Raw genomic sequence first — 134,184 nt, forward strand, 5'->3', positions numbered from 1 at the left:
GGTCTGAGAAGCCGCTGGAAGCTTGGAATGTCACACCTTACCAGCCTAGGCCAGCCCCCACCAGCCTGGATGTCTTGTTTTCTTAAAGGGTTTAGAGTCCGATATTGCTTTGTGTCTTAATCCATCTCGTAAAAAAAAAAAACTTAGGCTTTGAATGTGGGAAAATCTAGGGGCATTCAATCTAGTCTTTATTTATTTTTCCATATTTATATTTTTAAATAAATGCATCTATTGAATCTTAAGCTCTTCCTGGCCAAAGACTGAGTCCTAGAAAGCAGCAGTCTGTTGCAGCGCTTTTGTAAGAGGCTGTCACATTCCAAAGCAAGAAGCTCGGTCTCTCCTGGCCCCTGTGCTGTGCTCCTGTGCCCCCGCCCACTGCCCCCAGGTAAGTGTCCTCTGAGAAAGGGCTTTTAGGGAATAGTGAGCACTTCAGACTTGAGTGAATCGTGATCAATGATGTAAAGCCAACTCCCACGAATACCGTCATCAAACTTTTATTCGCCTCCGCTTCCAAGATATGGAGTGTAAATTCTAAAGCAATACACACGCAATCTTTTGATACAAACGGGAGAAATTCCATTAATGAGAAGGCACAGCTAATCCCATCTGATTTCAAGAAACTCTTCAGGTTGTATGTATAAAATTTTGCTCGAAGAATATGCCATTGAGCTGTGAATCAATTAACAGAAAGTCTCTTTTGTTACAAAGGCTTTTGTGGTAACGGGGCTCAAAATGAGTAGGGCTTATGGGCTCCTTCTAGGCATTTTCTCTGACCCAAATCATGGAGAAGAGAGTTAACGCGACACTGGCGTGGATTAGTTTGGCTTGACATTGGGCTTCGTGTCCTTGAGGGGGGGTCACTGCGTCCACCTCATGGGTCCGAAGTGAAGCAGTTTACTTACCGTGAGCCGTTACAGACTTCAGACGAATGGGCTTTCACTTGGACGTTTAGGTTGAAATTCAAATGAACACAAATGAAATCGACCAGGGTCTGGAAAATAAGCCTCATAAGGAATTGCGAAATCCGGCCGAGCGTGAGGGTGGCTTTTAAAATCTGTCTCTCGTTCTCTCCAACGCGCCGAGTCCTGCCACAGGCCACAGGCCAGCCAGGCCCCAAGGGCCAGACTCGGCGTGGGCGCCAACGAAGGCACGCACAGGGCTCTGGGAACAGCAGGGACAGCGCACAGGGTGGGCGGGGGTTGAAAGGGTGGAGGGAAGGCCGCCAAGTGAACGGGGCGATGGGGGGTAAAGGGGGAGGAGAGAGGGAGGGGTGGTGTCCAGGAGATAGAAAGCCCGGGTGAGCGCCAGCTCCCGCAAGAGGTACCTGGGCCCGGCTGGGAGCAGCTCCCGGGACGCCTCGCGCTCCCGCGCTCCCTCCCAGCCAGCCCGGTCACCACAGGACGTTCCTAACAACTGGAATTCACGCCTTTGGCCCGCTTGCCATGAGCCTGGGGCTCCCACCCAGCGGACTGGAGCAGAGCAGGCGAAGGACAGCAGGGGCCCAGACACCTCCCACCTGGGCCAGGGTAGGTGTGCAGTAAAGGGATGGAAATAAAGGGACAAGAGGCCCCAGCAACATGAACGGATGGGACAGAAGTGGCGCCGAAACGTTTATTTGATGGCCTCAGATCGCCCCTCCCTCTCCCAGCTGCACAGCAGGGGCTGCACTTAGCGTTTCAGAAAATACGGCCTGGAGACGACTCTTCTCCACAGAGCTTTGTGGCCCGGTTCTGTGCAGCCCGCTGGCGGCCAGGAAGCCGCCCTCTGAACCACGGCAACGTCAGAAGGACCCACGGCAGCCACTGCAGGTGCCCAGCCCTGCAGGGCCCCGCGTGCGGCCTCAGCCCTCCCGCCTTTCAAGCCCGCCTCCCCCGCCCCAAGCTCCCCACCTCTGAAATCAGAGCCTTACTCCTGAGGGCAAGAGGCCACCCCTCACTGGTCAAGCTGGACGGCGCATCGCCCCGGGACCCTCAAGGTGCTGGCATGGGTGGCCCTGGCCTCCCAGATGCAGGCGGGCTGATGGGCCCGGGGGCCTCAGAGGAGAGGTCAGGCCTCGCCCGCCCAACGACCACCGGCCTCGGAGAACCGCGCAGTCCCCCACCTGCCGAAACCCCTGGGGAAGCAGGAAGACTAGCCCGGCTCGACGCCAGCCGGCTGCCCCAGCCTCCCTGCGCTTCCCGTTTCCAGCTGCAGTGGTGGAGAGCAATCTTTATTCCACTGATTGGCACGTCCAATTCTGAAGGAATTCACATTTAGGAAAAGTCCCACAGTCTGCACCGTCTGTGAACGTCTGCCCTAAAGTCACCCCGAAGAAACGCGTGTGGACGGTGCTGCTGCGGCGCCTCTACCGGAAGAGCCGGTACGTCCTGGGCAGGCGCCCGTCCTTATTCGCCAGTGCCGCCTGGACGTGCTCGTACGCCGGCAGATCGCTCAGGTCCCCCAGGGCGGCCACTGCGGGCTTCCTGCGGAGCATTGCAGAAGCAACTCTCTTGATGTCCTCTGGCTTCACATCGCCTGGCACGGGGAAGAGAGGTGTCAGGTGAACACCCGACCCCGCGTGGACCCCACTCCTCTCCATGCCGTGGCTGCGGTCCTGAACAGACAGAGGGGCCCCCAACCTGCCACCGCCTCCCCACCTGCGGAGGAGGGATGCTGAGGACCCCAGAGGGTCCAAGCGCAGCCACGTGTGGACCGCACGGTGAGCTTCTTCGTACGCGAGCAAGTGTCAGCTCCACCTGCATCCGGACACGCCCTCCCCCAGGAGTTAACGTGACTGATGAGAAAAGAACCACCCTCAGCTAGGAGTGACCCACATGGCGAGTCTGCAAGGCGGGGAACCAAAGCCTCAGCGCCGCGTGGACGAAGGGTAAGGTCAGAACGAGGGGGGCTGAGGGGCTGCACACGTGGCCCAGCCTTGGAGGAGGGAACCACACCCCTGGGAACTTATTTTCTACAGAAGACGAGGCCTCAGGGCGACCAGGTGCTGTCATACTCTAGGGGCTGAGGGGCTGCACGTGGGCGGGGCAAGCACTGTCCGCAGCAGGACTCCAAACCCAGCAGACGCCCGGCGACCATGTCAGCTTCACCCGGGGCGACTCGGCCCCGCAGACAGTAGGCAGAGCCCTTCTGGGGTGCGGGCCCTTTGGGAATCTGACAAAGCTAAGACTAGCCTGTCCCCCAAACAGTCACAAGCAAGTGCAGCTGGGCCTCCTGGAGGCCACTCACAGGAGGCCACGGACACCTGCCGCAAGCCCCCGGGGCAGCGCTGCTGCAGCTGGTGTCTCTCCACGCACAGCACGGCACCGGGCCACGCACTTCCCACCCACTTTCCCATTGAATATGCGTTGAAACCTGTAGGGGTCGTGAGAGGCCCTTTCATTAGGGGGCCAAAAGCTGGAGTCACATGGGCAAGGCGCTCAGCCGGCGCTGGCAGGGCCGGGAAGCAGACCTGGGAGAGGACAAGGCTTGGGGTGCGGTCCTGCGGGGCCACCCCGCCCTGGGCCCGGGACTCACGGATGAGCGCGCACAGCTCGTGGGGCAGCTTCCTGGAGCGGGTGGCCAGCACCTGCCTCCCCACGTCCTCGAAGATGACGGGCCTGGCCTCCAGGTTCATCATGAGCATGGACATGAGCTGCGTCTTGGCCCGCTCCAGCTCCACCTGCGGGGTCACATGGCTCAGTCCCTGGGCTCACGCCCGTCTCCCAGCCAATCGCGAACGGCCCGGCCAGCAGAGGGGCTGACGGATGTGTCCTGGCGAAGGGTCTTCCGCTTACCCGGGGCTAAATAAGGGAACACGGCCCCCTGTGCCTGGGCTCGCGGCCCAAGTCACCAGCAGATCCCACCATGTTTCTGCCTCTGTGCTTTCTGGGTCACGGCTGGAACTACACTAATAGGGCCTTTACCACATTCGAAATAAGGGAGAAGTATGTGCTTCCCTGGAGTTCTTGGGTTTACACTTTGCCATGCAGCAGGGAAGAACACCAAACACCCAAACTGCAGGACCCCAAAGCTGGCCACACATTGAAATCACAAGGAAAACAAACTCAACACCGGCTCTGGGGCTCCCCGCAAATCCCGGAGCAGGGTCTTGTCAGCTACGTTCACCGCGCTCCCTGGGAAATCCGCAGGAGCCAGCTCACACTACCAGCTCTGTATCTGGGGCCAAGTTTAAGACTGCAGCTCCAGTAAGTTCCGTTCCTGAAGCCCAGCCTGGAGCACAAGGGCAGAGACGGGGGCGCTGGTGAGAGGTGCAGGCCGCCCACCGGGGAGCTCTCAGGCCTGGAGAACAGGTGCTGGAAAACATCTCAGCTGCCTAGAGTCTGTGTGTCTTTTAAGTAAAATAACTCCTGATTTAACACACGTCTTGATCACTTTTGCAAGTTCAGGCAAATAATTTTTATCTCAAGTTGCCTTCACGTTAGAGAAAAACACTTTTTCTAGCCGGACGCTAATGGAACCACCACGTGTAAATTTTTAAACACGTTTTTACTTTTAAAATAATGCTTCTTTTTCTGATTAAAAACAGAGTATGTGGTTACTGCAGAACACATGAAACGTGCAGAAGAGAAGCCCTGAGGTGAACCACACCCGCTGACCCCGAGCAGGCTCACACGCTGCGCTTCTCTGCTGCTGTGTGCGTGTATGTGCCTGTGCGCGTGCGTGTGCACACACGTGTCTGGGCATACCGCCACGTGTAGTGTGTATATAGAATCTGCTTATTGGTGCCAGTTCTGATCCAGGAAAAAAGGCAAGACTTCTAAACACGCGTGGTATAATAAAAAGTAAATGAAAAAAATGAGGGAACAAAATCTCAGGTCAAAACATAAACCAGAGCCAGGAAAGAGCTAGAAAAATGCCCTGCGTGGCCCGCTTGTTCTGCTCAACGCTGCTCCAAGGTACCCTTTTACAGAAGGACACAGGGCAGGCACAGGAGGCACAGGCTCAGTCAGAGAAAGCAGACCTGGCGCTGGGGGGGTTCTCAGCATCAAGACCAGGGAGGACGGGCTCCCACGGGGGCAGGTCTGGGTCACCCCGGGGCTGTGCTGTCCTGGCTGGGATGCTGGTGGTGTGGGCACAGAGCGGGGCCCTCTGCCGGCCAACCCTACACCATGTTCTCTACCCATCGAACACCACAAGGATGTTGGAAATGGCTCCGAGCCCTACTTACCACATCCACAGTTCCAGCCATTAAAACAAACTCTCTCGTGATGATTTCCACCATTTCTCTAACCTGTAAGAGAACATAGAGCGGGAGAGCATGATCTCAGCCCAGCAGCCTTCGTCCCCCGGTTCCCACAGTGAAGGAGGCCCGGCCCTCACCTGTCTGGGGTCGGCGCTGGCGTGAATGCACAGGAGGCCCGTGTCCTCGTAGCTGTGGTGGTAGGAGGTCGCGTTGTACATCCAGTGGTGCCTGTGAGGGACGTGGGGAGAGGGACGCCAAGAAGGTGTCAAGGCCCCAGAGCATGCTCGGCTGGACCGGCGGCCCCGACGCAGCGGGCGAGGGCACCCAACCCACCTGTTGAGCACGTTGAGGTAGAGCCTGGTGAACATGCCCTTGCCGGGCCCGCCGGCCGAGAAGGAGCCGCCGCCGCCCATCATCATGTTCAGCACCGCGAAAGGGAGGAAGTCCCCCTCCTGCGGCAGACGGATGGCAGAGCTCAGCCTGGGCTGAGCCCGCGCAGCTGTGAGGCCTGCTCCGGGACGCCCTGCCTGACCGCCCAGGACTCACCAAGAAGGAACAGCTCTCCAGGCCAATCATGATGTGCGTGAGCTCAGGGAACGGGGTGGGGCCCAGGCTGACACTGGACATGTCCCTTTCCAGCTGGAACCAAGAAGAATGCGCTCAGTGAAAGACGCGTGAACTCAGTGAAAGACCACCAGGCCTCGCACGCTTCTCAGGTCAGGTGGTATAAACGGGTCTACAGAAACCGTACACCAATATCAGGAAACCCCTCGAGAGGCGCGAGCCAGCCGAGCCTCCAGTCCAGGTGGAACTCGGCTCTAACAGGAACACGGGTTAAGGTGAAGCCTGGTTAAGGTGACCCTAACACCTTCAGGATAAACACAAGGTCGATCACACTGAAAAAAGAAGTCAAAGAAAGCATACACAACCCCAGATCATGGCTCACCTTGACGATGCCCCCCGTGTACTGTGCCACCGATCCGTCCACGTGCACGGCCGCCCCACTGCCCCAGGCAGGGCGGGTGCCCAGCAGGTACTTCCGGGCGCATTCCACCAGCTGCTCGTGCCCCACCCCCACCCCGGCCAGCACCATGCGGTCCGGGGTGTAGTAGTTTCTCAGGTAGGAGTGAAGCACCGATCGATCGATCTTTGCTATGTTCTCCGTAGGGCAGAAACGGTGGAGGCCAACTGTGTTCTCCCTGTAGGCGGCCTTGATAAAGGAAGCAAGAGACGCACGAGTGACAAGGAGAACACAGCCAGGCCTCCCCAGGCAGGCCGGGGCTGCAGCAACTCCCGGTCAGATGGGAAAAGCCCAGGCCTCCCCAGGCAGGCCGGGACGGCAGCGCCCTGCGGCCAGGTGGGAAAAGCCCGGGCCTCCCCAGACAGGCCGGGACGGCGGCGCCCCGCGGCCTGCTGGGAAAAGCCCGGGCCTCCCCAGGCAGGCCGGGACGGCAGCGCCCCGCGGCCTGATGGGAAAAGCCCGGGCCTCCCCAGGCAGGCCGGGATGGCAGCGCCCCGCGGCCAGGTGGGAAAAGCCCACCAGCTGCTCGTTTCAGCTCCCGTTTGGCAGGAACAGCTCTGTGTGTTTACAGAAAGAGTAAACCTGCCTCTCCGGAACAAAAACTCGTAAGAAACGTCAAATAAAAGGCTCACTCTACAAACCTCGTTACCGTAAGGATTAAAAAGTTTAAAACTTGCATAGCTAACAAATTCAGAAATTAAAAATGTCCTGCAAGGTGGCATCAGGCAGGTGAACGACCCCCACCGAGCCCGGGGTCAGGGAGCGAGGCCGTGGAGGTGGCCCGCGTGTCCATCACACCTCGTGAATCATCTCGGTGAGAAGGGGCTCCGGGTCGGGCCGCATGCCGAGGTCCTCCAGCTCAAACCGGACAGCCATACGCGTCAGCTCGATTTCTTCATCTGCAGAGAACCAGAGACGAGGCTCAGCCGGAGGCCGCCCCGAGCCTGGGTCGCCGAGCGGGGCCCAGTGTCGTTCATCGGCAGGCACGGGCAGAGCCTCCTCTGCCTTCCTCCGCGGCAGAGCTGGGGGGCACTTGTACGAGCGACGGGGAGAGTGCCCTGCAGGCCGGGACGAACTGTATGAACTGGGCCTCCTCCCCTCTGCCCGGAAGCAGCCACCTGGCCCCGCTCCGAGCCATGGCTTCCTCCCCGTACGAGGCACTGAGGTCCAGACACAGAGGCACAGACCAATGGCGGGGGTGTGTTTCATCAGGTAACTGGAACCTGGGAACCCCAAGGCCAGGCTGCTGTGAAACAGCGCAGCTAGCCTGGCCGGTGTCAGCTCCTAGAGGGAGCCTGAAGCCCTGCCGTTCGCAAGGCTGAGGACGGGAATGGGGCAGAGACACAGGAACTTCTGGTAGCACGTCGGTCAGGGTGTTTAAACACCGTCTGAGATGCTTTTCTGAAATGCAAGAATCATTTCGCTACAAACGTCAAAGAGCACAGAGAGGAAGTGTCGAAGTATTCAGTATCAAGGACGTTTCTAATCGTGAGCGCTGTTTCCAGTGACCCCCTGCTGACTGTCACTGGTGGGCGGGCCCAAGGCTCCATGACACAGCGCCCCTCCCCGGGGCAGTGAGTCAACACACCTCCCAGCACTGCCCCCACCCCAGGACCCCTCAAGCAGGCCGAACGCACACCTGTTAGCCTGGGGTGCAGGACCACGTCTGCCAGCAAGCCAACTACCGTGTCCAGGCCTTTGGAATCAGCAGACACAGCATACATGGTGGTGTCTCTGGAAAAACCAACAAGACCAACATTGGGGGCACTAAGGTCACGACAGGTGTATGCTGGGGTGGCAGGGGAGGCGGCTGGCGCCAATGGGAGGGGCTCAGGGGGACTCTGACCAAGGATGAGGACAGTCCACATAATAAAAGATGAATCTGTACGTGAAAGCTGGCGTACCTTGATGTCTGGCAGTCACAAATACCCCCGTGCTTCTCCAAGGTAAGCAAAATTTCATCTTTGCTGTCAAATCGATCAGTAGACTAGGAAAAATGAGTAAGAGAACCTACGTAAGACACGCAGAACAACCTCCAAGATACAGTTTTTAAGAAAAAAATTTACTTTTGCTTTCAGAACACTTAACTTAGAAACCTTAATTAGTATTGACTTGGCAACTTAAGCATTTATTAAAATATCCACTTTAGAAAAGCAAACCTTGACAGATTCTTCCCAAGTATAGCCTCAAAAATCACAAGTTGGACACTGACCGAAAATGCCAATTTTTCCAAAAAGTGAGCAATTCCACTGAGATATTTTGCTTCATATCTTGATCCAGAGTTAATAAGAACTGGCAATAAAAATAAAGTTGACACGTTAAGTCAGATATTCAAAAGAGAAAATTTAATCAAGACAAACCTTTTAACATAGTAAATATGACTGAAACAGCCAGATTTAAACACATGAGGACGACAAGTACGTACGTTACCTCGATTCCGAAGGTTTTCACAGCTACATACGTACGTCAGTATTTATAAAATTACGTACTTTATATCTGTGGTAGAAAACTTTTAGGACGACAGAAAGGCAGAAAGAATGAAACAAAACCCACCACCAGGAGAGCCACCGTTCATACTCTGCTTGCTAAATCTTCAGATTCTACACCATGCTTTTTCACTCACGACACAATTCATGACGATGCCCTAAGTACAACTAACAGTCAACTGAAGTGTGTGCATGTTACAACAAACGGGGCCGCCCGCGACGCTACCGACAGCACTTACTTCCTACTGTACAAAACTGTCCAAACTTATTTTGGGACGCCACACGAAGCCCATTCTCCAGTGTGGTGACTCTGGTTTCAAACTTTTCTTGTCCATCAACTGTGGCAAAAACAGGCTTGGGTACTCCGGGCAAGGGGGAAGAGAGGGGGACGCTGGGATAGGCACCGCCACTACTGAACTGCCTGTACGCAGGGGCTCCAAACCTGAAACACAGAAATCGGCCCAGGTATAATACAACTGAGATGGTGGGACCTGTGGTGCCCACCTAGGTGCAGTTACTTGTGTTCTGTGTGCATTTAAAAAATCAGCATCTCCTTATCTAGAGGACTCTCCAGAGACAACACAGAGGAGTGACCGAGAACACCACTGAGGTGTTCCCAGGGACATGCGGCAAGTTGGTTCAGGCCTTTAGGCCTCAAATGCCGCCTCCATGAAAAGACGGTTAAGTGGGTTAAGTCTGTTTCTACACGCTGAGCACTTGGCCAAGCCCTGCCCTTCAACAGCCCCCTGGCGCCCAAGCAGAAGCCACATCTCTTCACGGGGTCCCGAAGGCCTCTAACTCCCCCTCCAAACTCATCTGCTAGCCCCCCCCGCCCCAGGCCCGGGTCCCACTGGCCGGTTGGTCCGTCCCCTGGACACACTGGCCCATCATCCCCTCGCTGCTGTTCTCACGGTTCCCGGCCTGACCCGCCTTCCCCGGCACTGTTCACAGGGCTGACCCTTCTCTCAGTCCCCGTCCCTTGTCGCAGATGTCACCTCCTCGTAAGCTGCTCCTCCTCGTTCCACCTGAAGTTAGTCTCTCCTGTTTCTTACTCCCTTTAAAGCTGACACTTTGGGCATGAGACTGCCTGGACCCAGTGCCTGGTTTCTGCCCCCATCGCACCCAGGATCTCACAGCGAGGGATCAACACCCATCTGTCGCCTGAATGAAAGCGCCAGGGCGGGAAAAGGCCAGACATCCAGACGAGAGGGGACAGAGCACAGCAGTCAAGGACATGGCTCTGGCGACCACAGAACCCAGGCTTGCCGGCTCGGCCTCACAAGGGGGCACGCGGCCGGAAGGGGCCGGGGCGGAGATGACACGTGACTTCGGACGAGCACCCCCCGACCGCCCGGGAGGAGAGGGCGGGAGAGAGGCGGATGGGGCTCGGGACCGGAGCCCGGGGCGCCATGGGGGTAAGTGCCCCCGTCGCCTCGGGGACCGGACGGGGGTCCCGCACTCCCAGCCCGCTTGCCGGGCGCCGCCCCTCGGCGTGGGGGAGCCAAAGGCGGAGCGTCCAGAAGGGCGCGGGCCGCCCCAGCCCCCGGCCGATCCCCGGCCGGCCCTCGGCTCACCTCAGCCGCGAGCGGCCCCACGAGCCCGAGCCTCGCAACAGCCGCGTCGCCGCCAGCACCATACCCGCCATCTTGAGTCACCGCCCACCGACTCTGTCGTCACTTCCTGTTCCGCCTCCGGCCCCCCGCCCCCGCCCCCCCGGCGCCGGCCCGAGGCGTTCGGGCTTGCGTTTCCGGTGCGCGGAGCAGAAGCAGCGGCCGGAAGCTCGGAGCAGCGGCCGAGGGGCGGGCGGCTGGGGCGGTCGACTTGGGCCGCGGCCTGGGCGGAGTCGGAGCCATGGAGCCGCCGCTGCCGGGCTAGGGAGGGCTGGCGCCGCGGTGCCCGCGGCGATGGCGGGCTACGCGCGTCGCCCCGGCGTCGCCCCGCTGTCCCGGGCCCGGAGCCTCGTCATTCCGGACGGTGAGCGGGCGTGGGGCGGGCGGGGGTCCGCGGCCCGGCGTCCGCGCTGAGGCCCAGGTGAGGCGGGCGCGCGGTGAAGTCGCTCTTGTTGTTATTACAGCTCCCGCGTTCTATGAGCGCCGGTCTTGTCTCCCCCAGCTAGACTGTGAGCGCCCCCAAGCCAGGGGCCTGGAGTCCCACTTCTTCGGCATTCGGCCGACGTTTATGTGCTATGTGCCCAGTCCGGTGCTAGCTTCCGTGGGAGACACAGGTGAGAGACGAGCCTCAGGGACTCCCGGTGCCGGCACTACCTGTAGGTCCCGCGCGATAGCGCAACTCACCCCCGGCCCAACGGTGACCGCTAGCCCCACCGTGCGCCGGGCGCGGGGAGTAGGAGACGTAAGTGGATAGGAGTCCCGTCCCCTGGAGCTCACAGTCTCCTCTTGGAGAGCCCCCTGCCCCCCCAGCCAGACAGTTCCAGCACACCGTGGCAAATGCCGGCATAGAGGTAGGCCCAGTGGCAACACAGGAAATCACCTTGCTCTCTCAGGTGGGAGGATGAGGGAACCTTCATCCAGTAGGCCAGGCTGGGAAACCAGGTGTAGCCATCCTCTGGTCGCTGCAGCTGGGCAGAGGCCATCTTTAGTTCATCCTAATTCTCCCCGAGCGGCTACACTGCCTGCCTGGGGTCCAGGGTGTTCAGGGAGCGTTTAGGTGGTTCTGTCAGGGTCTGAGAGCCAATGACAAGCCACGAGGGCATTCAGGAGGCACCATAAGACGGAGGACGTGCGCCTGCCCCGCGGGGCATCAGACCTACGGGAGCTTTTTCAGAGTCACAGGTGCCAGGGCCCATGGATGTCAGACCATCTCCAGGGGCAGGAGCCCGGGGACTTGTGCTTTGAAAGTTGCCCAGGCCGTAAGAGCCACTGCAGTAGAGACCGCATGTCAAAACAAGCTGTGGTCATAAAGGCCTCCCGTGATCACGGTGGGGTGATGATGTCTTTGCAGATTTGGGCTATGGAAAGGGGAAAGGCACTATGCACGGTCCATCAGGAGCCCAGAACACACACTTTGGAGGTACAGTAGTTCAGTAACCCTTTCTTTTTCTCTCCGTCCATGCCTCTATGTGGCAGGCACGTGCCCAGCAGCAGGGCTGGCAGTCTGACAGCATATAACCCGAAAGAGCAGGTGGGGGTGGAGCCCCACAGTCGATCTTGACCCGCGGGTGGAGGGAAAGTGGGCACAGGGGCAGGAGAACCTGGGCATGAGGGATGGCAGGGGGTGGGAAGTCACACCTGAGGGGGCTGAGGAGACAGTGGGGCCAGGGTTACAGGAGCCAACTTCATACAGGGTTGACACCTGGGCTTGGATCACTGGTGGGCCAAAAGGGCCGCAGGGTGGCTGGTTGGGTACCGGCAGAGTGGGAAAGAGAAGGGAGAGCTGGAGAGTGAGTGGGGAAAAGGCTGGAGGTGGAGCAGTGGTTCCTGACGTGGCTGCACGTCCGCTCTGCCAGCCTCCAGCGTAGGCTGCAGCCCAAGCCCTTTGCATGGGAGTGGAGGCGCGTGGCAGCTTTAGATGTCCCCAGGTGGACCCCGTGGGCAGCAAGGTGCGGGGACCGAGGAGCTGGGACGAGAAGGAGAATTTAGAATGCCCGAGTTGGTCTGTTTTATCAGCCAGCTTTCTCGTTTCCCAGTGTCGCTGAGGTCTGGTGGAAGGACGAGGGCAGTGTTCCCCATCTTAGATGGGGTCGTGTTCAGGAAAGAGCAACGAATAGGGACGTTCCCTTTAAGGACCTTCAGAAGACGTTTCACGTTTGTGACGTCTGTTATCATCTCAGGTGAGAAACTTGGAGATCTTGAAGAGGCAAATCCATTCTCCTTTAAAGAGTTTCTGAAAAGCAAGAACCTTGGCCTGTCGAAAGAGGATACTGACAGCAGAATTTATTCAAAGGTAAACCTAAGGCGTTGTTTGCAGCGACCTTAGACAGAAAACCCTTCCGGAGGCCGTCTCTCTTCTGACGTGCAGTGTTGCTTCCCAGGAGGCCGGCCGAGGGCTGTGGGGCAAAGCGGGGCAGCTGCTGCTCCCGGTGGAGAAGTCGTGTGGCACTCAGAGCCGTTTGGGTCCTTCCTGCCCCCCACATTCTCGGCAGCCAAGATGGGCCCTTCTTCTTGTTCCAACCTCAGACGTCTAGGAAGAAGGGCCTGCGACGGCTCCGGAGCCTGAGCGTCGCCTCCCTGTCTTCTTCAGGAAGCCACGAGGCACTCGCTGGGACTCGGCCGCAGCTCCCCCACCTCCCAGGCCATGGGGTATGGCCTGGAGCATCAGCAGCCGTTTTTCGAAGACCCGACGGGGGCTGGCGACCTCCTGGACGAGGACGAGGACGAGGACGAAGGGTGGGACGGGGCCTACCTGCCGTCTGCCGTGGAGCAGACCCACTCCTCCAGGGTTGCCGCCAGCACGTCGCCCTGCAGCACCTATGTCTCCTTTTTCTCCAACCCGTCGGAGCTGGTGGGGCCTGAGTCTCTGCCTCCGTGCATGCTGAGCGACTCCGACTCCCGCGTCTCCCCAGCCGGGAGCCCCAGCACCGACTTCACAGTCCACGGAGAGTCTCTGGGGGACAGGCACCTTCGGACGCTGCAGATAAGTTACGAAGCAGTAAGTGAGGGGGCCGTGCGTCGGCACCCTGATCACGGCTCGTGTCTAAGCAGCATTCTTGGAGGAAACCTGGAGCCCCCGGTGTCCCTGATGGCTGGGGGTGGGCTCTAAGGACAAGACAGCCTGTGGTCTGTCTGACCGGCGTGAGCGTAACTGCCAAAGTCCTGCGGAGGGCTGTGAGGGGGCGTGAACTGGAGCAGAGGGGAGATCCTCAACGCGCTGCCCTCAGAAAAGGGTCCACCCCAGCTGGTGGCTCGGGGACAGCTTGCCCAGTGTCCTGAGGGCATTTGAAAAATTATAGTCACCTAAGAGTTATAAGATCTCAGTAAGATTGGAGTCTGTGACTGTAGTAGGCCTTTAAAAAGCAGAAAACCTTGTTCTTGGTTTTTCTCTGTATGTGGACCGTAGAGTGGCTCTTGCAGTGTTTTTGTTTATCAAGAAGTTGCAGAGCCAAGTAGCAGAAGTACACATCCCTTTGCAGTGAGACACCGAGCTTCTAATGAGGATTTTCTTTTTCTGCAGCTGAAAGATGAAAATTCTAAGCTAAGAAGAAAGCTGACCGAGGTTCAGAGCTTCTCTGAAACTCAAACAGAAATGTACGTAAGTTTTGAGTTAGGCTTGCAATTCAAATTATCTTCTGACCCTCAAAGAAACCAATGCGAAAACGATAATGAAGTATCAGAATTGGACTGTGCCTGGGTTTTTATTGTTTGTTTTTTTGTTTTGTTTTTTAAAATTAGTTTGTTTATTTAACTTATTTATTTTTGGCCGCGTTGGGTCCTCGTTGCTGCGCGCGGGCTTTCTCTATTGCGGCGAGCGGGGGCTGCTTGCGGTGCGCGGGCTTCTCGTTGCGGTGGCGGCTCTTGTTGCCGAGCACGGGCTCTAGGTGTGCGGGCTTCAGTAGTTGTGTGAGGGTGGGTTTTATTGCATTAAATCCTCAGCATCAGATACGTTTCTTATGTTTTGCGTAAAAGTGTGTTTGAAACAGAGCAAAATCAACCCCACTTGACAATGGAGCAGCAGAGCTGTCAGACGGCCCCAGGGCGCCCCTGACCGCCAGCCGACTGGCATCCAGCTCTGAGGTGGTCGCCTCACAGCTGTTCCTCCCAAGGTGCATTCTGAAACCTTGTGGTTTTTATTTGATCAAATCCAATTAAAACTGCTTATAGTCTGACATTCTTAGAATTAGTCAAGGGAGTTACTAGTCACCTGGGCTTTTTCCTTAACAAGGGTGAGGACACTCGAGCGGAAGTTAGAAGCGAAAATGATCAAGGAGGAGAGTGACTACCATGACCTGGAGTCGGTGGTGCAGCAGGTGGAGCAGAATCTGGAGCGCATGACCGTGAGCAGACAGGCGCCTGGCTCGCAGTGGGGGGTGGGCGGGGCCAGCCTGGCTGGACACGGTCAGGTGTCTGCTGTGTCACTGCCTACAGGGCACTGAGTCCTGCCCCGGGGGCACATGGGTCTGGGTGGGCCCAGGCAGGCCGGCAGTGAGCAGGGCCCCTCACAGTGGGCTGCCCAGCTGGGGCCGCCAGGTGAGGGAGGGGGACGGGGAGGGAGGGGATGCGCCCTGTGTCCATTTTACCGTATCAGTGATGCTTCTTATTTTTTTTCTCTTTTTGTGGGGGGAATAACAGAAACGGGCAGTAAAGGCCGAAAATCACGTCCTAAAACTGAAACAGGAAATCAGCTTGCTCCAGGTAACTAGAGAGAGGGGCTTAAACGGTTCACATATTCGTGAATTCCAAAAAGGGCACCAAAGAGTCTCTGCTGGGGTTTCCTCCCCTCGCCCTCCCGCTCCCCCGCAGATGAAGCACCCAGATCAGGACAGAGTGAGCTTTCGTGCCGGGCCTCCTGGTTGTGCCCAACAGGAGTGTCGAGGGCATCACTATAGAGCAGGGGGTGGCACGTGCACACCAGGCGACAGGCGAGGTACCAGGGACGGCATTAGGCCCGTGTCCTTTAGGAGGCCTGCTACCCCCCAGTTAGGAAAGGGCATCATCCCCTTGTCGCCTCTACCTAGGGTGCCTTGTCTGGTTTCAGTCAGATGGCCTTTTAGCTGCTCTCCTGTTTAGCCAGGAAAAAGCTCTAACGCTGCCACGCCCGTCCCCTCCCCCCCACCCCGGGCCCAGGCGCAGGTCTCTAACTTCAAGCACGAGAACGAAGCCCTGCGGTCAGGCCAGGGTGCCAGCCTGGCAGTGGTGAAGCAGAACACCGACGTGGCCCTGCAGAACCTCCACGTCGTCATGAACAACGCGCGCGCCTCCGTCAAGTGAGTGCAGGGCCTGGAGGGGTGCTTAGCCGATGTTTCCAGCTGCAGCCTTGGGGGGTGGGGCTCAGTGATCCTGTTCACTCCGCAGTCATACGACACATCCTTGGCGAGCAGGCCCTCCACGGTCCCCGGGGGGATAACCGTTCTCACCTGGGAGGCTTGAGGGTTAACGTCAGCCAGACCTGAATCACCTACAAGACACCAAGGTTTTGAGTGAAAAAGAATAATACTTTCCCTCTTATAAAAACACATACACTTGAAGAAGGCCCAAGATGTGCAGGGCACAGTGAGGCTCCTGGGAGGGGTCGGTTGCCGTCGTCGTGATCTCTCTCCCGCGGGGCTGAGCTCAGCAGCAGCGGTGTCCGGTCAGAGCCGCTGGTAGGGAAGCCCATCGGGTGTCCAGACACAGCTGTGGGTAGAGAAGCCCGTCTCGTTTAAGTCCAGTACAAAGAGTCTCTTGAGACTGAATCTAAGATTTAAAAACTCTGCACTTTTCACTCTGGAACTTCTCTGCTTTAACGCTTCTGGGTTTTTTGGGGGGTGGGGGCGGGGGGCTGCGTTGTGTGGCTTGCGGGATCTTAGTTCCCCAACCAGGGAACCAACCTGTGCCCCCTGCAGTAGAGGCGGGGAGCCCAAACCACTGGACTGCCAGGGAGGTCCCAAAGCTTCTGTTATTGCCCTGGAGCAGTTGTAGAAATCATCTGTAACATCTGTGCTTTTATTTCAGGCAGCTGGTTTCTGGAGCTGAAACGTTGAATCTTGTTGCTGAAATCCTTAAATCTATAGACAGAATTTCTGAAATTAAAGATCAGGGGGAGGAGTCTTGAGACCCACGGAGGTGCTTCCAGCTCACAGCTCTGTTTACATCCTGAAACCATTACCTGATGGATTCCAACATGCCACCATGTCTCTGAATGTGCAGTCTTCACACACAGTAAAGATACCTATCACAAGATACTAATTTCACGGCCTGGAACAGTATCATGAGCCACACACAGGGAGGAGCAGCCCCTGGATGCGAGAGCCGCACCTGTGCTCCGTGTAGCCCTCCTTGGTGAGCTACGGGCGCTGATCATCTGCTGGAAGACATTTCTATAAAAGCCGGTGCTTTTTTTTAGAGTTACTAAACAAAAACAGCAATTCTGTGATGAGTGTTTTCCATTGTCATTCTAGAATATGAACTGTAAGATAAGTTCAGTTGATCGTCTTTGCTTTCGTAAGTAGAGAAAAACACTAAATGAGTCACAACGTAAGCGCTCGCCTCAAACAGGGACCTGTGCCTTACTGGCGGTGCTCTGCACCCCCTCTGGCTCACAGCCCACTCCTTCAGCTTCGGGGTGGGGGTGGGGGCTCCTGTGGTTGGTGACCTGAGCGTGGATGCCCCACGAGGTGGTTGCCATTATCTTCCCGCAGGGATCAAGGTCAGCACGGGCATTCCACGGTGGGGCACCACCTAAGTGCACTGGAAAACTGGTTTTGGCTGGAGGGTTTTGCTACGCATTCCAAGCGGCATCTTGTAGGATGACATATAGGATTCAGGGACTTGGAGCCGAGGCAGAGCCTTCCCAGGTCAGGGCGATGTCTCCCCGGGTGCCTTTCCAATCCCTTCCTGTTGGAGGGGAGGCGTAACATGCACTAGATGCCTTTTTGGCTGTTTTCCTACGGATGTTATTTTTTTAACTAAACGTCCTTTTTGCATCCTGTTCAAATTGACAGTTTTCTTATTTAATAAATTCTAAAATTCATATGCAGTGTCCTTTTTTTCCCTAATTCAGCCCGTTCTTTATGCTTGAGAATCACGCTGCTGACCGTGGCCTAATGGGTGGTTTGTGCTGATAAATGAAAAAGCCCAGGGGGTTAGGGTGGACCCACACCGGCTGCTAGGCTCGGCTGCAGGGACAGCGCGCTGCGGACACGCGCGGCACAGCTGCGTGTCTTGGGTGGGACAGGTTGGAGTCTAGCATGGGAGCATTTGAGGTCCCCTGGTTGGACTTACAAGACGTTTGAACTGCTAGGCCCTGTGATCTCAGCTACAGGTAAGAGCCTCCCAGCAGTCCCCACTGACCCCGCCCTTCATCTCACTCCCACCCACTACCTTGTGCTCCTGCCCGTTGGTGAAAAGTGGGTTCCGGAATCAGTTTTCAGAGCAGACTTCAGACAGGGTGGTCTAGTAGGAGAGCGTTAGAGTGAGCCTCTCTTCTGGGTGCGCTCGCAACAGCGCTGGGGCTGCTGGGGGGGCGGTGCCTGGGCCACAGGCCTGGGCAGAGGGCACAGCATTTATTTTACAGGGACCAGATCACCGGGCTGGAGGGCTGGGGTGGGCACAGGGGGTCTGGGTGCAGCAAGGAGGGGGGTGGACACGCAGGCTTCTGTTACACTGTTCTCTGTGCCTTTGAAGTGTTCAACAGTAAAAAAAAAAACTTCAGAGAACAATTCACGATGACTTCGTTGAACATGCATCTCTGCCTGTGCATCTGGACCCCGTGGGCTCGGGTCCCGGACTATTACGGGGGCGCTGAGTGAGCACGGGAAGGACCGGCAACTCTGTGGGCCCCTCGCTGCAGGTCCCGCTTTGAGCACCAACCCGCGCCCCCCTCCCCACCGCCGCCACCCCACCTGGCTCACGGGAGGGGCGCCTGCTCCTACCTCTCCCGGCATCCTCACTCGCCTTCCAGGACTCGGCCACCGCCCCCGGGAAGGCGCACTCACTCTGGAGGTCAGGGGCCCTCCCCGCGGGGGCGCGTCGCCGGGGTGAGGCCGGTCGTCTCCGACGGGCTCGGCGCACCGGCCCCGTACGGCCCGGCCGCGACAGTCGCGAGCGCTCGGCGGGTTTTCTCCTCGGTTCCTCAACCAAAACCCCGGACACAGCTAACGGAGAAACAGCACAGACAGGCTCGGTGGCTGCGGGAGGTCCCACAGCGAGGGAGAAGACTCCGGACCCGGTGACCGGGCCCCTTGGGGCCGCAGCGAGGCGCCGGCGGGCGCGGGTAGTCCCGCGGGCGGCCGCACGGAGGCAGCACTGGCCCGCCCGAGAGCCCCGTCCCGGCGTGCCCCGCGCCTCCGCCAAGGCCTTGGAGGCGGGACTTCCGGTGTGCGGCTCAGTCTAAGCGCTGCTGCTAGAAGCGAGGTTTGCGGAGGCCGGGCGCCAGCTTTGCGATCAGGTGAGGAGCGACGGGGGAGGGCCGGGGGGCGAGGGCCGGGGGGTGGCTGGTGAGGAGCGGCGGGGGGCGGCGGGGTCCGCCGCGGGGCTTATCATCACCGGGGCCCAGCGGGCGCCGTCGGGGTCAGAGCGTGCGGGGCGCCCCGACGCGCGGGGACCCCTGGGCCGGAACCGCGCCGCCGTCCTGGAGGCCTCCTTCCCGCTGCCCGAGGAGGTAGTGGCCCCGCGCCCACCCGGAGCTGCTGTCGGTTCTGCAGACCGGCTGGCTTCAAGCCGATCTGGGTTATAAACACTTTGCATTTCAGCTTTGTGCTGCTGCGCGAGCTGGGGACGATCTGGTTGGCGGCGGCCCTGTTTGTCGCAGTGGAGGCCCCCGTCGCCTGCAGCGGGGAGAGGCCTTGCACGGGCGGGAGGAGGCTGCTTCTGAGTGGTTTGGGCTCCTGGGTCTGTGCTTCTGTTCCCCTGGCGTTTCCCCTGCCGCCCACTTATTCTCCCACCTTAGACCCCTTTTTAGACTTTCCACATCCTTGTTCCTAAGAAAAGAGGTCCCTGTTTCTTTAGCAAGGGTTTGTTCAGTGTCAGACAGCCCCGAAGGCCAGGTGCTGTGCTAGATGCTGGGGCTACAGCAGGCCCGGGGGGCTTCCTCCCAGGGCTTTGAGCCCTGCCACCTGGTCAGCGTGTATTTCAGTGCTCGCTTGCCCAATACCCTGTGTGTTCAGGTCTGTGCCGCGGGCAAGCGGCTGCACCTAGGGTCCATGGGCCTCATTCTTGTCCTCTAGTGACTTTGCCGCCACGCCCTCCTTTTAACGCACTGGGTGGCCAGCTCACTCATGGCTTCGTGGCAGTTGGACTGTTTTGGTGTCCATCACTCTCCCCCACTGTGCTGGTCGCAGCCTCAGGGCGGCGGACAGGGCAAAAGCGGGAGTTCACGGGGCACAGGTGGGTGTCAGGTCGGTCCCAGGGCTCCCCGGGCCCAGCCTCTCGCCCGGTGCCTGCTTTGGTCAATCCCCTGCAGGGCTGTGCGTCTGAGAGCCGGTGGGATTTCTGCACCCCCTTGGTGTATAACATAACGTATTTTGCAGGCGGGCAGACGTCATGGATATAGATGCTGAAAGAGTCAGAATATCGCAGGAGATCAGGGAGTTGGAAAGGATTCTGGATCCCGGCTCCTCGAGTATCAACGTGGACATCTCGGAGTCAAGTCTCGACTCGGATTCTGATGCAGGTCAGTGTCTACGCTCCTAGGTCAGAGCGGCTGTGTCTGCCCTCGGGCTCCGGTCGGCCGCAGTGTGCTGTGCTGCTGGACGGTGTGTTACCACCCCTCCCTCGTCAGCCCCTGGCCCCGCTGGCTGTGTGCGAGCACCCTGCCCCGTGGTGCAGCCGGCTGTCCTGGGAAGAGGGGCCGTGTTGCCCTCCTCAGCAGTCGGAAGGTTCCAGGGCTGAGCTCGCCCCCGTGCTTGAACAGTCACCACCACTGAGACCCCATGGATCTCTTCCCTGGGCTCAGGCAGCTGCCCTCGGTCCGAGGACCCTGCTGCCAGGGCTCTTGTTCTGTCCACTCCGCGTGCTTTCCTGGGCCCTGAGTGTCCCTCCCCGCAGCTCTGGCTGGAGGCCTGCCTGCAGTGGCTGAGCCGTCTAGGGCCCCGGCCTGCTCAGCCCACTCAGGCCCAGCTGCAGCTCTGAAACCGAGCCTCTCACGGTTCCCAGCTACACCAGGGCCTTCCCTCACTTGGCATCGGGGCCTCTGTGCCTGTCCTGTCCCCTCCTCTGAGTGGCTTCACTTCCCCCAGGGCAGAGCTGTCTCCTGTGAAGCCTGCCCTGGTTGTCCCCGCCGTCATGGTCCCTGCGCGCCCGGCGGCGCTCCGCGTTGGGCTGGCGTCGTCTCTCTCTGGCTGACCCTGCCCTAGGCCTAGTGCCCGCTTCACACAGTCGATGGGCAGTGCTCGGCCACTGGGCACGGGCGGGGAGGGGCAGGTCCACGCAGCACAGGTCCCACCCTCCGGACCTCCCCGGCCTCCGCTCCTCTCTTGTCTGCCTGGGAGATGCGCCGCGTGCTGTGCTGGCCGTCGGTCTCCTCGGCGCCTGTGGCGTCCCATCACCAGCCGCCGTCTCCGTCGTAGTTAACTGACACGTGTGCTTGCGCTCCTGCAGATTCGCTGCCCGACGAGGACTCGGATGCTACTGGCCCACTGCCCTTGGTAACTTCTGGCCTGAGGTGACTGTGCCGCTGAGGCAGGCACACCACCCTGCCAGGGGGTCCGGGGAGGGGGGTGTCCTGAACTCGTCTTGGTTTTTCTGCATCTTTAAGGTAACACGTGTTTGTTAGTAAAGAGGAAACACCCCGAAGTATCATCGGAAGTAAGGTTGCCCCCGGTTAGACCGCTCTTAACAGCCGGGCGTTCACACCTCTTGCTTCCTCTGAGCTCCTGTTGGCTCCACTGACGTCAGGGGATGTGACCTGACACGCGGGAGGCTGCCTGGGTCCTGCCCCGTATTCACCTCTCTGCCTCAGTTTCCCAGTCTGTGCCATGGGGGCACTCACAGTACCAGTCAGTGCACACGTACCAGGCCTAGAACAGCGCCTGGCAAGTAAAGCACAAAGGTGGTGCCGGTCTTTAACTGTTTTTTGCTTATGTTGTAATTTTACATTAGTTTGGAAAGTTTTTACAGTTGGCTTTTTGTTATTTCCATCAAGTCAATAGAAACAGAATTGCTTCCTGTTTTTGGTAGCTGGGTGGTCCTTCTGACGTGGATTTACGGTAGTTCCATGGTTTTGAGACTCGTCGCCTCGAGATAGACATTGGGGCTGGCTCTGTTTTTAGTCTTACCACGCTGCAGCGGCCCCTGTTCCTGCTCACCGCGGCTGCCAGCGAGCCTCTTACAAAGTCCAAGTTTTGCAGAGTTTTTATTGTAGGAAGTGAAAACTGCTTATTGCGTTACACTTCGCCACTTGAAACTTATTCTTAGATAGTACTTTTTTTTTCTTTAATTTTAATTTTTTTAATTTATTTTTGGCCGCATTGGGTCTTTGTTGCCGTGCACGAGCTTTCTCTAGTTGTGGCGAGCGGGGGCTACTCTTCGTTGCGGTGTGCGGGCTTCTCGTTGCAGTGGCTGCTCTTGTTGCAGGCTCTAGGTGTGCGGGCTTCAGTAGTTGTGGCACACAGGCTCAGTAGTTGTGGCTTGCAAGCTCTAGAGCACAGGCTCACTAGTTGTGGCGTACGGGCTTCGTTGCTCTGTGGCACGTGGGATCTTCCCGGACCAGGGATCGAACACTCGTCCCTTGAGTTGGCAGGCAGGTTCTTATCCACTGTGCTGCCAGGGAAGCCCAGAAATTACACATAAATTGAACTGTCTTAAAACTAGGAAATGTGTATGTGTGCTGTGTGGTCCTCTGTCAGGGTGGTCTCACACCAGCCCAGCGGCCAGAATGTAGCTCCACTGGGGCCCGGAGGGTGCGGGAGTGTTCCCTTACCTGCAGTTTTCCGCTTGTCACCAGGAAGGAGGAAGGTGGGGGGAGGCCAGCAATGATGAGGATGACCCCAGGGAGAAGGCACTCCCTGAAGACCCAGAGACCTGCCTGCAGCTGAACATGGTCTACCAGGAGGTCATCCGGGAGAAGCTGGCGGAGGTCAGCCTGCTGCTGGCCCAGAACCGGGAGCAGCAGGTAGGACAGGGTCTGGCCCCAAGAAGCCCTGCAGCCGGGCCTCCCGGGACCAGGGCTCTGGGTCCCCTCCTCTCCAAGGGGAGGCACTGCTGCCTGGCCCACAGGTGGCCCCTTGTGTCTGCCACAGGAGGAAGTCATGTGGGAACTGGTGGGGTGCAAGGGCTCCAGGGTGAAGGACAGCAAGACCCTGCCCTCGAGTCTGTATATGGGGCACTTCATGAAGCCCTACTTCAAGGACAAGGTCACCGGAGTGGTGAGTGGTGCAGGCTCTGCCCTCGTCAGGGAGGGTGGGCAGGCTCTGTGGGAAGGGGCTCTCGTCCCCACGGCCTCTGTGGGCGTCGTGACTTCCCTTGGATTCTTCGGGAGAGTGTTCCCCAGCCTCCCTAAATTAAAACTGCCGGGTTCAGGGGTGAAAGTCCAGGTCTCCCCCCCTGGAAGGTGGCAGCTGACCTCGCTGCACAGAGAAGCCCCTGGGGCGTTTCCTGGAGATGTGGCGCGTGGGCAGGAGTGTGGAGTCCTAGCAGCAGAGGTGTCCCCATGGTTGATGGCAGTCCCGCCCCCCTCGTCAGCACTCGTGGAGTCACTGAGCTCGCCATGTGCCGCCAGGTGGCGTCCACAGCCGTTCTTAAGGCAGCGCTCTAGGGCCAGGCGTCCGGGGCCTGGCCTCACACGCGGCCGGGCTGCTCGAGAAGCTGGGGGACGGGGTCCCGAGTCCCGAGTTCCATCCACATCATAACAGGACACTCTCCGACAGGGGCCTCCTGCCAACGAAGACACGCGGGAGAGGGCCGCCCAGGGCATCAAGGCTTTCGAGGAGCTCCTGGTGACCAAGTGTGAGAGCCCAGGCCCAAACCTCAGCACCTGCCCGGCTTGGGCTCGAGGGGCCTTCACCCCGCCCTGCCTGTTCCCAGGCCTCCACACAGGCGTGGGCTGCCAGGCTCCTCGGGGCCTTGACCCCTGGGCCTGGTCACTCGAAGCCCTGCTCTTCCCGTGCCGGGTGGGGTCCTTGCAGTGACACTGTCGTGAGGGGCAGGCCCAGCCCCCCTCCCTGGGCTCAGTCTCTGGTCACTCCCGCCACGTTCCTGAGCTCACAGCCCCGGGGGGCCCTGCCCAGGGGTGGGGTTGGGGGGTGCACGCTGGGGAGAGTCCCGGGGCGCCCGCCAGCACCTTCGCTTACTCTCCGCGGGCCTGCACGGGGCACAAGGGTCGCTGAGGGGGTCTGACCGAGGCACACGCGTCCTGGGGACGGCACAACCGCATCCTTCTCCTTTTTTCTCAGGGAAGACCTGGGAAAAGGCCCTGCTCAGAAAGTCAGTGGTGAGCGACCGCCTGCAGCGTCTGCTCCAGCCCAAGTTACTCAAGTAAGTCTGAACGCGGGGGATGGGAAGCCGCCTGCCCCCGGGCGGGGCCGGTCCAGGCTGGCGGCTCACGATGGCCAGAGGCCCCGATAGCCGTGCCCCTTGCTCTGCTGGGGTCACTCCACTGCAGCGGGAGTGGCACTGCTCCTGAACTTTCTCCCATGTAGGGCAGCCGGACGTCTAGGGTGGCACGTGAGGGTGGGGCAGGCCTGGTGGCCATGTAAGTCATGTGACCTGGGTGCTCTCTCTGGCCTGGGCCTCAGTTTCCATCCCTGGAAGTGAGGACCATTTGCAAGACACGCATCCATGTGTGCTGATAGCGTGGTGTCTCGTGACCACGTCACAGCACCTAGGGTCGGGCCAGGGTTCCCAGGGGCTGCCCACTGCCTCGCGGCTTGACGCGTGGGTCAGGATCTGTTGTGGTGACAGTTGGGTCGCTCCTCGGGCTGTAGGAGAGCTGGGTTTTCTGCTCGGCCTGTTCTGGAAACGGTTATTTCCTGTAGTGGTAACTGCAGCTCCGGCCTCGGTGCTGGGCGTGAGGGTCAGGATGTCTGGAGGGCCTCGCTGTGTGCGGGGCGCAGGGCTGGGAGCTGGGACACAAGCTCTGGGACTTGGGGCACCGGTAGTGTTGTGTCACCCACATCAGCATCGCCACATTGGCCGCCAGCGTGACCGTCGTGACACCCAGAGGGAGGGCCGCTGCTGTCTTTGCGGGCGCGAGGGCCAGGGCAGCTTACAGAGTGCACGGCTCATCTGCTTCAGCGGGGTTCGCCTTTGGACCCCGCGCCGAGTCTGTGCTGCCCGTCGCCGTGCTGCATGGTGTGGTATGGGGTGACCAGCTCTTCGGGGTGTGTCCCGGATGTGTGGAAAGGCCGAGCTAGCCCCAGAGACCCCCACGTGCCCCCGTGGGGCACAGCAGCACCGTCGGTAACCTTGTTGCCTCTTCCTGCTCCTCAGGCTTGAGTATTTGCAGCAGAAACAGAGCAGCAGCACGAGCGAGGCGGAGAGGCAGATCCTGGAGAAGCAGGCCAGGGAGGCCGAGAAGGAGGTGCGGGACATCAAGTGAGTGGGGTCCTGCCGGGGAGGGTGTCATGCGAGGCGAGCCGAGGGCAGCCCGGCGTGACCCCGTGCCCTGGCCCCTTCCTCCAGTCAGCTGCCCGAGGAGTCCCTGCTGGGGAACAGGCTGGACGACCACGACTGGGAGAAGATCTCCAACGTCAACGTGAGTTGGGGCGGCTCCGTCCCAGGAGCTGGGGTGGGGGTCGGCACCGGGCAGCGAGGCCGAGACCCGCGTGGCCGCCAGACCTGCCGTGACCCTCTCCGGTCAGGTGCGCGTCCACAGCGCGGGGTGGTTTCCGGGGCTCTCCCTGCTGGCGCGTCTCAGCCCCCCGAGCCCTGCACACAGGCCCCTCCGCCTACAGTTCGAGGGCAGCCGCGGCGCACAGGAGATTCGCAGCTTCTGGCAGAACCTCGAGCACCCGGCCATCAACAAGCAGGAGTGGAGCGCGCGCGAGCTGGGCCAGCTGCAGGCCATCGCGGCCGCACATGGCCACCTGCACTGGCAGAAGATCGCCGACGAGCTGGGGGTGAGGGCTGGAGGGCCCGGGCGGGGGCGGGGCCCCTCGGGCTGCACGTCGCGCCGCGGCCAGGGTTGTCCCCTGGAGCTGTCGGAGGTTTCCCTCCTGACGCTTTCGAGGGTGTGGCCCTGGGGGAGGGTGCCCCCTCCACGCGTCCCCAGGCGGAGTTCGGAGGCTCCTCAGACCCCGCTGCTTCTCTGAGAGCTCACGTGCCTTCCACCCACATCCCAGACCAGCCTTTGAGCTCCGTCCAAATGCCTTCCCTCCCCGAGTTCCCGCCTGTCTCTCTCTAGTTGTTTTGGTGTTTGAGAAGAACCTTTTCCTGGTTTCTTGTGGGTTCTGTTATCTTCCTCCTCTCCGAAGGCGAGAACCGAGCTCTCTGCCCTCTGTCTTTAGCGATGGAGGCATTTCAGGCCTGCTTTTCTGAGAACAGCTTGGTGTGGAGTGTCTCCTTGTATCGGATTTGGAGTGGCTGTGATTTCAGTTTTCATGCCCTCTTTGGATCTTAGCTTACGTAGGAATGTGTTTTTTCATTTTTAAATACTGAGGTGTGTTGGAATCCCTTTTGTTATTCTTTAGTTTGAATTTTATGACCTGAGAATGCAGTCGGTAAACATCTCCATTTTTTAAATTTCTCACTTTTGTGGCCAAGCAGGTGGTTGCAGCAGACCAAAGCCACTCAGAAACAAAAGCGTGCCCTCTGCCCTGAGAGTCTGGGTTCCCGTATAAGCCTACTAAAGGGAGCTTATTATATGATTGAATTTTGCTCTCTGGAAGAATTGTGTTGACGGAACTCGGATGAAGCCGGACGTAACTGTTAAAAAGTCGGTTTGTCCTCGTGTCGCTCACAGCTTTGCTGTATACGTTTAGCTGCTGTGCGACTTGGTACGCTAGCTTTTATTTGCTTGGTAAATGAGTCTCTAGAAGAATCCTTCTACGTGCCGAGTCCTAGCCACTGGACTGCCAGAGGGTTCCCTTTATGTCTTTAGTTCCTTAGTGTTTTTCTTTTTTAAGACTTTTTTTGTGTATCTTGGCCGCACCGTGCGGCTTGCGGGATCTTAGTTCCCCGACCAGGGATTGAACCCGTGCCCCTTGCAGTGAAAGCGCGGAGCCCTAACTGCTGGACCGCCAGGGAATCCCCAGACCATTTTTTAGAGCTGCTTAAGGTTCACAGCAAAATGGGGAGGACGGTACAGAGGTCTTTCGTGCACTTTGCCTCCGCACGTGCACAGCCTCCCCTGTCATGAACGTCACTCACCAGGTGGCACGTTTTTTTACCAAGGACAGATCTACGTTGACGTGTCGTGATCCCCCATGGTTTACGTTGGGGTTTGCACATTCTGTGGGTTTCAACGGAAGTACAATGACACGTACCCACCATTATCGTCTAGTACAGGAGGGTTTCACTGCCCTACGAGTCCTCCGTGCTCCACCTATGCACCCTTCCTCCCCCACCCCCCGGCAACCACCGTTCAGTTTACCGTTTCAATAGTTTTGCCTTTTCCAGAATGTCATGTGTTTGTAATCATGCAACACGTGGCCTCTTCAGATTGGCTCCTCTTACTTATGGACGTGCATTTAAGATTCCTCTGTGTCTCTTCATGGCTCGGTGGCGCATTTCTTGTTCACGCTGAATAATATCCCATTGTCTGGATGGACCAGTTTATTTTTCATTCGCCTGCTGAAGGGCATCTTGGGTGCTTCCAGGACTTGTCAGTTATGAATACAACTGCTGTAGACATCCACGTGCAGGTTTCTGGGTGGACAGAGGTTTTCACCTCCTTTGGGTAAATACCAAGGAGCACGACTGCTGGATCGTTACGTTTAGCTTGGAAGCAGCCGCCATGCTGTCTTCCAACGTGGCTGCACCACCTGCATCCCCACCAGCCACGGACAGGGGTTCCTGCAGCTCCACACCCCCACCAGCATCGGGTGTTGTCGGGCCCACATCTTGCCCATTCTGATAGGGACGCAGTGGGGCCTCACCTTAATTTTCATTTCCCTGGTGACTTACGACATGGTGCTCGCCATCCGTGTATCGTCTTTGGTGACGTGTCTGTTGGTCCATTTATCATTCAGGTAGTTCATTTTCTGATTGTTGAGTTTTAAGAGTGCCTTGTGTGTTTTGGGTATCAGTCCTTGTCAGATGTGTCTTTTGCAAACATTTTCTCCCAGTCTGTGGCTTGTCTTCTAATTCTCTCGACATCGTCTTTCATCGAGCAGAAGTTTACAACTCTAATGACGTCCGGCTCACGAGTTCTTTCTCCAGTGGGTCGTGCCTTTCGTGTCGCGTCTCCAAAGGCCTCACCACCTGCACACCTCAACTAAACAGACTGCAGGAGGCTGCCCACCCTGTGCTCTGTAACCAGAGAGCTTGCTCTGGGAAAGAAGACAGTTCACACCGCCTTCATTAGCTCTTGGAAAACCCCTTCCCCGTAGGAGACGAGTGAGGGGGCAGATTTGCGCAAAAGTGTTCGCGGCGGGGACTGGGGGCTGTGTGCTCAGCTGGAACTCTGGTGGAAGCCGGGGCCCGTCGCCTTGGCGCTCTCCTTGCGAGGGTGTCCCGGACGCAGATGCCACACCAGGGACTGTCCAGAACCCCAAGCCCCAGCCCCCTGCACGGGCGACGCTCGGCCACCCCGATGGAGGCTTCGCAGAGACCGCCTCCGGGCTCCAGGGTCCGCGCCACGGTGCCGGCACATGCCTTGCAGGATACCTTCGCGCGTAGACTTGGCTGACCTGAGGCCTCTGTTGGGAATTAGAGTTCACAGTGTGGTTTTGGTGTCACATAAATGGGGAGCTCTGACAGCTTGTGGACGTACTTGCTTTCATACGCCAGTGTTGGGGACCCTCTTTAGTGGGCCCGAGCCTTCTGTCGGGGGCACTCTCCACTGTCCCCCAGGGGCCTGGCAGGAGTGCAGCCTTGGCTCGCAGTTGGGCATCCCCCGTGCGTGGCGAGTGCCAGTAACCCCCCCTCCCCGCCCCACTCTGTGCTTTGGCCCCGGCAGACCTGCCGCAGTGCCTTCCAGTGCCTGCAGAAGTACCAGCAGCACAGCCCGGCCCTGAAGCGCAGGGAGTGGACGGAGGAGGAGGACCGCGTGCTCACCCAGCTTGTGCAGGAGATGCGCGTCGGCAGCCACATCCCCTACCGGAGGAGTGAGTCCCGCGCCCGGGAGGGCGGAGCCCCCGCCGTGCCCTAGTCACAGCTGCGCGAGCTGGCGGGGCGGAGGGGGGGTCATGTCGTCCCGGGCGGCCGGGAGGCGTGGCACCCACAGAGCCCCTCTGTCCCCAGTCGTCTACTACATGGAGGGGAGGGACTCCATGCAGCTCATCTACCGCTGGACCAAGAGCCTGGACCCCAGCCTGAAGAAGGGTCTCTGGGCCCCAGAGGAAGACGCGGTACGCTGGCAGGACCCAGGGGAGCTGGAGCCTGGAGTTTAAAACTGAACCGGGCCTGGGGAGGTCGTGACTGTGGCAGCAGAGGGACCGTTTGTGCGCTCCTCTCTCTGCAGAAGTTGCTTCGGGCAGTTGCCAAGTACGGGGAGCAGGGTTGGTTTAAAATCCGGGAAGAGGTGCCGGGTAGGAGCGATGCCCAGTGCCGAGATCGGTGAGTCGGACAGCGCTGGGCAAGGGAAGGCCTTGCTGGGTTGCTTCTGTGTGGGCCGCGGGCCGGGCTGGGAGACTGGCCCGGGGTCATCTGCTGGCGGAGGGGGAGGCCGTGGCCTTGGGGCCTAGGCGTACCAGGGCTCACCTGCTCAGGAAGCAGGGCGGCTTCTTTTTGAGACCAGGCTTGTGTACAGGCTCAGCTGGACATCCTTTGAGACCCCCTGGTTGGCAGGTTCCCTGAGCCCCGTGGTCTGAATTCCTCTCCCAGCTCTCTGGTGGCAGGTTCCTGGCAGGCAGCTGCAGCTTCGTCCTTTTCTTGGCTCGCTTTTTTTTTTTTTTTCTTTTTAATCACTTTATTCTGTAGTTCACATATAATCTATTCATTTAAAGCGTACAGTTCTGTGGGTTTCGTTGTGTTTATTGAGCTGTGCAGCCATCATCACAGTCAATTCTAGAACGTTTTGATCACCCCACAAAGAAACGCTGTTCCCTGCCGAAATACAGCAGTTCAAGAGTGGGCAAAGGGGGCTTCCCTGGTGGCGCAGTGGTTAAGAATCTGCCTGCCAATGCAGGGGACACGGGTTTGAGCCCTGGTCTGGGAAGATCCCACATGCCACGGAGCGACTAAGCCCGTGCGCCACAACTACTGAGCCTGCGCTCTAGAGCCCGCGAGCCGCAACTGCTGAAGCCCACGCGCCTAGAGTCCGTGCTCTGCAACAAAGAGAAGCCACCGCAGTGAGAAGCCCACACACCACAACAAAGAGTAGCCCCCGCTCGCTGCAACTAGAGAAAGCCTGCACGCAGCAACGAAGACCCAACGCAGCCAATAAATAAATAAATGAATTTATTTATTTTTTAAAAAGCGGGCAAAGGACTTGAATAGACGTTTCTCGAAAGAAGACTTGCAAATGGCCATTAAGCACATGAAAAAATGCCAACACGGTTAGTCATTATAGAAATACAAGCCAAAACCACAGCAGGATAGCACCTCACACACCTAAGGATGCCTAATGTTTATAGATAATAGGAAATAACAGTGTTGGAGAGGATGTGGAAAAGTTAGAACCCTTGTGCACTGGTGGTGGGATCATAAAACGTATAAAATGGTGCAGCCACTTGGGAAAACAGTATGGAGATTCCTCAGAAAGATAGACCGAGAAGTACCACATTATCTAGCAATTCCACCCAGGACCCAAAAGAATTGAAATCAGGGGCTCAAACAGAAATTTGTACGCCCGTGTTCGTGACAGCACTCTTCACAGCAACCAAAAGGTGGAAACAACCCAAGTGTCCGTCAGCAGATGAGCGGATAAACGAAATGCGCTTCTAATGTATGGACACTAGAATGCTATTCAGCCTTAGAAATGAGGGGTATTCTGATAGGTGTTACAGCATGGGTGAACCGTGGAAACATGAACGCTTGTGTACAAGTGTTTGTGTGGACATACATACTCGTTTCTCTCAGCTACACCTACGAGTGGAATTGCTAGGTCACATGGTGATTCTGCTTAACTTTCGAGGAGTGACTGTTCTCCAAAGTGGCTGTGCCCTTTTCCATTCCCACCGGCAGTGTAGGAGGCTCCCAGGCTTCTACATCCTCACTAACACTTACTGCCTGTGGTTCGAGCCATCCTGGTGGGAGTGAAGCGGCATCTCCCTGTGATTTTGGTTTGCGTTTCCTGAAGACTGATGGTGTTGAGCGGCTCTCCTGTGTTTGGCCATTTGTGTATCTTCTTTGAAGAAACAGCTATTTCTGTCCTTTGCCCATGTTAAAAATGGAGTTATAAGGGTTCTTTATGTATTCCAGATACAAGTCTCTTAGCAGATCCGTGATTTGCAAATACCCTGTCCCAGTCTGTGGGTTGTCTTTTCGCTTTCTTGATGGTGACCTTTGAAGCACACAAGTTTCTTATCTTGCTGAAGTCCAGTTTGCCTGTATTTTTCTTCTGTTGCCTGTGCCCTGGGTGTCATAGCTTAGAAACCACTGCAGATGGCAGGGCGGCAGCAGGAGGCCATCTTGGCTTCTAAAGCGTCCCTTTGTTTTTATGTTGCTTTCAGGTATCTCAGAAGGTTACATTTTGGCTTGAAAAAGGGACGATGGAATTCCAAAGAAGAGGAAAAGTTAATTGAATTAATAGAAAAATATGGTGTCGGTAAGTTCTCATTTTTTGTTTTGGTTTTTTTAGTTTCACACATACTACATAGTGATTTTAACATTTGCGTGAGTCAGGGAGTGATGATAGTAAGTCTAGTAATCACCTGTCTCCGTACAAAGTTGTTATAACGTTATTGACGATGTCTCTTCTCCCGTGTAGAGCGCCCCCTGGCTTATTTATTTGGTAGCTGGAGATCTCTCCTTCCTAATCCCCTTCACCTGTTTGGCCTCACCCCTCACCCCTCCCCTCTGGCAACCACCCATTTGTTCTCTGCATCTGCGGGCCTGGCGTCTGTCTGTTTTGTGTGTTAGACCCCGTGCACAAGTACAGTCACACTTCCTCTGACTCATTCCACTTGACCTAACACCCTCTAGGTCCATCTGTGTTGTTGCCAATAGCAAGATTTCTGTTTTTTCCTTTCATGGCCGAGCAGTGTTCCATTGTATGTATAGACACTACATTTCCATTATTGTTGTCTGTCCATCCATCTGTCGATAGACACTTAGGTTGCTTCCGGATATTGGCTGTTGTAAATAGTGCTGCTGTGAACATGTGGGTGTTAGCTCCTCTTTAAATGTTTTGGAGAATTCACCTGTGGAGCCATCTGGTCCTGGACTTTTGTTTGTTGAGAGTTTTGTTTTGTTTTTTGTTTTTTTACTGATTCAATTTTATTACTGGTAATCAGTCTATTCATACTGTCTGTTTTTCCTGACTCATTCTTAGGTGAGTGTGCGTTTCTAGGCGTTTATCCATTTCTTCTAGATTGTCTAGTTTTTTGGTGTATGATTTTTTGTAATAATCTTACATGATCCTTTATGTTTCTGTGGTGTCGGTTGTAACTTCTCCTTTCCATTTCTGACTTTATGGATTTGGGCCCCCTCTTTTTCTTGATGAGTCTGGCTAAAGGTTTCTCAATTTTGTTTATCTTTTCAAAGAACCAGCACTTAACTTTCATTGACTGTTTTCTGTTATTTTTTTAATCTCTGTTTCATTTATTTCCACTCTAATCTTTATTATTTTCTTCCTTCTACTAACTTTGAGCTTTGTTCTTCATTTTCTGGTTCCTCTAGGTGTAAAGTTAGATTTTTTACGTGAGGTTTTTCTTGTTTCCTGACATAGGCTTGTATTGGTATAAACTTCCCTCGTAGGGCTGCTTTTGCTGCATCCCATAGATTATGGGTCTTTGTGTTTCTGTCTTCATTTGTCTCCAGGTATTTATTTCCTCTTTGATTTCTTTAGTGACCCATTGGTTGTTTAGTGGCAGATCGTTTAGCTTCCACATGTGTGTGTTTTTGAAGTTTTTTTCTTGTAGTTGATTTCTTTTTTTTTTTTTTTTGTAGTATTTATTTATTTACTTTGGCTGTTCCGGGTCTTAGTTGCGGCACGCAGGATCTTTTTAGTTGTGACATGCAGGATCTTTTTTAGTTGCGGCACGCGGAATCTTTAGTTGCAGCACGCGAGCTCTAAGTCGCGACGTGTATGTGGGGATCTAGTTCCCTGACAGGGATGGAACCCCAGCCCCCTGCATTGGGAGCATGGAGTCTTAGCCACTGGACCACCAGGGAAGTCCCTCTTGTAGTTGATTTCTAGTCTCATACTATTGTGGTCAGCAAAGATGCTCGATATGATTTTACTCTTAAATTTATTGAGACTTGTTTGTGGCCTAGTATGTGGTCTATGCTGGAGAATGTTCCATGTGCACTTGAAAAGAACGTGTATCCTGTTTGGGGGTGACATGTTCTGTATATATCTATTAATTCCATCTGGTCTCACGTGTCATTTAAGGCCAGTGCTTCCTTACTGATTTTTTTTTCTGTCCATTGATGTGAGTGGGATGTTAAAAGTCCCCTACTACTATTAGGTTGCTGTCAATTTCATTTTGCTTAATTCTCTCTGTCTGTTTCTGTGTTTAGGTCAGTTAGGTTTCCCGATCTTGGAGAAGTGGCCGTGTGTAGGAGACATTCTGTGGGCCCAGCAGCGCAGTCTTCTCTGGTCACCAGAGCTCTGTGTTCTAGGGGTGCCCCGACATGGGCTTTGTGGGCCCTTCTGTTGTGCCAGGGTCAACTACTGTGGTGCTGGTCAGCGGGGCCGGCCCTGGTGCAACGGCTGTGGGCCTGCTGCAGGGCAGGGTAGGCTTCCTGCGTGGTTGGCTGCACGTCCGGGGTGGGGGAGCGGTGCTTGGAGCAGGGCTTCTGGCGGGTGGGGCCATGTCCCCAGAGCTAATAGGCTAGAGGGAGGATTCCAGAATGGCGCCCACCAGCACTGGTGTTACTGCAGTGGACCTGGTTCCCCAAAATGGCTGCCACCAGTGTCTCCATCCCCAGGGGGAGCTCCATTTACTTCCTGCCTCTCTGGGAGGCTCTCCACCATCGGCAAGCGTATCTGACCCAGGCTCCTTGCAAACCGCTGTCTCACGTAAGATTCTGAGTGCACCCTTTAAGAGCGGAGTCTCTTGGGCTTCCCTGGTGGCGCAGTGGTTGAGAGTCCGCCTGCCGACGCGGGGGACACGGGTTCGTGCCCCGGTCCGGGAAGATCCCACATATCGCAGAGCGGCTGGGCCCGTGAGCCATGGCCACTGAGCCTGCGCGTCTAGAGCCTGTGCTCCACAATGGGAGAGGCCACAACAGTGAGAGGCCCATGTACCGCAAAAAAAAAAAAAAAAAAAGAGCTGAGTCTCTGTGTCCCATAGCCCTCTGGCTCTCCCAAGTGTATTCCCTGCTGGCTTTCAAACCCAATATTCTAGGGGCTCGTCTTCCTGGTGCAGGACCCCCCAGGATTGGGGGCCCAGTGTGGGGCTCAGACCCTACGCTCCTGGAGAAAGACTTCTGTGATGGTGATGTTCCTCCCGTTTGTGGGCTGCTGACCCGGAGGTGTGCATCCTGACTGCCCTGCGTCTCTACCCCTCCTCCCCGTCTCGTTTTGGTTTCTTCTTTGTGCCTTCGATTGTGGAAAATATCTCGTTAGCCTTCAGGCCATTCTCACGTGTGCTAACTCTGTGAGTAGTTGTACTTCTGGTGTGTCCCCGGGAGGTCAGCTCAGGGTCTCCCTACTCCGTGGTCTTGGCATCTCTGGTGAGTTCTTGATGCGTTTGCTGTCCGAGGGCTTCTCACAGCTTTGAGTTCATGGTGGAGTTTTGCAGATACCACTGGAGGCCTGTGGTTTGCTCTCATCCCAGGCTGCCTCCCTGGTCATCAGCTCTTCTGCCCCGTTTTTTTAAATATTTTGGCCACGCCATGCAGCTTGTGGGATATTAGTTTCCCGACCAAAGACCACACCTCGCTGTGAGAGTGCAGAGTCCTAACCACTGGACCAGCAGGGAATTCCCGTTCTGCCCCATTTTTCATCATCTCAGCAGGTGGTGGTGGTTTTTTCATTTTACAAACTAATTCACGTTCGTTATAGGAAATTTAGAAGCAGAGATGTATGAAAAGAAGGAAAGGAACGTAACTCATTTCCTGTCTCCAGAGGTGGCCGCCGTCTGCTGGCGTGCACTTGCCCGGTACTTCCCTGTGCAGGTGGCTTTCCTAGGAAGAGCCAGCTTATTTAAGTTGAGTCATTCCACTTTTAATTGAGCAGCTATTTTTTGCTTTATGATTTGTCGTTATGTTATCTGTTACTAATATTTCTCTACGTCTGTACACATTCTGCGTCCTAGTGTTATTTTCAGTAATCGTGATATATTTCCTTGGATAATAGTACACAGGTTATTCTATCAATTTTCGGTTAATGGACGTTTAAATTGCTTCTCATTTTTTGTTTCGGGGGTGGAACGAGCTGAGGGTTCAGTGGCTCAGTCTTTGCTTATATTTGTTAATATTTCCTTAGTGGAAATTCTTAGATGTAGCATTGCCAGGTTGGAGGGTTCTGTCCCACGCAGTCCGACTGCCCCGTAGAAGCACTGCCCCACCAGCACTGTCTGGCAGAAAACACCGAATAATTTGAAACGTCTGGTTTAGAAGCCTGGAATAGCAGATATTCAAGGGCCGTTTCACGTAAACATGGGTGACTTTTTTCTCATGGTTGTGCGTTTGCTAGAACTCCCCTCGGGCTGGCTATCCGTTGAGAGTCAAGACACCCATCCTCTCACGGAGCTGCTCGGGTGTGGGAGCAGCACGAGGGTTCTGACGGAACACAGTGCGAGTCCGCTAGAGGGGCCGCCAGCGTACGGCGGAGAGGAGCCCTCTTCTCCAAGCTGCTAAGCTTGTGTTGTCCAAGCCTGTTCGTAAGAAGTAACTTCTGTGTTATTTCTGCTCTTGTAGGTCACTGGGCAAGAATAGCCTCTGAGCTACCCCATCGGACGGGCTCCCAGTGCCTGAGCAAGTGGAAAATGCTGGTCAGGGTGAGGCCCCGGCCCTCGGGGGCTAGCGCCACCGCAGGCAGGATGAGGGGAGGGCGGCTGGCGGGCGAGGATGGGGGCCTCTGCTTTCCGGCCGTGGCGTCTCTCCTTCCAGGCGGCTGAGGGCAGAGGGAGCTCGGCCTCCGTCCTCAGAGCAGCGGGAGGGCGCTTCCACCCAGCACGCCCGGCCCCCTTGGCCCCCTGGAGGCGCACCTACCCGAGGCCTCTCCCCAGAGGCCTGGCCCGCCTGCCCACTGTCCCCCGTCGCTGAGCCCCGGGGGGCTGGGACCTCTAAGTAGCCCTCCCCCTACAGAAGCAGCAGCGGCGCAGGCGGGGGCGGCGGCCCCCTCGCAAGGCGCGGTGGAGCTCCAGCAGCGGGGACAGCAGCACCGCCAGCAGTGGGGACAGCGGGGACTCAGAGCCAGAGGCAGCGCTGGGGGCCCTGACGGGTGGCCAGGCGCTGCTGCCAACGCAGCACGTGGTGCCTGACGTGGACCTGTGGGTTCCTGCCCGGCAGAGCGCCAGGGAGCTGTGGGGAGGGGGGCCCGGGAGCTGGCCAGCACCCTGTGGTGCTGGCCCCCGCCCTCCTGAGGGCTCCGACCCGGCCCAGGGTGGCCGCTGGGAAGCTTGCACCACGGCCTCAGCCCCAGCAGAGCCGGCAGGCCAGGCGCGGGCCGCCTCCGGGACCCAGGGCACCAGCCTGAGGGGCATCCGATGCCCGTGCTCGACGGACGCTCGCCCCTCGAGCTCCACGGGGCCTGCGCGCCAGGTAGGCCATGGGCGGGTGGGAGCTCTCCTGCTTGGGGTCAGCGGGGCTGCGCTCAGGGATGGGGCTGGCCTGGGCTCGCGCAGCTGTGCCCTCGGTGTGGGAGCAGACACCTCCTCCCTGCACGTTGCGGTGTGCACTCCTGACCCGGGTGCTCGTTCCGGAGAGCTGCCCAGGCAGAAGTTTGCTTCCTGGGGCCGGCCCTCCACTCCCCACCTTGTTGCTTGCTTTTTTTTGTTTGTTTTGGCCACACCGCACAGCTGTGGGATCTTAGTTCCCCAACCACGGATTGAACCCGGGCCCCGGCAGTGAAAGCGCTGAGTCCTAACCACTGGACCGCCCGGAAATCCCCCAGCTTGCTTGCTTTCCAAGCTCCGTGGGAGAGCTGCAGGGACAGGGTGGGTGCTGCCCCGAGCTGTGGGGCGGGAGGTGGGCTCAGCGAGGAGGAGCTGTTCCTTCGGTCGCCCTGCTTCCAAGGAGGCCCCTGTGGAGGGTCCCACTGTCTGCCTGCTCCGGTCTGACTCAGCCGGTCACATGTGGGCGTGTCCGTGGATGTGTTGAGGCCCTGGGCCCAGACACAGCTCTGGCCACGTTTGGGTGGCGTCCACGTTGGGGCGGCTGTTTTGTGCTGGGCGCGGTTGGAAGCCCACTCTCTGACACCAGGGACAGTGGACGCCACGGCCCCCGTGCCACGTGGGATCGTCTCTCCTTGAGTCTGTGACTGCAGGGCCTTAAGCCCCAGGGTTTGTCTCAGGCACGTCGTGTCATCAGCTCAGGGAGCTGCCCGGAGGAACGGGGACTCTCTTAGTCCTGGGTGTGGCCGAGCTGGGCAGCTTCTTGGAGCCAGGCCTTAGGGACCCCCCTGCCCTCCTCTGAGGTCACCACACTCCAAAGAGTGTTTCCCAGCGGCCCAGGGCGCGGGTGCGGGACGCTTTGGGGTCTGGGCAGGGAGCCGTGCGTGTCAGCGTGGGGACGTCCACTCGGGGCCCCTGGAGATGGCGCTGCAGGCGCTCAGCCCGCGTGGCCACTTGGTGCCAGGTGCGGCGCCCCAGGCCGCCGAGACCACCCTGGTGCCCACCACCCGTCTCGTCTCCCACCCGCACCCTGCTCCGGCACCCAGCAGCAGTAGAGGATAGTGAGGGTAGGCGCGTGGCCGCCCTGCCGCGGAGCCTGGCCAGGAGCCCCAGGGGCCTTCCTCTCCCCACAGAAGGAGCTGAGGCAGCCGCACCTGCGCAGCGCCACCCCGGGGCCCACCCCTGGTGGCGGTGGTGGCAGTGGCAGGGCCAGGCCCTGCGTGTGGCCGCTGTGGCACAGGACCGGGCAGCGGCGCCAGGGACACGCCCTGCAGAGGAGGCTCCTTGAGCACCAGCTTCTGACGGCCGTGAGCCCATGGGTGGGCAAGGTCATCCTGCCGCGCAGCCCCCGGAGGCCCGCTGTGGCGCACAGGCGAGGTGCTGCCCGGGCGCCCCTTCCCTGGGAGCCTCCCGTGGGGCCCAGGGGTGGAGTCAGTCGGGGAGGGGGCTGGAGGGGACCTGCAGGCACATGGAGGTCGCAGCTGCCCTGCCGGGGGGTCGGGGGGGCGCCGTCCGCCCGGTGTCGACCGGGGGGTTCGGCTTTGCCTCTCCCGTTCTGCTGAGCGCCTGGCGGCCGGTTCAGGAAGTGAGCAGACACTCGGGCCTAAACGGGCGCACCGTCCCGGGCTTCTGAGTGCGTCGGTGCCCATGCGTGGGTCACGTCGGGGGGCGGGCGCTCGGGGCTCAGGAGTGCGTGCCAGCCCGCCAGCAGGCCCTCGCCCTTCTTCCCGGCTGAACGCGGCGGCAGCGGGGTGTGGGTTCTCTGGGCCCCTCTGCACACGTGCCCTTGTCCCCTTCAGCTGACGGCATCAGGAGGCAGCTGCAGGGCGCCCACCTGGCCAGCACCCCGGTGTTCACCCTCTTCATTCAGGTAAGAAGCCACCGACACACACCTTCTTTTCTCCTGTGCGTTGCGTTTTTGGTGGAGTTTTGAAGTTTGTGGTGGATTCACTTAAAGTCCAGCTTTTTAAAGTTGTGGATCCTTAAAAATGGCTCTTCCGTGGCCTACACTTCTCAGCGTGCAACTCAGCGTGGAAGGGGCAGCCACAGGGCGGTGTCCCTGCCGCGTCAGCTAAACCCTGTGTGGGAGGGGCTGGGCGCTGAGGGGAAGAGGGGCCTGGCCGTCCCGAGGGGCTGGGTCAGGGCAGGAAGGTGGCGGCACTGAGGCGTCCTGGAGAACCCAAGTCCTGGCTAGGGCCTGAGCCACGTGGCCACAGCCTCAAGGGGCTGTGCGGGCCAAGCCCAGGCCTCTGGGGCGTTGGGTCTGCTCCACGAGAGCAGCTGCGGTCAGCGCTGGCCTGAGTCCCTCCACGGACACCCTCATGGCCTTGGCCCTGCAGGGGGGTGGGGGGGCCTCAGGATGGGCAGGAAGGCCTCCTGTCACGTGGTGGTGTGTGTCCACGTCCCTCAGTTGTTCCAGATCGACACAGCTGGCTGCATGGAGGTCGTTCGGGAGAGGAAGGCCCGGCCGCCCGCCCTGCTCCGGACTGGTGCCCGGGACTCGCCACTCCTGCAGGTGAGGAGTGAGGGTGAGGGCCAGGCACGGGCTTCCCTGGTTCCCGCCACCCTTCCCTCCCGTCCCAGCGGCACAGCCTGCCCAGGACAGCTGGGGAGAGAGGCATTTCCGGGTCCCCACAGGCCGGGGACAGCCCGAGACGCTCCTGGGAGGCGTCTGCCCGTCTCCCGGGGGTGTCCGGGGCCCGGAGGGGCTTTGAGGCGAGTTCAGGGGCTGCAGGGTCTGCGCTGGCGCTCAGGCCCGCCTGGTTGCACAGCGTGTGCTCCTCCCGCCTGGCCGTACCTCCCCGGGGTGGAGCGTGGGGGCCACTGGGCGCCCGCTGCCCTGGGCACTGGCCCCGCTGGGGTGGCAGCCTGCTGCCGGTGGCCAAATCCTTGAGTCTTGCAGCTGGGGGCTGTGTCCCTGAGCCCGGCCACCTCGGGAGGAAGTGACAAAATATTGCTGCTGGTCGGAGGACCAGATACAGTCCTGTGGTGGCCCATCCAGGCCACGGAGCCCCGTGCCCTCCTGCCTAGACAGCCAGGTCCCCTGCCTCTCCCTGCAAAGCCCACACAGCCCTGACCCCGCCGAGATGAGCTCTCCCAAGGGTGCCTTTGGGTGCAGTCACGTTGGGCGCGGGGCGACAGGCTAATGGTGGTCTTGGTGGGGGTGGAGAAGTGGGTCTGGGCCCTTGGGAACTTTCCTGAAGCGCTGACTCTGGTTTCTTCTCCAGGTACCCTCGAGTGCCCAGAACACCCCAGGTACTGCCCATCTGCCTCTCCCTTTATCTGGGTGGTTTGTGTTTAGTGGGGAAAGGGCCAGACCTGTTACAGGTTTTGGATTTCAGTGCCTCGTGGTGGGTCCGTTTTTGTTTCTTTGTTGGTTTTTGGTTTTTTTTCAGTTAATTAATTTATTATTTATTTTTGGCTGTGTTGGGTCTCGGTTGCTGCGCGCGGGCTTTCTCTACTTGCGGTGAGCGGGGGCTGCTCTTCCTTGCGGTGCACGGGCTTCTCATCGCGGTGGCTTCTCTTGTTGTGGAGCATGGGCTCTAGGCGCGTGGGCTTCAGGAGTTGTGGCACGTGGGCTCAGTAGTTGTGGCTCGCGGGCTCTAGAGCGCAGGCTCAGTAGTTGTGGCGCATGGGCTTAGCTGCTCCGCGGCACGTGGGATCTTCCCGGACCAGGGCTCGGACCTGTGTCCCCTGCATTGGCAGGCGGATTCTTAACCTCTGCGCCACCAGGGACGTCCTGTAGTGGGTCCGTTTGAATGCCACCTCAGGGAGGAGGCCTGGCTGGTGGGGCTGATGGGGCAGCATCTGGTACGGGCCTCTCCTGCTCGTGGCCATCAGTCTGCCCACACCGGCAGAATCGGGCGAGGGTCTGGGGTCCTGAGAGGTGACATGCAGGGAGGAGGGCAGTGTAGCCAGTAGTCCTTGTTTGGAAGGTGTTTGAGATGTAGGGCTGATGCGCAGGGCCGTCGTGGGCTGGCCTTCTTCCCGGGCCCACCCTGGTTGGGGCAGGAGCATGGGGGCTCGGGGTGCCGTGCGAGGGGAGGTCTGGGGACGAGCGGCCAGGCTGATGTGCCCCTCTCAGCCCAGATGCCAGGCCCAGCAGCTGCCCACTGTGAGGGCCCTTCCCCTGGGATGCGTCCTATCTCGGGAGCTCGTCAGTCAGTGTCCTGTCCTCCCTGCAGGCTGCCTCCTCCAGAGTGTGCCGGCCCGAGGAGCTGCGAAGAAGAGCACCTGCCCCATGGGGAGTGGAGGGCCGCAGGCCTGCCACGCGGAGTCCACGCCGCAGGCACCCCCGCCGGCTCCGTCCGGACCCCGGCCCAAGCCCAAAACTGTGTCTGAGCTGCTTCGGGAGAAGCGGCTGCGGGAGGCCCGAGCCAGGAAGGCTGCCCAGGGCCGCGCGGTCCTCCTGCCCCAGCTGCTGGTCTCCTCTCCTGTGGTCTTCCAGCGGCTGGCCCCCCAAGGCCCCTCAGTCTCCGGTGCCGTGCTGTCTGGGCCTGGGGGCCCCGTGGCAGCCACTTCGAGTGCGTTAGGCTGTTGGGGCTCCGCCGCGGAGGAGAGACCCCTGACACTGCAAGCCCTGGCCCTCGCTCCGGCCTCCACAGGAGCCTCGAAGGACCCGGCTGCCCCTGCTGCCTCCAGGGTCCCAGGTCTGGGCCCCGGCCAGGTCCCTGTGAGCTGCCGGCCAAGCAGTCTCGGACAGTCTCAGGCCCCGGCCACGTCCCGGAAGCAGGGCGTGCCCGAGGCACCACCCTTTCTCACTGCAGCGCCCAGCCCTGTTCGGCTGCCTGTCCAGCCCCTCAGCCTGACGCCAGCTTTGGGCACACACACGGCAGCCAGCACCCCTCTGCCTGTCACCTGGGTGCTCACAGCCCAGGGGCTGCTCTCTGTGCCTGTGCAGGCGATGGTGGGCCTTCCGAGGCCAGCAGGGACTCCTGAGCCTCCAGGGCTATCGGTGACTCTGCTGCCCTCCCCAGCTGCGACTCAGGCAGGCCAGGGCCCCAGGCTCCCTGGGCAGGGCCGCCCTTGGCAGCCCCCAACCAACACGGACACAGAATCAGACCCTGCCTCCGGGACAGAGCTCTTGACCCTTCCGGCGCACCCCACGTCCCAGAGCCCTGCGGAGGTGGACATGGCCCATGGCCCCGGGGGACGCGCCCCTGGAGAGACGTCCGTACCCAGGACGTCCTCCCAGGCTACGCCCCTGGCTGACGGCTCTGAAGCGGAGCCCCCCGGGACCACCTCAGGGCCAGGGGGGCCCAGGAGGCCCTCGGGCCTGGAGGGGCCACGCCCGCCCCGGCGCCGGCCTGAGACGAGGGCCCTGGACTTGCGCCTCGTCTCCCAGGAGGGCGAGGCAGCTGTGCGGGAGTGGCTGAGGGGGCAGCGGGGGGCACGCGCGCCCCCCCTGGGCAGCAGGCTGTCCTACCAGCCTCCCACGCTGTGCAGCCTGCGGACACTGTCTGGCCTCCTGCTCCGCAAGAAGGCCTTGGAGCACAGAGCCGCCTCCCTGGTGCCCAGCGGGGCAGCCGGAGCCCTGCAGGCCTCACTGGGGCGCGTGCGCGAGCAGCTCCGGGACAGCCCGGCCTACCTGCTGCTGCGGGTGCGCTTCCTGGCGGCCTTCGCCCTCCCCGCGCTCCTGGCCACCCTGTCCCCCCGCGGCGTGCCCACCACCCTGTCAGTAGCCATGAGGTCCAGCCCCGAGAGCGACAGTGATGACAGCAGCCCGGGTCAGCCAGAGCTTGTGGCCGGGCAGCCGGGGGACCCAGCCAGCGGTGCGCAGGCGGCCGCCATGGCTGCTCAGGTAGGTGGTTGCAGGTGTGGAGCCCTCGCCCCCTTCCCCACGCCCGTCCGCATCCCCCGGTGTGCCTCACCCCTGTGGGTGTCGGCCCCCACCCGGAGCATGGGGGGTGGGAACAGGGGGAGGTCACGGCAGGGGGGCCAGCAGCTGGTTTCTGCAGAGGAAGAGGCCGCTCTGTGCACCCCACACACGCGGACTCCGGCGGCAGGAACCTCACTGCCGGCATGGGGGTCCCGCCACCCAGGCCTCGTCCACAGCAGTCTCCATGCCCCCCGCGCGTGCACACGCTCACACACGCACACCCCTGGGGGGCTGTCTGTGCGCCTGCACTTTGTGGGGGTCCGTCCAGTTGCCGACTCCAGCACGTCCACGTGCAGAGTTCTCTAAGCTGTGGAAGCAAAACCACCATAACTGTTACCTGACAAGAAACCCGCCGCACACACGTGTGAAGGTGTCCCCTGACCCGTGCACCCAGGGAGCCCCTAGTCCCTGTTGCCTGGGCTGAGCAGGAGAGCCGGGTCGCCTCAGGACAGGGAGGGCCCTGAGGTCCCTGGCAGGTGGTGTCCGGCGAGCAGGTGGTGACCCCCCAGAGAATCCCCAGAAGCAGTCCCTCGCCTTCTCGCAGGGTGGCCTCGCTGCTGGCCTGGTCGAGCCTGGGGCCGCCCTTATGCGTTGCCGGGGCCGGGGAGGCAGGGTTGTCGCTGAGCTGTGCCAGTCCCACCTGCCCGCGGCCCGGCCCGGCCCCCCTCCTTCCCAGGAGCACGGCCTTAGGAGTCCGGTGGGGCTTCTGGACTGAAGCAAAGGCAAAACACTGCTGGGCCCTAAATAGGTGTTGAGGGCAAAAGGCTCGCTGTCCCCCGCAGTGTGTGCAGCCTTCCGTGGTCCTCCATCCCTGCCCGGCCAGCCCAGTTTGGGGGAACCGTGGCATAGATGGCTGGCTCTAGGGGGGCTGCTCAGAGGGGATTGGAGCCCCCGAGTGAGAGAGGGGTCAGCGGAAAGCCAGAGCCCGCGTGTGACCCCAGGAAGGCAGCACCTCCTGTCCCATCTCGGCGGGGACAAGTCCAAGGAGCTACCTGTCCCTTGCCGCCACCCCGTCCCCTGCCCATCCTGGCTGGAGAGTCACTTTTTCTCTGCCTGGACTTAGTTTCAGGGATCGCCACACCCCGGACAGGCCTCTGCCCCCTCCTGCCCGGACAGTCCCGATGAGCTTGACGTGCTCCAGACACGGCACGCCCGGCATCCCCGGAAGCGGAGGAGGCTGGAGTGAGCGGCAGGGTGAGGGACCGGGCCCTCCCTCAGCTTTGCGCTGGGCACACGGGGCCTCAGGAGCTCATCTCAGCTTCTTGTTGTCACGCGGGGTGGGGTGTGGTATAACCAGGCCACTGCGGGCCGGGTCTCGGAGACCTTCCCCTCCCTCACTCTCCCCGCTGCCACTGGGTTCCGCACCCCAGCCTCTGCTGCTTCCCTCCTGCCGGCCCACGTGTGCCTTGGGGCCTTGGCACTTCTGTCCTCTCTGCTTGGGACTCTTCTCCCCGTCTGTCTGCAAGGCTGTCACCTCTCTATCCGGGTCTCTGCTCGGTGGTCAGCTCCTCAGAGACGCCCTCCCCCACCGTCCTAAGGTGGCATCGCTGTCCCAGTGCCCGTCTGTCCTCGTGGCGCCTGCCCCTCCCTGACGCCTGACGTGGTCCATCCGTGTATCTGTCTGTTGTCTCCCCCGGAACGTGAGCCCGTAGGGCAAGCATGGGATCCCCAGTGCCCAGACAGCAGGCACCAGATAGGCCCAGCATGGTCGGTTTTCACACGCTGAGACCCGGGTCGGGGGGTTGTCGCAGAGGCAGGAGCTGGGTCCTTCAGCACAGCGCGTGCTGCGCTGTGGGAGGTTCTGGGTCCTGGGCTGGATGGCTAGAGCCGGAGCAGGAGCTCTGGGTGGGCGGGGGACCGCAGAGGGGATGCCTGGGGTGGGCCTGCTTAGAGCCCGCTCAGGCTCCAGGGCCAGTCCTCCACACAGCCCGCTCCGCGGACCGCAGGGGGGCAGCCAGGCCTCACTCCAGCCCGCCCTGCCCCACGAGGCAGAGTGCTGTCCCTCTGCGTTCCCACCCGCGGGGTCCGGCTGGGGTCTAGGGCCCCCTGCCATCAGCGTGATCTTGTGTTGCAGGACTTCCCAGGGCCGGACAGCCACTGCTGCTGCCGACAGGAGGTGGGGCTCGTGCTGGACCCAGCGAGCCTGCCCACCCCGGGAGGCCGGCACCCAGCCCGCGGCAGAAGGGCTCTGCCGACAGCGGCCGCATCGTGATGGGCTCGGCTGGTCCCCGAGTACAAACCACGATATCGGGAGGAATGAAGAAATGTCCTGTTTTTTAATTAAAAGCAAGCCACGCGCTTTTGGTGGTCTCGTCTTGAGGTACTGGGCAGTGTGCAGAGGGACTGGGCCACCCCTGGATGTGTGGGGAGTGCGCCAGCTGGGCCCTGGGGTCCACGGAGCCCCTGCACGCTTGGCCTCTAGGGGCCTGTGGAGGGGGAGAAACAGAGCGTTACCCATCTCACGAGAAACACTTGTGGCTCTGGCCTTCAGGCTGGGGGCTGCTCCAAGCGGAAGGGCAGCCCAGCGCCCACCCGGATGCCGCCCCAGGCATGGGGCGGGCCCACTTCTGCCATCCAGACCACACAGGCGACCCAGGCGGGTCCCCAGAACCAGCGGCAGCCTGAGTACCCACAGCCCCCACGGCAGCCCCGGGCCAGTGCCCTTTTGATTCTGTGCAGGCGTTTCTTTGGCAGGAGGCGGAATCCCCACGGCCTCTCTGTCCCTCCGGCCTAAAGGAGCTCGGGTGCGGGGGTTCGGTTACGCCTCCGAGACGCTGGCTTTCCTGGAGCTTTGTTCCTGCATGCCGCTCCCCTTTGCTTTCACCTTACTAGGGAGATTTTCCAACACAGAGAAATGGGACAAGTGTGCCCAGCGTGTGTCCTGCCCTCCCAGACAGCAGTCACTTGGGGTCACCTGTCTCCCCTTTGCCCGCACCCAGACACCACACGTCACGTCACACAGCCGCAGGCTGACTCGCCACGTGGGTGTGTGTGTTTCACTTTGTGCCTCTGGTACTGGGCTCACCAGTTCCAGGTTTCCTTGTGATCTCCTCTGGCCTGTGGGTTATTTAAGATGATGGTTATTTAATTCCCAGACACTTAGTGATTTTCCAGATGTCCTCCTGTTACCGATTTCTAGTTTGATTCTGACGTGGTCAGAGAACGTAGCGTTGTTATTATTTAATTCATAAACACACCATGAGGAAGACTCCTTCCTTAGCCTCATGTCATGGAACAGGAAACACTGGGTCACGGAGGGCCCGGCACCGGCCCTCTGCCTGCTGGGTGCGCAGAGCCGCAGCTCCTGCCACTCCTGTACCAGGACTTCCCCCGCAAGACCCTCCAGTCCGGGGCAGGATCCCCCAGAACGTGGCTCCCCCAGGGGGCTGGGGGCCTGCCTGTGCCTGGAGGGTCATGCCTGGAGGGTGACCTCGGGCCTCCTGGAGGCCTGCGGGGAGGCCCGGCCACTCAGCAGCGCCTGGTGGTGCCAGGATTCCCGGGGTTTAGCCTACTGACCACCATGGGCCCAGGAGGCAGAGAAAAACCCTGGGGCTGAGGGGCTCAGGACCCTACAGGAAGGGAGCCAGCAGTGCTGGTCAGGCCCCTGCCCACCCAGCCGCAGCCCCTTCCCGGAGCTGTTGCTCAACCTGGCAGGTGGCAGCTCTCAGTTCAACCAGTGAGGCCACTCTGGTGGGGCGGTGGCCTGGGGATTCCCGTGGGGCCTTGCTGTCGCTGTCCCGTGTGTCCTGGTGGGGAGGGGCTGCTCCCAGGAAGCTGGCTGAGCCAGCTGCACCATGGGCTGGGGGTTAGGCTTAGGGCCTGCAGCCCTGCCCCCCCCACCAGCCCCATGCTCTCTTTGGACAGCACGCTGCAGTCCTTATGGAACCAGAATGGACGGGACGGTGGCTTGGCCTCGTCCAACACTGGCAGAGCCACGGCTCGCGCTCCCACTCTGCAGGGTCGGGGCTGGGCCTCCAGGGCAGGCTCCGGGGCCCTGGCACGGGGCTGGCCGGCGGGGAGGCGCCGGGGGCGGGGGGGCGCGGCGCAGGGGGCTCCAAGCAGGAGCCGCTTTCCTCGGGAGCCGGCAGCTTCCACTTCCCTGTCCCCGCCTCCTGGGGCCGCCCTGCTTGGGCGAATCAGAAGGCAGCGCGGAGATGGTCCCCTGCGGGAGGACAGCCGGGCCTCTGTGGGGTTAAGCGGACCCATCAGGAAGTGCACGGCTTTCCTCTGGCCCCGCCCGCCCTCTGTCCCGGCAGCCCATCAGTCCTGCCACACACTGAATCGGGTGGCCCAGGCTGACCGGTGTCCGGCTAGGTGCCCCAGGAGGACCCCGAGGTAGGCCGGCCTGGTGCCCTTGCTTCAGATGGTTGGGAAGCCGCTGTGGCCCAGCTCAGGCTTGGGGCAGGGAGCGGGGTCTGGAGTAAATACCCCAGGAGGGCATCAGGTGGCCTCGCTCTGCTGCCCTGTCCCCTTCACAGCCACCCGGTACCTGCTGGTCGTTTCACTGGAATTAGCAGCAGGGCATTGTCAGGTGTGGGACGCGTGGACATCAGGCTAGGAAGGCGGGGACCGGGCCAGACACTCCAAAGACCCCAAGTTGCTGGTGTTTTCATTCAATGCTTTGTCTGTTGCTGGGTGGGCGGGCTGACAGGGCAGCGCGAACCTGCTGCCAGCCGCGTCTCTAGGAGGGTGGCCCAGTCCCTTTGGGCTGGAAGCCGGTGTTTCCCACACAGGTCAAAGGCTCAGCCTGCGACGGCGGGGTCAGGGTCTCCGTCCCCACCGCTGGGAGGAGGCCACCACATGGCTGCTCCCGGCTCAGCCTGGCCCTGGAGAGAGTGGTTCCCCCACTGGTAGTGTAGAAGGGAATAGCGGCGGGCGGTTCCAGTGTAGGTGGTCCCCTGTCGGAGAGCTGGCCTGACAGTCCCCAAGAGTGCGGCCAAGAGCAGGCCTCGCCTGGGAGGTAGACAGGAGGAGCCTGGACGGCTGGTGTCCCAGAGGCTGGAGGAGGCACGGAGCTGCGTTCCAGGCCAGCCCCGGGCGACACAACCACCCCTCCCAGTGCGCCCGGGCCCCTGGCTCTCCCTCCACCGTGGGCCATCCACAGTCACCCTTCCTGGAGGGCACCCTGTCACTGAGCCTGACCCGGAGCAGGCCGGCCCGGAAGCTGCTAGGTGACTGTTGCGTCACCAGCTGCGGAAGGAGAGGAGGGGATGGGACTGGATGTGAGCAGGCACTGCCCCGCGAGGAAGGAGGCAGTCCCGCCAGCACAGCCTGGCGCCTCGGGGGCTGGGGCTGGGATCCCTCCCCCGTGTGCCAGGGAGGTTGTGCTGGTAGGTGGCGCAAACAGCTCCATGGGTAGGGGGCAGCCTCCCGCCTGCCCCGCAGCACTTTGGGGTGCTCTGGGGGGACAGGGCCAAAGGAGGGCCGTAGTGCAGGGGAGCGTGTTCTCCTAGATGCCACCTGACCCTGGAGCATCTCCACGCCGTTCCCCATGCTTATTGGGGTGACCCAGGGAGAGAAAAAGCCCAGGGCGGCCAGAGGGGCGGGAGCAGGGCCGTGAAGGGCGATGCCGGGCGAGCCGATGGGAGGGAGCGGGGGCTTCTCCCTCTCTTGGTGGCCCCTCTCCTGGACGCCCCTGGGCTGGGTTCCTGGTCTGGCTCTGCCCAGAGCCCTGGCGGGCGAGGCGCAGGCCTGGCTCCCGGCAATGCCTGCTGCTCAGCCACGGCATCCCTCCCAGCCGCCTGCCCCGACTACGCCATGTCCGACTACGAGAACGAGGACGAGTGCTGGAGCGCCCTGGAGGGCTTCCGTGTGAAGCTCATCTCCATCATCGACCCCGCCCGCATCACGCCCTACCTGCGCCAGTGCAAGGTCCTGAACCCCGATGACGAAGAGCAGGTGCTCAGCGACCCCAGCCTGGTCATCCGCAAGCGGAAAGTGGGTCGGTGCCCATCCCCCACCCCCGTCCCCCGGAGGCCCCCCGCCCCGTCTGCCCGCAGCTGTGGTGCTTCAGGCACAGCTGAGGCCCTGGGAGAGCCGTCCAGACCCCCGCCACTGCAGCCTCTTGGGGTTCTGCAGCCTTCCGTGCCCACACGCGTCCTCTGGGTCGCAGGTGTGCTCCTGGACATCCTGCAGCGGACTGGCCACAAGGGCTACGTGGCGTTCCTAGAGAGCCTGGAGCTCTACTACCCGCAGCTGTACAGGAAGGTCACGGGCAAAGAGCCCACCCGCGTCTTCTCCATGATCATCGGTGAGGAACGGGACACGGGCCTGGAGGCACAGGGCCCGGATGGAGGGGCGGGGGATGGTGTGGGTTACAGCCGGCGGTCCCCTCCCCACCTGGTCCCCTCATGGATAAATCGCGTATGAAAGGAAGGGAGCGAGCCGTGTGTGGGAAGGGTGCCAGCTTTGGGCCCGGGCTGAGTGTCACTCCCATCCCGCTCTCCTCCTAACGCTCGTGGAGGGAGCAGAGGCTGGAGGAAAGGGGGACCCGAACTCCGGAGTGGGGAGCAGGTGGGAGGTGGGGTGCACAGGCTGATTCTTGGCTCAGAGCCCCTCCTGCCCAGAAGATCATGTGACCCCGCTAAAGCCATGCCCGAGAGGCCAGGCCTGCTCGCCCCAGCAGCCTGTGAGGCGGCCCCGAGTCGCGTCCCCTGCCTCTCAATCAGGATTAGACAAAGAGGGATGGATACCCAGGCCCTGGGCTGCCCTGCCCTGCCCTGCCCTGGGAGTAGGGGGTGGCGACAGGGCTGGGAGGTGAGTTCACCTCCGGGACGGGGGGCAGCCGCAACTGGGAACTGACCCCTTGGCCGGGCTCCCCTGGAGCCCCTGGTCCTCAAGCGGAGGCCGGGGAGGGACCAGGTGTACCATGCGTCATGTGACGCCCTCTTGGTTCGCAGACGCATCCGGGGAGTCGGGCCTGATGCAGCTGCTGATGAGCGAAGTGATGAAGCTGCAGAAGAAGGTGCAGGACCTGACGGCACGGCTGGGCTCCAAGGATGACCTCGTGAAGGAGCTGAGGGTGAAGGACAGCCTGCTGCGCCAGCACCGGGAGCGCGTGCAGAGGCTCAAGGAGGCCTGCGAGGTGGGCGGCCGCGAGCTCCAGCGCTGCAAGGACGAGAACTACGACCTGGCCCTGCGCCTGGCCCGGCAGAGCGAGGAGCGGGGCGCCGCGCTCATGCGCAACCGCGACCTGCAGCTGGAGGTGCCCTGCGCGGCGGGGCTCCTGGGGTGGGTGGCGGGCGCCGGGGTCCTGGGCTGGTGCTGACAGCCGGTCCCGCAGATCGACAGGCTCAAGCACAGCCTCATGAAGGCAGAGGACGAGTGCTCGGTGGAGCGCAGACACACGCTGAAGCTCAAGCACGCCATGGAGCAGCGGCCCAGCCACGAGCTGCTGTGGGAGCTGCAGCAGGAGAAGGCGCTGCTGCAGGCGCGGGTGCAGGAGCTGCAGGCCTCCGTCCAGGTGGGGCCCCGGGGGTCGAGCCGGCGGGGCGGGCGCCGGGGGGCCGGCCTGGGCCTCCCAGCCCTGCTGTGCTGCCGCCCTCTCCCTTCGCACCCACAGGAGGGGAAGCCAGACCAGAGCAGCCCCTACATCCAGGTGCTGGAGGAGGATTGGCGGCAGGCGCAGAGGGACCTCCAGGAACAGACCGCCACCATCTTCTCCCTGCGCAAGGACCTGCGCCAGGCCGAGGCCCTGCGCACCCGGGTACGCGGCGGGCAGGTGGGGGGTGCGCCCTGGGCCGACTGAGCGGGGCTCCACGTCCCTCCTTCCCCCCCGCCTGGAGGCGAGGGCTGGCCTTCCGCCTCACCTGGCGCCCGCGCTCCCTGGGCACGTCGGGGCCCAGCTTCGGTCTGGAGCTCTGGGCCGGCGGGGCCACAGGCGGTTCAGCTGACTGCCATCTCCCGCAGTGCACAGAGGAGAAGGAGATGTTCGAGCTGCAGTGCCTGGCCCTGCGGAAGGACTCCAAGATGTACAAGGACCGCATCGAGGCCATCCTGCAGCAGATGGAGGAGGTCGCCATCGAGCGGGACCAGGTAGGGGCCGCGCAGCCCTCCCCGGACGCAGTGGCCTCTCAGGGATGCAGTTGTCACCGTGGGTTTTCAGGGAGCAGGGACAAAAGCAGTTCATGCTCGTTTAGAAACGTGAACGCTAATGAGTTCATCCCCTTCCTCCACCTCTGCCCCACCTGCTGCCAGGAAGTCCTCGCTCCACCTTCTGCTGTACCTGCCAGCCTTTTTTCAGCGTACTTGTAGTTTCATTTTTGTTTTATAAGAGTGGAAGCTTTCTCACTCGTTTTGCAAAGACTTCTTTCGCTTAAAATGCCACGGGCGCCTTGGCCGGCTGCACTCTTCTGGGTGGGGAGGCAGCGCCCCAGCGCAGGGCTGCACCTGCTTCTTCGTTTCCCATCACTTTCCTGTCACGGCTCGGGGTCGTTTCTGATCAGCTACAGCTGTCACTTCAGTCACTTTCTGGAGGGTGATTGGCAGTCTGTATAGGAGCCTGAAGAGGTAGATTCCTTTTCCCCGGCAAACTCACTTCTAGAAAGCCCTCTCATGGGAATAACAGAAACGCAGAGAAAGCCCGGCAGATGCGTGCTTCCCTCAAGGCCGTGGGCAGCAGTGCGGTCTGGGGCAGCAGGTGTGAAATGGGCACAGCTCACCTGACAGGACAGCTCCTTCCTGGAGCTGCCCGAGCAGAGCCCCCCTCTGCCTCGTGCATGGCCAGCAGGGGCGCGCAGCCTCCGGTGGCACCCCGGGCAGGCCACCCGCCCAGGGACGCTGGCACCTGGCCGCCGAGGTGAGTGGCAGGGTTTTCTCTGGTGGGTCCCGAGTTGGAAGCTGGCACAGAAATTCAGGATGTCCTGTTACTAATCCAGCCCTGGCTGTCGGGGTCGATGGAGGCAGGGGTGTGTGTTAGCTCCTGGATCATTGCTGGACGCGAGGCTGGCTTCCTACAAGTGTGCCTCGCAGCCGCAGCCTCCTGGGCCTGTCACTGTGGGTCGTGGGCTGGCCTGGGCTGACCTCAGTGCCCCCGCCGTGGGGGACTGGCTTGATAAAGCATGGGGTGTTCGTCTTAAAGAATGTTACATGGCTGTCAACAATCGTGTTCTTGGTATCAAGCTGTACCCAGGAAGTCCGAAGCGCACGTGTGGGCACGTGAACACGGCTGAATGTGCCCAGAGAGCAGGACTTGAAGACCCTGCAGGGTCAGCAGGGGCTATTCTCAGGGGTATTATCTTCTTTATATTTTCTGAGCTGTCCACACTTTCCATTCTGAGCCTGTATTGCATTTACAACCCCCAAAACACGAGTGACATCCTCGGTTAAGAAAGGGGAAGAGGCCAGCGCTGGCCCCCGCCCCGTCCCCGGCCATGTTGCTGGAAATTATCCCAGGAGCACTGCTAGAAATAAGGCGGGCTGTGCTGAGAAGTGAGAGAGCTGGGAGGGGAAATGAAAGACCGGGGGGTTGCGGGGGGGCAGGGAGACGGGCCGCGCCTGCCCTGCCCTGCCCTGCGCTGCCCCACAGGCCATCGTGACGCGGGAGGAGCTGCACGCACAGCACGCCCGCAGCCTGCAGGACAAGGACGCGCTGCGGAAGCAGGTCCGCGAGCTGAGCGAGACAGCGGATGAGCTGCAGCTGCAGCTGTTCCAGCGCGAGGGCCAGCTGCTGGCGGCCGAGGGCCGCCTCCGGTGGCAGCAGCTGGACACGTCCGTCCTGGTGGGCCTCCCCCGGGGCCTTTACGGTGTCCCTCAGTCAGAGAGAGCCATGGCTCTGCCATGGTGGGGCTCTGGGGGTGTGGCCACATGGGGGCAGGTGTGTCCCTAGAGACTGCAGACCCCAGAGGAGGAGCCACCAAGGGGCCTGGGCCTGGCCTGGCTTGGCCACAGCTCTGCCGCTGGCTCTGGCAGGTCCCCAGACGTTCCTGAGCCCCTCCCTCCTCTGTAAGGTTGCCTGCCCACCGAGCCCTCGTGGAGGTGGGCTGCAGAGCTGGCATAGCTCAGGGCCTGGCAGGGTGTGGGGAGGGGCGGGGAGGGGCGTTCTGGCCAGGGGCCAGGCCCAGCCATGGCCTGGAGGGTGGGCTGGCCTGGGACCCCACCCCGTGCCCTCTAGTGGCTCGGTCTCCCCACAGCCTGCTGACCGACCCCTCTTCTGTGACCACAGAGCTCCGACCTAGAGGACGGCTCACCGAGGAACTCCCAGGAGGTGAGCGTGACTCTGGGGGCGGGCCCAGGGCCAGCCTCACCCCGGACTCCCGGCCACAGCCTCTGCCGGACCACAGTCCCACTGGGTCCCTCAGAAGCTCTGGGAGCTCAGCCCACCACCGGCCATCCTCCCAACGCCTGGCTGGGCAGCGTAGGTCCCTCCCTGAGAAGCCGGCACAGGGGGTGACGGCAGTGGGGAGCGCAGCAGTGGGTGGGCAGCACTGAGGGTCAGGTCCAGTCCTGGCAGACTGGTCGTCTAACCAGTTGCCCTTCTCTCTTGGGAAGCTCTCGCTCCCCCAGGACCTAGAGGAGGACGCCCAGCTCTCAGACAAAGGTGAGGAGGCGAGCGGCCTGTCCCGGAGGATCTGGCTAAGGCCTCCTTCTGGCCGCAAGCGGGCACCCGTCCCGACCTTCAGCACGCACACCGCATGACGCCGGCACCTGGGGACACGTGCCCCAGCCCTGGCCCATAGACCTCCACAGCCCCACTTCACAGATGGGCACACTGAGGCCCAGAGGGATAAGCAACCCCCAAGGTTCCCCAGCCAGCAAACAAGAGCCCCATTGGAACCCGGGGCCCAGGCTTGCAGGTCCACATCCCATCTCCCACCTTGAGAACACGCCTGGCCATCGCAGCCCACTCAGGCCCCGGGATTGCAGAGTGGAGGCACCCCGCCCTCCAGAGCAGGGAGCTGGGGAGGTAGCCCCTGCCAGGAAGTGGAACAGAGCAGGGAAGGAGGGACAGCTCAGGGTGACTGGGGCCTTTAGGTGGCAGGGGCGGGATCCTTCTGCCTGCCTGGGCACAGGACAGCGAGTGGCAGGGAGATGGCCCAGCGGGGATGACAAGGGGCTGGCTCTGAAGGTGGGTGTCAGACGGGAGTTTGGGAGGATGGGTGGTGGCGGGGGCGCCACCGCAGAGGTAGTGTGTGAAGCCAGATGGACTTCCTCAGCGTCAGGCCTGACCCCAGCTTCTTGAGGGGCGCTGAAAGAGGAAGAGGCAGCAAATGGAGAAGTAAGTGGTTGGTCTCTCTGCTGCTGCCCAAAGACATGAACTTGAGGCCAGTGAGCCCCCACGTGGGGACAAGCGGGCAGGACCCGCAGGCAGTCAACGGGAGGGGAAGGCTGTTGGCCCAGCCGTCCTGGGAGCCCCAACCCAGGGCTGATGTGGCCCCTTGCGGGAGGTGACGCAGGCTTCAGGGTCAGAGGCCAAGGAGGAGGGGAAGGCCTGGGCCTGGGCCTTTCCCGCCACAGCATCCCCAAGACCTGGAAGCCACAGTCGCCCATCGTGGACAGTTTAGGGGAGCCAGCCCATCCGAGCACTTTTCCTGTGGGTCCTGAGCCCTGGGCCCATCCAGGCCCTGGCAGCTGTGGAGGGAGCCCAGCAGCCTGCAGTGTTCTGCTCCCAACGCTGCAGTGCCCCAGCCCTGGCCCCCGCCCAGGGACGAGGCGCAGCATCTGCTCCGGGAGCCAGGAGTGGGAAGTGAGGTCTCTGAGCCCCAGTCCCCATGTCTATACAATGGGAATGCTCGTGGGGTCCAATAAGGACCCAGAAGGTGGCACAGGACTGGCCCGGGCTAGGGGGTAGAAGTGCTGGCGAGCACGATCCTGGCAGGTAGGCAGGACCAAAAGGTACACACTCCCTTGCAGGCGGCCCGGCCATCGGGGAGAGCCCTGAGCAGCCCTTTGTGGCTCTGCAGAAGGAGCGGCTCTCACTGACCCCCAAGGTAAGGCTGCCTGGGGTCCCTGGAGCCCTGAGAGGCCCCTGGTGTGGGTCTCAGTGTGAATGATAACGAACGAACGGGGAGAGTGGTTCCTCTACCTGGACGCCTGGGGGGTGATCACAAGGTCTCTGCCCATGGGCTCCTGGGGTGTGGGTTTTGGAATGTGAAGCTGAGCCCCCTCCCTTCTTGGACGAAGCAGCGGGAGAGGGGGCAGGGGGCGGGCCCATCTTGTGGATGGGGCGCAGCGTTAACCTGAGTGGGAACTCGGCCTCACTGTCCACTGCACGGAGCCCGACGGCAAGGGGGCCGCACCGGACACTGTAGTAGAAGGAACACTGGCCTGGAGCGCATCCCTGCTGGCTGTGCGTGCGTCCCAGGCCAGTCCTGTCATCTGAGAGAAAGCGCGTCCCGCCCGCCCGGCCCCCAGTGCGCAGCCCCAGGGGCGAGGGTGGGGCCCACGCGGGCGCTGGCCGGAGCCTGAGCCTCGCCCCTCCAGCAGGACGCAGGCCTGAGCGGCGGGGAGCCCCCCGAGAAGGAGAAGGGGCGGCGGCGTCTCAAGGAGAGCTTCGAGAACTACCGGAGGTGGGCCCGCGTGGGCGGAGGGCGAGGGAGGCTAGGGAGCGGTGGCCCCGCGCACACCTGCGCCCACCTGCGCCGCCTGGGTCTCCCGCAGGAAGCGGGCCCTCAGGAAGATGCAGCACGGCGCGAGGCAGGGGGAGGTGGACTGGGAGAATACCACGGGCAGCGACAACACCGACACCGAGGGCTCCTAGCCGGCCCCTCCGTCCAGCCGCGCGTCGTGGGAGGAGGACACGGCGCCACCTGGGAGCTGCCTCGCTAGGCCGCCTCTTCCTTGGCGAGCACGGGCTTGTTCTATCTCTGTGTGATGCACGCGCGTGCTGCAGTGTTAAAAATGCATCCCCGTCAATAAACGACCGCAGTCCGGACACCACCGCCTCCGACGGTCTTGCTGCCGCGCGCACCCTCCGACCCCGCGCCGGCCAGCGCGCAACGCCTGCCGCCAGGGGGTAGCCGAGCGCGGCCCGCCGCCGGGACGGAAGCCGAGCAGGGCCGCTTCCCTCGCGCGCCCGCTTCCGAGACGGCGGCGGTGTGGCCTCCGCGGGGCGGGGCGGGGCGGTCTCGGCTGCGCGGGGCGGCCGGCGGGCGGCATGGTGCGGGCGGCGCTGGGCCTCTTGCCGATACTGTTGAGCTGCGCGCGGCCCCGGGGGCCCGGCCTGAGGTGGCTGTGGGGGCGCGGGGCCCGCCTGGAGGCCGCGGAGAGAAGGTGGGCCTGGGGTTGGGGCTGGCGACGCTTGAGCTCCGAGCCGGGACCCGGGCCGGCGCACTACCAGCTCGTCTACACCTGCAAGGTGGGCACGTGGCGGGGGCGGGGCCGGGCCCGGGCCCACACCTGCGCCTGGCGCAGGACGGCGCTGCGGGACGGCGAGGAAGTGTGAGGTTGTCCTCAGGGGGCGGGGCCTTCCAGAAGAGGGGTGGGGCTATCATTCGAGGGGCGTATCCTTCTGGGAGAGGGCGGGGGGCATGCGGGGGTGTGGCTAGCCCGGGGGGCGGGGCCTTCCAGGAGTGGTGGGGGTATCACGGGGGGAGGGGGCGGGTCCTTCTGGGAAGGGCGGGGCGGGAGCAGGGCTTCACCTCCTAGTCTCCACCAGGTCTGTGGGACCAGGTCCTCCAAGCACATCTCCAAGCTCGCCTATCACCAGGGTGTGGTCATTGTGACCTGCCCCGGCTGCCAGAACCACCACATCATCGCCGACAACCTGGGCTGGTTCTCGGACCTGTATGGGAAGAGGTGAGGCTACCTGGGAAGGGTTGGGGACAGAGGTCTATATTCCAGTGCTGGCCTGGTCCATCCTGAGTCTGGAGCCCCACCCAACCTCCCTGGGGCACCGTCCTTCTAGTGAGGATTACAGAGCCCACATCTCCAGCCCAGCTTCCTTATCAATACAAGAGATGTAGTTAAATTTGAAATTCAGATAAAACACAAGTAACTTTTCAGTAAAAGTATGCTCGAGATTGGAACATGTTTTGATTTGCTAAATCTTCCACCCTAGATCAGCTCCTTCAGCCTGGTTCACTGCCTGACTTCTGCCCTCACTGACAGCCTGTGGGGGCAGGTAGGACCTGGTTACATGTCAGGGCCGCGGGCCTGCCCTAAAATGAGGGCGTCAGACTAGGCTGACTCTTAAAGGCAACAAATTGCCTTTCACCCTGTGGTTCCTTCACCCTACTAGGCGCTCCTTCCTGAGTGCCCGCTGTGGGCAGGGATCCTAGCATGCACTGAGTGCCCGCTGTGGGCACGGATCCTAGCATGCACTGAGTGCCCGCTGTGGGCAGGGATCCTGGCATGCACTGAGTGCCCGCTGTGGGGCAGGGATCCTAGCATGCACTGAGTGCCCGCTGTGGGCAGGGGTCCTAGCATGCACTGAGTGCCCGCTGTGGGGCAGGGATCCTGGCATGCACTGAGTGCCCGCTGTGGGCAGGGGTCCTGGCATGCACTGAGTGCCCGCTGTGGGGCAGGGATCCTAGCATGCACTGAGTGCCCGCTGTGGGCAGGGATCGTGGCATGCACTGAGTGCCCGCTGTGGGGCAGGGATCGTGGCATGCACTGAGTGCCCGCTGTGGGCGGGGATCCTGGCATGCACTGAGTGCCCGCTGTGGGCGGGGATCCTGGCATGCACTGAGTGCCCGCTGTGGGGCAGGGATCCTGGCATGCACTGAGTGCCCGCTGTGGGCAGGGATCCTAGCATGCACTGAGTGCCCGCTGTGGGCAGGGGTCCTGGCATGCCGCTTTCTTGTCCTCTGCTGACACCGGTTGGTTGACTGCACCGGACTTGGGGGTGTGTGTGAGGTGGAGTGGTCAGGGCCCTGGGGCTGCAGGGTCAGCCTCACCACCTTGTGGAGAGCAGTGGGGGGGGCAGTGGTCAGGAGCCTCCTGGCTGCATGGCCCCGATGCCACACCAGCACAGGGACTCATGTGCTCGAGCCTGGCCTGGGGTGCCCTCGAGGGACCAAGATGCGGGACAGCTTCGGGGCCTGGAGTGTCACGGCACCTCCGTCTTTCTCAGGAATATTGAAGAAATCCTGGCGGCCAGAGGGGAGAAGGTACGCCGAGTGGCTGGCGAGGGGGCCCTGGAGCTCGTTTTAGAGGCTGCGGGGCCCCCCAAATCCACCACTGCTATGGAAGGGGCTGAGGACCAGGATCCCACCCACCCTGGCAACAAAGAGGCCAGCTGACCCGCCTTGTGCCTCCAAGGATGCTCCGGCCCTGAGCCACGCTGGACTTGCCTGTTCCTATCAATAAACCAACATCACTTGCAGATGCTGGGACCTGGGGCTCTCCTGTCATCCCTGGTTCTGGCGTCAGAATGACTCACAAGAAGCCCCTGCAGGCTGCAGGCCAGGGCCTCCTGTGGCTGCTGGCCACGTCTGCGTGGGAAGGGGCTGGATGTGGAGTCTGAGGCCCTCCTGGCTGTGGCTGTGTGGCCTTGGGCAGGTCACTTTGCCCCTCTGAGCCTTCGTCTTCCTGTCTGCAGATGAAGATGCTCACGGTGCCACCTCGTCAGGAGTATAAGTGGAAAGATGGGACTCAGGACGGGCACGGGGTGGCTCAGCCCCGCCACGCCCCCAAGTGTCAGGACCCCAGTGTTTTTTTGTTTTTTGTTTTGCTATGCCACATGGCATGTGGGATCTTAGTTCCCCAACCAGGGATCAAAACCGTGACCCCTGCGCTGGAAGCGGGGAGTCTTGACCACTGACGGTCAGGGAAGTCCCAGGGCCCCGATCTCGATGGCCCATTAGCCACTGTTCTTCCTGGGAGTGGGGTCAGCACCCCCAAGCCCCACCAGGGGTCCTGTCCCTCTGGCCAGACACAAGGAGGCCCCGTAGATCCTTCTGTGCCGCCTGCCGTCTCCTCGACGCCCCCTGGATGGCACTGGTGAGCCGGTGCCAACCTCAGCCCTGACCCTTGGCCACTGGCCAAGCCAAGTCAGCAGGCTGGGCTGCTCACCGTGGCTGCAGGCGGGCCAGGCGGCCATGGTGGCCAGCGGAGTGGGAGCTGGGCTGCTGTGGGCCTGGCGGTGGGCCGCCTGCCCCACGGAGTGTCCCCCTCCCCGGGGCTGTGCAGTCTGTCTCCCAACCTCGTTTGCCCGCCTTCTCAGGATGTTCCTGTGTTTTATGAAAGCATGTTCGTTTCCAGAAGCGTTCTGGGCTGTGTGACCTTCAACATTGATCACCGGCCACGATCTCGCAGGATCCCCGCAGGATCCGAGCTCCTGACGGCCGCCCCCGTCAGCACGGGCCTCGGCACTGTTCTCCAGGCACCGGCAGCTCGTGCTCCGACTCGAATACCCCCCGTTCTTCCCGTGGTGAACAACCCCCTATTATCCTGCCCAGAGCCTCCTGGGACATTTGCGGAGTCAGTCATGGCGGACGAGCCAGCCCCGGGCGTGCTCCTCCACGGAGGCCCCGAGGGACCCGCTGGCCTTGAAACGCCAGAGCAGCGGGGCCTCGTTGCCGCCACAGGGTTGGAACCGGGTGTGGGGCGGCCCAGGGAGCTGGCCGGACGCTGAGAACGCAGAGCGGGGACCCAGGAGGGCCACGCAGGCCACGCCCTCCTTCCATGGGCGGTCTGACATGGCTGCTCGCCACATCTTTTTATTGTCTGCTTTCTGACGTTTTGACATCTGGGCCCTCTGACCCTGGAGAGCTGGTCAGTTCCTGGACACGGCAGGGCGAGTGCACCCGGGGCAGGTTCCGGACGGCTCGGGCAGCCCCTCCACCCAGAGCCACTGAAGACCTTCTCACCGGCCGAGCAGGCCTGCTGGCCCTGCCTCACTGTTTCTTCCCACAGAAACCACAGGAAAAGCTCCGGCCCATCCTCCCCTGCCTCCTGACCAACCCTGGTGCCCCCCCGTGGGGCCCCCGCCCAGCCGCCGTCCATCTCCAGTCCCTTCTCAAGGTGCCCCTGGCTCTTTCCACCCCCGCCCCAACCATCTTCCATCCCTCGTTCCTGGCCAGGACCCTCTCCAAATGGTCAGATTAGGGTATCTGGGCCAACCTCCTGTGATCCTGTGACAGCACGTCCCCAAGTGTAGTCTTCTGAGGACAGCTTGATGGGCAACGCCGGGTTCCAGGACATCAAACAAACTTCTTCCTGCAGGACTTCTCAGAGCCTTTAGCATCCTGGCCTGGCTGTGAGCCGCTGAGAGGCACGGTGCCCCGCGATATTTCCCGGAGCACTGAGAACTCTCCGGGGTGGGGGGTTGGGGGCTCTACCCTTCCCCGTATGGGCCTTGTTCTCAACCACCCTCCCTTTTCTTTACCTCACCCAAGACAGGCTGCAGGATGGCAGGCTCGGTAGGGAGGCCTGGGGTTCCCTGCGCCCCGCTGGGGGCTGCCCCACACTGCACCCCACGCCTTCAGCAGCCTCGTCTCGGCACCAGGGCGCCTCTGGGAGGGCAGCGTGGGGCTCAGGGCTGAGGTGCGGGCTTTGGAGGACACTTGGGCTCCTACGCCAGCACCCTCTCCGGCTGTGTGTCCCTGGCATTGCCGCTTCGCCCCTCTGAGCCCTGGCCCCGCCCCCCCGAGCCCGTGGGCGGGGTGGGCGGGGGCAGGGCCAGCCTGGGGCGGCAGGAGGGCGCTGCTCCCGGCCCCAGGCCCTGGCACGGTGCAGGCCTGCTCACCCAGGTGGAGGAGTCACTGGGCCTCTGAAAGCACCAGCACCCGTGCCAGCCCTCATCCTGACACGACAGCTTTCGCTTGGCAGACTTTATTTTTTTCAGGAAAAACAGAAGAACAAATGTACCTCTCGGGTTGGAAAGGACCCCTTGACAACATGGCAAACACACGTGTGAGTAATAAATACGCACGCACATTCGGGTGTGTGGGGCGGCCAAGCAGGAGCCTGTGCTCTGACCTCTGACCCCCACACCTGCCGCCCTACCCTTGCCCTCAGGGGCCCCTTCGCCCAGAGCGCCCCGGGCTGTACTGTACCGAGGGGCGGGGGCCCAGCGGCCTCCCCAAGCTCAGAGGGCGGGACCTGGGGCTGGGTGAGGCGCCACGCAAGAGGACGACGGCCTGGGGGCCGTGGGGCTGCGGCTCGACCCAGGGACGCTCCAGGAGAGCTGGAGGTGGGCCCTACAGGAGGCGGGCTGAGAGGGGGGGTTCTGGGCGAGGGCACCGGCCACGGTCTCCCCAGAGGCCTGTCTCCTGCCCAATCCCGAGGGCTGACTCACCCCACGGGAGAAGGCGTGATGTCATCTCGCCCCACGGTGGGGTTGAGGGCTGGGTGCTCACCACGGCCACAGAGCTGGAGCCCTCGCACCTGCCGCCCACCCTGGCATGGTCAGGGTGCAGACCCCTACCAGCTGGTGTTCCCAGAACTGGGCGGCTCAGTTCCTGGGCTCCTGGGCTTGGAGCTGAGGAATGTGGAGCTCACCCCCTTCCCTCCCCACCCTGCCGGCTCAGGAGCACGTGCCTGGTGGGGCTGGGGGCCCCACGTAGGAGCCACTGCCTCCACTGCCTGGCAGGCTACAGGCTTCCGGGGACTGGCCGCCTCCTCCAGGCCGGGTAGGAGGGAGGGGAGAGGGGCTGGGAGGGGAGAGGGGCTGGGGGGGGCCCTCCCCAGGGGTGAGGCCGGCTTCAGGAGGACAGAAACGCCCGTGCCGCTGGTGGCCCCAGAGAAGAGGCTTCAGAGACACCTTTGGGGGTTGGGGGTCAGCGGGGTTTTCACATTTGGCCGGGCGGGCGGCAGGGCGGGAGCGTGGAGGTCTGGACAGCACCGGGCTTTGGGGCAGACATGCTGAAGGCCCGGCCTGGGGCAGGGGCGGGGCGGGGCGGGGCGGGGCAGGCCTGCAGGAAGCTGCGAACCGTACCGAGAGGGGCCGGCGCAGGACAGGAGTGGGCCCTGGCCCGAGCCTGCTGCCCTGGGGAGGGGACGCCACGGGGGCCGCGTGCCCAGCGTCCGGCTCAGTGAGATGGGCTGGGTGGCTCAGAGCCTGCCCTCAGCTGTGGCCTCGGGAGGATTTGGCTTCACGGGGGGTGCTGTGGGCATCCTGGACATTTGTGAGCTCCCCCGGGCCGCCGCCCCGGTCCAGGAGCGGGGGTGGGGCGGGCCCGGCTGTGGGTGCGAGGCCTTAGCTGGCGCCGGGCTGGCACTGCTGCCGGGGCTCGGGGGGTCCGCCCACCTCCTGCTCCGGGCTCCCAGTGAGGTCCACCCGCTGCTCGTCCATCCGCTTGGCCTGGACCCTCTGGATGAGGCTGAAGAAGTCCTCGTCGGGCATGGTGGGGCCCCGGGGCAGCACGTCCGGTGGCGGGCAGCGCTGGTCGTCGATCCTGGAGGACTGGGCAGACATGGACACGCAGGTCAGCGGCCTCGCTTCCCCAGGCCTTGGAGGGCCCAGCCCAGCGCCTGGGCCCGGCGCTCAGAGGCCCCAGGGACAACTCGGCAGCAGTGCCAACTCAGGAGGGCCTCCCTGGGAATCAGCTCCAGGGCACAGCTGGGAGCCCTGACCCCGAGAACGGCCTACCCGGCGGGCGAGCTGCTGTGGGAGCCTCCCAGGCCTGCTCTTAAGGCCGCCAGACCGTGGTGTGTTCACGAGCCCCGGGGACAGGACGGGGCTGCAGCTCCCGGAGCTGGTGGTGCCGAGCCCCCCAGGGCCCCCTCGGGTCAGGGGGCCAGGAGCCGGCATAGCCTGTGGGGTGCGTGCGTGTGGGCGGGGGTTCTCGTAGGGGCTGCTTTTGAGGCTCCTTGGACTCGCCCAGAGCTGCACTTTCCTCTCCTCCGTGGGAAGGAATGTCACATCTGGAAACCTTCCAGCTTCCTGCACGGGGGGGCTATGAGGCTGCCCCCTCCCCAGCCATTTCACTGAGGGTTTCCTGACCCTGAAACTCCACCTGCAGTTCTGCCCCACCCAGACTGGTGGGTGGCTGCACCCCATGGTGTCGACCAGACCCCTCCTGCCCTCTGCACTCTGGGGGTGCCGCCTGGCTCTCGGTTTTCTCCATCCGAATGTGGAAGGCTGGAGGAATACCCGGTGAGGCGCCCGGCTCCAGGCTCCTGCACTGTAGGGAGGGGCCGGCCTGAGGATGTCCTGGGGTGACCTACTCAGGGGGTCCAGGAGGAGGCCCATGGGCCTAAGCACCCACGGGCGCTCAGAGGCACTGGCTGAGCCAGCCAGGGGTCCAGTCCCGCGTGACGCACCCTGAGACGGAGGGCCCAGGCCCTGCGTGGAGCCTCCCGGGGAGGGGCCCTGAGCTGACCGGGGCCGAGGCGCCTGGGGGGCAGGCGGGAGGAGGGTGGCGGAGCCCACCTGGCACTTGATAAGCATGTTGAAGAACTCGTCCCCCGGCTCCTGGGGGTCCCCGTCACCACGCAGGTGGCCCAGATTGTTATGGGTGATACGCAGCCCGGGCAGGCTGCCCACGCTGGCCCGCTGGTCGTCCAGGCGGCGGCTCTGGGAGCTGGCGATGAGGTCGAAGAACTCCTCGGTCTGGGGGGAGGCCGTCAGCGAGGGCTGGCCTGCGGGGCACAGGGGGTCAGGCCCGGGGAGGCAGGGACCTAGCCCACTGTGCCCCCAGAGCCCCCAGCAGCCTCTCTGCCGACCCCAAACCCCAGCTGCTCTCCGCCGCTCCTGCCGTGGGCCCGATGCCCGCCTTGAGGGCCTCCAGGGGGTGACAGAGCAGAGAGCCTGGCTTCCCGCACCCGCTCCGAGACCGCTGCACCCCGACACGGTGTGTTCCGGAGGGTGGGATGATTACACGTTTTCCGGGACGCAGCTTTGGGCAAGGTGGGGACATGGGGCTCACGGTGACAGGGGGCACGCCCCACCCTCGGAACACTGCAGCGGAGGGAGGGGCCCGGCCCCGGCCCCGGCCCCCGCGGGCTCACCAATCCTCTCCTCCAGGGTGGGGGCGGCCGTGGCTTCAGCGGCTGCGGGCTGGCCCTCCTCCAGGGGACAGCGCTGGTCGTCCATGCGGCTGCTCTGGAACTTACTCAGCAGGTCAAAGAAGCACTCCTCGTCGGAGGAGGGGGCCCGGGGGATGCTCTGGGGGGCGGGACGGGCAGTCAGTGCTGGCTCTAGGCCAGCCACAGGTGGCCCTGCCGTGGTCACCAGCCCCTCACAGACCCCCGGAAGCAGCCGAGTGCTGCTCAGCTTGGGCCCCTCCCGCTCCCAGCACCACCCCTGCCCCCCCTTCTCTCCTCCCTGGTGCCCCCCGGGGCCCCTACTGGGCACTCGTGTCAGCCGCCTGCAGTGAGTGCCACCCATGCCTGTGCACCTCCGGAGCCCCAGCACAGCGCTCACCAGTGTCTGCTAAACAAACAATCGAGTGAGTGAGTGACTAGCCCCTTGGCAGCCCGTGATGCACACTGGACGTGGCGGTGCCAGGGCCCTGGCAGCGGTGATGCTGGACCCAGTTGTGCCAGCCATGTCAGGTCACACCACCAAAGGCAAGGAGCCCGAACTGGGGAAGGCGAGGGCTTCTGTGTTCCCAGTCCCAACCCTTGTGGGGTCTGGACAGTTTTATAAGGTCCCCAGAGGACAGCAGATGTGCGCCGGCCATGCTAGAGACAGTGCTCTCATCCCCCAGCCCCTCCCTCCGCGTGCTGGCTGAGGCGGGAGTGTGGTGGGCCAGGGTCTGCTCTGGGTGGCTGGGGAGAGCCACGATGCCAGGCTGGGGGCCCTGGGTTGGTGGTTGGACCACAGGGGCTCTGGAAGATGCCCTCAGTGAGCATAAGTGTGCAGCCTGGGGGCTTCCCTGGTGGCGCAGTGGTTGAGAATCCGCCTGCCAGTGCAGGGGATGCGGGTTTGAGCCCTGGTCCGGGAAGATCCCACATGCCGCGGAGCAACTAAGCCCGTGCGCCACAACTATTGAGCCTGTGCTCTAGAGCCCGCGAGCCACAGCTGCTGAGCCACAACTACTGAGCCCACGAGCCACAAGTACTGAAGCCCGCGTGCCTAGAGCCTGTGCTCCGCAACAGGAGTAGCCACCGCAATGAGAAGCCCGTACACCACGGCGAAGAGTAGCCCCCGCTCGCCGCAACCGGAGAAAGCCCGCGTGCAGCAACGAAGACCCAACGCAGCCGAAAAAATAAAATAAAATAAATTAAAAAAGAAAAAGTTACATTAAGTGGGCAGCCTGGGCAACGGGGAGGGCTGACCTTGGGCTAAGCCAGCTGACCCGGGCAAGTCCCACTGCTGGGTCAGAATGGGGGGAGGGGCCGCAGTTCTGAGGCAGTGGGTGGGATAGGGTGAGACCAGGTCCCTGGGTCAGGCGGAGTCCCAACGGGCAGGGTGGCCTCAGTTCACACCTCCATGGAGGGCGTGGTCTCTCAGGGGCTGCCCAGAGGGCAGGACCAGAACAGGCCCACCCCCAGCGCCAGCCTCACCAAGCCTCGTCCAGGGCCCTGCGGGCTGACGGCTGGATGGAGTGGCTTCCAGAGGACACTCTGGGCGCTAATCGGCACCCCACTCCCTCCCCCGCCAGAAGCCGGCCCCCCTGCCCAGCCCTGGCCCGTGCACCTCCTGGCTGGCTGGCTGGCGGCCGCCTCGTCGCTCAGAGCCCTACCTGAAATGCGTGACCCCAGAGCTCCCGACGACCCAACACCAGCCCGTTTCACAGGGGAGACTGGGGCCCTGGAAGCTGGCCCCGCCTGGGCTCCCAGAGCACAGTGAGGGCCGCTCCGAGCTGGGCTCAGGCCCTGGGGCAGTGAGGCATCCGAAGGCCGGGAGGACCCGCTGGCCGACGTGGGCAGGGAGGGGCAGCCGAGCGGGTGGTCCCACCGACCTGTGCCGGCAGGTGGCAGCTCGGAGGAGACCCCACCGGCTCAGGCTCTTGGGTCGCACCTCCCCACCCCCTGCCTGGCCAGGGCGGGCCCAGAGCCAAGGCCGGAGCCGGGGGTTTCAAAATCCACCCCTGAGGGCTCTGCTCTCCTGTGGTGCCCAGGAAACCTGGAGGGAAGGGAGAGCCGGTGCTCAGGGGCCCATAGGGGCCTTGGCCAGGGGGCTGCACCTGGTCCGGGCCTCCTGGGGACCTGCAGGCTCGGCAGAGAGTGGCTGGGGACCAGCGTCAAGGTGGGGTCTACGGAGAGGTGCCCCCACCAGGCGCTCGTGGGCTCTGCTCACAGGCTGGGGGCCCCCGGCTCCGCCAGGTGTGGGGTAAGCACAGCATCTGGCCCCAGCTGGGATCTCCCTGGTGAACCATGGGCCAGGTGAATGGAGCCAGGCCCCTCCCAGGAAAGGTGTGACCCGGGGGTCCCACTTCACTGGACGCACGTGTCCCCAACACTCCTCTAGCCTCCCCTGGGCTGCAACTCGGGCTCAAGAGAGGCACCTGAAGGATAAGGGGGTTTGCTGTAGGCCTCTCACGGCGCTACCACCACCGTGGCCAGGGCTGGGCTGAGGGCCCCGCCACGGTCGTCCAGACAGGCTCCCGAGGCACTGCGCCACAGCCACCCCAGCCTGAGACCTGGGACTGGCAGCTCTCACCCTCCCCGAGCCCGGGGCCACCTGTGAAGGGTGGGCGCCCCCTCATGCAGGGCACTGCTGGCCTGGGACCACAGGCACAGGGGGACGCCCACGCCCCTCGCTCAGGACACCGGCCTGAATCCCAGGAGGACACGTTCAGGGGACCTGGAGGCCACCCCATGCTCCCGCCCCCCTCCTCTGCCGGACTCGGGCTCCCTCCGCCCGGAGGTCAGAACTCCCTGAGGCTCACTCCAGCCCCACCGCAGAGGTTTCAGCCCATCTTCTCCCCGGGAAGAAGGAGCCAGCCCTGGTCGTGCAAACTCTCCCCTCCAGCCGGCCTGGCCAGTTCCCCAGGGCTGCAGCTGCCCCGGCTCCCGAGCTGCCCAGGACGGGGACGTCCGAAGGCAGGTGAGTGCGGGTCCACACACGGGACTCACCCCCACTGAACTGGCCCGGGGGAGGCTGCCGGGAAGCTGACTGCCTGCCCGCCGGCTGACCATCTACCCGCCCCGGCCCCCCAGGAGGAGCACTCTGCCGCCTAAGTCCAGCTCCGACAGGCCGTGAGCCTCCAGCCGTGTTAGGGACCCCCACCCACGCGGATCCGCAGCCCTGTCTGCCAGCAGCCAAGTGCCTTTGGGTGCTGGGCCACGTGGAGCCCAGGCAGGACGCCAAGGCCCCTGTGCCACTGCCCTGCCTGCAGCGCCCGGTGCTGCCTCACCGCAGAGACCCACTGGCTCTGTTAGCTTGATGCTTAGATAGGACCCAGGGCGAGGGCCCCGCCCCGTCCCCGCCCACCCGCACCGCGCACGCACGCGCGCGCACACACTCCGTAAACACTCGGAGATGGATTTCCCTGAGCACAGAGCCTGTGGGCAGTCACAGCAGCAGGGCGAGGGGGTGAAACCTGTCTAGGGAGCACGTCCTCTCTGAGAGCAGCCCCGGCCTCCTGCCCAGCCCGGGGAGGAGCCAGACGGGTCGGTGTCCTTTCCCATCCTGGGCCTCGATGGTCGCGTGGCCTGACACCCTTACCCCTGCAGAGCCGCAGCACCGCACAGTAGCCCCCTTGGCTTCTGCCTGGCCCCAGACCAAAGCCCCTCGGCTGCAGTGCCCTCCCTGGCTCCTGCTGCCGCCTGGGTGTCCCTTTCCTGCTCCAGGAGGTCGTGGAGTCAGCGTCTGCCCGGCCCTGGAGCCAGCAGGGGCCGACCACCCGAGGCACCTGGGTAGTCCCAGCAAGAGAGGTGAGGACAGGACGAGGACACCAGAGGCCCCTCTTAGGGCCCGCTCTGTCCTGCCCCTTCTGTAGTGGGTTCAGAGCTGCCGGCCCCTTCCATTACAGCCCTGGGGACAGACGGCCACCACCAGCAGCCTGGGACTGGCCCTCTGAGGACGCCTCCTGTCGGGTGCCTGGGTGGGCACGGGGGCTCAGCCCACCAGCGGGGTCCAGGCCTCCAGCTGGGGCCAGGCTCAGAACCCTGTGGTAGCAAAGACACCACCATGGCCCGACACCTTGACATGTTCTCTTTGGGGGCCGACCTGTGGGTGCCAGGAGCTGCCCCTGGCCTAGGAAGCCCAGCCCTACCGTTCCTAGCTGGACGCCCTCAAGCCATTTCCTTCTACCCTGAGCCTTGGTTCCCCCTTAGGGCTGCTGTAGACAAGGCGCACGTGGCAAACCTGAGCCTCGACTGCTGTCTATTTGGCAGAAGAGGTCCCGGAACTGCAGCTACAGGGACGCGGCTGGGCCAGAGCTCCCAGACGGGACGGGCAGGGGCTCTCGCAGCACTGGTCTCCGCCCGTGGCAGCCGCAGTGTGTTGGGGGGGCCTGGCTCACCTCCCCGGGCCCCGCCTCTGGGGCCCAAGGCTCTGAGGCCCCCAGATGGGAGGTGGGGTGTACAGCTTTGCCTCCGTCACCTCTTTGGGAAGCCTTCCAAGACAGCCCTCATGCGGGGAGGCTGGTGTAACTTAGGGATGCGAGAGAATCAGAAAGACAAGTCTTCCTGCACTCCCTGCTGTGGGGCGGGGCGGGGGGCGGGGCTAGGCAGCTGGGGTGCAGGCGCTGCCCCCCTCGCTCAGCCCCCGTTTCACAGCATGAACAACGGGGTGTGGGTATGGACGCCGCCGTCACCTGGTAAGTATGGTCTTGGGTGAAGCCGGGCGGTGGGGGCCATGAGCACAGGCCAGGCCTCTGCTCGGCCTTGGGCAGGCCTTTCCTACTCCAGAGCCCACTGTGGCTCCCCAGTGCCCTGGCAGGGGTCCTTCCCTGCCCAGACCCTCTCTGGCTGGGCCGACTCCAAGACTCCCCCTGACCTTTGGGGCCGGCCCAGCCCTGCTCCCCATGCCCGGCCCCTCAGACCACACCCAGCCACCCTCCTCAGATCCCGCAGCCCCCGCTGTGCTGGTGGCAACACCCTTGCACTGCCTGGGCCCTTGCACTGCCTGGGCTCAGGGTCGGGGAGGGGCCTGACGGGGCCTCCTGCCCCGAGCAGGGATCCCGTCCCCCTCCCCAGGCCCCTGTGCCCTCCCCCGCTCACCCCACTCCCCGGACACAGACTCTGGCCATCCTCTGGCCCATCCAGTGGCGCTGGGGTCAAATGGGGTCAGCGGAGGCTGCCCCAGGCTCACGGGAAGATGGGTGCAAAGCAGCCGTTTGGGGCTAAGAATACCCCGCACGGCACCCACGCCCCTCAAAGGCGGGGAAGGTGCTGATTAAACCCTTGGAGGGAACTCTTTTCAGACTAATTCGCGGAGGCTTGGACGCAGGTGTTCTGTGCATGGGGGGCTCCAGGCTGACCTCTGAACCTAGGCGTGGCCACGCACATGCCCCTCTGTGCCCCCCCCCGTACCTGCCCTGCTCCTGAGAGCCTGGAGAAGCCAGCCAGGCTCCTGGGCACCGTGCGACACCTGCCAGGCAGCAAGAGACCAGGTGCGTCCCTCCATCCCCCACCTGTCCGTCTACTCGATCACTAGTCCACCCACCCCTCAGCCGTCCATCCCCACTCATCTGTCCACCAGACCCCGTCTGTCTGTCTACGTCTGTACACTGTGTCCCCAGGACGAGGCTGCTGGCTAGGCCTGAGGACCTGAGCTGCACCCCCAAGCTGTCCTGCAGACCCTTCCTGGGCTGCCTGTTGCCCCACCACCACCAGCACGAGGCCTCCCGTCCGGCTGATGAGTAAACCCTGTCCCTGCCCGGGGTGCCCCGGGCTTTCAGCAGCCCCCGTGCCCACCAGGTCCCAGGGGACAGCCCAGGGCCATGACCTCAGCTCCCTGGAGAGGCCTGGCCCGGCTTCCAGGTGGGCCGTGTAGGATGCTGTGCAGGATGGGCAGTGGAGCCCCTCGCGGCTCCCTGTGGGCCCCTGGGGAGAAGTCGCCTACCGTGCGAGGCACCTGCACCCGGACGTCCGCGCTGTCCAGTGGGGAGTGGCCACCCTCCCGCGGCCTCCTCTCAGCAGCGTCCGGCCCTTCCTGGTACTTCCTGCTCCTCACGGGGGCGGGGTGCAAGTCCCTGCCCGGCCCCCGCCAGTCCCCCGCGTGGTGGCTGTCTCCATTCTGCTCCTGGGGAGGGGGGAAGACCGGGCGTGGGAGGGGGCCGGGCCAACGCCCCCCAGCCCAGGACCCCAAGAGGGGCTGAGCAGATGCAGTCAGCCCCGTTTCACTGACCCACACGGAGGTGCCCCGGGGCCCGAGGAAGAGGGAGCTGCCGGCAGCCTGGGGGCAGGGAGAGGCGGGGCGGGGACCGGAGGGGCTCTGACCACCCCAAACGTCCACCTGCCCACACTAAGCGATGGGTGACCGTGGGCGGCGCTGAGCCTTGTCCCCACGGTGGGTCCCCGTGGCTGTCCACAACCGAACCCAGTGTACACTGGAGGGACTGGAGGCTCCGAGAGGCCAGGCCACTGCTCCTGGGCCACACAGCACCCACCCTGGCAGGCACAGAGCGGCCCCAGGGCCCCCAAATCTGTTTGGGGTCTGTCAAGCCCCCGCTGCTTCCCCCTGGAGAAGAGCCCGAGTGAGGAGGGGGCAGGCGGAAATGGGGGCCAGCCAGGACGCTGGGGTCTACAGCACGTCAGGAGCCGGGGGCCTGGGTGGTGGGACCACGGTGAGAGGCAAGGGAGCAGCCCCCGGTGCTGCGGGGTCTCCTGGGGCCCTCTCTGGGCACATGGCCCATCCAGGGTCCTGGGCTGCACGGGGCACATCTGTCGCCCCTGGCAGGGACATGACGCAGACAGGAACCCTGGCGGGTGCTGGCAGCTCGGCAAACACCGCGCCAGCCTCGTTATCCCACTGCCCCTGCTCTGCTTCTAACTGTAGGCGGCTGTCGCTTGGCTGCCACCTGCCCCACGTGCCCCCGGCCGCCCGCCCTGAGCCCCACTCACCCGCTCCAGGGGGAGCCTCAGCAGGTCCCAGGTTTCCGCGCTCAGCCTCTGTGTCCTCTTGGGCCTGGCCCCTGCAAGGCAGCAGGCCCAGTCAGCCGGCGCTGGCCCCGGGCCTCGAGGATCACGAGCTTCCCACCTCCCAGCCCACGTAGGGGCCAACGTGGCGTCTGCACGAGCGCCGCACCCCCGACTGGACAAGCACGCGGGCGCCCAGGTGGGGCCGACCGCGCAGGGGCCCCCGTTAGCTCAGCTCCCGAGCTCTGGGCCCGGCTCTTCCCCGCTCGCCTTCGCCTCCACCGTTCCCTCTCCTCAGATACACTTCCTGCGTCTACACAGCCCCGGGCCTCAGCCTTGGCTCAGCTGCTCCCCACACCCTGTGCCCGCACACCCTCACCCCGCCCACCCCGGGGCAGCCCAGGTCCTCGGGGGGGGCGGGCTGAGTGAACTCTCCTCTGAGGGCTGGGCCTGGCGAGGCCAGGAAGCACAGTGGGCAAAGTGACCGAGGCCTCCGGCACCAGTGGACACCCTGGGGGTCGCGTCTCGGCACCACTGGCCTTGGACCGGTCACCCACCCTGTGGAGCTCAGCCTCCTCCACGCCCCCCCCCCCGACGCCCCCGTCAGATGGTGCCGGCGGACACACTGCCCGCAGCGCAGGGGGACTTGAAAGCATCTCATGGCCCCTGGCGCGTCTCGGGCGCCCAGCAAGCTGCAGCCGTGGATGCAACGGTTCGCTCTCCATCCCCACCGCCAGTGCCCGCCGCCCACGGCTCCGCTCCTGAAGCTAAGCTGCTCTGTGCACGCCTGCGGTGCAGCGTGGGGAGCCAGACCCGGAGCCCGCCCTGTCCAGCCCCTTGCTGCGGCCAGGCGCACGCGCCACAGCGAGCGGCCTCGAGGGGTGGGCGGGGAGCCCTCCACCCGGCCCCCGACCCCAAGCCTGGCCTGGGTTCTGGGCCCACACCCACTGCCTGGGACACGGTCCCCAGAAGGGAGCCGGCTCTGGCGCTCGGGTGTTCAGACCGGCCCAAACCAAACATGCAGAGCTTCACAAGAACTAACTGGGCAGGTGGCCTGCAGCGGCCGGCGAGGGCGGCCGTGCTCTCCTCCCTGTCCTGGCCCCAGGCCCTGAGCAAGCCACACGCCGTCCCCCTGCCCTCCTAAGGCCGAGAAACGTGCCAGTCCGAGGTGGGGACGCAGTGATCCTCGGAGGGGCGTCGGCGGCCGCTGTCCCGGGAGCTGGGGAAGGAGTGGCCACAGCGGCCCGACCAGGTGCCAGCCGGGCAGCTCCTGGAAGCGTTCCCCCAGGACTAGGCCAGCTGACGGCCCCCTGTCCTCACCGCTTGGCCGTGGTGGTCGTGCGGGCCTGCCGCTGCCCCCCCCACCCCGAAGAAAACAGCCCCTGGCTGGCAGGCTTCTGCCAGGCCCCGAGCCAGAGGGGCGCAGCCTCGGGGCACACGGCCCACCCACAGGTGAAGGAGAGGAGCAGAGGAGGTCGGGTCGGGTCCCCCCGCCCACCCCCAGCGGCACGAGGAAGGCAGCTCTGAGGAGGAAACGAAGGAACTGGCCCCGAACAAAAGGACTGGGGACCCCATGCCTGGCAGCCCTTACCCCACCCCACCCCCGGCCTGCAACAGCCCTGCTCCGTCTCCTGCCGCCCCAGCGAGGGGCCCCGCCCCGCCTGGCCCTCCACCATGAAAGGTCCCTCTGAGACGCAGCCCGCGCCCGGCTGCAGGGTGGGTCCCTCCCCGCCCATGAGGACAGCGGGCGGAAGGCCCTCCGGGCCTGGCTAAATGCATCCTCTGTCTGGAGAGCGTGTTCCGAACCCAGCGCTTCCAGTGGCCCCTGAGCTGAGCCCGCCCTGACTGGGGGCATTCAGGCACCACTGGCTGGCTTCCTGCCCCGTCCGCCCGAGAGTCAGGCCTGGAAACTTCCCCAGGACTGCGCACCACGCCTGGCCTGTGCGGCACCCTCGTCATCCTCTGTCCCCACCAGGTGTCTCGACACACTCTGTCCCAACCCGCTGGTTTCCAGCTGCCCGGCCTGGTGCCCCCGGCCTCCTACCTCATGTCCACTCCCTACTCCTGGCGGCTCCACCTTCAGAGCCGACTCAGAATCCGAGCCCCCGAGCCCCACTGCCTCCCTGCCCCAGCCTTGCCCTGTGGTCCCTTCTCCATGCAGGGGCCAGAGAGATGCCCCAAGGGTCTGGGTTAGATCTTCCTCTGCTGCTGGACCTGCAAGGGGCCCTCTGCTGTGAGGGCGGGGCTTACACAAGGGCCCACGGCTCCTCCCTGGCGGGATCCCTCCTGCCTCAGGGCCCTTGCACGGCTGTTCCCTCCACTAGGACTGCAGTTCCTTCTCAGGCTCAGGGCTCCCTCCCTCCACTCCCTCAAGTCTTCACTCAAATGTCGCTTATAGATTGAATATCCTGCATCCTCCCAGATTTCATGTTGAAGCCCCAAACCCCAATGTGATGGTACAGCAGGTGGGGCCTGGGGACGTGATTAGGGTTGGCTGAGGTCATGAGGGTGGGGCCCTCACAATGGGATCAGTGCCCACATGAGGAGGCCAGAGAGCTCCTTCGCTCTCTTCCCCCCACACCCCACCCACCCCATCTGTAGATCAAGAGGCCCTCACAGAACCCCGCCATGCTGGCACCCTGCTCTTGAGCATCCAGCCCCCAGAACTGTGAGAAATAAACGTCCGTGGTTTAAGCCGCCCAGTCTGCGGAGTTCTGTTACGGGGCTCGAGCTGCCACCCGCTGCTGTACTTATGGCTACACCCTGCCCCACCCAACTTTCCTAACCAGCCCCCAAAGCACCTGTAACATGTGATTCTCTTTCCGCACGTTTATCATTTATCACTGCTGTGGCCCTAAAGCTCGGACAGGGCTTAGCATACAGTAGGTGCTTTAAGGATGGTGGAATGAGTAGCTAGCGTTTACCGAGTGCCTACTGTGTAAGGCCCCATGGGCAGTTTCATTCACTGTCCCCTCCGGGCCGTCGCCAGCATAAGAGGTCCTAGCCACCCTCCCGGGACTTTGGACACAGGGGTTCAAGAGAGGGTGACCACCTGGCCAAGGCCAGCGAGCCCAGAGGGGTAGAGCCAGGTCAGGACAGGGGGAGTCGGGGCCGTAGGCGTGCCTGCACAGGGCAGGTGTTACAGCAAGTCAGGCTCACCTGGAGAGCCCAAGAGGGTCCAGCTGAGAGTGGCTGGAGAAGAGTCAGACCTAAGGACAGATGAGGCCCCTGTGGCCCTGACCTGTCCATCACAGGTGCCTGGCACGTGTGCATTGCTGAATGCACAGATGGACCGTGCTGTGTCTGCATCTTCAGCCCTCCTGGGGACATGAACTGTGCCCGTCCCCGCCAGGTGCTCTTCCCAAGATGGCCAGCGGGCCTGCTTCCCAGATGGGGACACGGAGGCACAGCTAGGTCGCCACTTGCTCTGCCAACCAGGACGTGCGGAGCCAGGGCCAGAGCCCGCAGCCTAAGCAGCTGCTCAGACATCACACCACGGACATCCCAACCTCCCAAGGCGGCTGGACGCGGTGTCCCGGGACTCCTGCTGCTCTGGGCCCAGGATGCCCTGAGCAGGGCACAGGGGATGAAGGGACTGAGGAGCAACACAAGTGGGGGGGGCAGGGCAGTCCACACCCTGTAGGCAGGCAGAGGCGTCCACTAGAGGGGACGAGCAGGCAGCCCCGTGGGACCCAGCGCCGACTCCCCCATCTTATGCGCTGACCGTGCTGCCATGTCGAGGGGGTGCAGCGGGACCTCCATCCAGCATGGGCCCCCGCCCGGTGCCCTCCTGGGGTGGGTAGGGTGGGCACAGCAAGTACCCTGGGAGGACCGACCCTGACCCAGGCAGCAGTGGCAGGGAGGTGCCCCGCCCACCCAGACTCACCCTGGGACCTCTTAGCTGGGGTGGGGGCAGCGAGGGCCGTGAGGGTAACACGTGGGCTGAACCCAGCCAGGCTCTGGGTCCTCCAGCTGCACGAAGTGCCAGCCACCCAGGCCCACGGCCCACCACAGGCCACGCCTGTGATGCAAGGCCACGCCCACCACAACGGCCACGCCCACCGGCTCCCTCCCGCCCCCGACCCAGCCCAGGGCCTCCCTCCTCCCCTGGAGATGCTCCTCCACCAGGGCTGGTTAAGGGCCCTCCGGGGGCTCACTTGGCCCCCTTCGCCCCCCCCCCGCCCCCCACTGCCAGGCTCTGGATATGCAACTCCCCCACCCCCGCACCCCAGGGACAGTTTCCAGAAGACAGGCACCCGGCTTTCTGGAAACCGGGCCGGCCCACCACCCGCGCTCAGTACGCCCCTGAAAGAACGAGTGAACGAACGGATGAAGGAACGATGCTGTGTCCCTGCAGAAAGCCCTGCCATGGCCTGCACCACAGGCCCTGCCCGTCCGGGCTCACCCGACCGGGGGTCTCCTCCAAGCAGAGCTCTTCTCCAGGGCCGCCTAGACTCAGGGCGCTGGCCCACCTCCAGCAGCTGCATCCCAGGGCCGGGGCCCCCAGACCTGCCTCCACGGGCCTCGGGAGGCCGTTCCGGCCACTGTCCTCCCAGGAGGATGGCCTTTTCCCAGCGGCTGCTGGCGGCCCGGCGCCGGCAGCCTGGTGGGAGGAGGCTTCCTGGGGCCCCGGCTGGGAAGGGTCTGGGCCCGGGGCAGAGCAGGAGAGGTGGCGTGGGGAGGACAGAAGCCGCCTTGTTCCTGCACCCACCCTGTGCCCCCCTTTCCTCAGCTCAAAGGAGGAGAAAAACACCAGGAGAACCCGGGGCTGGGCCGCGCCTCCGCGGGAGCCTTTCCAGACGCCGGGCTCAGCCCTGCCCCCACCTGCCGCTGGGGCTCCCAGAGGGTGGCCTGGCAGGGCCAGGCGTGCCAGGGGCTCTGGGCGGAGCTGCCCACCCTCGTTAAACCCTGGCCGGAAGGGCAGACTCTGGCCTGCACGTGCCGGGACGGGGTGGGGAGCGAAGGGGGCCACACTCCATCCCATCCCCACTGGCTACAGCACCCCCAAAACAAGGGCGGCTGAGGGTCCCGACAGCCCATTTCCTCCCTTCCGTCTCAGCCTCTGAGCGAGGGTGTGGCTCTGAACGCTCTTCCAGGACAGGCCGTTGTCACAAATCCATGAGTGTTACAGCACAGAACCCCGGAGGCCTGACACCACAGTCGGATGGCTTCCCAGCCTCGTCCTGGGCGGGCCTGGGGGCTTTGGAGGCTGGGGAAGGTGGGCGACCCGGGAACACAGCCATGAGGGGCCTGGGGCTGGACTCTCCGAGAACTCGAGAACCACAAGTTGCAGACTGTGTGGGCTGGGAGGGAGGGGCAGCTAACCCCTGCCCAGAGCCTGCCCCGTACCCACCAGCAGCGCGGGAGGCCAGCTCAGGGCGGCCCCTGCCCCAGCGCCCACATTTATTGATCTGCTTGCTTGGCCGCGAACTTCCTGTCCTTGTGTGGGTAGCATCACTGACCTACACAGGGCGACCAGCAGCCTGTGAACGAGGTCGTCACAGCAGCCGTGGCTGACCTGCGGGCCTCAGCTGATGAGTGCCCGGCTCACGGCTCCCTCGGCCTCTGGCTGACTTGGCTTCTCCCTCCTGCCAGCAGCCCCCTCCCACTCCATCCCTACAAGAAGCCCTCCCCCAGGCCCAGCCCCCAGCCTGGAGGGGGGTCTTCAACCCCAGAGGAGTGGGGTGGCTAGGGAGGGGCAGGGAGGGGCCCCCTCCTCCTCGTGCCTGAGAAACCTGGGGGGTCCAGGGCGACCCCAGGGCCCCACTGCCCCAGAGACCTGAAGGACAGGCCTGAATGCCCCTTTGCCCGCGCTGTGTCCCGCACCTTCCAATCGCAGCATCCCGACTTGCCCCCAGCACCCTGTCACTTGCCCACGCCACTGTGAGCTCTGGAGTGAGCTGGCGACGGGGCTCAGATGCTGACACCCCCCAGGGACAGGGGCTCAACACGTTATGAGGGACCCCTTCCCTTGGCTAGCAGCTCTGTTAAATATTCTCCTGTTCGAGGGCGGAGCCCATTGGGCCCCAGCGTGAGCCAGCACCCCATCTACCCTGGCAGCCCTCCTGCCACCCCCCTGCTCTCTCAGGCCCCTGCATCTCAGGCTGAGGTCTGAGCCCACGGGAGAGCAGCACCCCACGCCCAGCCCAGGAGCTCACCTTGGGCCTCGTAGCCGGCCAGGTCTGGCTTCTCCGCGGCTGCCGGGCTGGACAGCCGGCCCAGCGCCAGCTGCAGCTGTGCCACGTTCATGCGGGCCGTGAGCTCCCCACTGCGGTCCCCGATCTGCGGCCGGGCAGGGCCAGGTCAGTGGGCTGCGAGGCCCCTGTGCACTCCCACGGGGCAGTCATGGCCCCGGGTCTCCAAGGGCACTAGGCCCACTGCGCCCCAGAGGTGGAGTCTGGCGGGGGTCCCGGGTAGCCTCACGTGCCCCTGACAGCCCCCCTCACACCCCAGCCCGGCCGTGCCACGTGGGGCCCTCCCGTGGGCAGTCAGCCTGCACCTTTCTCAGCCCCGTGCCTGCCAGGCTCCCGGCGGGGACCCTCCCTGCAGGGAGGCCACGTGCTTACCCAGGAGCAAAGCCACGGGTAAGGCGGGGGGGGGACCCCCACGTGGAGTTCCAGGGCCCCTGCCTGTGCTCAGAGGGACGCAGGGGCCGCTCCCGCTGGCGGCCCAGGCGGAGGGGCTTTTTCCAAGCCAGGACCTCCCCTGACGCGAGCTCTCCTCCCCTCCACCGGGACACCTAAGGGCCTTGCCCGCCTGTGGACTTGGGGCTGTCTGTGGCGGGTCTGGGGAGCGCTGGGGTGGGAGGTGACCTGGCTCTGCCGCTGGGGCTGCTTCCCAGAGGTGGGTGGGGGCTGAGGAGGGGACCGGCCGGGAGCCGGGGAGCCGGGGCTTACCCGCGCCGACCCTGGAGTGCCCCATCGTGGGCTGCCCTGACCCCAGCAGGAGGGTCCTGGGTGGACAGGCCCACTTCCCCAGGAAGGTGTCTGGTTGAGGGGTCCCAGGGGAAGATCCCCAGGGGCGGCCGTGCCTTTGTGCCCCTGGGCTGCCCCTGGCAGGTATTTCCACCCTGGGTGTCGGGCAGAGGCATTCCACGGCCCAGCCTGGCACACTTCCGTCGGAGACAGAAGCAGCCGGTGGTGGCTGCCCAAAGGTGACACTAACCCTCTATGGGCAGAAAACGGGCCCCCCTCCCCCCTCCCCCCTCCCCCCTCCCGACCCCCTGGCTACAGTACAGCAGACAAGCAGCCACCAGGTCTCAGGAGTCACGGGGTGGCTGGGCCCCTTCGCAGCAGGTGGCGACAGCCAGGGAAGGGCCTAGAGCACACGGAGGCACCGGCCCACCTTGGGGGCGCTGGGCAGCTCCAGGGATGTGGGGCTCCAACGCTGGCGAAGGCCAGGGTTGGGGGCTGAGGGGAGGGCAGGCCCGGCTCACCTCCTGGGAGATCTCCAGGTGCTTCTTGGCGAAGGTCAGGGCCTGTGCTGGGCTCCCCATGGATACGTAGGCGTTCCCCAGGCTCCAGCACGCCCGGCCCTCACCCACTCTGCCGGGGAGGGAAACTGAGTCCACATCTGCACCCCAGGCCTGCCAGCCTGCCCACTAGTCCAGCCGCCCCAAGCCCCCAGCCTCCGTGTGGTCAGGCCCATCATGAACTGGGGATGGGTGTGGGGGGTGCTCCGTGGGTGGTCCAGGGTCCCTGGAGTGGCCTTGACTGCCCCCTAGTGGCCGGGGAGGCTCTCACCCCTGTGGCTCCCTGAGCAGCAGTGACCTCATTCCCTTGGTCATAAATTTTTAAATGAAGCCATAAATAATGGAACATAAACTCAACCGCTGTACAGCGCACGACTCGGTGGCTCTGCGTTCATCGACCATCTACGACCATCGCCTCTATCTCGTTCCAAAACATCATCACCCCAAAGAAAACCTGCAGGCCACTTTAAGCCACCCGGCAGAGCAGCCTTCTAGAAGACGCCTCCTCCCCACGACCCGCGAGGGGCCCTGGCCTGTGGCTCTGGACCCTCTTGCTGCCACCGCCACCCCCAGACCTACGCGCATGGCTGTGTGTTTAGGCGTCTTCGGCCAGGCAGTCTGTCTCTCTGTAGAGACTGCCGTTTACACGGACGTGGAGAGAGGGGGACACGGGGGTGTTCAAGGAGGCAACGGGGCGGGCACTGGGGCACAGCCCCCCAACCAGCTTGCGCCAAGGGTCACTGCGAGCAGCTGGCCCAGCGTCCACTGGTCTCACCGGGTCCCACTCTGGGCGGTGTGGCCAACTGATGGGGGAGGCTGAGCCCAGGCGGGGCCGCCTTGAGCAGGGTCCCTTGGGGGTCGGCGGCAGAGCAGCGCCTCAGACCCAGGCCGGCGAGTCCAGGCCACTGTAATCAGCTTGTTACTCAGCCCAGGGGCCTGAAGGGGCAATCGGGGGGCCCCCCGGTGTGGGCCTGGGCAGCCACACGTCCCCGCCGCACGCACCTGTCGGCCAGCTCCTGGGCGATGAGCAGGTGCCGCAGGTGGTACTCGGCGGCGCGCTCGTAGTCTTGCAGCAGCGTGTACGTGTTGCCCAGGCTGTAGCAGGCCTGCGCCTCCACTGCCTGGTCCTTGAGCTGCCGGGACAGCTGCAGAGTCTTCCTGTGGGGGGCAGGGGGTCACCCCAGGAAGGAAGATTCCAGTATTCCCCTCCACGGGGGCTAGGGCACAGCTCATGCTCCCCCAACGCCCCTTTCCAAGGGCTACGTGGGGGGCAGTGGGGAAGCAGCCCTTTGGCCCCGAGGCCTCCAGCCCCAGGACCCCACTGGGGGGTCTCTCTGGGCTCCATCGGTCGCCCTTCCAGGGTGGCACAGAACCCCCCGCACGGCCCCTGGGGAGGCTGGGAGGGCAGAGCTTGAGGTGGGCGCCTCCTTGGCCTGGGGTCCAGGCTCCCTCACCCTCCTAGGGCCCACCCTCTCCCTGGCTGGGCGGTGGGGGTGGGAGGGGTGCTGCCTACTTGTAGTACTCGGCGGCCACGTCGAAGCGCCCCAGGAAGATGTGGGCGTTCCCCAGGTTGCTATAGGCCCTCCTCTCTGCCGCCTTGTCTCCAAATTCCTTAGCAATGGCCAGGCGCTGAGAACATGGACACAAGGCCCAGGTGGTCCCGGAGCAGCCCGGGATCCGATGCAGATGGCAGGTGCTGCCCCCCCCCCCCCACTGCCCAGCACGGCCAGCCCGACGTCCGTGTGCCCAGAGGGGCAGCCCTGGGGGCCCCAGCACCAAGCCCCGACGAAGCGAAGGGGCTGCTGGGGAGCCCCGGCCGTCTCGCTCCGACCCTACGTCAGGGCCACCCCGTCGCTGCCACCCACTTACCTCCTTGTGGAAGGTTGTGGCCTCTGTGAAGCTCCCCAGCAGGTAGTGGGTGTTGCCCAGGTTGCCATAGGCCCTGCCCTGGGCTGCCCGGTCGCCCAGCTCCTTCACCAGGGACAGGTTCCTCCTGGGGGCCGAGTCTCTCTGAGCTGTGTCCCTCCCAGCGACCCACCCGCCCAGGCTAGAAGGTGCTGAGTGGGTGGCCTCCACACAGTCCCTCCCAGGGTCGTGCCCCCAGAGGAGGGTGGCTCTGCTCAGTCTGAGCTCCAAGGCTCGGGTCAGCCTCCGCACCGCCCCCGACTCTGGTTTTCAGGTGCAGCCTATGCCGGCCAGGCCGAGGACAGGGCGGGTGGGGGTGAGTAGGGAGCCCACCCAGGTCCCCGCGTGTGCAGAGCACGGGGACAACCCCGCCTGCTCACTCGTAGAACTCAGAGGCCCGGCGCAGCGTCTCGCGGACGGCAGGCGGCAGGTGCCCAGGGTCCTGTGCTGCATTCCAGGACAGCTGCTTGCCCTTGGCGTGGTACACGTTGCCAATGTTGTAAAGTGCCCTCGCCTCCCCAACCTGTGGGCGACACTGAGGTTGGGGGGGGCGGGGGGGGCGTCTCCAAAGCCACAGCCCCCGAGGAGCCGGCCGCTCAGGCCCTGTGCGCACAGAGCTGGTGTTCCCATCGCCTGGTCCACGGTCCCCGCTGTTCCTCGGGCCCCAAAGGGAAGGGCCTGGGGGGTGGCAGCACCAGGTCTAGACACTAAGGTAGGGGTCACGGGGAGGGAGGGACCTGTCCCCACCCCTCCCGGTCACCCCTCTCTGACCCCCAAGGGTCAGGGCTCTGCCTCTGCTCAACCACCTCCGAGGCGGCCTGGGGCGAGTCAGTCACCTCAGCCGCAGTTTCCTCGCCTATACAGGGGCGGGATGCTTACCCCACAGGGCCACGGGGGGAGGACACAGAGCAGGGCTGTCAAGGGTCCAGCAGAGCTGGACCCACCGTTGCTTGAACGGTGCTGCCTCTCCAGCCAGGTTCCTTCCGGAGCCGGCCCCCACCCCCGTCTCCCTCTGGCCCCAGGAGTGACTGGGGGTGTTGGTGGCTTAAGGGGGGAGGTCGGGGAGAGGGGAGCTGACGTGGAAGATGGGAGCCCGGGCCTCAGCCCCACAGCGTCGGTGTGAGCCAAAGTGCCCTCATTTCTGAAGGGGACCGTCGTCCCACGGGAAGAGCACACGGGGCTGTGAGTGGTGTCACCTGCAGCTCCGATCCCAGACCCAGACAGGGCCACAGGTCAGGGGCCGCCGCCCACCTTGTCCCCCTGCTCCTGGGCGATGTCCAGGTGCCGCTGGCAGCAGACAACGGCCTCGTCAAAGCGGCCCAGCACCTTGAGTGTGTTGCCCAGGTTCCCACTGGCCTTGGCCTCCCCCATGCGGTCACCGATGGTCCTGGAGGGCAGGAAAGAGGGAGGGGCTGGACCAAGGACTGGCGGGACCCTGAACCCAGCAGGGAGCCCTGGTGACGGCAGCAAGAGTCTGGGGGGACCGGGAGCCCCCAGACACTGGGATGATGCTGGGCAGGGGTCCCGCGGCCGGTGGGCCCAGCTCAGGACCACTTCTCTGCTAGGCCAGTCTGGGGGAAGGACTTGCGAAGACCGGCTTGGAGGCAGGAGAGTTGGGGGCCTGGCAGAGGGAATTAACCATGCAGTGTGTATTTGCTGCGTGTCTGCCGCCACCACACACTGGCTGGATGCTGAAACCAGGGCCCACCAGCTGGAGGGGAAGGGCCTGTGGGCGCGGTGGTCGGAAGCTCCGCCCCCACCTGGGATATCTGGGGGCTCATGGGGAGGCGGGGGCTCCTGCAGGCCTTAAGGAGCAAAAGAGGGGGCAGGGAACACGCAAGGGGAGGGTGTTCCAGGGAGGGGCAGCAGCGGGGAAGTTCTGGAGGCCCGAGGAGAACGGAGACACTGGGAAATGGGGGGCGGGGGCCGGTCGGGGGTGGGGGGGCTGAGTGGGTGGGGCCAGCAGGAGGAGGCTGGGCGGTTCGTGGTGAGAGCGGGGGCGGGTGGGGGCCCAGGGGCAGGACGGCTCACCGAGCTAGCAACAGGTCGTGTTTGTGGTACTCCAGCGCCCGGGCGTACTCCTTCAGGTAGAAGTAGGCGTTGCCCAGCTGGCTGTAGATGGCGCTCAGCGTCTTCAGGTCCTCGGTGCCCACCTGCACAGCGGCCTCAAAGAAGGCCACGCCTGCCTTGAAGTCACCAGCCTTGCACAGCCGCTCACCCTCCAGGGCCAGCTCCAGGCACGAGGCTTCCATCCTGGGCGGAGAGGAGGGGTCAGGGCTCTCAGCCTGCCCCCCACGCTCCATCCTGGGCAGAGAGGAGGGGTCAGGGCTCTCAGCCTGTCCCTCACCATTCGGACAGCGGGGCACCTCGGACGGCTGTGGCCAGTGCGGTGCCCAGGGGCGTGGGCGTCAAGCTCTCTTTGGATGAACGCCCCGGTTGGCACACGGTGCGGCTCACCTGTGCCGCAGCCTCACGGCTCCCCTTCCCCACCCCCAGGGCACCCGGCGGCCACGAAAGCATGAATCTGCAACTGCAGCCGGACCCTCGCCCAGAGGCGGCCTGCAGACACTACCTCCCCCCACCCCAGTCCCAGCTGCTGGGGCGAGGGGCCGCCCCTGGGCCAGGCGCTACCTGCCACAGTGGCTACGGTGGCCTGGGGCAGGCCCTGATCCCCTGTGAGGATGACGGAGGCTCACAGGGTCAGCCAGATGGTCAGGGCCACACAGGCAGGATCCGATCCCAGCCCCTCCTGGGTCCTGCATCCTGGAGCAGGGCCCCCACCCTCCAAGCTCTTGGGGGGGAGGGAGGGGCTGGGGACTCGGCCGTCACCTGTCCTCACCTCCCATTTTCTGGTGGGGCGTGGCTGCATCTGAGTCGATGCCCTGCGCTGGGGCCCGAGGGGGGCTGGGGGCGCAGGTGCAGAAAAAGCCAGGGAGAGGGCCCCCACCGAGGCAAGCGGCCCCTGCCACCCCGCACCCCACTGAGACCACACAGCAGGAGCAGAGCACCCCCTGGAAAGGCGGGAGCCGGCTCCGGGCTGCCACAGGCCGCCCCGTTATCCTTCTCTTACTCCCATTGCTTTCGGATGTCATCAGAGTTCATGGAAAACCTACAGAGAGTAATTTATAATAAAACGTGCACACCAGACAGCCAGCTGCACCCCAACGCACTCGACCTGCTTCGTTGTTAGAAGCGTGCAATGATCAGGAGTTACTGGAGGGGGGGGAACCAACGCGTTTCCTTAAAAAATAAAGTTGTTTAGAGTAGTGCTTCTTTTTTCTTTTTTTAAAAATAAATTTATGTATTTATTTATTTTTGGCTGCATTGGGTCTTCGTTGCTGCGTGCAGTCTTTCTCAAGTTGCAGCACGCAGGCTTCTCATTGCGGTAGCTTCTCTTGCTGTGGAGCATGGGCTCTAGGCGTGCAGGCTCAGTAGTTGTGTCTTGCGGGTTTCAGTAGTTGTGGCTCGCGGGCTCTAGAGAGCAGGTTCAGTAGTTGTGGCTCGCGGGCTTAGTTGCTCCGCGGCATGTGGGATCTTCCCGGACCAGGGCTCGAACCTGTGTCCCCTGCATCGGTAGGTGGATTCCTAACCACTGCGCCACCAGGGAAGTCCCTCAACCGTTTTATTCAAACTGCCCCTTTGACAGAAACCACAACGCCCCATTCACTCTGCTCCTGCGTTCTCAAGACAGCAGGGCACTTCTATTTACACTGAGAGCTACACCTCAAGAACCGGCTGGGGTGAGGCTGGTGAGCCCCTGGAGAAGCTGAGCCCAGCGCCCCGCACCCCACAGGCTCAGCGCCTTCTGTCGGCACCTTCACCACGCCCCTTGTCCGGTCACGACTCCCCAGCATCGGGGCCACTCCTCCTGGGGAAGAGGGCTCCTCCCCCCCGGAGGATGCAGGGCCCGCACCAGAGGACCCCGCCATTTCCCCCACCCCCGGATTCAAGCAGAGCCCTGTGGCCTCTCAGAGAGCCGGGGTCAGGGGCATGGCCTTGAGACCAGGATGCCAGACCCTTTCACCTCCCGCCCACTCCTCAGCAGCCAGCTCGCCAAGAGCTCTGGGAAGGGCCCTCCGGATGCCACGTTGCAGGAGCCCACGGGCCGCCCCACTCCGCCAGGGCCACGCACGGGGCTCCTTAATTAAGGCCTGCTTGTCCCTGCCCAGCTGCCCACTACACGGCTAGCTGCCCTCTCCTCCCGGGGACTCGGTCTGAAACGCAGGTGTTCTCGGAGCCCCACTGGCTCGGGCAGATCTGATCACAGGCGTGGCCTCCCCCCGCCACCTCCCTGCCCAGAGATGTGGCATCAGTGGCCCAGAGCACAGGAGGTTTCTGGCTTGGGAAGGGCCCTGGGCCTAGAAGTCAAGGGGGCAGGGGCGCAATGTTGGGGTGTCTGACGCAGCCTCCCGGAACTGCAGACTGGGAAAGCTCACCAGGCCTGCACATGGGGAGGCCACCTGGGGAGGCACCAGGCAGGGTGTCCCAGGTCAAAAGCCCCACCCCTTTCCTTGTCCCAAGAACCTCCAACCGCACGGTGACCTCCAGCTTAGCACCCGTCCGCCGCCGCACCTCTTCCTCTGCAGGTGGCGCATCTTCTGCACGTACAGCCACAGCTCCAGGCCCACGGGCAGCAGCAGCGGGCGGGGGCGGGGGGCGCCGTACACCACTTTGCACACGGCCTTCTCAGCCAGGCTCAGGGCCGCAGGCGGGCCCTCCGTGGCGGCAGCCGGCATGGCGGGGCTCCGGGCCTCCCTCCTGGCCAGCCAGCCCTCGCCCCACCTCGGCTGCTGGTCCTGGGGGTGCGCCGGCCTCACGGTGCCCCGCATCCCCCACCCCAGAGCGGTGGGCTGAGGCTCTGGTGGCCTCGGCTCCAGGAGACCCCCGGCCCCCTGGCAGCTGGTCCGGGGCCTCCCAGGGCCTGCGGTGGATCAGGGGATCAAGGGCGGCTCAGAGCCGGGGATCAGCGCCGTCAGCAGGGCGGGCCGGCGGGCGCCCAGGGGAGCCTGCCCACGCGCTCCCCTTGGGGGCAGGCGCACAGCAGGGGTGCAGCGGCCGCACCCCCGTCCCGCTCACCCAGACTCTCACCCCACTCCGGCCCTGTGGCCGGTTCAGGGCCAGAACCCCGTCACGCAGCACAAAGGAGCACCAGGCACCTAGCTGGCTCCGGGTCAACGTCTGTGAGAGAAGGAGAGGAGGAGGGACACGGCGGTGTGGCCCCCACCTGGGGAGCTGGGGCTCGGCAGGTCTGCACTTGGCTCCGCCCCGTCCTCCTGGCGGCCTGTCCCCCAACACCCAGCCTGGCCACGGCAGCACATGGTGCCCAGCGCCCGGCATGCAGCAGGGTCAACAGGTGGGCACAGAGTCCAGTCACCCTGTTAGTCCCCCGGCCCTCTGGGGCACTGCTGGGGTTACCAGCACCTGACCGACGAGGAGCCCCAGGCCCCAGGTTAACCCAGGTGCGGGCCTAGAGGGGCCTGGGGCCAGCCGTCTTGGGAGGAATAGACACACCCCAACCAGTTCCTTTCCTGAAACCACCAGCCCCCTGGCCACCTTCTCAGCCCGGCTCCCAGCTCCTCCAGCCACCACGGCTGATGAGGCGCGAGTGACCATCTCTGGGCAAAGGGAGAAGCCTCTGGAGTAGCGGGGGTTGGTGCCAACGTCCGGCTAGGGGGAGGGGGCCACGGGGCTCGGTCAGGGCGGAGCAGTGGGGAGAAGCCCAAGGCCCCTCCCCTCCCAGCAGCCCACCCCACGGTGCTGCTGCATCCCAGGAGCCCCTAGGTTCGCACGGGGCTCACAGAGGCTCTCTCTGCCCCACTCGTAGGTGGCCCCTCGTGCCAGGCCACTTGCCCGTCTCAGCGATGGGCCTTGGGTGGGAGGGGGCTCAGCTAGACCAAGCAGCTGGGAACCTGGGACAGGAAGGGAAACGCAGCTCTGGGGTCAGAGGGAACTACAGACCCAGGGTGGGCCCAGCTCGCCAAGACCATGCTGGGGTCTGAGCAGAGGCGGGAACCCAGGGATGAGTAGGAGGCTGTGGTGGTCCAGGGCAAAGGCCGCCCAGGATACAGGACCCGGGGGTCAGCCTCGGCCCAGGAGGCCCAGCAGGCGTTGCCACTCTGCGGGGTCTGGGAGGGCCGAGACCTGGAAGGGGCTGGGTGGGTGGATGCAGAGGTGGGAGAATGAGGTCCCAGGCTGCCCACCCGCCCACACCAGGCCCTGGTCCCCAGGGTGTCCAGGCCAGGGCGTTCTCCTCCCTGCCCGGAGGCCTCTGTCCACCTCGGGGGAAGCTCAGCTGAGGGGGGCAGGGCAGGACCTGGACCACCTCCCCCTTGCGCAGCTCCTGCCAACAAGCTGAACCCTCAAAACTCTGCACTGTCACCTCGACCCCATGCCCCTCCTCCCCCCCCGGGGCGGCCCCCCAACACCTGCACCGCAGGCCATCCTCTCCTCTCCTCCGTGAACCTGCCTACACTGGCCAGGCTCACTTCCTGTTCAGTGAAGAAGGTTCTGGAGCCTGTCTCTCCACACCGCCTCTGCAGGCCTGGGGGTATCTGTGGGTGCTCCTGCCCACTGGGGATGCACTGGGGTTGCAGCACCCCTAGGTCACCCACTTCAGCATTGGTCTGCGGAGCCGGCCTTCCCGCCCACTGCCCATGCCCCCATGCTGTAGGACTGCAGGGGCCTCCAACAGGCCTGTCCACCCAAGGGCCTGACAAGAGCCCTGTTGTCAGGGCACGAGATGGGGCTCCCTGGGGCTCTGGGCCGGACCGGCCAGGGCTCTCAGGGGCCAGAGGCTGTGGTCTCAGCTCCCCCTTCACCAGCCTCACCACTCAGACTCTGGGAGAGGGGGTAGCCTTCCACCTGGGATTTGCCACCTGGGCTAAATAGATACTTAATTTTTTTTAATTTGGTTAATTTTCCTTTTTTGGTTGCGTTGGGTCTTTGTTGCTGCACATGGGCTTTCTCTAGTTGCAGAGAGCAGAAGCTACTCTACTTGCGGTGAGCGTGCTTCTCATTGTGGTGGCTTCTCCTGTTGCGGAGCACGGGCTCTAGGCGCACGGGATTCAGTAGTTGTGGCTCGCGGGCTCTAGAGCGCAGGCTCAGTAGTTGTGGCGCACGGGCTTAGTTGCTCCGCGGCATGTGGGATCTTCCCGGACCAGAGCTCGAACCCGTGTCCCCTGCATTGGCAGGCGGATTCTCAACCACTGCGCCACCAGGGAAGTCCGATGCTTAATTGTTAATCTACGGTCCTCCATGTCCTAGGGAGAGACGCGGCCCACCACCTCAGGGGCCTCAGGGGTCAGCCTGCCTGCCCCAGCCAGGCCTCGTCCACCCGTGAGCTCTGCTACCCAACACCACGATGGCCCAGCACATCTCTCCTTGAAAGCGGCTGACCAGGGTCAGCCTTCCCAGGAGCCAGACCGCGGCGGCCAGGAGGCAGGGTAGTATCTGCCAAGCTCCCGCCACCTGCCCCCTGGCTTACCAGTTAATGAAGTGATTACTGACCGCTCAGTGGCCGGCCTTACTGCTCTGGTCACCACGTCAGCCCCATACCCCTCCCACCTGTCTGCGGCACCTGAGACAGCATCCCGGGAGTAGCCATCGGCCCGGCCCCGCCTGGCCCCTACTGCCCTGCTCTCTGCCCCCACGGGCGGTCCATCAGCACTCATGCCCCACCTGCCTGTGTCCCCGGATGGCATGCCGTCCTCTGGTGCGCACCAGACCACCGAGGCTGGTCTCCAAGCCTGGCCCCCGGCTCCCACCACCAAGGCTCACTGGCCAGGGGCTGCGTCCCCATCAGTCCTACTCTCTGCTAAATGTCAGCGTCCCTGTCCTGGGCTGTCACCCACACTGGGCCTCTGGGCAGACGCTCCAGGGCCCCTGCTCACCCCCTGTCCTGCCGTCTCCAGAGTGAAGCCACACTGACTCCCCTTCAGTCTGGGCGGGGGATCTAGGAGCATCATGGGACAGGCAGCCTGGGAGAAGCAGGAATCACTGGAGAGGAGAAGGACCACCACCCAGCTTTACAAAGTGCCGAGGGGCACGCTTCTCGGGAGCCCCGGGGTAGGGCCGACTGCCACGGGGCGTGGGACCCCTGTCCGGGCACCTGCCGATGGGTCACGCCTCTAAGAGCCGCCCCGCAGTGGTGTGCTCGCCGCCCAGCTCTGCCCTCGCAGCCCCAGCAGGAGCGCTCAGCTGCTGGCCTTAAGGGAGCCAGAGGGCCAGGAGAGGGCGGCCTGTGGCTTCCCCACTTTCGGGGGCTTCTCGGCCACCTGCCCATCCCCCCCGGGCCCCTCAGCACCCCCTCCCAAACCCCTGCCCTGGGGAAGCACTCCCAGGCGCAGCGGACCGGGGCTCTGAGTGTTAACCGTCTCCCACCCCACGAGACCCCGCCCACTCCTGCCTCCCCGACCCGGTGCCCTCCCCAGGGCCCCATCTGGGGACGTGGCGGGTCACGAGCACCCTCACGCTCAGGCCCTTCTCCGTGGGCTTTCTATGCCCGGTTCCGCCCAGAACCCGCTTTGTAAGAGCTGAGCTCACCTCACCAGGCAGCGGTGTGGGTGTGTGGAAGGGGAGTCACCAGGCGGGACCACAGCAGAGGGGACCTGGCCTGGCCCCCCACACAACAGGGGTTCTCCCAGAACAGCCACCCCTGGGGTGCTCAGCCCAAGGGGATCCTGTCCGCGGGGCATCCACGTGCCGGGCTGCCTGCACCCCTCCACTCCCACGCCACGGGGGGTCTTCCCGGGACACACAGGCTCTGAGGGGACAGATGACCTTCTGAGAGTGTCTCGGCAGCCTCTGAACGCCAGCTCCGACCGGGCACGGGCCCGCGCACACCCAGCCGCGGCTACACGCGCGGCTCCAAACGCTCACGGGCGTCTTCACAGCCCTGAAGGCGGGCTCTGGCCGCGCCCCCCAAACCTCTGCCGGGCTTTGCCCCTTCGGCCTCCACTCGGGGCTCAGCTCGCAAGGAATCCAGGCCGGGCTCCGGGCCCCTCCCAGCGTTCGCTCTGAGCTCTGCCCCTGCCCAGGGATGGCTCCCCCAGGCCAGGGTCCTGTCTGGTGTGTCCCCGCTGGGCCCTGGTGCCAGCCCACACCACAGGCAGCCAGGTCAAGCCTGTGGGGAGACCAGCACGATGTGGACCCCAGGCTTGGCTGCGCAGGGTCTCCCAGGGCTAAAACGGCCTGGACCTCCCCCACCATAGCTCCCCTACACACACACACACACACACACACACACACACACACACACACACACACACACACACACACACGCACACAGCCGGCGGCCGCCAGATCAACACGTGTCATTCTTCCGAAATACCCCCTCTCCATCGGAGAAACGACGCTGGGGCAAGTGCAGCCCCGCACAGCTCTCCATCCCAAGGGGGGCCGTGGAGAGGGTCCTCTGGGACAGGCCTCCAGCGTCGGCTGCCAACAGACCCACTCACACGCCCCTCCCCCTGCGTGGGGCCCAGGAGCCAGGCCGGGGGCTCAGCGCTCCATCCCGAGACCACACAATGGGGGCTGTGTCTCTGGCCAGCAGCACAGACCAGACCAAGGTGGGAGGGGCCCCAGAGCCTCATTCTGCACATCGGGGAGGGGGGGCACCCAGCAGAGGTTTGCGGCTGCTGGGCTGCTGGCCAGGCTGGAGAATCCTCGCAGGCCAGGCTAGGCTCCGTGAAGGCTCAGCAGCCCCCAGGTCTTAAGGGTGGCTGGGGGTAGCCAGGACGATGTCCCTCCAAGTCGGCGGCCTGTCCCCACTGTGGGACGGCCTGTCCCCGCTGTGGGACGGCCTGTCCCCACTGTGGGACAGCCTGTCCCCGCCTCCGGGAGCTGCAGTCAGTAAGCATCCCGGGCCCAGCACTCACGCCTGCCCCGCTCTGCTGGACACCTGCACGCCAGTGCCCGTGCCCGTCTGGGCCAGGCCCAGGGCATCACCTTGTGGCACACCTTCGACAAGCCTGGAGTCACCAGCCAGGCACGCGGCCCTGGCCAGGGCCACCCTGTCATCCCTGATGGGCGTGGGGCGCAGAGCTCAGACCGCTGGCATCACTCACGAACCTGCCCGCGGCAGGTGCCTCTTCAGGCAGGTGCCCACCCACCCACCTAAATGGCTGGCTCTGCAGCCCCACGCCAGCCGCAATCTACTGGACCACAGGCACCTGGTGGGCTGGTGGGGGCACGGCCCCACCCGTGACACATCCCGGTCTCTTCAGCATACCATGTCCCCCTGCCCACCCAGTACTCGGGCCATGGCAGTGGGGAGGTGGTGCCAGGCTTGGGAGGGACGCTCCTGGAGTGCCCACCACACGCCTGCTGTGCCACAGGGCCCAGCTGCCAGGAGAGCAGGGCCGTAGACGCTGCCAGTCTCCCAAACCCTGGACACCGTTTGCGAGGGGGCGATCCGGCGGGCGGCAGTTCATCCCAGCGGCCCACGCTGCCCACCCGCTAGTGCCCTGGTTCTCGAGGGCGTGGGCCGTGGGAGGCCCAGCGCCCCCAGCCTCCGACCCCCTCCCCCCGCCCTCTCCTCCCCACCCCGCGCCCCCAACCGCCGCCGGCCCCGCTGGGAGGGGCGTCCCCGCCACGTTGCGCGCTCGCCGCCGCCTTTGTTCCAGGCCGGCCAATCCCGCCTCCAGCGGCCGCAGCTGCCCGGTCCCCGCGCGGCCCCGCGCGGCCCCACCGCCTGCCCTGCCCTACCCACCTGGAGTAGAGGCGCCGGGCAGGGCCGAGCAGCTCGTCAGCGGCGGGCGGGGCCGGACCCGCCATGGGGCCGAGGGCGCCGAGAGCCGGGGGCCGCGCACCCCACGCTCGCGCCGCTCGCGCCGCCCCGCGCCGGTCCGCGGTCCGCTCTCCGCTGTCCACCGCCCGCCAGCCGTCCGTCCGTCCGCGCGGGCGGGAGGCGCCGAGGAAGTGATGTGCGCGGCGCCGCCCCTCCCGCCGTGGCCGTGATGTCACCGCCGCCCGAGGGGGAGGGGGCGCGGGCCGAGCCGCCGGTCCCTCCCCCCGTCCGCGCGGTGGGAGGAGGGGAGAAAGCCGGGGTGGGGGGGGGGCGGCCCGCGGCGGGGGAAGGGGCGGAGCCTTTGAGCGTTCGGCTGGCAGAGGGCTCAGGAGGGTGCGACCCCAGCCCCCCAGGGTGAGTGCAGGAGAGGGGCCTGGCGCGGCATCGCTTTTGGGGGCTGCTGGGGCTTGCGAGGCCGTTTGCGTGGAGGCGCAGCGCTGCTGGCCTCGTCACCCCCGTTTCTTCCCGCCGTTGGAGGCCTGGCCTCCCGCCTTTGTTTGGCGAGTGACCTCTCGCCCCTTGGTGGTTCTCTGCCTCTCCTCCAGTCCAGCCCCAGCGTGCCTCAGCCCCTCTCCAAACTGGCAGTGGGGTGCAGGCCCCGGGGATGCCCCTCTAGCTGCTATAGCGAGTCTGTCCCCCATGTGAATTCGTCCGTGTGGGAGGATGGAAAAGCATTTACCTAGGTATGTGTGTGGCCTGGCCCCAGAAGCCACGGATCCTGAGAGCACGCCCCCCTCCCCCTCCCCGTTTCTCACTTCTGAGACCTTGGGTTGCAGGGTCCCCCCTACCAACCTTGGCCTTCTCAGCTGTCTGTGAAATGGAGATGGCTGAAAACTTGGAAGGATGCAGGTAGAGCAGCCGGGCCGGGCCCACCCACCCGAGTCAAGTATCCCAGTGCCAGGCCACCTCCTCCCCTGCGAATTCCCGGGAGCCCTGGTGGCCCTGACCGGTGATGTGGCCTCAGCTCCACCCCTGACTGCCCTAGGGTCTCACTGGTTCTGTCCTGCTCCCCTTCTCAGCCTCAGCACCCCCCCCCCCCATGCAGCCAGAAGACTCCAAATCCTGGAGAAGTTGCTGTGACCGAGTGGGACAGGGACAAGTCTGGGGGCAGGAAATGGGCTACGTTCCCCGGGAGCACCCTGGCGCCTATCCGGAGAGCTGCCCCAAGGTCAGGAAAATGCCATGGCCACGCCGGCCAGACCCTCGGCAGAGCGCAGACCCCAGGACGCCGGCTTCAGGCAAAGGCAAAGGCCGTGAAAATAAACACGAGGTAGAAAAGGACAGTTGGCCCCGAGCTGGTTTGTTTTTCCTGCGGAAGAGGCAGCGGGGATGGAACCATCTGTGCCCAGAGCACAGCGGCGGCGGCTTGGCCCACTCACCCTCCCCCGATGACCACAGGGGCTGGGCAAGGCCTTGCTCTTGGCCGCGGCCGCCGCTGGCCCCTGCAGGGTGGGTGGTGCAGTGGGTAGGAGCACCACCCTCATTTACGGCAGCCCCGGGCCTGCGTCCTTGGGGAACCCCTGAGCTGGCAGCAGTGTCAGGGCAGGGGCTGCTGTGGGCCCCGCCTGTTCCAGGCCTAAGCCCAGTGTTCCCAGGAGGCCGCTGTTGTGAGCCCCCTGCGGGTCCCCTGGGCCTGCGGCCGGGTGCCTCATGCCAGGAAGGCCACCCTCATAGTGATGTGACGTGAATGGTGGAGTGAGGGAGCGATTCCTGGCCCCAGAGTGGTCCTGCAGGGAAGGCATCTTCTTTCTTCCTTCCTGCGAGCGGGGATACTGGGTAGCTCAGGTCTCAACTTTCTATCAGAGCTTCCCGGGGGAGCTAGAATCCTCTTGGGGGTGCTGGGCAGTGAGCTGGCCAAGGGCTCCGGCTCTGAGTTAGGCCATCCCCACCCCCACCCCGCTGCGTGCCTGGTACAAGTGGCTCTCCCTGTCCGAGCCTGGGTTCTGCCATCTGTAAATAGGGTTCAGCAGCTCCGTCCTGCAGGGGTTGGGAAGGATCGTGGGGTCTGGACAGTGATGGTCACTGTGCCTGGCACACAGTAAGAGCTCAGGGAATGCCGGCTGCTGGGACCATGCCGCCCGTGCCAGGGCACCTGGCCCCACTGGACCCCTGCAGGCAGTCCTCGCCACACGGCACAGAGGTGTGTCTTCTTCCATCCAGAGACCCGATTGTCTGCCATCGAGAGGACCCACAAGGAGAGTGGAACGTGGGCAGGCACCAGGCCCAACAGTCATTGCCCACGTGGCCACCCAGTCTTGAGACCAGGCGTGGCTCGGCTCCACGGAGGGCAGGGGGCTGCCAGGTGACAGGTCTTGGGGGGCAGGAGCTCCTGGGGGCACCGACCCTCCATCACCACCTGCCCCTGCGGGCGCTGCACCCATCTCGCCCCGCCATCCACTCTGCTCACCCTCCCGGTTGCTCATCCCACCCCCCCGCAGCCTACAGGTGCAGAGACGTGCTGCCCTCAAACACCTGGGCTCTGTGCATTCTGTCGTGTAAATTCCCCTGTGACACTCGGTGCACCAGCCCAGGCAGAGTGCTTCCTCAGGAGGCCGTGAACACAGCCTCACAGTCCTCATTGCCGAAGGAGCATCGGAGGGAAGAAAAGCAATTTCGCACCTGGATCCTCCTTCTAGGCGCAGTCGACAGGGAGCAGGGAGGGGCTGCAACGGGCGGGTGCAGGCAGTGATGCTGGACCTGGTCCCAAGAGGCACCACCTCTCGTGAGCCGGCCCACCGCACTCAGAGTGCCAAGGGTTTAGTGTCAGCACACCCAGGGCCCTGCTCCTGGCGGCCGTCAACAGTGCCACCTCCAGCTGGGGGCACCTGCCGCGTGCCCGCCCGCCATCACTCACCCTCCCTGGCGTCCTGCCCACGCCCTTCCCATTGACGAGCAGCCAGGGCCGTGATGCCCCTAGTGGCAGGGCTGGGCCTCGGGGGAGCTGAGGTCAAGCCCTGATTTCCTAACTTGCGCCTTCCTGGTTCTGTCCCCTGGAGAGGCCAGTGAGAGATGACAGTGGACAGTTGCAGGGTTGTGGCTGAGCCCTTGGGAGTGGAGAGGCCTGGGCGCCTGCAGAGAGGCGGTCACTCAAGGCTGACACGGACCCCAGATGAGGACCAGACTGGGGGAAGGTGACCGGGCTACCTGGAGCCATCCCGGGGACAAAGAACCAGCACCCGGGCTTCGACAGGATGTTCGACCTCTGAGACCCACCCAGGCATCTGCCAGGGCCGGCGGGAGATGGGGATGTCCTGGTGGCCGTGACAGCTCCCAGACAACGGCCTCCCAGACCCCGCCTCCTCCTACCCACACCTCTGCTCCCTCTCTGCTCCTGCAGGGCCCAGTGGGGCTGGGATCACCACCAGGTACCACTGGCCGAGGCGCCTGACCTGGACCTGAGGAAAGAGGTAGACAGAGAGAGGAGAGACCCAAACACACAGGTGCGTGCACACACATGCACACACATACATGCTTAAGTAAAAAGAACACTCATTTTTACCACCATTTCTAAAAATCTCATTACCCCCGGGCTTCACTGGTGGCGCAGTGGTTGAGGGTCCGCCTGCCGATGCAGGGGACGCGGGTTCGTGCCCCGGTCCGGGAAGATCCCACATGCCGCGGAGCAGCTGGGCCCGTGAGCCATGGCCGCTGAGCCTGCGCGTCCGGAGCCTGTGCTCCGCAAAGGGAGAGGCCACAACAGTGAGAGGCCCGCGTACCGCAAAAAAAAAAAAAAAAAAATCTCATTACCCTGAGAAAGAGCTCCTTCTTCTGCACAGTTTTAGGGTATGTGCCCCCCATTGCCCCAAGGCCCCTAAGACATCACCCACAGCCCCTTGGGGCCTCAAAGTCCCTGGAGAGTGGGGGCTGCAGGGTGGACAGCAGGTGTTGCAGGAAGCCCGGAAGGAAACGGTCTGTCCACCCATGGGGTCCTGAGCACCTCTCTGGGAGATGAAACACATCCAGGAAATGGCTGGAGGTGTGCGTGAGGCTGTACGCCACCGTGTCATCAAAGGACACCTGGCCATGCGGCATTCCTGGGCCTCTGGCTGGCAGCTGCCTGTCACCCAGTTTATGCCCCCAGGGCCTGTGGGGAGGAAGCAGGTGCCCATGAAGCAGACCCGCGCTCGCTTGTCCATGGCGGGGCTGGTCCTTGGCCTGTGTGATGGAAACCCCTGCCCCTGCCTGTCTGTGCCCCCAGGCCTATGAGTGCTGGAGAGAGGGAGAGAGACAGAGAGAGGGAGAGACAGACACAGAGAGAGAAAGAGACAGACAGAGACAGAGAGAGAAGGAGAGAGACAGAGAGAGGAGAGTGTATCTGGGCTCCAGGCTCCTGGGATGGATCCAAGCCCCCCAGGCCTTGGGTGTGGGATGGGAGAGGGAACCTTTTTTTTTTTTTTTTTTTTGCGGTACGCGGGCCTCTCACTGTTGTGGCCTCTCCCATTGCGGAGCACAGGCTCCGGACGCGCAGGCTCAGCAGCCATGGCTCACGGGCCCAGCCGCTCCACGGCACGTGGGATCCTCCCGGACCGGGGCACGAACCCGCGTCCCCTGCATCGGCAGGCGGACTCCCAACCACTGCGCCACCAGGGAAGCCCGGGAGGGAACCTTTTAACAACAGCCTAAACCAAACAATTAGGAAGGCACATCTGCTGATCCAAGTAAATACTAGGAGGCCCCCCAGGCAAAGGGAAAATGCGGTGGGTTTCTGCCTTCTGGGGGTTCTCTGCCCACTGGCAGCTCCCCATTCCAGGAGTGTGATGATGGATCGTGGACCCAGACCCTCTGGGGAGAGAAGCCAGGCCATGCTGTGGTTAAGAGCCAGATGCCTGGGTTCACATTTCAACCCAGGCAAGTTCTGTCTCTCTGACACTGACCTCCCGGGCTCGCTGGGAGGCTGGACCCGTGGGGACTGTGACAGGAGGCACAATAAGTTGCTGGTTAAACTACCTGATGGGGCGTGGGCCTCTGTCATAGTCTCCTAGGGCTGCTGTAACAGATGACCACACCTGGCTGGCTTCAAATGACAGAAATTTGTTCTCTCTCAGCTCTGGAAGCCAGAAGAATCTAGGTGCTGGTGGGGTCCCGCTCTGTCTGGAGGGTCCAGCAGGTGTCCTGCCTGACCCTTCCAGCTTCTGGGGCTCCAGGTGTCCCGTGGCTTGTGGCCAAACCACTCCCATCTCTGCCTCTACCTTCGTGAGCTCTCCCCTCTTCTCCGTGTCTCTCCTCTCGGTCTATGTTTTCTCTCCTCCTGAAAGGACTTGCTTCGGATTTAGGACCCACGCTAACTGGGGATGATCTCATCTCAAGAGCCTTAATTTAATTTCATTTGCAATCACCCTTCTTCCCAAATGAGGTCGCACTTACCGCTGTAGGTGGATGTCTCCTTGGGGACCGCCACTCACCCCGCTGCACCCGGCCCGCAGTGCGCACTGACAAGGGCTGCTGCGTAACTTGGCTCACGTAGCACAGGTGGTTTTGTGGTCTTCTGCTCCCAATTAACATTAAAAAAATTTGTTTTTGGCCACAGCTGCACAGCATGCAGGACCTTAGTTCCCCTGACCGGGGATCGAGCCGTGCCCCCTGCCGTGGAAGCGCAGAGTCTTCACCGCTGGACCGCCAGGGAAGTCCCTGCCCATTAACATTGCATTGTGAGCGTTACCTGGACGTCACAGACACAACTGCGGGTGGAGGCTGCGTGACAGTCACCTTATAGACGTGTCCCTGCTATGTACCAGGTCCTTCCTGGTGGGCAGGAGGCTGGGCAGAGCACCTGTGTGCTCCAGGTGGGCAAGGCGCAGCTGGGATCGCTGAAGCTCCTGGCGTGGGGCTGACACACAGATGCTCGCTGACTGATGGCAAATCCCCTCTGCATTTAGACGCCCCCGTTCATCTAGAGCGTAGGGCAAGTGTGGGGCTTGGGACACGGCAGGGCTACTCACGAGCCGGGGCCCCAGCCCTCCTCTGGGCCTCTCTGTTCTCTCTCAGATGGGAGCCCGGTGAATGAGGTCTTGCCTGCGAAGCCCTGGGCGTAGCCCTGGAGCACAGCAGACATGAGACTCGTGTGGGACCGATGGGCCGGGAGTTTGCCTGCCCCTCTGGGACAGGTGCTCCATTTGACAACAAGGCCAGAGGGAGCACAGGTGCCTCTGGGGCCACCAGGCTGAGGGACAGGAGCAGGCCTGCTGGCTGGGAACCTGGAAAAACAGCTGGAACTTGAGGAAGGTCCCTGAGCCCTGGGCCCTGCAGCAGGGGCCTCCTCCCTCCAACACCCCTCCCCTCGTTCTCATTGCCCCTAGCCTTGGCCCCTGAGCACTCAGCACCTGTGTGCCACCTGCCACACCGGGGTGTGGTCACAGAGCCTGGAGGACACCCACTCACCCCTGCGGGAGCCCCCCACACCTGCCTGAAGACCCTGCCCCCCGCCAGGTGTGGAGGAGACGAGGCCCCAGCCCCCAACCCTGCCCTGCCCTCAGACACCGTCACCCCCAGGCAGGCCGCCCCCAAGTCTGGGCTGGAGCTGCAGGAGTGCAGAGCCGTGTCAAGGGGACGGAGGGCACTCAGGGGGCGTGCGGCCACTTCCCGGGGGGGAGGGGAGGGCAGGGAAGGCAGAAGGCAGGGTGCCGAGCTCAGGGGTGCCCTGCACCGGGAAGCAGTGTTGGGAAGGCCTGGGGGTACGGACTCTGGGCACAGTGGGGAGGCGGCCAGCTGTTCAGCGCGCCCTGGGCCCTGGAAGCCCTACCACAGGGGTCCTCCAGAGGTGCTACGCACCCCTTGCCCTTCCCCGCCAGCCCACGTCTGGACTTGCCTCCCGGGAGGCGTGAGGCACAAAGCAGGCGTGCAGAGCAGCTGCCTGCCTCAGTGGGGTCCCTGAGCAATGTCCATCTGTCCGTCCAGCAGCGATGAAGTGAAAGGAGAGCAGGAGAGTGGGACCCCACTCCTGCCAGCCTGGCCCACACACCCACGGGGGTCTCTTCCCTGAGCCTCTCTGCCCCGTGGTTCCCAGCCTAGGCAGCTGACGGTTGCCATGGAAACCCCGCATCCTCCTCAGCGCCCTCTCCTGGCCCTTCTGCTCTGCCAGCAGCCTCCTCTCCCGGGCCTGTGTGGCCTCAGCCCAGGCTTACAAAGGGCGGGGTGGTAGGGGCCATTCTCATGGGTTGATCCTTCACAGTTGCCCTGGGACAAGGACAGTGGGTCCTTTCCCTAATTTCCGAGTCATCTGGTCAGTCCCTTGGGGAGAGGGAAGGACCCTGGGGACGCTGAACCCTGAGGCCGTGCATGGTTTTCAGGTTGCCCTGGGTGTGGGGCCTCTGTGTCTGTGGTCCTAATTAATCCAGGGGCGACGGCTGAGGTGTACAGGGACGGCAGCCTTAATGGAGCAAAGCGCGTGAGGCCCTAGGGAGCCCCCAGTCGGGAGAGCACCTGACCACCTGCCCCTCCCTGTAGCTGGCACTGCCTTCCCTCCTTCAGACCGTGAATCTCCCAGGGCGGGAACATGGACGTTTCCCAACAGAGCTGTGTCTGGCCCCGGGCAGCTGAGAGGGAAAGCAGCAGGAAGGAAGGGGGCGGCGCCGGGGCCTCCCTCCCCAGATACGGGGCCCCAGGCCCCAGGGTCCCTGCAAAGCTGGTCAAAGCTCAGAATTAGGGCAAGGAGCCACTGTGAACCATCAAAAAGCCCCTTTGTGACCCGGTGGCCCGATTGGGCCCAGCTTGTGGTGGGCAGCCCCTGCCATGTCATGTCTGGAGCCTGGCCGGGCGTCTGTCTCAGGGCCCAGTAGGCATGTGTCTTAGTCAGCTCAAGGCGGGTAATAAAACACCACCGACTCGACAGCTTAAACAGCAGACATTTATTTCTCACAGGCCTGGAGGCTGGACATCCAAGATCAAGGCACCAGCAGATTTGGTTCCTGGTGAGGAATTTGGGGCTTGCAGACGGCCACCTTCTCGCTGCGTCCTCACGTGGCCTTTCCTCTGTGCGTGCACGTGGGGGCCAGGAGACAGAGCGTAAGCTCTCTTGTGTTTCCTCTTATCAGGACACCAATCCTATCGGATCAGCCCCCCTTCCCCATGACCTTTAACGGTAATTACTTCCTTATTCCAAATACAGCCACACGGGGCCTTAGGGCTCAACATATGGATCTGGGAAGGACACAAACATTCAGGCCACAACAGGGTGAAACTTTCCCTCCGATGGTGTGGCCTCCACGCAGAGCCTGGGGCCTGGGCCATGACTCTCCCTCCCTCTGGGCTTGCCCCCAACCCCACAAGCCTTGCCCATCACAGATGCGGGCAATGCCAGCCTGCCTGCTGGGGGCCCTCTCCCGCTCCGGGTCGCCCTCCACGCTGGCGGCCTTCTGCGTCACCGGGGAAATGGCCGGAGCACATCCCTAGGCGTGGGCTGTGCTGCCTCCGGAACCCGAGAGGCTTGTGAGGCATGGTGCTTCCCTGTTACCAGCAGGAGGTGCAAGATGCAACCACCTGGCCTTTGCTTGGAGGGCACGCCCGGGGACGCCCCCCTCCCCTGGACCTCTAGAATGTTCACGGTGCGGCAGGCCTTGCAGTCCTTCCGAGTCCTGGCTGTTCTATCTGCTGCCGCTGGAGGCCGCCCTCTGGAGAGCGTGTGTCACCCCGCGTCTTGTCCGGCCGGCACAGCAGCATCGCGCCCCTGATGAGCTGAGTCCCTGTGATGCCTGTGGCTCAGGGCAGGGAGTCAGACACAGCCCCAGACAGACCTGCAGCAGGTGCCGTGTGCATCCCACGTAGAGAAGGCGGCCTGTCTCTGAAGGGGATGGAGGCTGCACCACACCGCAGGGCCTCGTATCCCTGGGGCCATGTCACCGTGCCCTGGAGGCTGTGGTCGGGCTCCACGACCTACTCGCTTTCAGCAGGGACTGGGCTGGAGAGTGAAATGGAGGTACGCTGGGGACCAGCCCCCCTGCATCCTTCGGCTCCTCCAGGAGGGCACCCGTCTCCCCCTCCCCCCACCCTGGAGGTGATGCTGTTTTTGCTTTACTCTCTGGGCCATGGAGGGGAGACGTTTCATATCCTTAACCTTCCCACCATGATCACAATGGCTCTTACCCCACAGACCACGGATCCGACGTGGGGTTTGTGAATGCTACATCCGCAGACTGCGGAGGGTGCCAGCAAGGGGTCTGTGACCCAGTGGACCCACTCTAAGCTGGACCGTGGACAGAACTCTGCTAACTGCCTCTCTGACGGGGTTCTCTGGGCATCAGTGTCAACCCTGGCCCTGTGTCCTGATGTCTGTACCATGTCTGCCATTCCCTTTCTCAGTGCAGCTACCCCACGTGCCTCTGGGGAAGGCCTCTTACATTTGTCAGAGTAAATTAAGGACAGATGACTAAGAGGCAGAGGGTGGCTGCCCCGATAGAAATGCCACAGTCCCTGGCATGGATTTTGGCCGAGCCAGTTTTCAGACCTGGAACCCGTGGACTGAAGAGGTGGCCCGGCGGCCAGGAAAGTTGTCTCGATGTTTGCATTGACGCATTTCCTTTTAACAAAGAAAAAAATTAACGTGTTTTCAGTCGTGGTGCTTTTTGGATCTGAAGTTTGCATCTCAGAATTCCAGCGGGAGGTGTTCTGCACAGGCTGGTGTGGCCGCTCAGGGCAGCGACCAGACAGCGGGACCCCCCAGGGGGGTGCCAAGCTCCTGGGGGCTGAGTCTGGACAGCGGATGCGCTGCTGCCGCCCCCTGGAAGTGTTGGGGTCTTTGTTGGTCGACTTGGGGTGGGGAGGATGTTCCAGAAACTAAGGGAGGAACTCGGCTCTTCTTAGGCTCCAGCCACCGTGTCCAGCCCTCAGGCCAGGGGGATTCTCCCCATCTCTCCGACATCGATGGACAAAGCCAACCCGTGCACACACCTGAGCCCATCCATCTTCAGGTGCCAGATACCTCCTGGCTCATGGCGGCCGAGGCAGGCCCAGGCAGGGGTGCAGAGCTCCAGCACCACACCTACCGACAGCAGGGGTCGGCGCCCTACGGACCCTCTGGCCCAGGGTCCCAGCCACCTTCAGTGTGGTGTTTCTTGGAGGGTCCAGCTCCAGTCCAAGGTGACCTTTCCAGGTGCCTGGCTCTCCCAGGATAGCATCCAGCAATTCCCCAGGGACTGAGGGCCTGCTGCCCCCCCATACCACCTCCAGGGGGCAGACATACCCCTGAGTATTTAAGAGGCCAGCCTGCTCTGAGTCTCCTTCCCTAAATCCAAACTTCCTGAACACCAAGAGGAGTTTCTTCGCAAAAGACTTTTTCTAGAGTTTTTCGGGAGAGGGACATAACTGTGGGGGTGGGGTGGTGGCAGGAACAGCAAAGCCTGTGGAACAGTCCCCTGGCACCCCCGCAGGGGGCTGTCTCCCCCTCCATGACGGGGACGGGGCGCCACCTGCCGGTGTGGCCCCATGGCCAGCTAAGTGGGCAGCTGGGAAGACTGGATGTTTACCGGGCAGCCCCCAGGACCCCTGAGCACCCACCCTGCCCCCCTCCCCCGCAGGCCTGTGGTTGGAGCTGGATGGGGGGACAGGGGGCGGGGGGACAGCACGCCCTTCCCCACACTCACCAGCACCCTTAGTTGGAAAACCAGTGTAAGGGCCATGGGAAAGCACCACCTTCCATCGCTCGGCCGAGGCCGCCACGCCGACCCCGAGGACGCGAGGGGCTTTCTGGTTTGTGAGTTCCGTGTAACTAGACTGCGCGGCGCTCTGTGCCTGCACACACGTCACCCCCCAACACACACACACACCGCCCACCCGGTATCCACGCCTGGAGGGCTGCTCTGGAGGCGTGAGCTGTCCCAGTGACCCATGCCTCACGTCCTGGGTCAGAAGGGATGGCAGTCGTCCACCTCCAGGCCCCCTGCTTCCAGCCCCCCAGAGCCCCGGTGCGGGGTGCGGGTTCTGGGGAGGAGGGCGAGAGTGGGGCTCTGGGCAGCTCCTCGTGCGGCAGGGAGGGTGCCCCATGTGTGTACCTCCGCCCGGGTGGGGCGATGGTGCAGGTGAGGCCCCTGGCGCCTGGCACGGGTCCTGCAGGCTCCCAGCAGCCTGGAGGAGGAGCCCGCACTGTCAGAGGGACGCCCGGGGTTTCTTTGGCAACGTCGGGGCGGGCCTCTCCCCGCCTGACCTCCCCAGACCTGGAGGCCTGGGCGCCCGGGTCCCTGCGCTCTGCTTGCCGCTGGCCTTTGAGCCATGGCTGCTGCCCCGCACCCTCCCACGGACGGGGAGGCCTGGAGCCTTCCAGCAGGTGAGTCCTCTGGGGCCTCTGCCTGAGCCCTGCCTGGCCTCCCCAGGCACTTCCTGCCATGGGCTTGGGAGCGCAGACCAGTCACCCCTCCTCCGCCCTGCCCCCCTTGGGAGGGGTCTTCCTGTCTGAGGGCTCCCTCTGAGGACTTGGGACCTCCTGGGGGAAAAGCCATGCTGGGTGTGTCATGTCCCCAGGCTCCTTTCCCAGGGCTGCCAGGTGCTCCTAATTTGGGGGGCCAGGGCCAAGGGCAGGTCTCTGCTCTGTGTTGTGTGACAGTGGGCAAGGTGACAGGGCCAGGTTACCTGGGGGACATACTGCGCCCGTGTGTGTGTGTGTGTGTGTGTGTTATGTTGTGTGTTTCTGTGTGTGTGGTGTATCTATGTGTGTGTAATTTGTGTGTGTATGTGTGTGTTATGTTGTGTGTTTCTGTGTGTGTGGTGTATCTATGTGTGTGTAATTTGTCTGTGTGTGTGCGTGTGTGTGTGTGCAATACAGGTATCAAAGGGGAAGCGTGTGCCTCTGAGCAGCAGGGCGCAAGTGCCCAGGTGCCCTTGCCATCTGTACATCACTTCCTCGACGTGCCTGGAGCCTGGGCCAGCCTTGGGACGGCTTCCTCTGGCCTCTCAGCCCCCGTGCCCCTTGGGCCCCGGCTGACTTGTGTCTTCTGGGCGAGGTCTGCTCCGCTGGAGACGCTTGGTGCGGCTGGGGCTGGCGTGGGTGTGTCCCCTGCGGGGCTGCTGCTTCCCCAGGGCTGCGTCTGGCAGGTGGCTGTCAGGTGCCATGCCAACGTCCAGGCCTGTGCCAGCTGTTGTCGCTGCTGCCTCCTGTGTGCTTTCTGACCCTGGGGCCCCGGAGGCTGTGGACAGGGTGGTCCAACTGTCCCCAGCCTGCTCAAGCCTGTCAGGGCTGGCTGTCCTAGGGACACAGTGGGGAGAGTAAACAGTGTGGCTGATCAGAGTAGAGCGAGGGCTGCGTCCAGAGGCGGGAGCCCCTCCCCACCCGACGCACCAGCCAGCCCGGCCACTTCTCACGGTGCAGCCGGCTGCGGGTGCGGTGGATGACATGCCAGGCCCCAGGCCAGGGGGAGCCCCTGGTGGCAGCGAGGGACAGAAACGGCTGCCCTGGGGGGTCACCACTCTCTGGCCTCACGGCGCAGGTGTGTCATGGGGGCCTGGGCTGGGCAGGGCGGGAACAGAGGTGCCCGGCTCTCATTTCTCAGTCTGTGCCCAACCCAGGGGGCACTGAGTACCAGGTGTCTCCGGACCCTCTCGAGAACCCTGACAAGTGGGGGCTACTGTTGCGCCCACTTTCCTGATGAGCAAACAGACCTGCCCGAGGTCACCGGCAGGCACCTGGCATGTCTGGAGTCGGGGCTCTACCTCTGCGTCCACCACGTGCCGGGCAGGGGGGCACAGGCCGCTCTGTTTGCTCTTCATACAGCCCCTCCCAGCTGAGAAGCCCGTCCCTTGTGACCCCTCTCAGACCTGGCCAGGCTTGGCGTGGCCCCGGGGACCCACGGGTGCTGTCTCTCCAGGCCCTGAAAACCCCCGACCCCCCGCTTCTGACCCTGCCGGGCCCAAGATACTAGACTGGGGCTGAACCCGAGGAGGGGAGCTGGACTCCTCCCACAGGACCGTGGGCGGGACATCTGAGATGGGATCCCCACGCCACGCCCCACCCCAACCGTGCTGGGGGCTCCCGAAGCCAAAGGCATCTATCTGCACACAGGCCACCCCCACCCCCCAGCGGTCCCCACCCCGTGGGGGAAAGAGGGACGGGGCCCCACTCACGGGGGGTGAGGGGACTTTCTCAGAGTGGCATCAGGCCGGCACAAGCCAGGGAGGGGGTCAGGACAGGTAGCTGCGCGTGCCACACCCGCCGGAAGGGCCTCAGCCTCAGGGGCCTGCAGCTCTGGGCTCAGCTGCAGCGCTGCCAGGTGGGCGAGCCTGCACGGGGGCTGCGCACTGCCGCTCGCGGCCACCCAGCTGCAGCCCAGAGCCAAGCCCAGTGGCCGCCGCAGCCGGGCAGGGCGACAGGAGCTGGGGCCCTGGGCAGGGAGGCCGTCGGGTTTGTTTTCAAGTTCACCACGCACTTGTTTTCATGATTTTGCTTTCATCGCCAGTAGAGGGTTTAAACTGACGGCGCGTCATGTCTATGACGCGGCTTCTTCCTGGAGGAGGAGGTCTCCTTGACCCCCGGGGGCAGCTTAGTCCCTGCTAAAGGGAACAGAGGGCCACCAGTTTCTCCCGTCAGGGGAAACTTCCTGCGTCTAAGCTGCTGCTTCTGCTCGCTCGGAACGAGGGCTGGAGAGTCCAGCGGACCCTGGGAGGACACCCCCCCGGAACCCCAACTGCTGGGGGAGCCTGAGGGTGTGGCGGGGAGGAAGGCCTGCAGTAAAGGGGCCAGGCCTCTGCCTGGGAGCACGACCCTGCGGCCGCAGCGCAGGCGGGGTCTCTTCGCAGCGCGGTGGGCGTGGGCTTTCACTCTTGCCCCGGCGCACAGGGATTCTGCCCAGGGCTCGGGGGCGCTTTGTGAACGCAGGAGGCGGAGCTGTCTTTGAGCGTCCCCTCCCCTATCCAGGCTCTGGGGGCCGTGTGGGGGACGCCCTGGTCATCGCTGATGAGATCGCCCCACCCCCGAGGGGAGCGGAAGCCTTCCGCAGGCCCGCGCGCGTGGTGCGTGGTGCGTGCATGCGTGGTGCGTGCGTGGTGCGTGGTGCGTGCGTGCGTGGTGCGTGGTGCGTGCGTGCGTGGTGCGGGCGTGCGTGGTGTGCGTGCATGCGGCACAGCGAAGGAGCCCACGCCGCTGCCTGCAGCTCTCCCGGCGGGGCCGCCTTCCTGTGTGGCCCCAGGTCAGCGCCCTGGGACACCAGCCGCTTGCAAACGTCCTAAAGAAGCATACGGATGGGACCTGCTCCCTTTCAGCCTCGCCGAGCAAGGTGCCCAGTGGAGCGGGCGAGCCCAGGCAGGCCGGGGCTCCAGGCCAGGAGGACGGAGCAGAGCCGGATGGTTGGTCGCGGTGCTGCCGGCAGGGGGACCTGGCCGCAGAGGTACGTTGTCTGTCTGGGCCACCGGGTGTGGTTGAGGGCCCTGGAGCCGGAGGCTGGATCTGGGGTCCTGCTGGCTCTGTGCCTGCCTCACCCCGGCCCCAACTACAGAGGAGTCTCTGCAGGGTGGAGGGGGCACCTCACGTTCCCGGCAGGGTTTGTCCGGGGCGACTCCCCCTCTTGCTGGCCGCTAAACGTGGGGCTGTGTCTCAGTGACCAGAGCCCCGCCCTGCGCGCTGCCCAGACGGCAGCGTCTCCAGGTGTCCCCGGTTCCCCAGGACGGGTCCTTTAGAAGGAGCCTTAAGGACGGCTCTCCATTCCCCATGCCCGCCTGCAGTTAGGGGGTCCTTTGCTGCAGACCCGCCTTTCTCTGGGGCCTGCTCTGGAAGGAGTGCCTTTAGGGCAATTCCTAAAATGCAGGAGCGTCCCTAACCATGTCAGCCCCTCCCTGAGGGCCACTCCGCAGGGCCCTCCTGTGGTAGTGAACTCACCAGTCTCCCAATACCCAGAGGCAGGGTGGGGCGAGGCGTCTGGTCTCCTCCAGCGCTCCTCCTCGGGGCACCACGCTGAGCCCAGGGCCGGCAGATGGCAGAGGCCGCGTCCCCCTCACCGCCTTGCCCTGCCAGGGCGGTCGAGCAGGTGGTAGGAAGCCCGCTGGAGTTGGACCGGTTGGGATGCTCTCCTGGCGCTCAGGCCTCTCCAGCCTCTATTTCTGTGGTCGAAGGGGTGCCCTGAGCTCGTGCCAGGGAGAGCGGGAAGCCGGCGCCCGCTTCCCCCAGCCAGTCGCCACGAGCCGAAGCGTCAGGGCCAGAGCGCTCAGCCCCTCGTCCACCTGCTGGGGACGTGGCCCGGGCTGGCTGCTCTCTCCTGCACCCCGACTCCCAGGCTGACCCCACCCGGAACTGAACCTTGAGCCGGCCACCAGCCTGGGGCTGAGCCCATCCCAGCCCCCAGCCCCTCACGTCGTCCCTACTCCAGCCCAGGCCGAGCCTGACCCCCGGCGCCCTGGGAGGACTGGGGTGGGGTGCTGCCTGGAGCCCCAGCAGGAGCTGAAGGCCTTGGCTGTCTGTCACTGAGTGACACGGGGTTATTATGCTGTCACAGGGCCGTGCGGAATTCTCACTCCTTGCTGAGAGGCAGTGCGTCGGGAAGGCCCCAGGCTTTTTGCCAGCCCAGGGCCCTGCAGCCCACTGTGCACCCCCAGTTTCCATAACCGTCCTTAGGGCTTCCATCCTGGGCCAGGGGACCAGCACAGACCGGCATCCGGAGCTGGGCAGGAGCCAGCTTGCCTTGAGTGAGGATGGGTGCCGGGCTGCAGACCACGGGGCTGCCCTGCGAAAGCACCCTCTGACCCCAGGGCAGGTGGTGATGGGGGTTCACTGGCTCCACCCTTGATTCCGCCATGCTGCCGTGTCATCCTTGGTCATGGGGATGCCGCCCACCTGCCCGGGGGAAATGATCCAGCCCCGCCCCAAAGATAGATAGAGGCAGTGCCCTCTCTCCCTTGGGGCCCCAGGGAGACCAGCCGTTGGGAAGGCCAGTGCCAAGTCCAGGTAGTGTTTGTGCCGACTTGGGTGCATGTGGAGCACACGGGCCGAGGCGCTGCTGGGGAGCTGCCTTCTTCCTGGAGCGCAGCCAAGTTGGTGTGAGGAGCGAGGACCTGGGCCGGATGGCGTCTGCCGCGTGCCTTCCCCGGAGCCTGTGCATGAGGCTGGTGTAGTGCCCACCTCAGAGGGGCGTGGTCGGGACCCGAGAGGGAACACTGCAGCACTGCCACCAACGGGGGGTACTTTTTACTGGCACCTCCCACCTTTCTCAGTCTGAGGCGGGAAATCGGGGGGTTAGGAGGGCGCTGGAGACGGTGGGCGCGCACGCGACGTGTTTTGCTCAGCGCCACCACGTCTCCGCACCCGACAGGCTGCGTCTGCCTCTCTCTCCCAAGGGAAGACAGGCTCCCTCTGCCTGCAGCTGAGGGTGAAGTCATGGCTGCTGTGAGCTGGCCTGAGCCCTCCCAGCAGGCAGGCGCCCAGCGCGGATCTCCCCACGTGGCCTGGTCTGACTTCCCTGAGGAGCCCGGCCCCCGGCAGAAGGCCCGCAGCCTCCTGGTGTGGATGACAGACGAGGAGGCCAAGGATGGGGACAGCTCGGTGTCGTCGGGCCGCCTCTCCGGCTCCTCGGGGGGCCATGAGTCATGCACGCCTCCCCACGGGACCTGGAAGGAGAGGACCCTCCGGGTACTGGGGCCTCTGCAGCAGCCCAGGGAGAGCACTCCCCGGCTGGAGCAGCTGAGGGAGAAGATCCGGGCCCAGGCACGGTGGCAGGCGAGCTGCACCTCCCTGGGCACCTCGGCACCTGCCAGCGCCTCAGATCTCTACAAAGCCCGCACGCCAGCCCCCCGGAGGAAGGCCCGAAAGCCGACACACTGCGCTCCGGCCCTGGCCTACCCAGGTCAGCGGCAGCTTCCCCTGGCGAGGGACAGGCAGGGGGCGGGGGGAGAGGGCTGAGGTTGGGCTGCTGCAGGCCGGGCGGTGCTGGGTACGTGGGTGGCCCCGCCTAGGCTGGTGGCCAACTGGGGAGGCCGGTACAGCATGCCCCGTGGCCCTGAGAGGGTCTCGGAGCCTGGGAAGCCAAGAGGAGGTAGGGTCCTCCCGGGGATGGGGGTGCATCTGAGCTGGGTTTAGGCAGAAGGAAGCATCGACTCATCCAGGAGATGGAGATGGGTGGGTGGGAGCCAGAGGGATGGTGGATGGGAGGGCGGGTACGGGGGGCTGGAGGGCATGCGGGAGGCGTGGAAGGGACTGGTCCCCGGGGGGACTGTGCCCTCAGGCTTGGGCATCAAGGCCATGTTTAAAGGTTTTTGAGCGGCTGCCCAACGGGGACCTTTCCCTGGACATTTCTTCACGGCCTCTCTGTCCTCACAATTCTCCTTCTTGTCTTCTTCAGGCTCAGGCATCCTGAGTGGGGCTGAAAGTGGAGTCGAAGACAAGGCAACACCTGGCCAGGGGCGTGAGGCCTCCAGGGTCTCCCAGCGGCAGGCCTCAGGTGAGTGGCTCTGCGGCCAGCCATCCTGGCATCCCCCCACCACTGCCCCCACTGGACACTCAGGCCCAGGTGTGGGTGGCACGGTTCTGGAGCCAGCACTCTCCAGACAGCTTCTCTCTCACTCTGTGCGATTGTCTCTATTAGCTTCCCACTCACAGAGGAGAACACTGAGGGTCAGAGGGGACCCCAGCCATGAAGGGGCCAAGCAGGGATTTGAAGCCAGCCCGCCATTCTCTGGAGCCCGATTTCTAACCATCAGGGAAGGAATCCAAGCAGGCCCTGAAGGGCAGGCTGGGATCACAGGGCAGGGGGGCTGGGCAGGGGCATCTCCTCGCTGAGCTCTCCTGCACAGAATAGGTGAGGTCTTCCCTGCATGGTCACATGCCGGGCCTGAGGTCCTTCAGGCCCCATCAGCTCCTGGGCTCGTTGTTGCATCTTGCAGGCAAGAGGCGCTGCCTGCCTGTCCCACAGACGGCCTTGTCCTGCCTGGGAGATGCTGAGGGTCGGCAGTGGGTTGGCAGGCGTCCAGATGGGGTAGGAAGGGTCCCGAGGCCCAGGGAACCACTAGTCTTTGGCTGACTCGTTCACTCGACAGACAGGAGGGATGAGGATGGAGAGGCGGGCCGGAGCTGCTCCCGGGGGAGCATTAAGGAGCCTCGGCGTCCCCGGCAGCGGGGCGCTTGGAGGGTTTTTAGGCAGGGGGGCCGTGGAGGGTTTGGGCGTTGGCGGGCTCGCTGTGTGTGCAGGGTGGGCCCTGGGGGGAGGAGCTGTCTCTACAGTCCAGCAGGATTCTGGAGACCCCGGGAAGCAGGGGAGAGGGCTCTGGAGCAGGGGTCAGGCTGTCCTGGAGGCCTGAGACTTTCAGGGTCTCCAGCCAGGGTTTTCCATGGGGCTGTTGGGGGAGAATGAAGGAGACCGTTGCCTATTCCAGTGGCGCCGTGGTGACCAGGGTGGAACAAAGGCTGGTCGACACTCGAGTCGGGACCCTCTGGGTGGCAGCTACAGACTCGTTTCCGGTCTGTCCCAGCCAGATGTGCAAGCCAAGCACAGCCCTAGGTGGGGTGCGAGGGGCCGGCCCGAGTGCAGCCAAGGGGCAGAACCCTCTCCCTGAGCCCAGCTCTGGCCTAACTGGGCACCGGCAGCTCCCCCAGGAGCGGGGCGCCCGCCCATCCCCATTCCAGCTGTGACTCACGCGGAACGCCCCTGTCTCTCTCCTCGGGGACAGAGGGCCCCGATGACCTCAGCTCGTCCCGCAGGTCATTCTCCCCGTCCCCACGTGCAGGGCCCCATCAGCCAAACTCAGGGCCTGGCCATTGGTCACTCGGGCTCAGTGCCCAGTGTCGTCAGTCGCCCGCTCCCCCGGAACCCTCTGGAAGCAGGGTGTGGGGCAGGGCCTGGCTCTTTTGTTTGTTATTGTGGTAAAATACACATAGCGTGAAGTTCACCGTCTCAACCGCGTTTAAGCACAAAGTTCCTTTGTTTCTGCGGGTTTGGCTCCTCTAGGGACTTCACATGAGCAAAATCCTATAGGGTTTGTCCTTTCGTGTGGGCCTCGTCTTGAGGCCCCTCCTGCCAGTGGGGTTGGGTGCTGAGGACGGAGGGACGGGCTGAGGCCGGGACCCAGCTGCACCGCGGAGGCCTGGAGAGTCCCTCGGGAGAGACTTTCCCTGTGCTCCCCAGGCCCCTGGGGACGCGATGGGCCAGGCCCAGCTCTCACACGGTCACTGGCTGGTTGGCTTCTGAGATGCAGCGTCCACCCAGGGGGGGACAAAGACGAATGAGGCCAAACAGAGCAGGGCCGGGTGCCCACACTGGCCCTCGGGCAGCTGCTCCACTCCAGTCGGCCTCTCTGCCTTCTGTGGGACTTGGATCTCCTGTCCCCGCCTGTCCAGCCGGGCGGATCCCACTGTGCGAAGGCCCCTCTGGGTCTAGCGCTCACTCCTCCTCTCCCTGAGGAGCCGATGTCCCGTCTGGCCGGCTGCCCTGCCATGGCTTCGTCTGTGGGCCTCTTCAGTCATTTATTCATTCAACAAACATGAGTGCCGTGGGCCGGCCCCAAGCTGGGTGCAGGGGATGGAGATGGGAGGCTATGGCTGTGCTCGGGGGCTCTCAGCACATGTGTCCAGTCGAGGCTGCGAGGGTGGGTGAGGTGAGCCCAGCCGGCGGGGGACTGCCCGGGAGGGGGGTGGGTTCCCATGCAAAGGGCCGTGAGGGAACAGTCAGGGGCCTCGCGAGCTGGCTGATCCCGTGTGTTGCATTGCGACTCAACCTTCTCTCCTTTCCTTCTGTCTGTCTCCTCTCTCTGAAGTTCCACGGGAGAAAACCAAAAGGATGAAAACTAGGTCTTGCAAAAGAGAGAAGACCCCCAAGCTGCCTGCCCCTAGGAGAGCTGCCAAAGACACAGGTAGGGTTGGCCCATTCGGGGCCAAGCAGGGCGTGGGGACGGGAGGTTACCATCCAGGCTCAGGAGGTGGGCACATGGCTTGTTTCTGGAGCCAGGACGGCTGGTGCAGCGCTGGCTCCGCCTCGGAAAGGCGGGCGTGCAGTGGGGGGCATGTGAGCTGGTGGCGGACAGATGTGCGTGCTTTCTCGTGACTCGGTGTCACTGGCTGAGCTCTGGCCGTTCTGCTGCCGTCGGTGGCGGGAAGCATGGCTGTGGCCTGTCGCCTGGTTTGAGACTTAGACTCCAGGCAGTGAGGCCGGGGTGCCTGTTTCCCCTGGGGTGCCCCGTGGTGGGAAAGGCTGGGTGACGTCCGCTTCCGTTGGAGACGTGTCGGCCGTCTGACCCAGGAGAGGTCTGTTCAGGGGTCTTGGTGGTGCTGGGCCACACTCACAGAGGAATTCCTAATTCAGGTGTCTTTCCCTGAGGGCTGGGTGGGGTGTTGGCATCCAGCAAAGACCCAGCTGCCCAGCCTGGTAGGTTCGTGGAGCTCGTGGGGTGAATGCGCCGGATGTGGGTGTGTGGGGAACAGAGGGGGCGGCCTTCCTCCGGGCCTTCCTTCAGCATGTTCTGGGCCAGGGAGGAGTGGCCTCGCTCAGTGCCGGACTCTGTCCGAGTGTGCCATGTGCTCAAGCGACAGTAGCTCACGTGACCCTCACGGCTCTCCTCCAAGGCAGGTGGGCTCACTCCCACTTTGTAGATGAGGAAACTGAGGCTCAGACAGGTTCAACAGCCCTGCCCAGGACCACACAGGCGAGCCGGGGTTGGGCCCTGACAGCCCCAGGCCTGTGCTCCCTACCCGAGAGAGCCCAGCTGTGCGTACCTGGGCCCACGCCAGGGCACCTTCTCCAGGCCCACCCTTCGGGCCTGGGCTCTGGGACCACTGTACCATGGGCTTCGGAGACGCCAGCCAGAGCCCCCTGGTTGGAGAAAGCCCTGGGAGGCTGAGGTCGGCTCTGTGGGGCCCCTGGTCGCGGAGTCAGCAGCACCGGGGGTCGAGCTGTTTCTGTGCATCTCTATGCCTCAGCTTCCCCAGGGTATGAGGTCACAGTCCTGGATGGGAGTGGGCCAGGTGTGGTGTGCCCACGCCACCAGACACCGCCTCCTCTGCCCTTGGGCAGGCCGACGGTTCCAGCAGGAGGAGCACCTGTCCTCCTTTTCTGGCTGGAGGTGGGCCCTGAATGAGGTGGGGATGTGTCGGGAAAACCTCCACTGGACCCAGAGTGAGGGATGCTGGGAGACATGGAGGTTCCGGAAGGCCACTGAAAAAGCACAAAATATAACAGTTTTCTGCGTCGCGTTCCCCCCGCCCCAACCCGCCCTCCACCATTCCTCGGCATTTTGGTTTTATTTTAACGGCTCCCTTGAAAGATGACCTGCCTTCTGCCTGACGCTGGGTCAAAAGGGCGTGGGCCGCATTCGTCACCGTAACTGCCGTGTCACCCTGATGGACGTGGCCATTAGCTTCTGTCAGTTACGAAGTCACAGCTGGGCTAAGGAGAGATGAGTTTGGGTTCAGAGGTCAGAGCCACAGGACTTGGGAATTGGATGAATTAGAAATTTGCTGTAGTTAACAAAAAATTAAATCACAATAGTTATCAAATATTCATCCATCCGGGCCGCAGGAAAATGAAGCCCGATATTTAATTTCAGATCATAGCACCTCACTTTGCATTTTTTATCGTAGATTAGGTCGGCCCTGGAACTTTGACAGGGCACTTGGGCACTTCATCCATTTCCACAGATTAAAAATCCTCTCGTAAAAAAATTAATTGCCGTTAAACTGCTCCGTGGAAGAAAAAAATGTGCCCATCAGGACCCATTTATTGACCTGGACCCCTCTGGCGGGCTAATGGGGAAGCCAGTGATGGAGGGGCCTGGCCAGCAGGTGGCCCCCTCCCTACCTGGTGTGGTCCCTGCCTAGGGCCCCGACCAAGGGAGTGAGGCCATTTTTTTTTTAACATCTTTATTGGGGTGTAATTGCTTTACAATGGTGTGTTAGTTTCTGCTTTATAACAAAGTGAATCAGTTATACACATACACATGTTCCCACATCTCTTCCCTCCTGCATCTCCCTCCCTCCCACCCTCCCTATCCCACCCCTCCAGGCGGTCACAGAGCACCGAGGAGTGAGGCCATTTTTGTGCAGGACGCAGGACCCTCTCTGGGGAGCCCAACCCCCCAGGTCCCACTCATGGGTCGCATGTGGCAGGTGGGCAGTGCAGACTCAGTCCTGATCAGCAGATCCTGACCTTTCTGGGCAGCTCCTGTAGTGAGCGTGACTGCTTCGCTTTTGCATCGTGGTGGCCTTGTGGGGAGACGCTTACAGATGGCGAAACTGAGGCACGGGGGAGTTGTCACTTGCCGGAGGCCAGTGGCTACGCAGGAGGAGCTGGGATTTAAACCCAGGTCTGGGACTCCTGAGACCTCACTCTTACCTTCCGGTGTCACCAGGGGCCTGGGGCGGAGGGCGTGGTCTCAGGGAGGGGCAAACGAGGGTGCCTTACAGCAGAGACCACCCACCTATCACACCCTGCCCCCTAGACACAGCACGTTCCCCAGCCCAGACCAGGAGGGACTTCAGCCATAGGCCTGAAGACAGAGCTCCTGCAAGGGGAAGGGTGGTACAGAGCCACGCCCCGAGGCCACGCTCCCAGAGGCCACGCCTCAGGAAGTACCCCCCAGGCCATGACCACGCCCCCATAAGCCACGCCTCTGGAACAGCTCTGCGGGACACACCCTTCCCTGGGCTAGCTCCCCCTACCCCTGGAGATGCAGGCTGTGTAAGCGTGTGAGCTTACACATGTGTGTTTGTGAGCTCAAGGCCGGCGCTGCCTCTGCCGGGGCCCTTGTGGATGGGTTTGTTACGATGGTGGGGCTGCTATTGGCATTTGGTGAGCGTAACGTGGGATTATGAAGTGAAACATGATGAAAGATGTTTCTTATGTGACAGCATTTATTAAAGAAAGCTGGTTTGTGTGTGGGATGGGGTGACTGTTTCCACGCTCTCCGGGACCCCTTGTCCTGCTAACCTGACTGTCTTCCTTGAGTCCCCTCCCCTATCCCCGCTGAGTCTCACCAGTTTAAAAACAAATTAATTTCCTCTGGCTCAGAGCAAATGATCGGCCATAACATTGCCTTCCCCCTCGCCCTGTGTGAGCCCTGCTTGTGCTGGTGACTAGCGTTACTACTGGCCAGCCTTTACTGAGCGTGTGCGGTGTTCCTGGGCCTGTGTGGAACGTTTTACAGACAAATCTGAAGGGAGCACGTTTATTTACCCCCAAGGGTCAGAGAAATCAGGTCACGTTTCAAGGTCATCCGGGGACTCAGCCCTGCCAGGATGCTGGCTAATGGCTGGGGGTGTGGCCCAATCCCCAGAGGGGCCTGGACACGAGGGTTTTCGCCCCATCCCCTCCGGGAGCGTGTGAATTGGTCTCCTGGGTCTGCGTGGAGTCGCCAGCCTCCCTGTCTGGGCCAGCATCGGAGGGCCCTGGGCGCCTGGCTGTGTGTGCGTTTTCTCTTTAAGATCCTGAGTTGGCTGGTGTTTACGCTTGGAGAAAAGGACAAGCTCTGGTGAGGGTGCTGCTTGGGCCCCTCCTTCCCTCCCTAGGCTTCTGCCTCGGCTCTGCTCCGCTCGGGGTGGCATCTGGAGTGTGGGCCTGAGGGAGAGACGCCCAGGAAGCAGTGGCATTGGGGTGCGGGCCCGGCACCTCTCTCCCAGCGACCCGTCAGACGCCCTCCAAACCCCCCACCAGACGGGGACTTTGGGGAGTCGCTCCGTTCAAAAGCCCAGGAAGAGGATTTCTGTCCCCGAGAGGCACCCTTTCGGCTCCCAGAAGGCAGGGCGCGGCCACCAGGCTTTCCTGACTCAGGGACTGCAGGACGGGAACCACAGCAGCTCCCGGGAGACGTGTCACCTCCCCCCGCGCCCCCCCCCCTTTAGTTTTCACCACATTCAGAGGGAGTGGCTCTGCGCCAGGTGCCCAGGCTCAGCCTCGAGTCACCCGACGTGGCACCTGCCCCCGGAGGGCTCTGTGAGTGGATGATGGGTGCAGAACCAACGGGGCCTCAGGGAGAGGGGAGGGGCCGGCTCTGCTCCTGAAGCCCTGCAGCTCTGGCCACCCCTGCGACTACCTGTCTTTGCAGGACACGGCAAGAAGTTGGGAGCTGGTGAGAGTTCCCCTGTCTGCCCCCGGCCGCCTAGATCAACCTCTGCCCGCAGCGCCCCGCAGGTGTCAACCAATGCTCCCCACCTGGCTTCCTGCCATCAGCCCGTGAACATCCAGGCTGCTATGGCCGTCCTTCGAGACCTCCACCAGCAAATCCAGGCCAGCCTGGAGCTGGCCCAGGGCCACCACCCAAGGCGAGGGCTGGAGCCGCGGGACCTGGCGGGGAGCAGGTGGCAGAGCCCCTGGAAGCCCCCAGACTTGCGGGGCTCCTGGAAGAGCCCTCGGGCCGTGACGGAGGGGGTGCCTGCGTCCAAGAGGGCTGGGAGCCTGCCCATGGCGCCGAGCTGGAGCGCCTCGGCCAGGTGGGAGTCCTATCCGCAGAGGACCTGGGCGGCCCAAGGACGAGATCCCTCCTTCCGGGGACCCGGGAGCCCCACGGAGAGGCTGAACTCCTTCCCTCAGCGGCCCTGGAGCGCCTCGGCCAGGCGGACCTCCTGTCCACCAAAGACCTGGGCGGCCCAAGGATGGGACCGCTCCCTCTGGAGGCCCGGGAGCACCCCTGAAAGATGGGGCCCCTTCCTGCAGCAGTCCCGGAGCATCTCGTCCGGGCAGGCTTGGGGTCTGCAGAGGGCCTGGACCTCTTGTGAAGACCGGGAGGGCCCCGCCCGAAGGCCCTGGAGCCCCGCCTTCACGCAGGGGCCCGACCCCCGGTGCCAGGGCAGGGGTCCACTGGTAACCCCCGCGGGGGCGAAGCTCACCTGGCCAAGGCCCAGCCAGGGTGCCCTTTGGAACATGCCTGGGAAGGAGAATGAGGTGCGACCCCCGCCGCCCTGCCCGAAGCCCCGGGGGCCCCTCCACAGCTCCGAGTCCCTGCGGGAGTTCATGCAGCAGAAGATGGAGGCCTGGTGGCAGCAGGCCCTAAAGGAAAAGGCCTCCGCCACGCAAGCGCTGGAGCTCAGAAACCAGAGGCTGCAGGGCGTCTACAGGAAGCAGAGGGAGGCCGTCCCCGTGGTCTCCCAGACGACGCCCGGCATCGTGACCTTCGTCCCGCATTCTGCACAGTCCGGGGTATGCACCAGCTCAGCCACCGAGGTCCCCCGGGGTCCCCTGGCTGTGGCAGGGCTCTGCAGGGACCCCACTGCCTCTGTCTCTGTCCCCAAAGAGGGGACCCCTGAGGGACCCAGCCTGAGACCCTTGTGCAGGCCGGGGCCAGCTCTGAGGCTGAGACAGGGCCTGGGGTCTTCTGGTCCAGCCTGGGCTCTGATGACGTCCTTCTCCTCTGCTTTAGGGCCTGGAAGCCACCGGGGGCCCAGGAGCACCTGTGCCGCAGTGGAGCAGAGTGACTTCCGGCATGGTGCTGGGGGACCAGGACGCCCCGGGCAGGTGGGTGTGCAGGGGCTGGGACTGCATTTCCCGGGGGGGCTCTCCCGGGCGGGGGGTCGCTCCCTCCGTCCAGAGCTGCACGGAGCCTGTGATCAGGGCTGCGTTAGTTTTCGCTGAGGTGAGCTTCCCGTCACGTTAGGTTAACATTTATAAAGAAAACTATTCAGTGGCATTTGGCACGTTCACAATATTGTGTAACCACCACTTCCATCTATTCCCCAAAAACATTTCATCACCCTGAAAGGAAACCCGTCCCCATTAGCAGTCACTCCCCGGTCTGCCGTCCATCTCTGTGTATGCATTCACCTGTTCTGATGTCTCGTGTCAGTGGAATCCTATAGCATGGGGCCATTGTGCCAGGCTTCTTTCCCTGAGCGAGTTTTCTAGGTTCGTCCGCGTTGTGGCCTGTGCAGGACTTCCTTCCTTGTCATGGCCGAGTAATATTCCACTGTACGATCTCCAGGTTCGTCCACGTTGCGGCCTGTGCAGGACTTCCTTCCTTGTCATGGCCGAGTAATACTCCACTGTACGATCTCCAGGTTCGTCCACGTTGCGGCCTGTGCAGGACTTCCTTCCTTGTCATGGCCGAGTAATACTCCACTGTATGATCTCCAGGTTCGTCCACGTTGCGGCCTGTGCAGGACTTCCTTCCTTGTCATGGCCGAGTAATACTCCACTGCACGATCTCCCACGTGTTGCCTACCAGGGGCAGCTGATGGACTTGTGTGCTGTTCCCCCTTTTGGCTGCTGTGAGTGGAATGTCTGAGCGCCTGTTTTCGGCTCTCTGGTGCACGCACCCAGGAGTGGCATTGCCGGGTTGTGTGGGCTCCATGTTTAACTGGTGGAGGAACTGCCAGGCTGTTTCTGGCAGTGGCCGCACCGTTTTGCATTCCCACAGCAGTGCACGGGAAATCCAGTTTCTCCCTGTCTTCACCAACACTCATTTTCTGGGTTTGTTTTCTTTTCCCTTGCATTCGTTTTTGCGCTGTTCTCACTGCCGTGTGTTTTCATTTTTCTGGGGCAACTGTCCAGGAGGCCACTCCCCAAGCAGCATCTTGAAGTGCAGGGTGGGAGGCCCTCCCCCACTTTGCTGGGGGAGTTGAGTGTCCAGGCTCCCTAGAGGCTGGCCTTCCCAGCTCTTGCCCTTGCGGCGAAGGGCTCCGGGGAGTGCCCCGTGGGCTCCAGGCCAGTGCCAGCCACTTCCTGGCCACCTGCCCAATAAAGGAGGGAGAACTCACAGCCAGGCTCCCAGGGTATCATCCGCCCATGGCTAGGGGGAGGAGCTGGCCCAGAGGCTAAGGACAGGGGTTCCCACAAGATGCCGCCCACCGGGAGCTTCCTGCCCTGGGCTCGCTCTGAGCCTGGCTCCTGCATGGGTCTTTGGCAGCCAGAGTTCTGGGAGGGGGCTTTGGGCTGAACCCTTTGGAGCTCAGCGCCCACCCCTCTTTGCAGCCCCTCGACCCCCCACCCGTCCACCTCGGTGGGATGGACACCCTCCCCTGGCCCCTGGCTCCTGGAAATTGCCCTCTCTGGATCCTTTTTGTTTCATTTGTCTTTAAAGTGCGCACTCCTCCCCAAGATTCCAGGTCCACAGGGCTGCCCAGGGGTGTGCGTTGTTTTTTAACTTTTTAAAGTTGACATCTGATCATATCCAGACAAGGGCGCAGGTCCTAGGTGTGCAGTTCAGTGAATGCTCGCACGCTGAGCACGTGTGTAACCTGCACGGGGGCTGAGAAACCGCTCACACCCGAGGGCAGCCCCCCGCCGTGGGAAATGCTGGCATGGGCTCCTGCCTGTTGGGCTCCTTCTGCTGGGCACGATGCTGGAGGGGGGGCTATCTCTGTGGTGGAGGAGGCTGCAGGTCCTTCATCGTGCTTCACTCTGTCCTTTTTTTTTTTTTCCACTTAAAAAAATTGTGGTAAAATACACATGACAAAACTGTAAAATTTTGTTAAGATCGTAAAATCTTAAGCAGTTTTAAGGGCGCAGTTCAGGGGCGTTACGTACATTCACGCTGCTGTGCAAACAGCACATCTATCATCTCCAGGACTTTCTCATCTTCAGTTTCACAGACTGAAACTCTGTTCCTGTGAAACACTCGCTCCCCATCCCCCACCGCCCAGCCCGGGGCCCCACCGTCCTACTTTCTGTCTCTATGAATCTGATTCCTTCTGGGACCCTTTTGTGACTGGCCTGTTTCACTCAGCATGACATTCTCAAGGTTCATCCATGTTGTAGCCTATTTCAGAATTTCTTTCCTTCTTAAGGCTGAATGCTATTTCATTGTATGGACGGATCCCACCTTGTTTATTCATTCGTCTGTTCATGGACACTTGGGTTGCTTCTGCCTTTTGGTTGTGAATGGTGTTGCTGTGAACATAGGTATGCAAACATCTCTTCAAGCCCCTGCTTCCAATTCTGTGCGATATGTACCCAGCATTAGAATTGCTGGGTCATATGAGAATTCTGTGTTTACTTTTTGAGGAACCTCCATACGGTTTTCCATTTTATATTCCACCAACTGCGCACGAGGGTTCCAACTTCTCCACGTACCTGTCAACACTTGTTCTTTTCTTTTTCTTTAATAGTGCTCATCCTAACGGGTGTAAGGTGGTATCTCATCGTGGCTTTTAAAAATTTATTTACTTATTTGGCTGCACTGCATCTTAGTTGTGGCATGCGGGATCTTTAGTTGCGGCATGCGGGATCTAGTTCCCCAACCAGGGATCAGACTCGGGCCCCCTGCATTGGGAGCGCGGAGTCTTACCCACTGGACCACCAGGGAAGTCCCTCACTGTGGCTTTCATTTGCATTTCCCTAATTATTAGTGATGTTTAGCATCTTTTCATATGCTTCTTGGCCATTTGTATGTCTTCTTTGGAGAAATGTCTATTCAAGTCTTTGCCTGTTTTTTCATTAGGTTATTTGGGTTTTTGTTGTTGTTGAGTTGTAGGAGATATACTCAGGGGAGTAATCTCTGATCAGATCTGGGTTTGTAAATGTTTTCTCTCATTCTGTATGTTGTCTTTTCATTCTGTTGATTGGGTCTTTTGATGCATGTAAGTTCTTAATTTTGAAGTAGCCCGGTTTATCTATTTTTTTCTTTTTCTTGTTACCAGTGCTTTTGGTGCCGTATCCAAGAAATCATTGCCAGCCATCCTCCTCCTTTCTAACAGCCATGTGTGGTCTGCCCTATGGATGCCCCATAATCGCCCCCTGGTCATAAGTAGACGCAGTGAATAGACTCTGGGCCTGGCACAGAAGCTGCAGCTATGCGCATCCCTGCACATGCGTGTTTCCCACGCGCCTGGAGAGGGTGCCCTAGGGCTGACCGTCTTCCCCTCTCTCCCTGCAGCTTCTGCCTGTGTTTGAACAGAGCCTTGAACCCGGCCGAAACTCTGGAGGTGGGAGGCCCCCGAGATGGCTGGGAGGGCGCCCCCCTGCTGACGTCGGCCAGTTCTTCCCTGGGCCCCCTGCAACTCCAGGACCTGACCACCCACTGCTCAAGCCCGGGGCTGTGCGTCTGCCTGGACCCCGAGGAGTCCGAACGCCTGGGCGCGCCAGGCCCCCTGCACTTCCGGTACAAGCAGGCTCGGCTGCAGGCCCTGGAGACCATGGCCAACGTCCTGAAGCAGCGAATCGACGTCCTGACCGACAGGCTGAGCAGGTCCGAGGCGACGGACGCAGCGGGGGGGCCCGTCCCAGGCCCGCCGCCCTCGAGCTCCAGCACGCCAGCCTGCCCCAGAGCCCTGGTGCCCAGCGTGGGCGGAGGGGCACCCTGGGACTGGGCGGGCATGCGGGCCAGGCCGCTTCTCTCTACCACCTGCTTCCCGGACACTGAGACGCTGCCCTGGAGCCCTGGCTGGGAACGGCTGCAGAGCGTCAGCCCGAGGGGCCACCAGGCCAGCAAGCCCCAAGGTAGGGCCGGCCCCGGGGCCGCGGATGACCACTTGCCCCGTCGGTGGCCAGGGGGACCCCACTTTCTCCCTGCCTCTGGGTTTCTTCTCCTGAAAGGGGCGGGGGTACATTGACAAGACCACAGCAGTTGTCCCTCTGCAGCTGTTGTCACCATCTTGCCTCTGGCTGGGGGAGGGGTGGGGCCTGGTCCTGAGCCTGACGTGCCCACCACCTCTCTGCCCTGCCTCCTGCAGAGGGGCAAGAAAGCAGGACCAGGGTCCCTCCTGCCAGGGGGGTGGGGGCCCCGTCCTCACTCCCCACCGACCAGCTTACCGGCACCCGTCTCTCCAAAGGTTTCATGGAGGATGGGCGCTCGGAGCGGGACAAGAGGCAGGCGAGAACCCTGGCTTCCTTGCAGACCCTCAGCCCCTTCGCAGGGAGGTAAGCCTGGGCGCCACTCCTGAGCAGCCTTGTGCCCCCAGGGTGGGTGCCCCCAGGGTGGGTGCTGCCGGCCCGTGGCAGAGCCCGTACAGGTCCAGTGACATGGCTTCTGACCCGCCCGGGGAGAGATGCTGGCCTCGGACGCCTCTGGCGGGGCTGTGCACAGTGGGCCATGCGGAAACACTCGGCCAGGCGTCCCGTGTGGCTGGCAGGCTGGTTGTGTCTGGGGGACACGGAGACAGGCAGCCCTCCATCCGGGCGGTGGCCCATGTCAAGTTCTCAGGACCACCCGTCCACAGCCCCTTGCACCTTCTCGTGGTTTCCGTCTCCAGCACTGGCCTCCTCTGGGGTCACTTCACACAGGTCCCTTTGCACGGGCCCAATTACAGACAGATGACCGGCCCGCGGCAGGGGCACTTGCGGCCAGCCCCACCTGGGCCTGCAATGTGGCCTTAGTAGCCACCACCCAGGGCCGGCCGCTCTCCTGGGGACCTTCTGCTGTTCCGGGCCTCAGCCCAGGCTCCCAGAGTCTCGGCCAGCCTCCCCCTGAGGTCCAGCTACTGTCACTCCCTGTCCTCTCTGTCCTCCGGCTCATTTCCCCCCAGCAGCCAGTGACCCTGCTCTGTACCCCCAGCCCCTCCAGGAGGGGGCGTCCTCCAGCCCGGGGCAGGTTTTGTCCACAAAGGCTCCAAAAGTTGGGCTGCGCAGGGGAGCTGCCTTCTTGTCACCTGGCCTTCCTGAGCAGCTGTGGCCCCCAGTCTTTCCAGGATTCGGGGACAGGCTTGTCTCCTTCTGCAAGGACACACCCCTCTCCCGCCCCCAAGAACTGTTCCTTTTGCCACATCGCCTGCCTGTCTGCCCAGGGGTTCCTGCAGGCGCGGGTCCCCAGCCCCGCCCACCTCCTTCCTTGGCACCCGCACCAGGAGGTTGTCAGACACCCCTGGCCCCCTCCCCTCTCCGTCCTGGGGCTGAAGCGCCGGGGGGCAGCCGTCCCTGCCTGGCCCCCACGCAGGCCCTCCCTGCTTGCCCGCTCACCTTGTGCGTCCTCCGGGACTCCAGGCTCGACAGCTCAGAACCGGGGCGGGGGAGGGGGGTCTAGAGGGGGACAGGCCAGTGGATGGTCTCCGGGGGGCTGGCCTTGGCTCGTTGCCAGTATCGGCCAGAGCCTGATGCCGGGGGCTTCTCACCGCCCCCTTCACCCGGTCTGTCCCGGGCTTGCTGCCCTCGTATGTGCGGCTGCCCTAGGGCCTCCGGGGGTCAGTGCAGATCCCAGGTCTGTGCTTAAAGCTGGTGGCCTTGAGCATATTCACGGCCCCCCCAGCCTCAGAGCCCCCCCTTGGAGATGGGAGGTGGCCCTGAATCCACCCTGATTCCCCCAGCCCTGCCTCACCCTCCCTCCCGTCCCCCAGCCCCTCCCCTGTCCAGCCTCAGCGCAGTTACTGAAACTGAATTGTTGACACCAGTAGGGGTCAGCATCGGGCTGGACTTCACGTCCTCTGTACCTACCCCCCCATCCTGCTCCCCGTCTAGAGCTTGAGAAGGGGAGACGGGTGGGAGAATTCTCCAGAGGTTACTTTCGGTACCCTAGGCTCTAAGGTGGACAGCCTGCAGTTGTGTGTCCCGCTGCTGGACAGCCAGCAAGGTCCCTGGGGCTCAGGCCCAGAAGGTGTCAAAGCCGAGGGGTGTTCGGGACCTTCCCACCAGGGGCACTGCGTCTCCCTCCCCACCTCAGCCTGACCGGGGCCGGGAGAGACAGGAGGAGGTGGAAATCGTTCAGAGCCGTGCCCTGGACGTCCCAGCACCCTTGGAGCCAGGGATCAGGGCCCAGGGGCTGGCTGGGCCTCTCAGGCCTCCAGAAGGCACCTGGCCTGGCCCAGTCTTCTAAACTAACAGTCTCCACTCACTGCTTCACGGGGCTGCTTTGCTGCCGTGCCTCTGGTCACCTCCCTCGCTGCCTGAGTGAGTCCAAGGATGCAGGTCACAGCTCTCCTCTCCAGGGCCTGGCTCGTCCTGCCACCTCTCAGGCCAGTGCCTGAGTCGGGGTGGGTCTCCTCCACCGAGTCCTTTCCCTGCTGGGGCCACAGTGCTCAGTGGCCGGGTGGGGGCCAAGCTTGTTACCAGCATCATGTGGTGAGGACACCAGGGTTTCCCACCCCCCATGGGGCTTGGGCCCCTGAGGCCCAGTCCACCCCAGCGTCTCTGGAAGGAAGGACAGAGGAGTGTGTGCCCCGGCTGTGTGCCTGCCGTCACCCCGCAGGCCTCCCTGCACCGCATGCAGTGCTTGCAGCAACCCTGAGGGATGTGTGCTCATCCCCGTTTTACAGATGGGGAAGCTGAGGCTGGCAGAGGAGAATTGACCTTGCCCAGGATCACGTAGCCTGGTGGAGGACAAGCCCAGTTTCAGCCCAGGGCGTGGACTCCAGAGCCCCCAGTTTTTCTGCTACACCCGTTCCCTGGCCAGTGGTTCTCAAACTGTGCCCTGGGGACTCGTTAGAAATGCAGAGTGCCCGGCCCATCCCAGCCCGCCTGAATCTGCTATGCTGGGGGTGGGCCCAGTGATCAGGCGATTCTGATGCTCACTGAAGTTTGAGAAGCACTGCCCTAGAGAATCTAGACCAGTGGTCAGCAAGCCACAGCCCTCTAGACCCACCGCCGGTCTTTGTAAATAAAGTTTTATTGGCACACAGCCATGCTCATCATTTACATGACGAGTGTGGCTGCTTTCCTGCTACAAAGGCAGAGCTGAGTGGTTTCCACGGAGACAAAGACCGGGTGGCCTGCGTCTGTCCCTCTGTGGGAAATGCTTGCCGTCCCTGCTCTAGACAATTGAGCGAGAATGGCTTGTGGACCGATGACATTCCCTTTAAGTAGCCTTGGAGGACGCAGCTCCTTCCTGCCCTTTGTTGATCCCAGGTGGGGGTTGTAGCATCCTAAGTTCTGGGTTGGGAAGGAGGGAGCTAAGAGTCCCCCTGTCTCCATGACTACGCATTCCTGGAGCAGCCCCTGCTGCCCCTGCCTCTAGGAACCCACCCCTGACCATCGGAGCCCACGGTCAGCGCTCCTGCCCCAGCATCCCTGGGGTCATTCTAGGATCAGCCCCTGGGCCCATCCCTCACCTCCTCAGCATCTCTCGTCTGGGCCGCAGGGCCTCTCCCTCTTCCTGGAACAGTCTTTTCACGCCATCTCGCCGGCAGGCCTGTGAGCTGTAGGGTAGGGGCGGGGTGGTGGGTCACCTGGGAAGCACAGCAGGTGCTCAGCGAACACCTGTGGGGCTGGAGGAGGGCCCACCTCCATGGTCTGCAGGTGTGGCTGGTGTCTTCAGTCACTTAAGGGCATCCTGGGTCACTCGGTGCGGGAGGGACAGCCATGTGTGCTGATGAGGCGTGAAGTGAGGCGGGCTGTCGGCACAGCTCGTCCGAGCCCGTCACACACACCTGGGCTGCACAGTCATCTGTGCCCCAAGCCCCTAATCCGGGCAGCTGCAGCCCACCTGTGCCCGGCGGCTCTCCCACCCCACCTGGACTGGTGCCCTCTCAGGGGGGCCCAAGGCCACGCCTTCCTCCTTCTCCTGTGGCGGATGTGCTGGGCAGCCCCGGGTGAGGCTGAGCTCGCCCTGATGGAGGGCAGGTCTCTGAGTCTGACTGGACCAGTTTGACCCCGGCCTCCTTGGTCATCGGCCAGCTCAGGCCCCTCTGTGGACAGGGCGGCAGTGCCGGCACGAGAAGATGGTCCTGAGGCTTAGAGCTAAGATGTGGGCCCTGCTCCACTCTGGGCCTGGTGGACAGTCCTCCTTAGCAGATGGCCGAGGAGACAGAGACAGAGGACATGCCCCATGCCCGTCACTGCCAGAGCAGACCCAGGGCAGGCGAGGGCTTCCGGGCGAAGGGTGCTCTGGTGCTGGCCCCAGCGCCGATGGCGACCGTGGACGCCGAGCGCTCCTGCTGGGCGCTGGTCCCCCTGGGTCCGAGTGCAGAGCCCTGAGTCGCCGCTCACAGACCAGGCCCCGCCTGCTCGCCACTGCTCTCCTGGCCCTCTGGTCCTTTGGCCCTTGGGTCTCCCTGGCCACTGGGTCTGCAGGAGAGCCCAGATTACCACCCCTCCCCGCCCAGCCCTCAGCTGTCTCCTGCCTCGAGGATGTTCGCTGCTCACACAGGTGTTTGTGTGTCCCCAGCTCACTCGGGGCGCCAGCCACGCCAGACCCCCGCTGCGGCTCCCTGCGGCTGGAAGAGATGCGGTCGGCCAGAGGGGCGGGCTTGGTCACGCCCTTGACCCTCCGGAGCTGCGGTAAGGGCGAGCCCGTGGACAGGCCCTGGGCCGGCTGGTCGGGTGGCCAGGGAGATCCGCTGGGGACCCGCTCCACTGCCTGATGCTCGGCCAGGTTCTGCGGGTGTAGAAAGATGCTTTTCTACGTGGAGAGCGTCCACGCGTCAGTATTAAAGTTTTCTGGAGGCTCTCCGGGCCCAGCCTCTTGCTGTGTTCTCTCGCCATCTTCTGTTGTGACAGTTTGCTCCCCCGAGAGTCAACGGCTTGTCTCATCAACGGCTCTGCTCCCGGGGCCCAGCCTTCTGCCTTCTCCTTTGAGCCGAAGGGTTTTTCCCACGTTATAGTAGAGGAGGCTTGCCCAGGGCCCCAGGGCTGGTGCATAGCCAGGGCCGGGGCAGGGGCTGCTCCCGCCTGGAGCCCTCCTGGGTTCAGGCCTTCTTCGTGGCAGCAGCCCGGGCCTAAGCCCCAGCGTGTGCGGAGCGGGGCGTGGGCTGGACTGTGGGACGCTGTGTCCAGTGCGGGCTCAGGGAGGGGCAGCTGGAGGTCCCTGGCACAGTGCTGGGCGCCGAGCACCTGCTCTGAAAGGCCTGGGCTGTGATCTGCCGTTTAAGCCTCATTTTCCAGTTGGTTTTCTTCAAAAGTTTTAAGAGCGGGAATAAAACGTGCTCACGTCTGTCTGTAGGAGAATCGGGCACTGCAGGTGCCTTCGGAACAAACCCCCAACCCCTGCTCCGCTCAGGAGCGGCCCCAGATAAAACCTGCACCTTGCAGGGCCGGCTGGAGTCGCCCATCTCACAAGGCGGGCAGTGAGGCGTGTGGGGTCAGTGGCCTGCGAAAGGCCCGGGGGCAGTTAGAAGCCCCGGGTTTCCCCCTGGTGTCTGGGTGAGGGGAAGGGAGGGAGGAATTTCAGCCCTGGGCTCTGGCGTCCCGCAGACCTGGGGTTGCAGCACGGGATGTGGCAGACCCCTCGTGGACGAGCAGCTTCCCCAGGGGCTGCCCGGCAGCGGCCTCCCTGACAGACGCCTGCCCCTCCCTGGAAGACAGAGGGCCCTCAGGCCAGGCAGGGCGAGGGGCTGGGGCCAAAGCCCTCAAGGGGCTGCCAGAACCCTTCTGCAGACCAGGCTTCCTCAAGCCCACCGGGGTGGGGCAGATGTGTGCTGTTGGACACGTGCACGTGCATGTGTGTACGCGCACGTGTGTGTGTGTGTGTGTGTGTGTGTGTGTGTGTGTGTGTGTGTAGAAGGGGCCCCGGGCCCTCTGAGGTAGGGGGCTCTGTGCCACCACATCCCCCTGCCCCTCGCTCTGGGAGACTTTCCCAGCATGGGGAGGGGCTGCTGGGGAGCCCCCTGGTTTCTTGGTTCATCTTCCCTGTGCTCAGAACAAGCTCGCTGAACACCTGCTGAGCCTGGCACTGACTGGGCACCAGGCCATGCCCTCAAGGTGCCTGCCTTTTGGGGAGGGTGGGGCAGGTGGTCAGAAGACACACGTTACAACACGTAGCGCGTCAGATCCTGGCCAGTAAGTGCCCAAGGGGAGAATCTATCCCGAAGAGGGTAGACATTTCCAGCCCCTCCTCGTCCAGGAAGTGCGGCCCAGTGAGGGGCAGTGAGCTGCCTGGGGCGCCCAGGGACGGGCTGGGACCAGGGCTTGGGCTCAGATGCCAGTTCTCTATCCACCCCTCTCCGTCCTCCTGGCTGAGCTGGAACCGGGAACCTGGGCACCGCCGTCTGTTCCAGAAAGCTGGGAGAGCTCAGGCAACCCTGGCCCCTCTGCACCATCAGCTGCATCCTGTCTGTAAAATGGCATAACGCAGGGACTCAGGGAGCTAAGACAGAAAGCAGGAGGGCGGAGCACTGCAACGCCCTTAGCTTTCACTCCTGCTGGTCCCCAGCGCCAGCTCACTGCGTCCTCCTGGGACGCACAGCCCACGTGCACCCTGTAAACTTGTGTCCACCCATGCAGGGTGGGCAGGCGATGCCCAGGGCGGCGGCAGGGAGGTGGTACGGCGCCTCGGGGGACGGGCAGCCCCGCCTGGATCCCATGGTGAGGGCAGAGAAGGGCATCCTCTCAACATCCCTAAGAGGAAAACCATCAGTTGCTGGTTGAAAGGACAAAATCCCTGGATGGTGGACCACACATCAGGGGTGGGGAAGGTGTGAGCTTTCCCACGATTCACGCCCTCGAGTGGTAGCCTGGGTACCAAGGCAACGGCAAACAACAACTGAGGTCAGCAGCCCCTTTGTGCGGAGCTGCCCTTTCCCCAGGGGTGCCTCTTGGCCGGGCAAGGGGCTGGGCCATAGCCCTCCTGAGAAAGGAGCAGCCTGCTGGGAGGGGGCCCGGCTGGCCACCAGGGGGCCCACCCACCCCTGCTGTGCCCTCCAGGGAAAAGAGACGGGCAGAGCGCTGCTTCCCCCCCAACCCCCCCACCCTGCCGCCTCCCACGAGGACGTCCTCCCGGTGGGCGGAGCTGTCGGCCAGGCCCCATCCCCCCATGACCCCCAGAAGGCCCAGGGCCCGATCTTCCAGAAAAAACAGCTGCTCTCCCAGTTCTGCCTTCAGGGAGGCGTGGAGGTGGCTGGACTACCGGCTCTCAGCTCTCAGGCCCTCCTGCGTGAAGGGGCGGAGCCCCAGCTGCCCTCACGCTGTCCTCTGGACAGGGCTGGGCAGAGCCCCTCTCAGTGCATTTGTGGACTGAAATTCTCTGACAAGGCCTCTTTATCCTGAGGCTACAGGCAGCCCCAAAGAATCTTATGAAATCTGAGCTGCTCCTGCCTGGAGTGGCTGAGAGCAGGATCTCAGGAGCCCGACGCCAAGCAGTGAGCACAGACCAGGGTGCCTGCACAGCGCTCCCGCCAGACGCCTCCTCCAGGAAGCCTCCCAGATAGCACCTGCCAGACGCCTCCTCCAGGAAGCCTCCCAGATAGCACTTGGGCTGGGTCAGGCGCTGCCGCTCGGCGTGCCTGGTGGGAATGAGACTCGTGTTTGTGCCTCTGTCTCTGTGGCCCACAGGAACTTGAGAGTCTGGCTTTCTTGGCAGCTCTGGCTCTTGGAACAGTGCCTGCCATGCCGGGAATACTTGGGGAATATTTGCTGAAAGCATGAGTGATCTCCTGAGGGCCCCGAGGGCCCCTGGGCCCGGCACTGCGTGTCACACACGATGTCTCGCCCTACCTCGGGGCAGGTCCCATCCTCGTGCCCGCGTTCACGGAGGAGGACCCCAGTGCTCGGAGAAGCACCCGTCACCTCCCTCCAGTAAACGGCAGAGCAGGGATTCGAGCCCAGATGAGTCGGCCAGCCTCCAGCTTTCACCGCTGGCGGCAGTGTGTCCCATAGAACTTTCTCCGATGAGAGAATGGTCTCGATGCTGGGCGCTCCGATACGGTGCCCGCCAGCTACATGTGGCTGTGAAGCCACTGGGACGTGGCCAGTGCCACTGAAGAGCGGAATTTTACATGTTTGTTTCCTTTGAGTTTAAATGTAAGCGGCACAGGCAGCTGCCGGCTGTGGTCGGACAGGGAGGCTCTGGCGCTCAGACGCGGTGGCCTCACGCCCAAGCGGGGCCCCGTCGGCTTCGTCCTGGTTTGAGGCCGTGGGTCCCCGACCACAGCCCTGTCACCGAGAACACACCTGTCCTCATCCTCATTGCCACGTGTTGAGTGTGTGTTAACCCTCACGGCCACCAGACGCTCTTGGGGGGCAGGTCGTGCTGGGTTCTTGGGGCTCCTCCCCGATTGCCGTCAAGAGCTGGGGAGCAAGGCCGCTGCCATCTCTGCTCTGCAGGGTGACTGCCAGCTGCTCGGCCTGCCAGGGCCACGCCTGCCTCGGGGACGGCTTGCTTTCTCCTGGGTCACAGCTCAGAGCTCAGGGACACGCAGCCCATGTCTCCCTGGTGACCTGTCGGGGGTGCCAGCCTGGCCACAGAGGAACACAAACTCCCCTCTGTGGGCTGAAGCGCTGGGGGCCTCGGGTCTCTGAAGCTCCTGGGCCCCTGGAGCAGGGTCAGCGGGAACTCGGGGCGGGACTGGGCACCTTCTCCGGCTTCACCCTCTCTCTCGAGGGCCACAGACAAAAGCAAGGGAGGAGTTTCCCCTTCTCGAGGGAACTGCAGCTCGGAACAGACACCTTAAAGGAATTCTGCGAAGTGTCTTCATTCCCCGATGTGGCCAGTCAGCCGGGAGCAGGAAAGAGCACGCCAGGCATCACCCCGGGCTCAGCACGCCGGGCGGCCGGAGCCCTCGCCCCTCCCCTGGGCAGGCGCTTCAGCGTCTCCCGAGCGCCTGGAAACGCCCAGGAGCAGGTTTAGCCTTGTTCACAGCCCTTCGGCCGCTCTAGCGTGGAAAGCTGAGCCGCTCTGTTCTGGGAAGGAGGGCACAGTCGGGAGGAAGTTACCCTCTCGGCACACTGGCCAGTGATGACCCAGGAGCTTGTCCAGGAGCCACCAGGAGGGAGTGGCCGTCCTGCGTGCCCTCCTCTGACGCTGTCACTGGGGTCGGCAGAGAAGGTGGAGGGCGGGGCGAGGAGGGAGCCCGCCGGCAGCCCCATCCTCTGACTGTGGAGTCAACCCCACCCCCGCCTTGGCCTAGGCAGCCTCCGCAGAGCCAGGATGGGTCCTCGGAGCCACCGAAGGGGAACAGAAGCCCTCAGCTGCCCCTGGGGAGCCTGAGGTTTCTGTGCCCACACGCTGGACAGTCCCAGAGGCCCCAGGGAGGCCTTGGGCTGTGACCCTCCGCCTGTGTCACCGTGTCCCCACTGGGCTGTGATCGTAATTAGGGCAACCGTGACGGCTACCCCTGCGGAGCAGGTGTTAGGTCCCCTCACTACAGGGACGTCCCCGTGGAGGCTCTGACGGGCTGGTGCTTTGCTCCGGGTCACCCAGCGGATGCGTGGTGAGCTGAGGCCTGTCTGGCAGCAAAGCCTGTGTTCTTGGCCCTGGTCACGTGTCTGCAGACTGGGGTCCCTGCTCCCAGAGGAGTGTGGCCCAGGGTCAGGCGGGGCGAGCCCCTCCCCACCTGGGCGGGTGGGGCGACGCAGCAGCCTCTGTCTCCCTCCCCCGCAGGCTGCAGGCCTGCCCACCCTCCCTGGAGGTTCAGGAAAGGGACCCTCCCCAGCGTGTTTCCCTGCAGGCCCAGTGCTGAGGCTGAGCGAGGGCTCAGCCGCCCCTTTTCGTGGTTTCTGCAGGTCTGCTGTCCGACATCCGGCAGAAGTCCCTGAGCTTTCTGGAGTCCCTGAAGGTGTGTCACCTTTAGGCCCCTTCTGCTTGGGGGTTGGCCGAGCGGCAGAGGCCCCAGGCAGGGAACTGTAGAAATTAGAGGGAGGGAGGAGAGCCTGGAGAGGGAGAAAGCCCTGGGACCGGCCCAGCCGAGGCGGGAGGCTGCAGGCAGGGGAGCGAGGTGCTGGGCTGGACGGAGGGGTCTTTCCGGGGGACCCTCCGAAAAGGCTCCTGTTCTTGGAGGTGGTACCGCCTGCCCTCTGAGCTGAAGACTTGCCAGGGAGCCGCGGGGGGCAGCGGGGGCGGCCCGGGGAGCCCTGAGGCTGGGCCCTCCCCGCAGCTGGGCGAGCGGAAGCAGGAACAGATGCTGGCCCGGCCCTTCTGCGGCAGCAGGTGGAGCTGGAGGTCTGGGAGACGCAGAGGCCGTGGGGGAGCTGCTCTTGAGACATGGGCTGGAAGTCAGCCGGCCGACCCTTCCGGGGCTGCCACAGGCTGGCCCCACTCCCTGCCGAGGGGCAGCACTGCCCCTGCTGCCCGGCCAAGCCTGTGGAAGGCTGGCGGAAAGCACGGGTCAGGTGGGGAGGGTGTGCCGAGGAGGGCAGAGGCTGGAGGATGGGCTGAAGAGGATGCCCATTTTACAGCAGAAACAGGACTTATTTCCAGCAGTGTCCTGGGGGCCCCTGGCTGGGGTGACAGATGGCAGCCTGGGCCTCCCACCTGCCCGTGTCCCGGGCTTGTGGGCACCTGAGCTACGGGCTCTCCACTGAGCTCAGGAGCTGAGGTGTGAGGGCCCCGGGGGGTCTGCCCAGAAGGGAAGGGGCCGCATCTCCGAGCCCGCCTCTGCCCAGCCCCCCGGCCCAGCAGCGCCCCGCGAAGGGGAAGATGGTACCCAGCCCCGGCGAGGACAGGATGTGTGTGGTCTAGCTGCATGTGGCGACCCTTCTAAGGAACTCTTTCTTCTCTGGGTCAGTGGTCCAGGGACTGTTCATGGGAGGTACTCGGAGTGCATTTAGGGAGGCCGTCCCAGGACAGCAACCAAAGCCCAGGCAGCATGCTCATGCTTGCGCACGCGTGTGTGCGCACGTCTGTGTGTGCACACCTGGCCCCGTTTCCCTTTCTTCCTTCCCCTTCTGCCTGTTTGCAGCCTCCCACCTGCTGAGTAATTGTGGCCACAGCAGTGGAATGCAGAGCTGTGGTTTCCTTCCCAGGTGCCCGTGAAGCCGCACTGCACCCCCCTGTGTCCCATCCCCCAGGTGGTGCTCCAGGCCTGGCCGTGCTCCCTCTGCTGGGCAGCTGCCACCCAACCCCCACCCCTGCCATGTCCAGCCCTCTCTGGGGGGCAGGGAGGGTCTGTCGGACCCCCATGGAGGATGGACAAACGAGGCCTCTGAGGTTGGAGACTTGCCCGGCCTTGGGCGCTTCCCTGGGACCCTGCCTGGCCCACTGCTTGTGAGGCTGCCTGGTCCCCGCTCCACAACACACACCATCTTCCTGCCCTCCCAGCGGCTGCTGGAGAAACGCTCGACCCAGGCCAGGCCAGGAGTGGCCTTGGGGCTGGAGCAGCCCCAGGTGCGTGTGGACGTGGAGCTGCAGAGCTCTGGGAGCACCGTGACAGCCAGGCCCAGGTGTGGCCCCCTCCCAGCGTAGAGCGGGGACCGGGTGGGGTCTCAGGCAGCGTGAGCCGCAGTGGCCGCGCCCTCTCCGAGTCCCGAGGAAGGAAAGAGTTGGGCGGACGAGTCAGCTCAGGCAGGTGAGAGGCTTCAGAGCCAGCCACGCAGCAGCCGGTACAGAACACTCCCCGCGTGGGCCCCGAGGGGGCGGCTGGGTCAGGCACCCAGCAGAGAGGCCCAGTGATGGGGCGACCTGCCCACGGCCACATGGGGAGCGTGGACCTGGGGTTTGAAACTGTGTCTGATGCCGGAACCATGTGGTTGACCATCGGGCAGCACTGCCTCCTGCTCGTACGGGCAAGCACGGGCCACCATCCCCACCCACCAAACCTGGGGGCGGTGAGCCTGGATGACAGCGAGAAAGCTTTCGGTTAGACACGCAGTGAAACAGCCCAACAGTGGGGCTGTGGCCCAGTAAGGAAGAGTGCGGGTGGGTCGTCTGCCCGGCTCTGGGCAGACCTGCAGGGTGGCCGTCACCATCTCCCCCAAGTCCTGCTTACAGCCTGTCCCTGCCCCTTGGGGAACAGGCGACCCCACACTCTTCCCAGGTTTGCCAATACGCCCACCTCCGTCCCTCTGAGAGGTTTTCCCTGAGGTCTCTCAAGTGCTGGCCCCGTGGACACCCTGCTCAACTCCCCTTACTGCATCGTGTGTTGGCAAATAGGGGTCCCTTATATGCAGGTTGTAGGGACAGCACAGCACAGCCTCTGGGAGTTTGAGCCCTGGCTGAGCCGGTGGGGGCAGGCGGCGTGAGTGCACCCCCAGCCGGGCACGTCACTTCCCCGTGAGGCTTTGCTCCTGCGCCTGACTTCCAGTTTCATTTCCTGTGGTCGTACGAGCCTAAATATGTTGAGACGTGGGTCTGTCTTGGCGGAAGTTCCACGTGCTCTCGAAAAGAAACTCTGGTGTTGGGCACATCACCATTTAGGAGTGTCTGCGCTCTCGGCGAACTGATTCCCTTAAAATTCTCTCCTTATGGAATAACCCTCTCTGTCCCCAGTGACCCGCTCTGCTCTGCAGCCTGCTGTGTCTGCTACCGACCCAGCCACTGCGTCTTCCCCAGAACGAGCGCTGGCTGGTCTGTCCGCTTTTCCCTGAGCTGTGGTTTCGTATCTCAGGTGTGTTTCTTGGAGGCAGCACCTAGCTGGATCCTGGTATTTGTCTTATCCGGTCCGGCAACCTCCGCCTCTAAACCGGAACGCGTGGCTGTCTCCGTTGAACAGAAGTACCAGTATCGTTAGGCTCTGAGTCCATCGTCTTGCTGTTTCCTTTTGTCTCAACTGTGCTTCTTTTTCTTTCCCCTCTTCTGCCTTCTTTTGGATGAAACAAGGTCTTTTTTGTTGTTTTTATGATTCCATTTTCTCTCTGCCGATGGCTTATGAGCTCTAACTCACCTTAGTGCTTGCGTTGGGATTTACTGTGGTACCTGGGGTCCGCCTTCACGTGGCATTCCACCGCTCACCTAGTGTAGGAGGCCCTCACAGCCCTCCATTTCTTTTTTTCTGGACTTTAGGCTATTGTGGTCGTGCATTTTACTTTATTTTATAATTGCACAATACATTGTTACTGTTTGAAACACTCGGCAATCTTTTAAAGTTTATATATCAGTATATTTATCTCTATGTATATATACACACACGTATGTATATGCATTTATCTATATGTATATATACACACACGTATGTGTATATGTGTGTGCGTATATATATATATATTTTTTTCCATTTCTGGTGCCCTTCATTCCTTGCAGTCACCCAGGTTTTCATCTCTGGCATCATTTTCCTTCTGCCTAAGGACCTCCTTTAACACGTCAGGGAGTGCCGGTCGCTGGAGACAAATTCTTTTGTTACCGAGTCCGAGCTCGTACTGCTCACCCCTGAAAACACAATACTCGAGAGACAAGTGTTGGTAGAAAGGAAAGGCCAAAGGCCAGCAGCTGGGGGGAGAAGGCAGACTCGTGTCCAAAGGCCAACCCCCCATTGCCTATCAAGGGGCAAGAGCTTTTTTTTTTTTTTGGCCACACTGCATGGCATGTGGACCTTACCCAGACCAGGATTGAACCCCGCTCCCCCTGCAGTAGGAGTGCAGAGTCTTAACCACTAGACCGCCAGGGAAATCCCAAAAGGCAAGAGCTCATAAAGGGGACTTGCAGGGGTAGGTGGAGGGAGGGGGCTACGTGCAGAGCAGCACAGTCAGCTCCGATAATCATCTTGAAATTAGTCACGTGGTGGTCTGACCAGCATCCTCTTGATCGCTTTTTTTTTTTTTTTTCCGGCTGCGTTGGGTCCTCGTTGCTCAGCACGGGCCCTCTCTTAGTTGCGGCGAGCGGGGGCCACTCTTCGCTGCGGCGCGCGGGCCTCTCACCGCAGTGGCTCCTCTTGTTGTGGAGCACGGGCTCTAAGCGCAGGCTCAGTAGTTGTGGCGCACGGGCCCAGCTGCTCCGTGGCATGTGGGATCCTCCCAGACCAGGACTCAAACCCGTATCCCCTGCATTAGCAGGCAGATTCTCAACCACTGCGCCACCAGGGAAGCCCTTGATTGTTTTAAGTACACTTAGTCTTCAGTTCCAGGGTCGGTTTGTTCCCATTTCCTTGAGGCCAGTTCTCAGAATTGCTGCAGCTTATGTCATGGCTACAGCCTGGTCAGCACGTAGGTAACTTCTTCCACCCGGCGGGGGTTTCAGTATCTATAAGACAGCTCACAGGATACGGCTCAGAATATGATCTATAGCCCTTGAGGAGGAACTAAAGGTACTCGACTTTGTTTAATGACTAAACTATTATTATTTTGTCCTGTTTGACTACTTTCCTTTGCTTCCACATTTTCTCACTTCTCTGATTAAATTTATTCTTTGACAAAAGTTTTTCTACAGACGAAAGGCAGGCCAAGGACATGGCGGGGAAGGACCATAGGGTCCTGCTGTGTTTCACGGCCTCTTGAAGATTTGGCGTGAAGGTTATGTGTGTGTGGAGGGTGGGCATTAGGCAGCCCAGACATCCTAGCTCTGTGAGGTCCTCTTGTAAAAAAAGGCCCCTGGAGCCCTACGGGACCCGACCATGCCTGCTTTCTGTCCTCAGAGCCTGTGCAGGAACGGAAACCAGACCAGACCCCCTCCCAGCTGCCCCTGGCTGGGCTCTACCCTTGGGACAACCCCATCCTCCAGGTACAGGAGAGGTCCCTGGGGGAGGGGCACACAAGTGGGACCCAGTGGTGTCACTGGTACTGGGTATCAGACCCAGTCCTCCCTCAGCTGCCTGGGGCCATCA

General features: G+C 63.0%; 6 protein-coding genes across 13 annotated transcripts; 4 read left to right on the forward strand and 2 right to left on the reverse strand.

The window, feature by feature from the left end:
- Window positions 1-1,937: 1,937 nt before the first annotated feature.
- On the reverse strand, window positions 1,938-10,353 carry PMPCA (peptidase, mitochondrial processing subunit alpha). The gene is made up of 13 exons (XM_082843620.1): window positions 10,264-10,353; window positions 8,929-9,131; window positions 8,416-8,495; window positions 8,108-8,190; window positions 7,843-7,937; window positions 7,002-7,102; window positions 6,129-6,392; window positions 5,729-5,821; window positions 5,516-5,634; window positions 5,320-5,410; window positions 5,168-5,230; window positions 3,514-3,658; window positions 1,938-2,514 (listed from the first exon to the last, which is right to left on the reverse strand). The coding sequence occupies exons 1-13, from the start codon at window positions 10,332-10,334 to the stop codon at window positions 2,345-2,347; spliced, it is 1,578 nt and encodes a 525-aa protein (XP_082699746.1). The 5' UTR covers window positions 10,335-10,353; the 3' UTR covers window positions 1,938-2,344.
- Window positions 10,354-10,467: 114 nt separating this feature from the next.
- ENTR1 (endosome associated trafficking regulator 1) lies at window positions 10,468-17,267 on the forward strand. Of its 4 annotated transcripts, none has more exons than XM_082841999.1 (10): window positions 10,468-10,663; window positions 10,764-10,913; window positions 11,651-11,719; window positions 12,480-12,592; window positions 12,890-13,297; window positions 13,820-13,893; window positions 14,528-14,639; window positions 14,935-14,997; window positions 15,430-15,569; window positions 16,297-17,267. In XM_082841999.1, exons 1-10 carry the CDS (start codon window positions 10,594-10,596, stop codon window positions 16,394-16,396), a joined length of 1,299 nt encoding a protein of 432 aa, XP_082698125.1. In that variant the 5' UTR covers window positions 10,468-10,593; the 3' UTR covers window positions 16,397-17,267. The 4 variants fall into 4 exon arrangements, with proteins under 4 accessions (XP_082698125.1, XP_082698126.1, XP_082698127.1 ...); XM_082842000.1 differs by having other exon boundaries at window positions 16,301-17,267; XM_082842001.1 differs by lacking the exon at window positions 10,764-10,913.
- A 1,412-nt stretch (window positions 17,268-18,679) lies between these two features.
- Window positions 18,680-44,389, forward strand: SNAPC4 (small nuclear RNA activating complex polypeptide 4). Its single transcript, XM_082842652.1, has 23 exons — window positions 18,680-18,730; window positions 19,812-19,954; window positions 20,881-20,927; window positions 22,226-22,393; window positions 22,521-22,646; window positions 23,148-23,226; window positions 23,673-23,754; window positions 24,709-24,813; window positions 24,901-24,973; window positions 25,080-25,337; window positions 28,337-28,484; window positions 28,621-28,727; window positions 28,841-28,935; window positions 30,993-31,087; window positions 35,350-35,429; window positions 35,740-36,195; window positions 37,400-37,643; window positions 38,066-38,136; window positions 38,677-38,781; window positions 39,494-39,521; window positions 40,451-42,066; window positions 43,208-43,338; window positions 44,219-44,389. Exons 2-22 carry the CDS (start codon window positions 19,825-19,827, stop codon window positions 43,328-43,330), a joined length of 4,236 nt encoding a protein of 1,411 aa, XP_082698778.1. The 5' UTR covers window positions 18,680-18,730; window positions 19,812-19,824; the 3' UTR covers window positions 43,331-43,338; window positions 44,219-44,389.
- Window positions 44,390-46,405: 2,016 nt separating this feature from the next.
- CARD9 (caspase recruitment domain family member 9) lies at window positions 46,406-54,921 on the forward strand. The gene is made up of 13 exons (XM_082842690.1): window positions 46,406-46,479; window positions 47,882-48,085; window positions 48,257-48,394; window positions 49,044-49,348; window positions 49,427-49,606; window positions 49,706-49,849; window positions 50,053-50,178; window positions 51,671-51,862; window positions 52,307-52,348; window positions 52,633-52,681; window positions 53,995-54,071; window positions 54,568-54,650; window positions 54,742-54,921. Exons 2-13 carry the CDS (start codon window positions 47,902-47,904, stop codon window positions 54,839-54,841), a joined length of 1,620 nt encoding a protein of 539 aa, XP_082698816.1. The 5' UTR covers window positions 46,406-46,479; window positions 47,882-47,901; the 3' UTR covers window positions 54,842-54,921.
- Window positions 54,922-55,210: 289 nt separating this feature from the next.
- DNLZ (DNL-type zinc finger) lies at window positions 55,211-57,390 on the forward strand. Its single transcript, XM_082843322.1, has 3 exons — window positions 55,211-55,438; window positions 55,739-55,878; window positions 57,155-57,390. The coding sequence occupies exons 1-3, from the start codon at window positions 55,238-55,240 to the stop codon at window positions 57,321-57,323; spliced, it is 510 nt and encodes a 169-aa protein (XP_082699448.1). The 5' UTR covers window positions 55,211-55,237; the 3' UTR covers window positions 57,324-57,390.
- Window positions 57,391-61,127: 3,737 nt separating this feature from the next.
- GPSM1 (G protein signaling modulator 1) lies at window positions 61,128-90,091 on the reverse strand (the record flags this gene model as incomplete). Of its 5 annotated transcripts, none has more annotated exons than XM_082843624.1 (14): window positions 61,128-61,429; window positions 62,399-62,607; window positions 62,977-63,133; window positions 68,927-69,106; window positions 69,928-69,998; window positions 76,101-76,224; window positions 77,378-77,486; window positions 78,416-78,571; window positions 78,927-79,042; window positions 79,283-79,406; window positions 79,699-79,841; window positions 80,570-80,705; window positions 81,350-81,571; window positions 90,027-90,091. In XM_082843624.1, 14 exons carry the CDS (start codon window positions 90,089-90,091, stop codon window positions 61,223-61,225), a joined length of 2,019 nt encoding a protein of 672 aa, XP_082699750.1. In that variant the 3' UTR covers window positions 61,128-61,222. The 5 variants fall into 5 exon arrangements, with proteins under 5 accessions (XP_082699750.1, XP_082699749.1, XP_082699747.1 ...); XM_082843623.1 differs by having other exon boundaries at window positions 62,926-63,133; XM_082843621.1 differs by having other exon boundaries at window positions 62,977-63,271.
- Between the last annotated feature and the right edge of the window lie 44,093 nt (window positions 90,092-134,184).

This window comes from Leucopleurus acutus (genome assembly GCF_964270905.1).
Source record: "Leucopleurus acutus genome assembly, chromosome: 7".
In the NCBI taxonomy this organism is placed as follows: Eukaryota; Metazoa; Chordata; class Mammalia; order Artiodactyla; family Delphinidae; genus Leucopleurus; species Leucopleurus acutus.

What these genes read in the sequence shown, in the direction of transcription:
- PMPCA (XM_082843620.1), bottom strand. Translation starts at nt 10,334, where the DNA reads ATGGCGGGTATGGTGCTGGCGGCGACGCGGCTGTTGCGAGGCTCGGGC. An exon ending in CCAGCGCCGACCCCAGACAG is followed by an intron (nt 5,231 to 5,319) that starts GTGAGGGCCGGG and finishes GTTCTCTTACAG; the next exon opens with GTTAGAGAAATGGTGGAAAT. An exon ending in CGAGCTGTGCGCGCTCATCC is followed by an intron (nt 2,515 to 3,513) that starts GTGAGTCCCGGG and finishes TCCCCGTGCCAG; the next exon opens with GCGATGTGAAGCCAGAGGAC.
- ENTR1 (XM_082841999.1), top strand. Translation starts at nt 10,594, where the DNA reads ATGGCGGGCTACGCGCGTCGCCCCGGCGTCGCCCCGCTGTCCCGGGCC. An exon ending in AGCTTCCGTGGGAGACACAG is followed by an intron (nt 10,914 to 11,650) that starts GTGAGAGACGAG and finishes ATGTCTTTGCAG; the next exon opens with ATTTGGGCTATGGAAAGGGG. An exon ending in TGCAGATAAGTTACGAAGCA is followed by an intron (nt 13,298 to 13,819) that starts GTAAGTGAGGGG and finishes CTTTTTCTGCAG; the next exon opens with CTGAAAGATGAAAATTCTAA.
- SNAPC4 (XM_082842652.1), top strand. Translation starts at nt 19,825, where the DNA reads ATGGATATAGATGCTGAAAGAGTCAGAATATCGCAGGAGATCAGGGAG. An exon ending in AGATCGCCGACGAGCTGGGG is followed by an intron (nt 25,338 to 28,336) that starts GTGAGGGCTGGA and finishes TGGCCCCGGCAG; the next exon opens with ACCTGCCGCAGTGCCTTCCA. An exon ending in CCACATCCCCTACCGGAGGA is followed by an intron (nt 28,485 to 28,620) that starts GTGAGTCCCGCG and finishes CTCTGTCCCCAG; the next exon opens with TCGTCTACTACATGGAGGGG.
- CARD9 (XM_082842690.1), top strand. Translation starts at nt 47,902, where the DNA reads ATGTCCGACTACGAGAACGAGGACGAGTGCTGGAGCGCCCTGGAGGGC. An exon ending in ACCGCGACCTGCAGCTGGAG is followed by an intron (nt 49,349 to 49,426) that starts GTGCCCTGCGCG and finishes CCGGTCCCGCAG; the next exon opens with ATCGACAGGCTCAAGCACAG. An exon ending in AGCTGGACACGTCCGTCCTG is followed by an intron (nt 51,863 to 52,306) that starts GTGGGCCTCCCC and finishes CTGTGACCACAG; the next exon opens with AGCTCCGACCTAGAGGACGG.
- DNLZ (XM_082843322.1), top strand. Translation starts at nt 55,238, where the DNA reads ATGGTGCGGGCGGCGCTGGGCCTCTTGCCGATACTGTTGAGCTGCGCG. An exon ending in AGCTCGTCTACACCTGCAAG is followed by an intron (nt 55,439 to 55,738) that starts GTGGGCACGTGG and finishes AGTCTCCACCAG; the next exon opens with GTCTGTGGGACCAGGTCCTC. An exon ending in TCGGACCTGTATGGGAAGAG is followed by an intron (nt 55,879 to 57,154) that starts GTGAGGCTACCT and finishes CGTCTTTCTCAG; the next exon opens with GAATATTGAAGAAATCCTGG.